Source organism: Aulostomus chinensis, chromosome 18, assembly GCF_037954235.1.
Source record: "Aulostomus chinensis isolate RoL2024-O1b breed Wild chromosome 18, RoL_Achi_v1.0, whole genome shotgun sequence".
Classification (NCBI taxonomy): domain Eukaryota; kingdom Metazoa; phylum Chordata; class Actinopteri; order Syngnathiformes; family Aulostomidae; genus Aulostomus; species Aulostomus chinensis.
The window spans coordinates 4,788,596-4,930,027 of record NC_141337.1 but is presented as its reverse complement, the minus strand read 5'-3'; the positions used below and the strand labels follow the sequence as shown (position 1 = coordinate 4,930,027).

Below are 141,432 nucleotides of genomic sequence, written 5' to 3'. Positions count from 1 at the left end.
TTTCAAAGTATTACCTCAAAGTAAAATATTAGTCTTCACCAGGCTGGGAAAGCACCTTTCGTCTATCAGGGGGTATAAGGGTACCAAGTTAAGTGAACAGTAATTATTTTTTGAAAGGGTACCCCCTCCAGCGAACAAGTGTTTGTACTACATTCTGGTGCCTCTATTTTTGAGTGCCAAGTAAATTAAAAACTAAAAGAGGAACTTTAAACACAGCAAAGGCTGCCCCTTTAACGCCGTTATTCCAGTCGTCGCTGTGACGCTGCTCCAACCATTTTCCTTTTCCTTCACAGGATCGTCTCCTGTATCTAGACATCGGCGAGGATTTCCTCGCAAAGGCAAAGCGCTTCTATCCTCCCAGAGATGATTCTGACGAGGAGACGCCGGGGCTCGGCATTAACCTGCCTCTGCTGCTGGCCCGGGTGGAAGCCATGAACGGAGGAGGAGATGAGGAAGAGAGTGGGAGAGAAGATGAAAACTTGAGTGACACAGGTTGAGATCTACTAGCTGCAGTTGCAACAGACATGAGGCAGGGGGCAGTAGTCATCAAAGCTGGAGACTTAGATGATCGAGATCCATGATCCTGGTGTTTCTTGGAAGTTTTAGGCTGAACATTTTCCTCCTCAATTCCCAAAATTTTGTCTTTAATCATCTTCTCTGTGGTCGGGCTCAGAAGTCCTTCTGTTCCTGCTTATTTTTTCTTGTCTTCTCTAACTGCCTGTTCATTGTTCTGCTGTTGTGAACCTTCAGGGTACCAATGTTCCTTCCTCTTTTGTCCTGTGATTATCAGCACTCTGTTCATTCGGTCACATGACTGCTATCACATGACTAGTAAAACCTCAAATGAATAGCTCGCTGGCATGATTTCAGACCCGCACAAATGTGTAAGACGCAAAAATTTTAATGAAATAGCAAATGGAAATGACAGTGAGTATGGTACGTTGGTCTGAAATGGTTGTGTGTGTGTGTGTGTGTGACAATGAGATGTAGGTGTCATTTTTCACCTAAATCATGATGAAATTGTGATAGAATTCTAAATGTCATGTGACAGGCTGTATTCTGGTGTTGTGATGAAATAAAGCTGCAGCTTGAATCCTATCATGTGCACAACGTTACGTGTTGAGGTCATCTCCAGGCAGAGAATGAAATGAGAATTTGCATTGCTATCAGAAGCCTGAAATTGAAATAGAATAGGCTCTGTGAATGTTTGGCGATTCAACAGATATGGGAGCGAAGCAGAGGAGCAACACAAGGCTCCTCAGTCAGCTCCTGTGGCCTCACGTGGCCTGCCGGCTGTGCACCCGTGGCTGGCTTCCTCTATGACCTGCATGCATACCACAAAGCCCGGTCTGGTGGGGCCTGTCCGGTGTCCGATCATCCCGCTGGGATGCTGTTTTGGTGATCAGCTGCTGGTTGTTGTTGTTGTTGTTGTTACATAAGAGAGAGAGACGCTGGTGATATCTGCTGGCCTTCCTGTGCATAGATATACAACTACAGTAGCTGGAAACACTTGTGCTGCTGATATTGAGCTCCAACTAAAGAGTGTGTGTGCGTGTGCGTGTGTGTGTGTGTGTGTGAGAGAGAGAGAGAGAGTGAGAAAGACAGTGAGTGAGTGAGTGTAAGTGTTATAAAGCCTCCCGAGGCAAACAGTTATTTATTATTCTGGGCTTTATAAATACAATCAAACCTTAAATCAAATCAGAATAAATAACTTTGCCTTGCATTCTTCTTACTCCAAAGTGGGGGCAAATCTAATATCACACCTTTGGGGGGTGTCATTGAGAGCCTTCTAAAATCTCATTTCGTTGGAATGGATATGATATTTTGATTTACAGCAGTAATACTTTCAAAGAATAGTAATATTTTTACAAAATATAACCTCGCCCCAATGAAGGAGGAGCCCAGTTCTATCAGGAATGTTGCAACATATGAATTAAATGTATGACTACGCAGCCCAATATGAGCCAGTTCCTGACGGACTTTTTGAGTCACACAACTCACCTCTAATTTGGCCTGAATTCCAGCTTTCAGCCCAGGGTCCTGGGAGCCCGGCGGTCAGGGGCCTGGGAGCGATCGCTCCCATTTGCTGCTAATGACCAGCTGATGCATTTCAAATATGTCAGAAATTTTGGACAAACGTCACCCTGCTCTTGCATTAGTAGCAGAGCCATAAGCCCATTTTCCTAATTACACCATGTGGCCGACTGAGAGTCTTCATGTCCAATGCCGCGAGGCCGGTTGGTTCAGCTGTGCTTGAACGCCCGTTTGATGTGTCTTCCTCCTCCAGTCATGACAGACATGATCCAGAGACAAGTTTGCCTCGGCAACAACAACCTCTCCACAAACCTCTGCAACTCTTTAACAACTTCTCCTTCTGTTCAAGGTGAAGAAAAAGACTTCCTTGGAGCTCTCAAAGGAATGTTCACTCCCAAATGTCAATAGCAGAATGTCTGCTGGGGCTCACGGACTGATTGGGACCCACCAAGGAGGTCATGATCTTGGTGGTGTGTCTTTTTTTTTGACTGTCAGCAGGATTTAACAAAAAGCTGTGTGACCAAACTATTATACACCAAATCTAAACTCGTTGGAGTGATGATGTATGGACCACAGAGTAATCCATCAAATATCGGGGCTCATTTGTCATCGCGCCACCGCGTGGCTGGGTCAGGGCCACTCATGGCTGCTTGCTGTTTTGATTAATGCCTCAGCACAAGTGAGCCAGGGCCTGAACGTTCATCTCGGCTGAAGTGCTTTCTGAGTACTTTCGTGTTCTTTTCGGGGCGCTTAGATGAAGTTTAATGGTGCTTGAGCAAACCCTTAAAAAGAGCCAAAAGTCACATTTGCTGCAAAGGAAGCACTCTGTGCAGGAGGCTCTTCGATGTCATCTCAGTTTCATTCCACTGTCACAGAAAGAACAATCCGCCTCACTTGAACTTGCACTCACCCACTATTTTTTCTTTATTTACCACCTCCTGACAGGCCCAGGCGTCATCCTGCAACTGCCCTTCTCCTCCCTCCCTCTTTGCCTTCCTCCCACTCCCCTTCTCCTTCCTGGTGACAGCCCATTGAAATGTCACTTCCCAGCAGCTGTGGCAGTGTGGTTATGCAACATAAAGCTTTACCCGGCCAGTCAGACCTGGTGTGAGCAGAGAGGTGAGGAGCGATGGGTGATCTCTGTCACAGGGCTCACTTCATCCCCACCTTTGCAGACACCCGTGGCTTTATTAGCATAGCATGACTCACCCAAAACCAGCGTGGAGGCGGTCCGATGTCCTCTTGCAACTGTAGCTGGTGGCTGCACAAATAAACACAAAATAAAAATAAAGAAACACGGCTGTGTGTGTGCTCTCCGCTTGTATCAAGTTGACTCTAGGAGGGTCTGAAAAGGACCTCGCGTTGTGACTTAGTGGTTTTCTAAAAAGACATTTACTGGTTGCCATGGTGTCATAACAGGACTGAACAAACGGCCTCAGGGATACCTGAGGCGCTCTTGCTCTTTTCTCTCCTCAGCACTGAGCAATATTTTACATACGTAATGTCACCCCGCTGAGAAGCTGCGGAAAGGAGAGTGACACGTTGCTGCGCTCCACCATGAAACTGGCATTTGACGGCCGCGTTACATCGACCGCTGAGGAATGGCAGACGTGTAGATTTTATATGCAGTTAAACATCATGATATCATCACAGATTTAGCACAGTTTGAGTGTCACACACGAAAACATTAAAAGGATCACAAAAGTCGATTGATCTGCTGTGGTATCGCCGGAATCACCGCGCTTTTGTGCTGTTTGTGTGATATCTGATATCTATTATCTGGTGATATCAGTACCTGATGTGGATGAGTGAGTCACAGACAGCGACGGGTAGTAACATCATACCACCAGACAACTGTCAGAGGTGACTGTGTGTGTGTGTGTGTGTGTGTGTGTGTGTGTTTCACAGTCTGTAACCTGAGTTGATTATGGCTTACATGGCGCTCTGTCGCTGAGGTAATGAATCACCGGGGATAGAGCTCTCGCTGCTACTGCGAGACAGCTCGCCGTAATGGCATCTAATGAGGGGGTTTGATGTTGTCACACGGCTTCAGTAGAATAAACTTCTTCTCAACTGTATAAAAAGTGATGAAACTACTGCAGCTTTTCTGGCTTAAGCCAGTTTTTATGTTTCTTTTGCTGCTTCATCAGGAGTAAGGGCTTGATTCAGGAGGTCATTCATTAGAAAAAAAAATTAGGACAAGGACGAATGCAAAACAAAGCTCCTAAAAACCTTCTTAAATGCAATTTTTTTTTAAAAAGTACTAAACATCATTATAAGAACATCTACGGTCTATTTACAGGTTAAAAAAAAGAAAAAGAAAAAGAAAAAAGCCTGTTAAACTAAACTTTGATTCAATTAAAGATTATTTTTAACAAAAAACTGTTGCCACGTCTTCAAATGCTAAAAGAAAAGTTTTGTTTTTGTTTTTTTAGGTTTTTCCCACCTGTGCTCTGTGAGACCTGACTGAATCCCACACTAACAAATACGAGCCAATCAGGCCCTGAGAGGGACAGCAGGCTTGTCCACTTCCACCTTTAGCAGGGTGAAATGCCCTTTGGCGCCCAATACGTTGCCTTACATGATCAAATATGCTGAAATGTGCCGTGAAACCACTCCACCTCAGAATCATGGCAGCAGCAGAAACTGTCAGACAGCTGAAGGCTGAGTCCCGGCGGCCAAAACCATCTGCCATTCCATGTCTGACAGAGCTAGCATTGACTAGCTAGTGCTTGCTAGCACAGCTAGTGTCAACGCCAACAGTGCAGATGAATCCACATTAGTGAGAAGTCACTCATAGTATGCCTGAGCTAATAAAATATGAGAAGTGAGCAAGAGCACAAACTGTGAGTAACCCCATCATGTCTTCATACAGGCCTATGTTGGGTTTTTTGTGTACTCCCTGTTTGTAGCAGAGTTACAAGCTGGGCAAAATGTAACATCTTATGAGATTTGGCCATCTGTGGTGGGAGAGGGGGTGCATGGGGGGTACAGGACTGAAAAAGACTGGGAACTTCTGGCCTCAGTGAGACATACTCCCAAACACGAGGCCGTTTGCGTGACGCAACATTAGAACATCTACTCCTAGATTAATTCATTATTGTTTGATAAGTCAATAAGAGTTCTTGAGAGGTTGATTTTCTTTTTAAATATTCCTTTCAACAGGGGATACACATTCACATTGGCAAGAAAACTGATCTTAGGATAGTTCAGTGAATCTGGCCCTCGATCTTCATCGCGTGATTCCTCTCTGAAGCCCAAACCTGTTGTGTTTGTCCGTCTACATGTTTACATAATCTTCATGATACCTTCCCCTCTGAGACACGAGTCCAGTGGAAAGTGTTGGGCAGGGGGATAACAGGGGTGACTGGGCATACAATTTGAGAATCAGGGGATTTTCAGCCCAATTACCCCTAACCCCTCCTCGGAGTCACTTCCAGCACGCAGGAATGAGACACAGAGCACTCGGTGTCGAATGTCACTGCACACTGATTGTAGAGTGACAACACGCAGCCGAAATAGCAACAGAACATCTATAAAAGTGTCGGATGGGTCCAGACGGCACAAAGAGCGAAAGAGAGCCAGCTGAAGCATCCTTCCCTCTCCACAAGACCTAAGCAGAAGACACTTTGAGAGCAGAGATGAAGCCAATCTGTTCCTTGGTAGAGAAGAGTAATGGCGTGCTGGCGAGAGCTGAGCTGACCTGCAGCGTGCGGGAGGAGAACAAGGCTCAGAGGGAGAGCTACAGTGCTGACTGGCGCAGCGTCTCTCTCAAGACTCAACCTCAGGACAGGTGAGACCTCTCAAGCTTTAATCACATCCTGAATTTAATGATGATATTAAAGGGTTTCTGTTGTTCCTCTGATGCTTGCAGGCAAACAATGAAGATGAATGATGACGACCATAAAGAGACCCTGTACCGCCAGTGGAAGGCCTGTCCTCTCATACAGTCCTGCCCCTCCGGTGTCTTCAGAGTGGGCACCCTGGAAAGAGGAGTGAGGGAACACCAGCTGCTGCCTAAGAGAAACACCCTTCCCTTGCCCATCTTCACCCCTGCAGAGCTGGGTATCAGGCTGGGCCGCGGAGCTCCACACACCGCCGAGGACTTGCTGCCTTACCCCACCCCCGACGGAGTCTGTCCCAGCAAGAGAAGCGTGGACGAAATCACGAAAGACCTTCCTCCAGTCAAGCCTCTCAATATGGAGTTCGCCAAAGCACCCAAAGTCCTGGGTCGCTCCATGTCCCAGGAGGCCCAGAGAGGGTGAAAGAAGAGGAAGGGAGGACGCTAGAAAGAAAGATGAGCGAGTGTGTCAGGACAGAGCATGGCAAGACGTTTATGCATTTATCCCTTATTGTGACATTCATCATGAACCTTCTGTACTGTAGATCTTTAGCACTACGTCACAGGCTATCATTGTTGGCATTTGGTGGTCGGCAGTCAAAGAATAGTTGTGATGGAGAGGCAGGCAAGGTGTCTCTGGCCAGCTGGACACACCAGATCTGCTAGATTACACGCGCTGATGCAACTAAATCATGTTGCATGCAAGTTCCTTTAATGAAAGTGTTCTGGAGGGAGTGAAAAAAAGATGTGAAAGGAATAGGCAGGTAGCACAGAGAGCTGGATGGCGAGGGAAGGTCGGACGGGAAGGGGAGGGGTCTGGAAACATCCAAGCCTCCTCAAGCCCTTGATAGCCTTTGATGTTTGAGAAGAGGACAGAATGCTCCGGCGTGATCACACACTGCAGCTGTACATATTTGTGTGAGTGTGACTGAGTGTGTGTGCACTAGCACCTCTGAACAAGAGGACTCACAAGAACTTCTTTACCGTGTATTATCTGAGCTATGTGCCAAGTTGGAGAAGTATATGAGAGTAGTGAAGATAAGCTGTAAATGTGTGCAACAAAATGTGTTCTGTAGATATTTATTATTTTTAATAATAAAAGAAAAACTACTATTCACACCTTTCTCATGTTTTCTCTCTAGCATGAACATAATCTGCCCGCTATGAATTATAAAAGAGAAACTTAATTTTTACATTGGTAACACTAATACTTGTTAAAAACCTGTTTTCATTCATAACTTTGATTCAATCGAAGGGGATTTCCCCGACGAGTCTAATGGAAAATGTCAACTTTTTCAATGATATTCTCATTTTTCATCCTCTCCAATGCTGGAACAAGAAGATAGCTACCCTTCTCTCCTCCTGGGACCCACAGAGACTGTTAGCGTAGCTTAGCTTAGCTTAGTTTAGCATACAGTTCACTCAGCACAAAGAATGGTGAGGAGTGAGCCGATTAGCATACCTCTGTTATCAAATACACTTTTCTCCAGAACAGTCTTAATAGACACAAGCACACATGCACTTGCTGTTGTTGTTAACAAAAATAACAACAACAACAATAATAATAATAATAATAATAATAATAATAACAATTATTATTATTATTATAGTTATCATGAGTGTGCTATTTCTATCATATTGTTTACGCTTTATTTTGGTGTACCAACATTGTGAATTTTTAAATCTGTTTTGGCAGATCCATCAAACACGCCCACTGCCTCTCCTTGCATTGCACATTAACATTATTCTTTAATTGTCGTGTACATTAAAAATTGAATTTCAAAATAAAACTACATGCTGATCCACAGAAGCAGCTGAGTGAAGCTGCAAGGATGGTGCCGGTGGTTGGCATGGCTACTGGTGAATTCCACTGTCTGGAAGATTGAATTTAAACTCTGCAGAGACTTGAATGGTAATATAAGCATTCCAAGAAAGAAAAATGAATGGAAGAACTTAAAGTGTGGCCTCCTTCCACTAAACCATCCTCCCATCACCTCTTCCTATCACTCATTTATCTTTCATGTTCCACCTCCAGAGTGTGTGCTCAACACAGGACGTGCTGTTCCCTGGTTAGCGTGCAACAGAGCTGTAATGAATGCACCACATCACCTCCTTCTATTCATTCGCACTTTAAATCCACTGCTTACTCAGTTTAACTTACTAGCTCCCTTGGAAACCTTCTTTAATGATCTGGATTTACTTGTCCCTTTAACCCCTTCACTGTTCCTCATGCATCACGCTCACTTGTGACAAGCAGAGAGTGGGTCGATATTAATAGCTGGGTAAACATTGGCATCGCCCCGGAGACAATGGAGAGACAGCGGTATCAGCACGTTCTTCTCCTTTGAGCTTTTAATCCCAGTGTTTTATCAGAGATTTGGGAGTGTTGCCTTGGCCCCTATCTTTAAAATCCCCGTCCCACACTGCCACTGAAATCCAGCGTTCCCCACCCTGCACCGTCATGCTGCAGCCCAGCTTTAAAAACCACAAATGAACCCGCAAACCCTGAAACTATTTTCGGTTGATGCCGATTAATGTGGAAATTGAGATCCCATGTGTTGTCCCAGGCAAATCCTGCAAACTGTCTTTGCAATTCTTTCCTATGCAGCTGTCGTAGCTGCACAACGCCTACTTCAATATTCACAGCAGGTCAATGTAAACCTCAGCGGGTCACTCGGTGACTTTACATTGAGACTTAGTTAGTGAGGGTAAGACCTGTAAATTGCATTTGTCATGTATTTGAAAAGACAATGCATACACCTATGCATTGTCTTTTCTCATTTATTTCATTTGATTTGGTTGGGATAAAAAAAATACTACATGCAATTTCTGGAGTTATTATCCAATAATATGCAGATATGCAGTGATAGAATTAATGTGATATCTCATGTTTCACAATTCATCTAACCTTATTTAATTATGTATTTATTTTTCATATTTTAAAAAAATACATCTTAAATTACTTTTTTTTTAGCATTCTTTTAATTTGAAATTTGCTTTTTAAAAAGATACAAAATACACATGAGTGTTGGGTAAGAGATATATAAATAAACAGTAAAATGTAATAAGAATAAATGATATAAAATGTAGTAGTGATAAAAATGAAGACAAGGTCACACAGTGTTACACAGCAGCCAATCATGTGCTATGTTGCCCACAGTGGTACCTTGTGGCTTGAATCTGCACTTTAGCAGACAGAGTCACTGTCGAAGTTTATCAATACGGGCAATAAATCTCACTTGTGGTCTACTTTGCCTCTCAGTGCGCAGCAGGGGTCCTCCCACTTAGCTTTGCTGCTCCCTAGTGGAAAACATGGGTAATGCAGCGTGGAAAAAAGCACCAGGAGCATCAAACGGTATCAATTTACCTTTTATATGTGGTTGCCAATGAATATGTAAAATGTTGATATGAAAGCAGTGTTTACAAGCTTGCGCTTTTAAATTAACTTATAATTTAAAAGTCACCTGATGCTTCTGCCACCGTCCCTGCTGGATGAGGCACTCAGAAACCAAAGATCGATGACTGCACCGGTCTAATGGTGAACTGGCCTCTTCTGCCACTCACAATCAACAACACCATAACCACCAGTAGTGTCCTCAATCAACACCCTCATTATCATGTGCGGCTCTCTGTTGTTACCTCCATTGTCACCCACCCCACCTCTCCCCTTTTCAATGACATCACAGGAGCAGACCCTGTTAATTGGCTGCTGGCTGGGTGTTGCTGTGAGGTGGTTTTACCTCCTGCTCCCAGAGGAGCTGAGGAGAGCGGGGGAGGAGGAGGACGAGGAGGATGGACAGGAAGCATGCGGTCACATTATCACACAAAAACATGCATCCGTGAACTGTTGTCTCCTCCATGCTTTTATTTTTCCTGATATGAAAGAAATCCAAAGTCTATTTAAACTTTTAAACTACGTTTTGTTTGGTACTTACAACACAGTTTAGTTTCACATTTGAAGATATTTTACATAATGAGCGACAGATATTGTTCTAATGGCTCTGATAGGTCTGGTAAATAAAGGGGTTTCCATTACTCTACCAGTACTGTGTGTGTGTGTGTGTGAGAGAGAGAGAGAGAGAGAGAGAGAGAGAGAGAGAGAGAGCAACTGAATGAATGCCATTAAGGCCAAAAGAGCCATTCGGTAAAGATTTTAAGTTTTTGGGTGGGAGTGACTTGTGTTCTCTCAGTGGGAATAGTTTTACCATAAGTATTTTCTGGGGTAACCATAGATACTTTATCACTCCACCAGAATCTTGTCTGATCTTTGTAGCAAGAACCCTCTGTCCTCTCTGTGTGCATCATTGCGAAGCTCTGGACCAGCTGGCTCACTGCTAATTAGCTTAGCTGCAATGAATGCTAGCAGTGAGCCATGGGAGCGCCGTCTCAAATACACTTTTCCTATACAGGAACCCCTCACAAAAACATGCAACAATCCTGGTCTCTACAGCACCTCCTCTGGTCAATTGGGGTGCTTGATGGGAGGGGAGTGAATCGGTGGGAATAACGTGATCCTCCAACGTGCTACGTCCTACTGTTGGACGTTCCCCCTGTCTCGTGACAAGAAGTGGTCTCCTAACGGGCCATGTGTAGGAGGATGCATGAGTCCAGTTCAGGACCCTCCCCAGGTCGGCAGAGGTAGCAGTGACTTTAAGACACTTGTAGTTCCCAGGATTGTCGCAAATTTGCACCGGGTGTTTGAAAAATGGGTTACAAAATCAGGTATAAAAAAAAAACCTTTAATCCATCACAGACATCGCCTACTTTAATCGAACTAAAGTTGTGCTTCCGTTTGCTTTGAAAAATGTCGGACATTACAAGTTGGCGTATTTTAGAGTTACGCGCATAGCCGTGACTACTTTCCTGACTGCAAGTGTATTCGACTTTGAAGACTGTATTGTTTTCCTCAAAAAATGATCAAACTAGGCAACTGGACTCAACCTCTTGTATTGTTTTAAAAACTAAGCTCATCTCAAAACATTTATTTGATTTTTTTTTTTCCTCTTTGCTATCTCCTTGTGTACTCGTTCTTCCAAACTAAAAGCTCCTGGAAACCTTGTTAAATGTGAGTCTGAGCTGAATGCTTGTAGTTACAAGACAATTTCCACTGAATGTTTCAGATGTTACAGGCTAAACCCCACTGCAGCACTTAGACATGAATCTAAAAGACTCTCCAATGCATGGACACACTTGTGCATGCTTGAGACTAGACCATAAATAAAATATTGGAGTGCTTAGTAGCGAGCTGGTAATGTGACAGGCAGGCAAGAACAGCTATGTGTGCGAAATCCAGAGATTTAGCTTGTGTGTGACAGTCTGCCATATTCCCTCCTTGGGTCTAATGGCGGGAGCAAAGCCAGAAGGCATCACGGGCTGTGGGTGCATCTGCAGGATGGCGGTAGGCTGCTGCTGAGGAGCCTGAGGTGGAGAGATGGGACTGTAATGAGGCTCTCTGCCTGCAGGCACAGTGGCTGAGAATAAACTGTAACTACCTTTACTGGAGACAGGGCTCCACTCAACAGGAGTGGGGTGTGGGGGGTAGAAGGGATATCATCTCCCTGTACGCCTGAAACAGTACATTTACAATGTTAAGAACAGGCATAATCCATAAATTAATGATAAATAATGCAGTCAAGAGAAAAACAACAAAACTTCATCGGGAGCAAAGAACATACCTATGCTTTCATATGCGGAAGTGGGAAAGTTCCGACCTTTGAGGTGAGAGCACAACGCCTGTTGAACTCAGATTATCCCACCAGGAAAGTGGGAGGTTTTTGACAGCTCCAAGAAGTAGGTTTTACATCAGTTGGCAGCATAGTCGGTCTGTGCTGAAGACACAAATGCTTCTCTGTATTCTGACAGGAGAAATACAGCAGGTTTCCTGGGACGGCCATGTTGCCTGTTTGTCATCAAGTGAACGCTTTTAACTTGGAAGTCTGATGTTCCCGGATGGGAATTTTCCTAATTTTCAACTTCCTGAATGCACCAAAGACCTAATAAGCCAGATCATGAAATTAAAAAAAAAACTTAACAAAGAAGTTATATAAGAAAACAGAGGCACCCTGGGATGTACAGATCATTCTCCTAGGTAGGGCCAACTAGATGTACCGGCCGTGTGCAGTGGTCCTTCAGGTTGGAGGTTAGGAGGTAGGCTTGAAGGACAGACGTAGATGAACCCTTGTCCCAAACAGTCAAGATTGGCTGGAGTGCACAGGAATTTGGTCAGGTGTCTCATTCCTGGTCTATACAGGATGAGGAGGTTTGGCAGGATGGCCCTACTGGACAACTGGGCAAGACCCCTTTTGAGCCCAAGAACAAGATGGGAGACTAAGGAGGGGAATGAGTGGCAGGGCAGTCCTTCCCTTTAGAAAACCAAGGACTTTCGAGCATCTTTCTCTGTCCAGTTGGCACAGCTGTCCCTGACAAGGTCCCTAAGGCTGGAGAGAGAGGCCTCGCTCCTGCTGTGCATGGCGGGAGATGCTGAGTGAAGGATGAAAGGCCGGTGGCTCACCAACAGAGAGAGCCAAAACATGCCGGAAGGGGGCCAAGCAGCTGGTGGAGTGGTGGTGGTATGTAGAAACTGCTGGAGGAGCAAGCAATGAGTCTGGCTTAAATACTGGTTTGCTGATGGGAAACAGCTGGGGGTAATGAGGGCGATTGGTGACACCTGAAAGTTATCGGAGGTAAGGAGCCTACGTGAGCATTAAGTCACCATGATGGCATGCGTGAGAATACTGAAGAGTAATAAGGTCTTAAATGAAAGGATCCCTTCTCTGGAAAACACCTTAATAGGGAAGCGCTAACACCTGGCTTTTGTCTGCAACGGGGAAGGTACAATCATTTGCAGGTCCAATTACTGGTCACTGGTATCCATCGGCTCCACCACTGATTGGCAGTGATTTAAAATTAGGTTAGATTCATTCTCCGTGTATTTATAGCCTTGCTCTTCCTCGCCTCAGTTGCCAGGTCATCTGCTCAGCTCCTCCTTTTTCTCATCATCTCTGGATTGTTTGCTGGGATCTTCCTGCACTGGACTTTGCTGGTTTGTAACTCCTTTGTTCTGAGTCTTTGTACTTCAGGTTTTGAGTTTTCTATGCAACCCTAGCCCTCCAAGATTCTCCTCTTGAGACTCAGGCTTTTGTGTGTGAGCAACACAAAGAGCAATCGGTTAGATGTCACTGAGAGCTTTAGCTGAGAGTCTATCAATGGCCCACAGAGGACACTGAATTAATGAACACTTACTGGAAATATCTGAAAAGCATAGCGATCATATGGCTCAAAGTGTGTGGATCACTATCTTCTGTCTGCTCCATATGTGAGGGCCTCAGCTGATCTTACTTACTCGGCATGTAATTCCAACCCGTTTGCTTGTAGCTGGTTGCCAAGGTGCTAAAACACAATCAGACTGTGCACACATATGCACAAAACACACACACATACACACTCACTCACCCACACAGCCTACACACAAGTACTGCACGCATGCCAGCACGCACTCGTCCTCTGTCTGTGATCGCTACATTGACCTACAGTCGCTTACAAGCAGGTTTGATTCGCAAACTTCGGATGCCAATACATAAAAAGCATCCACCCACTCTGAACACATTTGACTGTTTCACAACAGTGAGTCACACTGGATTTAATTTATGACAGCAAATACAAATGAGAAAAATGGCAGAGTAAAGTTTTATATTTAATTGGAATTGAATAAGTTTTTGGTTTGTTTTTAAGATGGTTTTGGATGTTATTTACTTTGACTTGCCAACCAGCAGCAACTTGCATCGATTTACAGTACCGACATTACTGTGCTATGGAGATGTATTTGCAGAAATGTGACTGTTTGAAAATAATTGCATTTTTAGTCAACTGTCCTTTGTATTTCTATCATTATGGATGGCATGAGGGCAGTTTCATCTCTTCTAGTCTGAAAGTTGAAGGGCCAGAGGGTTTAAAATGTTTGGATATGATGTAGCAGTTAATAAAATGAAATTTAAAAAAAAAATTACTTATATTTCCAGTCCAGTAGTGACAGCTGGGACAGAGTCCCTATGTTATATGACATGTAAGCGATACCGTGTGTGTGTGTGTGTGTGTGTGTGTGTGTGTATGTGTGTATATATATATATAACAGTTTGTTTAAATCTTTATATGAACCATGGGAGGCAATAAAACGAGGTGCATCTAATATTTCTGGTCTAGTAGGAACAGCAGGTACTGATTTGAAGTCTCCCGCTATGTGTTTACGTCACGTTGTAGTCCCGGCTCAGCTCGCTTGGACTCCCAGGGGAGCACAGATCAAAATGGTCACGGTTAGTACCGTGTTGGGGTCAGTGGAAACGGGGCCACACCGATCCCGACCCGAGCCGAAGTGAGCCAGTGGAAACGCGCCTTTACATCACTTGACATCAAGTGCTACTGAAAAAATGATTGCCCAATAAAAGAAAAACAACATAGTTTGCACTAAAATATTAATAGAAAATATAATAAATATTAGTTTATTCCATTTCTTCGAAAAGATTCCTCAGCCTACAGCACACTGTACCTTTTTTAATGAAGCAGGTGTAAAATAAGTCTTAGCCTGTATCATAAAGTACTGAAGGGTCACTTTCACTCTCTCAAGATATTAATTTGTTCAAGGTCGTCCTGATTTAACGTGACAGGGAATTTTTTTTTTCTTTCCTTTTTGGTATTTGTATCAAAAATAAATGCGAGATGGCTTCGTGCTCAGGATGCGATTTGGCAAACAATGCTTGTATAATAGACCGTTTGAGCTCCACTGTGGCAGACAACGCTAATTAACGCACAGTTTACATTCAGGCTACCGCTCTGGCTTCCAACTCTCCTCAGCCACCCCCCCCCCCCCACCCCCCACCCCCTCACTCCTGTCAGAGGAAGGGGCCTCTACACCCACACCACATCTCCAACACTGTAATTAAAACGCTATAATCTGGGCGTACCTGTTCTATTCTTAAAAGCCCCCTGTCATCGTGACACAAAAGGGAGCATCAAGCAGAGAGAGAGAAAGGTGTGTGTGTGTGTGGGGGGGGGGGGGGGGGGTAGCAGCAGCAGCAGGTGATGAACATCTAAGTGAGAGATGAGGAAACTAATAAGCTAGATTTAATTAGTAGAGTGGCCTAAATATAATTGTGGTCCTGTTAGTCAGTCCCGCCTCCGCACCTCACATCAAGTCCTCACAGACAAATGTGACCACCGCCGCAGAAACCTGATGTACGTCTCATCAAGGGACACGAGAAGGAACTTTAGAGTCGCGGTGGACAAAGCTTAAGTAAAATGACTTATGGCTCCTCATTCAATTACAACGTGATCATGCGATCGTACAGTTTTGCTCTGGGAAGTTTCTGATTGCACAGTTGATTAGAAAATAGCAGCCTCAGAGTGGACGGAGAGGAGAAGATGTTGTTCCCACAACTTGATTAATTTGTGACGACTTGATATCTTTTCCCAAAATGTAATTTATTTGTGGCTTTCAAGATAATGAGGTAACATGCTGCTAGACTTGAGTTAATTTCTTGCAACAAGATGCAATTTTCTTTTCCTCTGAATTTGTAAAAAAAACAACAGCGGTAAATTAATCAGAGCCTGAGAACAACTTTGCTGCGTCCGCCGGTTTCATGATTTTGTTCGTGGTTTTGTCAGTTTGTGGAATCTTATTGTTCGGGGGGGGGGGGGTCACGCGAGGTTATGGCTAATTTCTAGAATCTTTAGGGTATTTCTAGAATATTTCGGGAAGCACGTGTGCCTAGATATCAAATATAAATGAGACCCTGAAGCTTTCTGACAGCTAACAGCCATCTATAGGGACCAAGCTGCTGAGGTATGAATATTTGCACTTCTCACCAATATTTAATCACAGTCTCTCTCTCTCTCTCATGCGCGCACACACACACACCCACACACACGTGCGTGCAGTCATCAGCGTTGGTTGAAGGGTGAGCTCATTGCATTAGGAATCATTTATTCATACCCCAGGGGTGGTGAGGCAAGGCCATACATGGAGACACCCAGCGGTTCTCTCTGCATCACCGCTAACAGCATTAACCACATTAGACGGATGTTCCACAGAACGCATTAAAAACAAATATCAGAACTTATTGCATTTCCTCAAATGTCCTCCTATTAGTATGTTGAGATGTCGCAGCCGTCGTTTTGCAAACGATAATAGCACGAAGTCAGAATCTACGGTAAAGCTCTTTTAATTAGTCCATAAGTCTGACTCCCTTTCACCCCACACACACACACACACACACACACACACACACGCATACTACTTTTGCCCCTCACCCCCTGCGGCGTTAGCTCACGAACATTGCCATTACCTTTCCCCGTTCCTATGGCAACACCACCCTGCAGCCCTTGCTGCATGCTGTGGTGTGTATGCGAGTGTATGTGCATGAGCGAGGGTTTGTTTAGATAATGTCAGCAAGGAGGAAGATCTATTTTTTTTTATGTCTTCCTCTTGCTGTCTGCCACTGATAAACCTAAAAATACCCTCCAGGGAAAACACTGATGAACAGTTTAAGTTGTTGAGAGACGGCTGGCGTGTTTGCTGCATGTATGACCGAGACTACCGGACAACCAAGACGACTTTTCATCAGTGGCCATCCAGTGTCATCCTGACTTCTTCGTGGAAGCTCTTACCAGCTGTGATAATAAGAGGAAGAAAGAGAGAGATTATATCTAGAGACGAGGTGACACGGCGAGGCTGAGGAAGAATGTCAGAAAGGGTGAATGTTATTCTCTCCGTGGTGGTCCCCTGTCTGGCATGTAAGGATGAGGTGAAAGAGAGAGCCGCGGAAGCACAGATAAGACTTTGAATATATCTCTTCTTTTCCTCTTTTCCCCGAGGAACAGGGCTGACTGACAGATCCCCGCCGCCACCATCTCCTCCCCTGGCTGTGGGCAAGCTTTTGTATCGGGCCCTACCACCGATGCCAGCCAATTAACACGTCTCTATGTCGACTTTATTAATCCATAACAAGCCAGTGCAGCGAAGACGCCAATTTTCTTGCTTTAAGATATTCAAATATTTTGGGGAGGGGCATGCAAAACTGGTCAATACAAGTAATTCCATTGGAAATCAATTGGAAGACACCCACTCTCGCATTAAGGGGATATTCAGTCATTGGAGTGAAGCATATTAATGTAATGTGCCTTCAACAGACTGAGCGCTCATCCTGCTTGTCTTTTGTGGGCTTTGATTATGCCCACGATGATTGTCTCCATCAGAGGCCGGTGTCATTGTGTCCCAGCTCCCACTCTGAATACTGACTTAATCAAGGCCGGCCAAACTCCCCGCTTCTGGTTTGATCCCCCTGCGTCACTCTGAGTGACCGCACGCGGCTCTGACCTGGACGTGATCCTCCGTTAAATACAGAAACGGGGATAAAAGATGCTTTAATGCAACATATGACTCACCATCCCTCATGAGAATTAGATTTAACCTCACCGCCGAGGGCCCGCGCACACAATAAGCCTTTGTTATCATGCTCCATCGAAAAACTTTCCTTTCCTTGAAGGCTCATTAGATAATTCGATTTTGAATAGTGTATGATTTCCTCAATGAGAGGTTGGGCGCAGGGGAAGAGCGTGTCATTCTCAATAATCATAGACTGATGTACCTGTTCAGCCTCCGTTCCTCGCTCTAGTGAAGAGGACTGTGGTGCCACCTGGGCTGCTGCTGCTGCTCCACATCTCTCTCTCTCTGTCTCACTCTCTCTCTCTCTCTCTCCCTCTCTCTCTCTCTCACTGTCTCTGTTTCATTTTATTGCAGACATCTGTTCCTTTTTGAATATGATTAAGCTCTTTACACAAAAAGCACACGTGAGAACTAAACCTGTGAATACCAAGTGTTAATTTGCATATTGTTTATAATGAACAATTTGCATATTGTTTATAATGACTCATACAAAAAAACTCATACAAAAAAAAAAAAAAAAGGAGTCCCACCTCTTAACAGTGTAAAACCACCCAGGGATTATAGTTGTCATGTGGTGCTATCGTTTGTGTCTGGTGAGATGGCTGCCGGGGCGGGAGCGTTTTTGGTGGCGTTTATCTGTTCAGCAGGAACAGGCAAATACTCCATGGCCAGTTTTCAGAAAACGTGACGGAGGAGTGCAGCATTGTCAATGGAAGAACTCGTTAAATTTGGGGGACTAATTAGTCAAGGGGGATCTACTTCTAGTGGGTGGACCAGATCTATACCTCAGATTTAGTCAGAGACACATTAAGATCTTAGTGGTCAGTTACTGTGAAGAGTTTCCTTTAAACATGTTACCAGTTTTACAAACTTTGCACATTGATGAGTCCTGGCCTGAAGACGTCTACTCGTACCACCACCTAGTGGTTACAGGAGGTACACATGAAGTAGCTAACATTACGTAGGCAACCTCAGATAGAATTTATATACAAATCAATTTCAAAAGCTGTTCTGGTGAAAATCAATCTCATGGTTTTTGCATGATCCTGCTGACAGACCAAAGAAACAGAAAACAACGCACTGGAGAGGTCTTGCTGAACTCGTACTTCCACCAAGTCAGTGTGACGCCATCCAATATTAAAGAGCTCAGCCAAACCCAATGCAAAAACAATCAGTTCTTCCTTCATTTATGATACGTCCCACCACCAATTGTGGGGGGAAATGGGCCTTATTCATCCCTCTGAAGGACAAACGGACAAACAAAGGCACCGATCACATGACCTGAATCGTTACCTGGCCGAGGTAACAACCAGACGACAAACATTCATCAACAACCACCTCAGGAGGCTTCTGAATATCTGGTGGAGGGACAAAGTCAGACAACGAGCCCAGTGACTTACAAATCCTAATTGGAGAAAGTGGAGCTGGATCAGGAAACCAGCTCCCAGCATCCCCCAACAATCGCTAAAGTGGCTCCCGAAGGGGAGGCCAGATGGAGATTTTTGGGTGCAGGAGTCCTGGGAGACCTTGAAAAACCTTCCTAAATCTAGTACGATGGGGGCATTCTTCCCTGACCTCTGCTCTTTGGAGGACTGTACCCTTGAAACAAGTAAATCAAAGTAGATTCATTTCATTTAATCCATCACTGACAAACGTGTGTTTGTATGACTTCAGCAGCGTCCCTGTCAGGGCTGGAGGAACCATTCTGAGTGCAGACGGATAAGAAGCACGAGGAGAGGAGGGGACGGACTCGTTGGAGCGAGAACACGCTGACAGGCAAAGTTCACGGCCGGGCAGGTAAAGAAGCCACATCAGAGGAGCTCCTCGGGGTTGTAGCTGACAGCACAGCATTATTATGAAATCAACAACACTCACAATGGCAAACGCTGCTCCTCCTCACGCTGAGAGTGAACACATTTGTGAGTGTGAAATGATGTAGGCGTACCATTTTGTGGTCGGTTTGAAACGTACTAATTGAGTTGAGTGTTTATGTCGCTAACTTTACAACTTTGTTGGTAATGGAAAGATGAGGCAATTTTGTTGTCTGTTGTTCATTTGCTGGCCCATAATAGATTTATTTAAAATTTCATGAGTCTGAATGCAGGGACTATTGGTTTCTCGATGAACTGGATGTGGAACAATTTGCCAGGGGAGATGTGGAGAAAAAGTGTGTGTGTGTGTGTGTGTGTGTGTGTAGATTTTGTCTTTTCAAAACAGGCCACAGTCGGTGTTCCACAGTTGACGTAAAAATTCATTGAGTATTTTTTTTTCCAAAGACATTATACATGCGTGTCTATTTGAATCTGAGCTGTAGTAGCATAAGCACGTGTGTCACAGTCCCCCCCCCCCCCCCCCCCCCGCTTTCATCCATCCGCCGCCGCCAGCCTGCCGGCTCTCCCAGGAAAAAACCCTGCCCTGCACTCTGCCCTCACCTCAGCTAGCTCCTCCTCTCTTACGTCCATCTCCAGGTCTTGTCCTGTCCCTCCAGGTCCGCCAACAGACCCCTGCACTCCAGGGACCCCCACTACCCCTTCACCTGCATTCTTGATAGAGTTCCCTAGATACCCTATCCTGTGGCTCTGTGCCTTAACCACGAGAATGCCATACCTTAGGTTTACTCATTCAGTGGCAAGTTCACCAAAAAAAAGTGACCACTTGGAGGCAGCATGTGAAACTTTGTTGACTGAGTTCCTTTGTGTACTTTAAAAAAACAACAACAAAAAAAACAAAGCAAATAAGTTGGAGCTAATAAGTGTTGAACAGGAGCTGCATTTACCAAAATAAACGTAAGACTGGAAAGGGCTCAGAGTAGCGGAGATGTGATGTTATGAAGCCAATCAGTCACAGTGACAGGTGGTTACAGTTGCAGGGAGGCGTGCGTCAGGCTGTGGTGGAGGGTGTAGCCACAGACAGTCTGAGAGGGTGGGCGTCCCTGTACGAGGCCAGGAATGAGACCCCTCCACACACACACACACACACACACACACTTCTTAGATTACACTTTTTTTTTTTCTGGATGCCTGTACGGGATCATTCTTATGCACGCAGCAAGCTGGCCTAATATTGCCGCTTTGCATGAATCCCAAATATGACACCCGAAAACCTAAAATTCCTCCAAAACTACAATATCTCTCAATCTCTAACCAAATCACATACATTTAGGTCCTCCTATATGATGATCTGTTGATTAATAATTTTCTTTCACCTCCACTGAGCCTCCCTTGAAACCGTCTGCAGCCTCAGACAAAGTAACAGTACAGATTGATGCATAAGTCAGGCTTTAGGTTGGGCTGGAGGTTTGTCTTAACACGCATTTTGGGATATAAACCAGACCAGGTAAGACCAGTGGAACAGGGATGGCATTAGGAATTATAGACAAAAAAACCTGTCGTACTTCAGTTTGTGGTTAACTCAACCAGGAAATGAATGTAGGTCCATATAAATACCTCTGACTTTGATAAATGCGAGATACAGTAATTGTTCCTCTACTTATCTGTGTGTATTGTTGTCGCTCCTTCCTTTGAATACGGCTCGTCCCGTTGGAGAAGGACAGCACGGGGCTGAGAAAGGTCACTCCATCTTGGTGGGACCTGCGTCGAAACAGAAAACGCATCTTATGTGTCTTCGCCTCTGATCAAATGATAAAATAAAGACTTTCTCCGCCGTGGGGCTGAGCAAATCAGTGTCGTGTCAAACTCTCCTGATTTAAAAGTAAAGCTCATCAAGAGACTTTCAAGACCACATTTCACATCTTCACTCAAAGTCGAGCCACTTTGGAGAACTATCTTTGTTAAAGTCAAGTGCTGAGGGCCACTGCAGCTTTAATCACCGTCATATTGGCTGTTATTTCCAGGCTCGTGCAGCGTTCATTATTTCTGTGAGGTGTCTGTTGTAAAGGTCAGCCGTGACCTTTCTTGACAAGCAAATGTGCAGCGGGCCAATGGAGAGAGATCGCAACCCAATCGACGCGCCGCGGTGCATTTGTTGAGGTGAAGGGTTAGCACGTTAGCGTGTAGTTGCTGTGCTGCCATGGCGACGTCAGCCTATGAATAAACTCCACATGCGGTATAATTAACATCGTCTCTGGTTTACTCTTTATAGCAACGGCTCCCAGTGGAGAAGTCCAGTACGAGTGACTGAGATCCATGTTTGTAGAGCCTCTCCTGTTCACGTAATATAGGCCTCTTTCTTTAATATAGTCTCCCGATCAAATTGCATGGAAATAATAATAACAACAACAACAACAACAACAATAATTATAATAACACCTCAGTCTTTAAAGAATTTATGGTTGTTATTATTAGCAATCATCCAATTAGTGGAGGGAGCAAAAGCATCATCACTGTGGAGGTCGAGAATGACCATATCTGTAATGAATTATTCTATCCCCATTATTTAGAGATCATCAGTTCATTACTGTGATATCTTTTTTTTTCCCCCTCTTCCATTCATTTATTTACTTATGTAAACAGTCTTCTTATCTCATGAAAACACCAGAAAAAAAAAAAAACTTTTTTTTTCTCCTCTTCAGGATTTGTGTCACTGAAAGGGTTTGAAGCCCAGCTGGTTTGTTTTTTGTTTTTTTTTCTCGTTATCTCATTGTCGCTGAAAAATGTTTTTCTTGAGTTATTTGAGGGAACAGGTTTACTGATCCTGAGATGACACAATAATCAAATCATTTGGCATGGCTGCTCTCAGCTTCCATACTCTGACTGTGTGTGTGTGTGTGTGTGTGTGTCCATCCGTCCACAGAAGGATCTGAACACATGTTCGCTGCTCTGTGCTAATTTGTTAGCATATGCTCAGCGGTGGTGGGAGACTGTTGGTGCCTCCATGTCAGAAGCGGATTACTGTGGGAGGCTCTTTGATAGGCCAAACGATGAGTAATGCATAACATCCAACTCAAACTGACAAGACAACACAAGAAGGAAGCGATGTGTTTTGAGACGCTCGAAGCACTTTCTCACTTTAAGAAGCACATTGAGAAGCATGAGCAAAACAACATTTATTCAAAACTTGCGGTTGTGTTCAAACCCTGTAATCCCGAGAATCCATTCACAGGCAGTGATTCTGCATAAGAAATGTATGTTCAATTGAAGTGTTCAGGACCAGTGTTTGTGTACTGCGACGTAAAATAACTGTTTGCTGCATTTACATATCATCGTTTTGCTTCAGTGGTCAGGATTTCTCTCAAATATTTATGTAAAACAATTGTATAAGAGCAGAATCTGTGATCTGTTTCTCATGGTCATTCCCATTCCTGATTGGCTGTATCGGTTATGACACATTAATTATGTACGCAGATATTTTGCACCGTGGATGCCGAAGGCAAACCCAGAACGGGAGGTATTATAATTGCAGATACTATGGTTGGAATTCAGTGAGAATGTAATTGCTTGTTTTTACAGCCCTCTTGCAGGTTTTTTCACTGTTCTGCTACATGGGATGTTCGCGATGGTCGCTAGCTGAGGGTTTTATTTGTGCAGACTGCTAATGATGTGGTGGTGCAGTGGTCAGCGCTGTCGCCTCACAGCAAGAAGGTTCAGGGTTCAAGCCCCGGCTGGAGCACGGGGTCTTTCTGGGTGAGTCTCCATGTTCTCCCTGTTCCTGTGTGGGTTCTCTCTGGTACTCCAGCTTCCTCCCACAGTCCAAAGACATCAAGAGGGGACGAGGCTGATTGATACTCTAAACTGACCGTAGGTGTGGCTGTGAGTGTGAATGGTTGTCTGTCTCTGTGTGTTGGCCCTGTGATGGACTGGTGACCTGTCCAGGGTGAACCCTGCCTCTCACCTGAAGGCTGCTGGGATAGGCTCCACCCCCCGTGACCCTTAACAGGATAAGTGGGAGAAAATGGATGGATGGATGGTAATGATGTGTGGTTGGTGGGTGATACCAGTCCACACAGATGTAGTTATTTGAAATTGTTACGAGGGTCATCTATTTTCATGTTGAAACTTCTCACACACGAATCTGTATCTTCTCGTAACGCAGGTTTTAGTATTGTAGAAGGGGAAGGCTAATAGTTCCTCTCTCGTCATCTGAATTATGGGGGGGGGGGGGGGGGGGTTCACTTCATTTGAAAATACATGAAACATATCTACATGACATAGCTGCGAATAGCATGAAAAGACTTGACCTTTCAACTGGTTTACCAAAACGACAGTGTAATAATATCCAAGAAGTTAGCAAGACTAAACATATAGCTTATCCTATGATAATGTGTTGAACTTTCAGTCCTCTCTCAGCCTTCAGGAGAGTCATACGATGCTGTTTCCTGTTGATCGATGAGTTTTCCCAAATGGACAGAGGAATGTTTCAGGGTAACAGAACTCGGTAAACATCAACGAAAATGGGTGGGTTTTTTTTTTTCCCGCTTTTGTTTTGTTTTTTTTACAAATTTCTTTTGAGCAACATGCATTCTACGAATACACCATGAATGAAACTCACAGTATGAGCCATGGTTTAAGGATTCTGATCGTTATTTTTCAGGGTGAAGTGTGTCTGCGAGCCCTCTGGGAAGTTCACTTCAAGGTTTTACAGAATCTTCAAATGATAATTAGCGCAAAGCACTTTCCTTGATAATATTACACAGATCACAAATGCTTATTTTCTGTGTTTAGCTTTCTGGGGAGTGAAAAGGCATTAATATGATGAAATGACCTCTGAGCACTGAGCACATCAGACGAAGAAACGACAGCGGAGTCTACTTATAACAAGCTGTGACGCCGCATCACTCACCTGCATTTATCACCCCTCACCTGGACGTTGGAGTACATCAAGCCGTCTGGTTGCCTCCAGGTTTTGTGACCTGGGAAGGGGCTATCAAAGAACAGCACACCAGGCACATCTGGATGAAAACATCTGGGCACCAAATCAAAGTTCTGGAACAAGGTTCACTTCAGGCGGCTTCTCACCAAAAGCAAAATTTCCCACTGTGACAGAAAACTCTGGCATGTTCCAGGGTGTTCATCTAATATCTCGTGTCTAGATTCCTTCGGATGAGTCTGTGCTTTGGCATGATTTACAATATCCTTTGAAAATGAGTTTCAGAAGAACTGAATGATAACTTTCTCTTTAAAAATAGCATGCATGCTTCCTTGTTTCCAACAACAATTTGTTGGCCTTAGCGAAAACAACAGAAGAACAAATTTGTAATCAGGTCCCTGAGGATTCCATCAGTCCTTGGAAGAATTTGAGGTTTTAGGCTCACAAAGAACTGCAGATCTCCTCTAAATGATGGGATGTCAAATCAGTACCTGGATCTCTTGACCTCTGCTAGAAATCACAGATGTACTGTTCAACCCACAGATATGATAAACATTAAAATATCATCAATGTTTGGGTGATTTAAGTAATCTGTCTTAATCTGAACGCTCCTTATTTTCTATAAAGCTCAGAAAAACGTAAGCGACAGTGATGAGGTCAAAATATGGTTGAGCTTCCATTCATCCATCCGTTTGTTTTACCACTTATCCTGTTAAGGGGGAGTGGAGCCTATCCCAGAGGCAGGGTTCACCCTGGACAGGTCACCAGTCCATGGCAGGGCCAACACATAGAGACAGACAACCATTCGCACTCACAGTCACACCTACAGTCAATTTAGAGTCTGGATTAACCTGGTCCCTCTTGATGTCTTTGGACTGTGGGAGGAAGCTGGAGTACCACAGAGAACCCATGCAGGAACAGGGAGAACATGGAGACTCCACACAGAAAGACCCCGTGCCCAAACCGGAACTCGAACCCAGAACCTTCTTGCTGTGAGGCGACAGTGCTGACCACTGCTCCACTGGGCTGCCCTGGTTGTAGTTCCATACGTTTAGATACTTTTTTGCACGGAATGTGAGTTGTTCTCAGCTGCTGTAGTCTAATTATCGAATGAGATTTATTTATTCATGTTGTTTTTCTGAGATACCTTTTGGTTGATGTCAGAATTGGCTGGTCCGGTGCACATCAGTGTCCTATGTGTGCATGCTGAATGGGCTCATGTGTGAATGCATGGGTGTGTTTGTAAGGATTCATCTACCCCAGCTCTCCTAACAAGTACTGAAATAATAATGAGAACATTGGTTGCTTCTGAGTGGGGCATATAAGAGTGAAGGAGGAGGGCTGGGGGCCGGGGATGCGCATAGAAATGGTGAGGAAACTGAAGAGAAACTGCTCGGGAAGATGTTTTGGCCAACATCCAGCGAGAAACTTTGTGTGGGGCTTTTATTCACAATAGTTAAAATAAATAAGAGTTGAATCTTCCGATGCACCACGTTGTCACTCCGACAGGCGCGTTCACACCTTCCATACCAGGTCTGAAGTGAGCCAAACTGATACGTGATCGGTGGTTCTGTACAGAAGGAAGAGTCAGGACAAACCAGGATGTAAATAAAGACGGCAGAGAGAAATCCCTCAATTACGCTCCTTTTTGTTTTGTTTTGTTTTTTGTACTTTCACATTTGCTGTATTTTAGATTGGTCAGATCAGATCAGGTACTGCTGGAAAGTGAAGTGTCCAGACTGAGTGTGAATGCTCCTTGATTGGTCGCTCTCCACAGGGACCAGATTAAATGCTGCGAAGCCCATATGAGCACTTTTCTGTTGTCCTCCAGAGGGAAAACCCAGCCGGGCCTCTCCCTTTGACACACAGCTGTTCCTGAGTAGCAAGTGTTGTTGTGGTCTTTCTGCTTCTGGTTCATAGTCTTTATTCTAAGATAAAATTATGAAAAATTATCCTTTTCTGATATAATACAAGTAGGATAACACATTATTCAGGCAAGGCTTTTGTGGAGGGTAAGCAAAGGTCAAAATCTGATTGGAGAAGACAGATGGGTTTCACAGATCTTAGTTGAGGTTTTAAAAACTACATTTTTTGGAAAATATCTGTATTGATTAAATCATTAGAGTTTAAGTCAATAAAAATATATTTAAAATCTTCACATATTGTTCCTTATTCCATACACACACACACACAAAACAAAGATTTCAGTAAGGCAGTGTTGACATGATATGCATGTGATATTAACCAACCCATGACAAGTTTTAATGTGGTCATCACATTAATGTTTGCAACTTCAAGTACTTTTTGGTACAAAATAATTCATGCAGCATTTAGTGATTTCAAAAGTGCAAAACGGTTCCAGAAATCACTTTACAGATCAATTAGCGAGCATGCCAAACAGGACCAGAAATACTCCGAAAAGATGTGAAGAAGTTTGGTTGAAAAACGTGCAGAATTTCAGTTTTTACCCTTTTTTATATATATATATAGAGAGAGAGAGAAATCCACATATCCATCACGCCCACAGATTATCAGATGTGGAAATTCACAATCGTGCTTCTGTTAAAAACATTCATCAACGGCTTGGTTAAAGTGTACAATAAATAAATAAACCGAACGGATGAGGTAACAGCTTGTAAACATGTTCGTCACTTTGTTCAAGTTGGCAATATTAAACTCTCTCAGAGGAATCAACAGATCGGCCCACGTGTAAACAATTTCCTGTCTTTTACGCACAAGCTTTACGCACAAACATTGGTCGCTGGACTACTTTCCTCCAGTTGTCTCTCGGAAGGAAATGGGAAGTTTTTGCATATCTGTCCTCAATAAGACACATCTTTTATCAGTCTCCTATAAGTTGCGGATCTCCACTCGTGGTTGTAAACGCACATGAGATCCTCCACTTCCTCTCAGCAGCAGCAGCAGCAACAGCCGTCCGCGCTCTAGCTGAGCCCGATCATCACCGTCTCCACGTCTTTGGAGGGTCTCCGGTCCTTCACCAGAAAGTTAATCATGCTTTCCGATTTGATCATCAGGTTGCAACCCAGGAAAAATATACCGAAAACCACGGTGAGCGACAAAACGCACAATACAGCGATTTGTACCACACGCATGACGAAGAGTTTGCGCTCATCCTGAAGCAGCACCAGCGACCCTCCGCCGTCGCCGGTCACCACGTTGTCGGTGCCGTTCCCGGAGTAGGTGGCCAGAGTCCCGGCTAGGGTCTCGTTAAACAGTGCGCTACCTTCAGTCACATTGAAGAAAGAGACATTCATCCTTGCGGGTTACCGGCGATAAAACACGCGACTCCTCTTGGAAGATTCTCACTAAGCCTGAACTCCAAAGCAAAACTTTGCGTCATGTGACTGTTCATACAAAAAAAAAATTAAAAATGGAAGGAGGAACACAAACAATTCTAAAAAAAAGAAAAAAAAGAAAAAAAAGTCCAGGTTTACAGGCAAACTACGAGTTTTGCAACGGCTTCAGTGCGTAACGTTCACATCACCGAACTGAGAGCTTCGCATCAGGTGCCAGAAGTAGTTTTTTTTTTAAAACCCCAAGTCCAGGTTTTTATAGTTGAAGTAAGTCCTCGCAGACAGGGTGTAATGAGAAACAGCCCCCGCGTCGCCTGTGAGCGCTCCTTTTGTGCCAAGTCTCTGGTGCGTTTTAAAGTGATGATGAGTTCCCCCCGGACCACAGCACCAGTCATCGCCTGGGAGGTAGTCAGGTGGCCTCCTCTGATGGAAATAATGAAATAAGTATACACACATGCACTTTTACAGACATTGGGAAGGAAGGCAAAAGTTGTTTTTCTGAGGAAAACTGCAACTTCAGGTGGAAGGACTCCTGTTTTGTGACTTCTCCTTTGCTCTTTTCTTATTTCTCTATAATGGCCTGTTAATGATAGGGTTAGTTCATTCATAGCAAATGATACCAGCAACCACACACACACACACACACACACACACACACACACACACACAAAATGGTTGTTTGTTTTAAAGAGTGAATAAGGAACTTCTGAATCCTGCTGGTGTGAAACCCATGCTGCTGGCAGTTCTCATTGCTGTACGTCAATACTGCCTGAAAGCCTCGCTAGTACAGATTCTGACATGCATTTGCTTTAATTGGTTTTCATGAATTATTTCAAATCTGAAAAACGTTCACTTCAGTGTGAGGATCAATATGAGTAACTGATATGTGATCTGCTCCAGAAGAAGAGGACGAAGAAGACGAAGGAAAACTTTGAGAGATATTTATAGAGTTTAGGCTAATGCTGGTTGCTGAGGAAACTGTCACTGTGACTTGAGATGGAGAGAGCAAGAGAGAGAGAAAGAGAGAGAGAGAGAGAGCAATATCGGCACTGCAAGCTATAACTTAGAAATGAAGACGAGACTTCATAAACCATGACTGAGCCATGGCAAATATTTATCAGAAATATTGGTTCTCCCTATTCACTCTGCCTGCTGTTTCCAGATGAGATGAACAGCGGCAGCTCATGTTTTTATTAAAAACATTGGCGTTAGATATCACTTTGTCTTTCAAGTGTTGTCTGATGGTCAGACGCCTGCAGCATGAAACATATTGAGGAAATCAATAATCTGATACGTCTGACGTAAGACGTGAAAGTTTTAGGGCTTACATTTCTCAAATTACGCACCCTGTTATATTGCGCAATTGACTAAATCCATCTGTGAGTGATATTTAAAAATTAATAATTCAACATGAAGGCCACTGAAAGTTTGGAATCAAAATTACAGAGATTAGGCTCAGACCCTGGAGTTACAAGAAGAACTGGTTCCAGGCAGCGTGATGTGTACCGAGACCAGTTTTATATACAAACACTGTACTGCTATGGTGTCTGAAATGCGACACACAGCACTTTTTGAGCTGGGTTACCATAACCTGATGACGCTGCTGAAGGCCACAAACAGGGACACGCAGGTGTGATGGTGTTGTTTGGTTAACTACAACTGTCTCTGGAGCTTTTTGACCTCTCTAAGTTCTCTTTCATTCTCCTTGCACCTTAGAAGTTGATGAAGTTGTGGCAGAAACCCCACTCCGCTTTGACAGCTCCATCAGCTGCACACACGTCTCAGTCAGCCGTAATAATTTGAACATTTTGGGCTAATTATATTTTGAAAGTCTAGAAGGGCTGGAGGATTAAATCCTTTCATCACCGTTCAAGTTAATGTGGGTTAAACTACAGTTCAGCAGGCTCGGCTGGTGGAGGTCTGCAGCTGTTACTGCCAAAACATGGAATCCACAAACCACTATTTGGTACCAAGAGCCTTTTCTTTCTGAACTCCATACTCACTCCAAGGCATATACAAGATACTTATGATTGTGTAAACATCAACAATCCAATATGGCTGCCACAGGAAGTTAGCATGCGTCATCAAATATGTTCAAGCTGAGGCCAAAATAGAATTAGATGATTCTTGGGTGGGGCGGCACAGTGGTGCAGTGGTCAGCACTGTCGCCTCACAGCCAGAAGGGTCTGGGTTCGAGCCCCGGCTGGAGGACGGGATCTTTCTGTGTGGCGTCTGCATGTTCTCCCTGTTCCTGCGTGGGTTCTCACCAGGTACTCCAGCTTCCTACTCTAAATTGACTATAGGTGTGAATGGTTGTCTGTCTCTATGTGTTGGCCCTGCCATGGACTGGTGACCCATCCAGGGTGAACCCCGCCTCTCACCCGAAGGCTGCTGGGAAAGGCTCCAGCACCCCCCATGACCGTGAACAGTATAAGTGGTAGAAAATGGATGGATGGATGGATTCTTGAGTGACAGTGCAGGCATGAATGGACATTTGGGGGCAAAACACAGTATCTAGGAATGTAATCAGCCTCATTCATAAAATGTTCCAATGTGCAAATTTGTTCTTACGGTCACGACAGGATTGTCTGATGTTCTCTTTCGTCCCACAAACGGGAAGCAAAGCCCTGCCCATCACCCTGGCTTGCAAATGCTTGATACAAGAGGGGCATGAAGAGTCACGTAAAAGACTTTGCTTCCTGCCTGTAAGACTACATTGAAGGTTAAAATACAAATTTGTGCATGTGTGGTATTTCATGAATAAGAGCCATTAACCCTACATGGCTGCCAGAGGAAGCTACAAATATAGAAGAAAGATAGAGGTCAGGCTGAAACAGCAGTCCTGAGGAGCGGAGCACATTTCTGCTGTCTGGGACATAAACTACAACCTGATCTGTCAAGAAAATGTTGCAGATATATGAACTGAATTTGAACATTTTCACTATATAATAACAATGTTGTTTCTTATCAAAAAAAACCAAAACAACAACAACGGCAGCGCATTACTCTTCCTGTATAAAGTAATGTTCATCCCCGTCATCACTCACTTTCCTCCTCATGCATAATGCATGGCTTCATTTCACGAGGTCGATAAAATATTGACGGAATGCATATTGCAGAAAAATTCACAATACAGTGTGTGGTATTTATTTTGTTTTTTTGTTTTTTTGCATATTGACTAAGATATTAAGATGATTCCTACACGAGAGGAGCCCAGTCTGATGCCGGTGATGTTTCAGTATGTTGAAAATGTGTCAGGATTCAGTGAGAAGCACAAAATAGCGGCAAGCATCATTTCTTCTGAGGGGGAAATCGTCTGACGCATGTGATTTCAGTTTGTTTCCCATCTAAACACATATTTATGGAGGACCCCAGGAGGGAGGGGACAAAGAGCCAACTAAACCAATTTGGAAATGATTAAACTATCTCATCTCAGGGCTAATTTTAGATTTATTATCGAATTACATGACTATGATATTACAGCTGCTGCGAATACAATTACGTGGTACATAAACACACATAAATACTCTTAAAAGATAGAACAAACAATCTTTCCCTGTTTTATTACCTCATTTGTACCGATGATACATTATGAACTTCAACAGGTGATTAAATAAACATTTAACAACTCTGAAGTCCTGTCAGGGCAATCTGCTGTTTAAATTAAAATTTTTTTTTAAAAAGGCCATGAAATTCAATTTGGGACGCTGGTGTTTGCAGCTTTCAGCGACTCAACGTGTACAAACAGTGGTAGCTCCAAAAATAGCCTTTATCAACCTGGAAGTTGTTTAATTTACCATCATTCATGAATAGAAACTGATATCAGTGCCACAAGGAGTACTCTTCCTGTGCAATAAAATCAAATAATCTCATTAATCTCGGGATTTGGTTGTTGCAAATTAATTTGCACCGTGTAAATCAGTGCAGTGTAATTTGATTAAGCTCTGTTATTCGTTGCCGTGTGATTATGGAAAGTAGCTTGTACTTACACATCATCTCTCTGTCAATATGTAAATCAGCTTATGAAAGCTCTTTAAATAACTTCAAATAATCCACTAATTAAAAGAGAGCGCAGGCAAAGTCAAAGAGGAAACTTCAGCGGAGGCGGCTGTCATCGCTCGGTAACTGAAGAACCTGTTGCTCATGTGAAACTTCACATGAATGCGGCACATTTCATTGATGCGTCGGTCACTGAGGGAAACAGGATTGTAATGAGCGGGTATTGTTAGCTCAACTGCATAAGAAGATGTACTCATATAGGGATGCGTACGGACATGAACGCCAGTGTCTGACTTGTTTCTAAGCAACAGTAGACCTGTGAGCCCAGTGACAGATGGTTGGTGAAGTTATTTTGGTTTCGAGGAGAAGGAGAAGGAGGGAGCGGGTGAGGTGCCTGGACGAGAAGGGGGGGGGGGGGCAAATGGGGGGCGGGGGACTGTTCCACTAAACATGAGGGAATTGGCAGCCTAGCAACACAAACTAAGTGAAGACATCCTTAGCAACAAGATGAAGGTGTTTGACCCCACCCACCTCCATTCAGTGCCTACATCCTCTACTGTGCGCAGGTGGTGCCATGGAGCAGGATGTGGAACACAAAGCGGAAACGCCCTCAGTAGAGTTCCCTCACAACTTCCACTGATGCAATTACCAGTTTCCTCTGAAGATGTCCATTTACGAGCTGCAGGCACGCACTCACATACCAAGTGTTCCTGTGTGTGTTGGAGAACGAATATGTACGCAATTAAACGCCAGGAAACCCCAGGGAAATATGACATTAGAAATGGAAGAGAACGGAGGTCTGGAGCGGCCGCAGACAGAGGAACATACTTTGAGGGTTAAAAGATGTCACTGGTTCCCTCAGTTTAATTATCTTCAAACCACAAAATTGTAACTCGTTCTCTCAATTCAATATATGTGTGGCCAAGTTATGACTTGTTCCCTCAATGTAACGGATTTGTGGCCACAAGATATAGCCTGTTCCCATTCAACAGTTTATATCTTGGGGTCACAAATCAACCAAACTCAGGGAACAAGTACCATCTCACGGCCTAAAATAACTCAACTGAGAGAACCGGATAAATGTCGTGGCCACAAAACATGGCCTCTCCTTGCAGGACATTGAAGTTGAGGTTTTGACCCTGAGGACTTTTGCCAACTTCGGGACGGTAAATCCCGCAGTGTTAAAACACTGTCCCTAATTATGCACTGATGCAGACGCAGCACCACAGCACAGAGGGGCCCACACATCCCGCCCACACAGAGTCAACTTCCAATACTCATCAGTCAACCTTCACAACTTTTCGTAATGACATAATTGCTTTAATTTGCAGAAATGGAGAGTGGCTTCCTCGTACACCTGCTGCTGCCTGTCTGATTGAACGTTTGGTGAAATTCTGTGGTACAGATTTGATAATTACAGAAGTATCCTGTGCAGGAATCTCCAGTCGCTGCTCATCAGCTGTATTTCCGTACCTCTGAGGTGTCTCCATCCCTCAGTGTGTCCTCACTTGTGTGTTTGTTTATTTTTATATTCTCTACCTATAAGCTGTTGTCCCTTGAGGAGGAAATGTGAGCCACGGCTCACGGGGGGGGGGGGGGGGGGGGGATAGAGGAGGAGATCAGAGGGCAAACAACACATATACACATTGTCCCACGTCACATTTCATAAGCCGACCCCTGGAGAAAAACCCATATCCCCCCACTTGACCCTCCCTCCCGTCTATTAAACCCAGGAAAAGCAGCAAAGATAAGGCAGTGGTGGCTTGCAAACACTGATTTTGTCTGGAAGTGATTGGATGTTGGCTCTGTGCTACAGCATTCTCAGACTCAGGGAAAAAAGCTTAAAGGGCTCCAGATAGATCTATAACACAGGTCAGGACCCTTCCGTCCTGCATCTCCCCCCCCCCCCCCCCCCCCCCCCCCCCCTTGTCTTGTTCAGGCTTAATTGGCTGCCATCTGACCCAGACACTGGCTTTTTACTCGGACAACTCTTCCCAAAATGCCATTCAACCGTAGGGGTGGTCGTAACAAAAGGCTTTGGAGTCGATAGATCCAAATCAGTCAATACAGACACCCATACGGAGGGCTTAATGCCAGCAGAGCAGTTGACTATTATAGCTTTTCTTCTTATTTGACTATTTCTGTCATTTCTTTCTAGAGGCAATTCTTGGACACGTGTGGCAGTAACTTAGCAACCAGCCAGAGAAAAGAGCAGGGCACAGGGATAAAGATTCAATAAATGGACAAGTGCAGAGATAAAAAAAAGCATTGTCTGCTCCTGCAAGCCCACCACACACGCCGCCACCATCGCCACCGTCACCGCCGCCGCCGCCATACCTCCTAAAGTTCAATTCTATGGGGCAATCTTAAATCCTATTTTCTGCCTCATTTTCTTTTTTTGGTTTGTTTTCTCATCTTATAAGCTATTTCAACGCCATGATGCACTCGAATGGGAAGAGGTGCAGACACTTATCAGATTCCCAAAAATGTTGTGAGGCAGACAGAGAGCTTGGCTGGACTCTCCAGGAAATGCAGAGCTCACGGCAAGGTCAGCCATTTCAGACGGAAGAAGAAATGGCTGATGACAATCACCAGCTCCACTTTGATCAGATTATTATTTTGTCCCCACCAGGGGTCCTTCTACCACAACTCCTCAACATGAGGCTTCACGTCAGCTATTCCAGGGTCAAGTCGAGTTAAATGTTATTCATGAAACCCTAAATTACAAATCACAGTTTGCATCGCGAGGCTTTACAGTCGGTTGAAGGTACAACACCTTCTGTCCTTAAAAAAAACAAAAACAACAACAACAACAACCCAGGATTAGGAGAAACTGGAGGAAACCCTTCACGCCCAAAATTATGTGATGAATGAATTTGGACCGTGAGCCACGCGACCTCCTGCTCACTCAGGAGACGGAGCTCGCAGGCATGTGGGGGAACTAACAGAGAGACAAATATATCATCGGGTGCACTGAACAGAGCCACAATCACAAGATAACATGCATGTGCAGAAATTCCTGACAGGTTGGGCCGCTCATTTCTAGTCAAGCAGCAGCGGTAAATATTTAGCCGACTGATGCAAATTGAGTCGGCGAAGCATTCAAGGAGGACGAATGACAGCATGAGGAATATTAAAAGCTGGTTCCTGAGCGTGCAGAGTTGCAGGAATTGTAAAGATTTGGGACAGAGCAGGTGCAAGTAGAGGCGGTGCAGACTTGATGAAGAAAAAGAAGGAATTTTTCAACTTTTTTTTGCGGGGGGGGGGTCTTTTATTCATTTATCTATTCATTGTGATGTTTTTTCAAAGACTTAACTCATGCGAACGTATTGCTTGGATTTTACTGACTGATCTTGAGACCACAAATGTAAATTATTGTGTTGTAGGCCAGAAACTGAACTGGGCAAGTTTTCTTGTTTTCTTGTTTTCTTTTCTTGCTACATCCTCAAGAATTACTTCCCTCGGCCACTTAATTCATTTAAAGGAACGCTGTATCTAGTAGGCACTATACTTCAAGTGTGACAAGGTAGATGTTAGTTAAAAGCGTCCAAGCAGAACCAGTATCTTAATATCTTCTGTATTTTTAAAGCTACATGGCAACGGGGAGTGTCTTTATGAAACAAGAGCTAAGTCATTCGTACATGTAATTAATGGAGGGATCTAATTGATTGCAGTGTAACTTACTCCCATGTTGTGGGGCACTTTTTCCCCACAATAACAGCTGTAACCCACTTAAACACTGCAGCTCAAGTACAATGAACAGTAACACCAGTAAATGTAAACTAGACAACATCACTCTTGATTTTGAACACAACGAACCTGAGATGTGTCTGTAACACACCCTCTCCAAAGCATGCTGGGAACTGTCAGCCTACCCCAGCATGCTACAATATTTTGTCTCTGTATGGCCACCTAAAACTCAAAATGTGACCAATGCACTGAATGTCAATCTGCAAAACTCACATGGAGGCGCCATTTACCTGTACAACAACAGTTTAAATGAATTATTTGATTGGTAAATTAAGGTTTTATCAGGTTTTACAAATAATGTTTTTTTTTTCCATCGGTGCTGTTTTATTCTGTTATTTCCCCCCCACTCCTGTTCGTCCGGAAACAATTAAATAAGCACTCTTCTACGCAAGACTGTTTGTTTGCTCGTGTATTTGATAAATTAACTTGCAGTTTGACGTTGACACAAAGTTTAACTCACTGAGAACATGTCCTGAGAATCAGAGGCGCTTTTTTTTTTTTTGCTGAAAAGTTATTTTCATACTGGCAGCGCTTTGTAAAGCTTTCTCCCAAACTTTTGAGACGTCAACAAAGCTTCTGAGCCATCCTGGGATCGGTGTGTGTGAGCCATGAACGCTGCCTGCTCTCTGACGTATGACCTGGAGCTTTGATGGATGAGGCGAAGTGACCCAACACGCGTTAAGTCAAGTCAAGAATGAGGAAAAGCGTCGGAGCTGCAAAGTGAAGAAGCCCAGAGGAAACTCGGTCGAGTCGCCGCTCCTTTCCAGCCATGGCAGCTTTACACCCTGCACTGATGTTGCTTCTCTGTTTGTCATCAAAAGTTCTCGGTAAGTTGTGTTGCTTTTTTTCTTTTTTTTTCTGGCAGTGGAACGAATGTGGGCTCGTGTTTTAGTCACTGCTCGCCGGCCTGAGGTGGACCTTAGATGGCTCTACGCGCGCTTCTCCTGCCGGAGCCTTGGCCGGGTTTCCTTACAAGGGAAGGAACGCCTGTGTTTCCCAGTGAGGTAACCAGGGATCCTTATTTCCCACAGTTACGGCGAGATAAAATATAGAAGTAAAACTCCTCCACAACCCTTTCTAAAAACATTTCCTCTGCCAGATGTATTGGCTATTATTGAAGAACTGGGGTTTTGCAGTAATACCATCAGATGTCTTGTTTTGTTTTTTTGTTTACTTACATATCATGCAGTAAGTCAAAGATATATTAAATGTCTGTGGTGTATTTTTATATCCATACATTGATGATATCCTGTGATATTGTTGCCTTTTTAGGTAAATTAACATTGGTGACTGTGCTGGTGTGAGTGTGATGGCCACACCCTTAGATGAGTAACACAAGGGTTTGAAATCTCTTTAAATAATCTGCTCTGAATGTAAAAATTGTTGACATTTACCAAATTGTCATTCATGCTCTCATATTGAAGATATTAATATTTCGGGGGAAGTAAAAGACTCTTAGGTTATCTTTATAAGTCAGTGTAATTAAATGTATCATGGGATTTGTGTGGGTTTGATGGTCACAGGTTCCAACATTTGCACATCACGAGGAGCCACGACTTGTCGCCAGTGTTTGGCGGTTCACCCCAGCTGTGCCTGGTGCTCTAAGGAGGTAAAGAAAGAGTACAAGTGTAGCAGCCACACATGCCTGTTTGCCCCTCCCATTCTTTCCTCAGCAGCGTGTCAGAACACAAACTTTATTTCCAAACTGCATTTTTCCTGAGTTCATCCTGTGTTTGTTCATGTAGACTCTCCTGCAGAGTTGTAACATCTGACCCAATATGGGTTTACACAATGAAATGAGGACAATAAATATTTTCAAATGATACTCGAACTCCACTCCTGTTTGAGCGCCTAAGGAGAACTGATGTGGTCGTTACAGAAATTTGGGAAGGGAGGGTCCAGTGTGTCCCGCTGTGACCTGCAGCAGAACCTGCTGGATGGAGGGTGCGGTGAGGGCCATGTGGAGTTTCCCTCCAGCACCTTGTCTATCGAGGAGGACAAGGACCTCAGCGACAAGGCCTCTGGGACGGCCCATGATGTCACTCAGATAAAGCCTCAGAAAATCCACATTGTGCTAAGACCAGGTAACACAATCAGACATCAGCGCACTCGCAACTGTTGATAACGTTCAACGTGACTCACGAGGAGGCTGGAATATTGTCTTTATTCCGCCGCTTAGTTTGAAAGGCATTTCAGGCAGCTGATCTTGATTTGCAGACATCTGGACTTGAGTCGTACTCCCTGGCAACACGTCCGAGTGCGGCTCACATGGGCTTTACCTGGGTTAGGTGGACTTCAGCGGGGTTTTAACTGGGCATGGGCTCAGAGTGGGCAGACTGGTGAGATCACCCGCATGTTGTGATCTCAAGAGTTGAGCCCCGGAGTTGTGTCTGGATCTCCTCCGATCGAGAGCGACTCTGACAGGGTGGAGTACACGCACCGACAGAGAAGTTCCTTCAGCCAATCAGTGTAACAAAATATGCGCAACACCAAGTAAATCCAGTAGGAAAAATGTTAAAAATGTCTTTTCCGGTAAAAAGAAAACAACAACCCTCATTAGCATGTCCTCCTGTTCCTAATTTCTGTTTTTGACTCTGTATAACTGCACTAGCGGCTGTGTTTATTCTTCTAACCCTACCACTAGATGCCATTTTCAACCACTTTGTTTTACCAGTGTCGGCTCATATCCACGCCATCGTCCACAAAAAACTGATTAGGAGCTACATTACTGTTGGGGGGGCGGGGGGGGGGAGTTAGAGCACAGTCTTGGTTCCATTACTCTGCAATTTCTCCCAGTGGCTCTAGGACAGGAGGGGATCCAGATGTACTGATGCAGAGCTCAGGACAGAGATGATCTCACCGGGCTAGTCAGGACCCACATGTGCTAAAAATAGACAGGGGTACTGCATGGATCCCGAGTGGGTTACCTTTTTTCCCATTTGGCCCCTCTTAAGAGCCAACCAAGGGCCCAGCATCAACATATCGAGTCTAACCAATGTGGGGCCTCCATAAAACACTTCTGGTTCAATAAGCAGCACTGCTTAGTTGTTACTGGTTACGTTACAGTACATCCTCCTGATGATGTGGAGGACTCACACAAACTCAGTGTGATTACATCTTGAGTCATCACCGTGACTCCACTGAGTAATCTGACTGAAGGAACTCTCCTCAGAATGAGAAACTGCTGCTCAGCAAATACACCTCACATCCAGACCACACTTTATCCTCTGATGACTCATTTGAACCTGTGGGGTTTTGTGAGAAGGGTGCATTCAGGAGACTTGACCTGGGACTCTCTTCAGACTTTGACCAAATGACTTGAGTCACATGTTTTTTTATTTGCCATTCCTCCTTTACCTTATTTGTCTCCTCCTCCGACTCGTCCTTCCCAGGTGACACCAAGCGTTTCACCGTGTCCGTCAAACAGGTGGAGGACTATCCTGTGGACCTGTATTATCTGATGGATCTTTCATTTTCGATGAAGGACGACTTGGCTCGCCTGCGTACTTTAGGCAACGAGCTTGCTGCTACAATGGGCATGCAAACAAGCAACCTCCGCATGGGTTTTGGAGCTTTTGTGGACAAGACCATCTCCCCTTACATGTACACGTACCCTCCAAGGGCACTGACAAACCCTTGCTATGGGTAGGTGGGCCACAGATTGTTGAAGTTCTCATTCATAGATTTCCTATTCTAATGTCTCTCTCTCAAAATCTATAGGATTAATCAACATTGCCTCGCTCAGTTCGGGTTCAAGCATGTGTTGTCACTGACGGAGAAGGTGGAGCGCTTCACCGAGGAGGTGGAGAAACAGCAGGTGTCTAGAAATAGAGACGCTCCGGAAGGCGGATTTGATGCCGTCATGCAGGCAGTGGTGTGCAAGGTACGAAATACAAAAAGTGACAAGTTAATTTACACATCGTAGTCATGGAAACATCATTCCTGTCATATTGTGCTTCACTGTCCATTTAATGTAGGAGAAGATCGGATGGCGTGCAGATGCTTCTCACCTTCTTGTGTTCACCACTGATGCCAAAACTCACATCGCTCTGGACGGACGTATAGCTGGCATTGTCCAACCAAATGATGGGCAGTGTCACCTTGATAGTGACGACATGTACAACAAAACTACTGTGCTGGTAATGAGATACTTGCGTACATCATAGAGTCATCATTTAGCGACTCCACAGACTCACCCGTTCCCCCCTTGCGTTTCCCAGGACTATCCCTCCCTGGCACTCATGACTGAGAAAATGTCTGAAAATAACATCAATTTAATTTTTGCCGTGACGAGCTACATGGTGCCACTTTACAAGGTAAATAAACTACTTGTACCACAGAAGTTATTTTTTATAAACACACATGAATTAGTTTGTCATCTTCCTGCCATGCTTGCCTTCCCAGGAGTACAGTCAGCTCATTCCAGGAACAACTGTGGGAACGTTGGACACTGACTCTGGGAATGTTATTCAACTCATTGAGGAAGCGTATGCTGTAAGAACTTCCTGAATTTTGGACAATAAAGGGAATGTGCAAATCACGTGTCTGACCAACCTGAAACAACATATCTGACTGTTGTTTTTGTTGTGAGCAGAAAATTCGCTCTAAAGTGGAGCTGGAGGTGCTGGGAGACCTTGAAGAGCTGAATCTCTCCTTTAATGCTACTTGCCTGAAGGGAGAGGTCATCCCTGGAGTCAAGTCTTGTTCTGGCCTAAAGATTGGAGACACGGTATGTTGAGATGCATTTATAGGCCACGTGTTGCATCTAAACACTCGGAATATCACAGAAAAGTTCCCGTTCTTTAGGTTACATTCAGCGTGGACGCTCAGTTGCGTGGCTGCCCGAAGAAGAAGAGGCACTCTTTCATCATCAAACCTCTCGGCTTCAAGGACTCCCTGGAGGTCACAATGGATTTTGCTTGTAGCTGCCAGTGTGAGGAAAACGCCGAAACCAACAGCAGCTTCTGTAGCAACGGCAACGGGACCTATGAGTGCGGTGTGTGTCAGTGTTATCAGGGTCGTCTTGGCCCTCGGTGCGAGTGCTCACTGGAGGACTACAGTCCCGCTGATGATGCCCACTGCATCCCGAAGCCAGGGAGCCCCATCTGTAACGGGAGGGGTGACTGCTTATGCGGACAGTGCTCCTGCCATGCAAATGAGTTTGGTCAGGTGTGGGGCAAACACTGCGAATGTGACGACTTCAACTGCCTGCGCTTCAAAGGGGCGTTGTGCTCTGGTGAGTAGATCCACTTCATTCTGTCGCATTTATACCCGTGACACAGCGCATGTAGCATTCTCTCAAGGTGGCGCAAGGTGTGACCAGCTGGTGCATTCTGGTGAACCATCTCCCTCACCTTCATTCATGCTCATTCAACTGGAAGGGCATAGTTATTTCATCATGTATACGGTGTGGTTTATTTTATATATTTATCAGCCCCTATCTTCCAGCCATGTTACCAGAAATGATGAGCCTCCCCCTTCCTTTCTTTTCTAGGAAGGAAAGGGACACACGCCCCACCTGTACCCAGTCACCAGTCACTTTTGGGCTGTAAACACATAGTTTACATAGTTTTATGTTACTTAGTTTGTCAAATGAAAATTCCATGGTAACCCTTGTTTGCAGAGGAAATTGAATAATCACATCCATTAGCAGTTAACATAAACAGTAACGCTTACAAATTACTAATCCTACGTCAGGCTTGTAAACTGTGTGTGTGTGTGTGTGTGTGTGTGTGTGTGTGTGTGTGTGTGTGTGTGTGTGTGTGTGTGTGCGTGCGTGCGCGCGCATGCATGCGGCATTAAAGGCCACTTAAGAGAACACAAACAATTACTGCTTGGACTTATGTTTTGGGTCATTATCTTATATTAGGATGAACCCCTGACCAACTAGGCTCATACCAGAGGGCATTGCATGCTGCTGCAGAATGCTGAGGTACCTACTCGATGGCGTGCAAAGATCCTGCATGCTGAACCGAAGAGTTCAAATTTTGATTCATAATAAAGTCTTCAGTAGTCCAGTGGCGGTGTTTCATGGCCCAGGCAAGCCTCTTTGTCTTATTGTGACATCTTAGCAATGGCTTTCTTGCTGCAACTCGTCCTGTCAAACCTGGAGCTCTAAGTCTTCACTTCACAGTTGAAACTGAGACTTGTTTACAGCAACTGTTTGTTGTTGAGCTGTTGTCCTGTGAGCCACCGATAACACAAGCTGTTAATTCTCTCTCAGAAACTTGTCATCTATTTTAGTTGTGACTTTTGGTCTGCTGAACCTCTTCCTGTCAGAGCCCCCCCCCCCCCCCCCCCACACACACACACACACACACACACACACACCCCGGGTCTGGCTCCAGGGCAGGGCCCCTGTACCACGCCGGCATGGGTACACAGACTCCTAGTTCTTGTATCCATGAAGGGTCTTTTGAACCGTTCTTTGTCTGGCCTTTTGCCTCGGACCAGTCTGCCTTGGGTGACCCTACCAGGGGCAAAATGCCCCCGACAGCATAGCTCCGAGGGTCATTAAGGCTCTCAAACTCCTCCACCACAATAAGGTGACGGTTCCAGGAGAAACATTAAACTAAATTGTGTTTCTAATATTCTTCCCTTCTCATGCAGTATAAATGAGCTGGCCTCAGTATAACGCCGTTCTCTGACAGTTAAAATTGAACACCGACTGCATGGCGGCTGTTGTATTGGATCATGTTTGAATGTACATGTGTACCTAATGAAATGGCTGCTGAGTGGCTGTGCTCGTGAAGTGGATTGTTGTTTACACTGTAGAAATGTCGAGGGACGTGGACATCCGTCTGACAGAGATAGTCTGGGATAAGATCCTATTAAGGTTCATCATGAGTGGCACCAGCCATTCATGTAAAATTTAAACAATGAAAAGAAATTGACTCATCGGGTGATCTGAACTGAACTGACCCTTGTTCCGGACTATCTTTGGGTACTTTGAGAGTTCCAAACCAAAGACAGACTGAAGCGTTCAGTGTTTGCCCCTGATGGGAACAGCATGACCTCACAAGAATATGGAAGGGTCGTGTGTGTGTTTACAAGCTGAAATTATCCCAGACTATGACATGCTTATGTCAACGAGGAGGAGTCTCAAAGGTATGTTGTTTGGCAAAGGAAATTTTAGAGCAGTCACACAGGGCTTCACCTCATCTACACTGACACACACATACACACACATACAAAGCTAAAACTGGTGTAGGATAGAATTTAATTCGGGGCCCTTAAGTCGCTGCGCCTCAGTAAAGTCATGATGCTGTTGTCTTTAAAGAATGAGTGTCCCTCGGCCCCAGCTCAATTGGAGTTTCTGTGACCCGTGACTCCAAAAAGCTCCAACCCCGTTATGTTCCCTGTGGCTGTATATTCCTTGCTCTGCTGAGGGGCTGTTGGAGAACCAGGGAGCAGGAGTCAGCAGGCCCGGCCCGAGGGCCAATAAATATGAGGGGAGAGGGAGCAGGAAAGTTTGCATTCTTCTGTTGGAAGTTTGCCCAAACTCCTCTGTCGCTGTTCTCGGTTCACTGGATCCTCTGTCCTCTTAACTGCTGTAGTTTTCTGTCTTCATCTTGCCACCTGACAGACAGACAGACAGACACACACACACACACACACACACACACACACACACACACACACTCAAAAGCCTGCGCATGTGATGAATGTTTAAGATTTGTCTCCAGCCTAGCAAGAGAGTGGGATGGTGTCAAACCTTTAAACTCCTTTTTATATGTGTGTGAATCCACTTTACAACAAATAAGGGAAACAACAAGACGATTTTTCACTCCCAGCAGGTACTGCAAAAAAAAAAAAAAATACCCAGTGAGAACCTGGTCAAACCTTCCCCTCGTCTCAGTTGTAATCTTGTTGACAGACAAAGCGTGATTACTCAGCAGAGGCTGCAGTGAGTAATGAGTGGGGTTGTTAACCATTAACTTCTACGTCTGATCCTGCTTCAGACTACAGGGGAGGCCGTCATGATGGCGGTTGGGGAGTTGCCTCCTGGAGTTTGCAACACTGGATCATACATGAAGAGCTGTGGAATTAGAGACCCTTGACCCCTCCGTGATATTTCATGACCAGTCTCTCCCCCAGTCTGATCCAGATGGGGTGTGACTCACTCACTTTGCACTTAGTCATCCTTTGCCAAATCTTGTTTGGTTTTCTGCTTGGAATCGTATCTCTGGGGTGCTGCCTTTGTTTCTAAGGTGCCAAAGTGTATGTGTGCCTCTCTCTCTCCTCTCTCTCTCTCTCTCTCTCTCTCTCTCTCTCTCCCCCCCTCGCTCTGTGTGTGTAATCCAGGGAGGAACGCTCACCCACAGATTCTGACAGTAGATGATTGTGTCACTTCAGCAGTGTTGCTGGAAAGATCTGGCCTCTAAACATGAGCAGCGGAAGTGTGTGTGTGACAGCTGTTAGGAGTCTGTGTACTTTCCCGATGTGCTTTCATAGTCTTCTCAGTGCACATTTCCTTTTGTTCTGGTTTTTCCGTCAGACTCGGAATGATTAAGACTTAATGTACTTTCCTGTGGAAGATTACGTTTGAAAAGGCAGTCATTTGTTTTGGAGATATGTTGTTTGTTAGCACCAGAAAGAGGGATAAGATTCCAAGTATTCAAAGGATTATTAGATGATGAAATTAAAACCAACTCCTTCAAGTACATTTTTACAGCCACTGCTCTCAGATACTGCTTTAAAATAGAATTAAATAAATCTGTAAATGAACACAGCAGGACTACACTATACCAGACACGAACGACACATGTGCCCGAGCATGCAATATGCTTTCAAAACACATGGCTTTGTCGGCAAAACATGTATGCACATGCGTGCGCACACATATTCGATTTTGCAACTGTGTAATGCCTCTCATCATTGTGGTTTGCAGGGCCCCACCAATACAGCAACAAATGCATTAAAGATTATATTGTGCAACATTTCTAAGTTTACATTGTCTAAAAAATACAAGCCTTAAGTTTGATACTTTGCATTTCATTTGGTCACACAGTTGATTAAACACAACTCTTTTGTTTAAAAAAAATTCTCATCATGGTTGGCGTCGCCGGGTCGCCCTACAATTGAGTAAACCACAAAGTGTGAGCTTGATTAGCTGTACGCAGCCTGAATGAACTCAGCAAATGGCTAATTAACAAATTAGCATTAAGTTGTTCGATGCTTCTTGTGGCTCTTTAATTTAAGATAAATGGCAACATGACACTTATCAATCATGGTTGTTTAACCAACTCGGGACAACAACTCCCATGATCCCACGCTATTTTACATTCAAAAAAAGACTTTTTTTGTGACTGTTTTGATTAAGAGACACGTTGCGGCAGAATTGACATTCTGTGCATTCAAGACTAAATATTTGTGTATTAAAACTGAAGTTCTCTTTCAGATCACGGGAAGTGTAGCTGCGGGTTCTGCGAGTGTGACTCCGGCTGGAAAGGAGAAAACTGTAACTGCACCACTCGCACAGACACCTGCATGTCTCACATCGGCATGCTGTGCAGCGGTCGCGGCAACTGTGACTGCGGAGCGTGTCAGTGCACTCAGCCTGGGGCCTACGGCGCCACCTGTGAGAAATGTCCCACCTGTCCTGACTCCTGCACTATAAAAATGTGAGTAAACAAAAAATGACAGCAAAATAACAGAACAACTGCATGCAACATGATTTCTTATGCACCACCAGTTAAAATTTTGAGAAGACCTGCATTTCTCCAACTTTGACTGCATGCAGTTTAGTCCTCTTTCTTTTATGTTGCTATTTTAGCATCGACCTTTCAGTGGGAAAGTTCAAAACTCAGAAGTGGGAAGTTTTGAGAGCTCTTGGAAGTAGTTTAGCTGTCAATCAAAATGACAGCATTTTTGGTGAAAGATGAGTAATGTAAGTCTGAAAAATTGAATTGCGTCACGAAAAATATCCATTTTTTTTTTTTTAGATATTCTTGAAAAGAGAACTATAAGAAATATTATTTTTCATTTTTTGGCAGAACCCCCAGGGATACCACTTAAATTTGCACCATTATTCACTGGACTTTTCATAGTTTACCCCCCAAAAAAGGCCGTATTTTAAAACCTTTAACGGTACTTTAAAACTTTAGGAAAGTAAGGATGTTTCATGGCAACATCTTTTCTTTAATATGTTTGTATTTTCACTCTCAAGAGGCGTAGTTGTTATCGGCATTTTAAAGGAACTGGTTGCTTAAACTAGGGCTCCAGAAATGAGTAGCCCTGCTTGTGCAGCTGTATTCTTAAATATGGACATTTTTTTTCCTGCCATGTATTATAAAGTAGCTTTTCATTGACAACAAATTAAGAGATCACCTGACCAGCTAAATACTGACACATACTCTCGTCCAACCAGAACATTTCTTTTGCAAATAACATGAAGCCGTTTACCGCAAATTATATCCGTCATTATATTCCCACATCCCAACAAGATAACAAACTTCTCAAACACAACATTTTTAAGGGACCCAGGTGGGTTTTCATTCACAACAGCACGGCTCTCGGGCTCCTGGCAGTCAGTCTTCACAGGTTTGATAGGTTATAGCTGTGCTTTTCTACTCTTTTTCCGTGTTTTTGGAACCAAATCCTGCCTCTGAAGACGATCAGGAGCCCATCAGACTGTGAATTTTAAAAGGTGACCGAATGGGACTTTGTTTGCAGGGCGTGTGTGGAATGTCAGCACTTCCAGAGAGGACAGTACATTGAAGAAGACAGCTGCAGTCGGATCTGCAGGGATGAAATTACGATAGTGGATGAACTGGGTGAGAGCGCTGCTATTGACGTCTGCCTCTTTACCACACAGATGATCCTGAGGTCATCGAGTGGTCAAATCATACGATATCCTGACTCCTGTTATACGTGTGTTTATTCTTATCAAAATCCATCCTCTTTCTTACCTTTTTCTCCAGTTTACCACGAGAAAAATGCAGTGAACTGCTCATACAAAGATGAGAACGACTGCGTGGTGCACTTCCAGTACTACGAGGATGAAAGTGCCAAATCCATACTGTTTGTGATAAAAGAGCCAGGTACTTCTAGTCTTTGTGTGCATATGAGACATTTAAAGTATCAGAGAGGAGACTATTATGTTTTAGGTAGATTCTTAGTACAGAATGTTCTTGAAACCCACGTAGTCTGGCGGTCTTTAGCAGCAGAGGAACAGTTCGTACATCTGTTAATGAGCAAGCAGAACACCTCCGCAGCCAGTTATCCACAGGTACTCTCACAGGGGTTCCCAAAGAAAGGTTCTGGACCCACAGGACGGTCTCAAGATGAGGGAGGCACAGGATGATCTCCATATATCAAATCAAATTCATAATGATTGGAAATGTTCTAATTTAGCTGCAATTGTTCCAAACAACAAAGTAGACCCCTGGGATACAGAATATGAACACAGTATCATCAAAATGCACAAAACCTTTTTTTTGTTTTTTGTTTTAAAAACACTTGTGTTACTTTACTTCTAAAACGCCTTTGAGCACCACGTGAGCCCAACTAAATGATTCATTTCCCAATCAGAACTTGATCTGTTTGGCCTGTTGGCATTTGGAAAGAACCGCCACACAATTACAATTTTTAATCTATAGTCTGTTTGGCTGGAGTGTCCATGATCTGCCCATGGAGAATTCATCATCCCCCAAGTGTGGGGATGCAACCACAGGCACAGACTCCATCTACTGTGAACTACAGAGGGATTTACCCTGTGGCAATGAGATTAATGACAATCCCACAAACTTGTTTGGCGAGCATTTGACTGTAAGGTTGCGTTTATTTGAAAACAAAAAAAGGATGAGGTGTAGTGTTAATCACTGGTTCCTAGTCATATCACCGGTGATATGACTAGGAACCACCAAACAAGTTTGTGCAATGAGAATAATGAGATTAAGGAGAATCCCACAAACTTGCTTGGCGAGCATTTGACTGTAAGGTTGCGTTTATTTGAAAAAATGATGAGCTGGATGAGCGTCAGGACCCCCTGGCTTTGCTGTATCATATATATATTTATATATATTTATAATTTTACAGCGCCACACCTATTTGACTGCAAGTTTTTTGACTCCATAAGTACTGCACTTGACTGCAAGCATAATGAAACAATGAGTGAGCAGCCCCCCTCTCCTGTTCCTCCTCCGTCAGAGTGCCCTCAGGGTCCTGACATCTTGGTGGTCCTCATGTCGGTGGCCGGGGCCATTCTGCTGCTGGGTCTCGCTGGTCTGCTCATCTGGAAGCTGCTGGTCACCATCCACGACCGCAGGGAATTTGCCAGGTTTGAGGAGGAGAGAGCAAAAGCCAAATGGGACACGGTGAGAAACAATAACTACTAAACGCACACCAACAGCAATAACCGAGTATAGCAGCACTCTAATGGAAACGTTAAAGACAGTTTGTGTGAGATGGAATTGAACAGCAAACCTCCTCTTTACTTCTCAGGGTAACAATCCGTTATATAAAGGCGCAACCTCCACCTTCACCAACGTAGCTTACAGAGGCACCTGAAGACTAAAATGGGATGAGGAAAAACTCAGGGGTCAACGACGGAATGTAGCAACGCAAAAATGGACAAGAAGAAGAAGACCCTTTACACTGTCACGTGGCCAGCTACTGTTGCGAAAGGGTATTTATTACCCTCAGCAAAGTGATGGAACCTTTGTACATTTGGGGAAATACTGTCAGTCACAGGCAGTTGCTTTCTTTGACCTAAATTCTGACTTTATTCCACCACAACCGGAGAGACGATGCTGTTTAGAAGAGTGTAACTTAATCTACAAGAGCTTTTACCTCTTCAGAGTTTTTTGGTCTGGATTTTGTTCTTTTTAATTCTTTTAGTCACATGTTGAAACAGGTGTTGTCTAATAATTATACTACATCAGTGTAGAAAATACACACAAAAAAAACGTCACCACTCGAAGTCCCCTTCAACTCAGTGTATGTATAAATTGAATTAACTGAGCAATGGCAGATGAATCAGTCAGCTTGAAATCTTTTTGTGTATAAAATATATACATTTACATGGAATAAGGCCATCTCGTGATTTTGACCGGAGAATGTACAATGGAACCGTTACTAAAACCCCTTCACTGAGGCCTTGAGGCTGATTTTGTTTACAAAGGTGTTTTCTTGAGTACTTCTTTAACTCCTCGTCATCCCACAACTTTGTGTTTGTTTAGTTGTTGTTTTTTTTTATAATTGTGTGAAAAAATAACATGTCTTGCCTTTGCCGAATTGTAAATTCACCACTGTCGTGCTGTTGTTGTTGTTGTTTTGTTTTTTCAAGTTTTTTTGGATAAGAGCGGCCTTTATTGCACATCAAATGATAATAGATTTAATGTCGTAAATTGATACATTAGCAAGTTGCTTTTGCTGTTTTGTAATCTCTACGTGGAAGATAAGAGGACAATGCTGGGCATATTTGGGTTTTACAGTTTCTGGTACCTCATTCCTTTCTGTTGTGCACAGTTTTATGATATTTCAAGCGTTTAGCTGCACTTGCTGAATGAATGCATATAGATTCATTACACCTGACTTGGCCAACTTGCGTGTGATGGTTGACATTTGGGTTCCTTTTAACAAATGTCAGATCTGCTTTTACCCTTTATTTATGCCAGGCTTACTGAAGCCACATTCGCGTTTCAGATGAGCAGGATGTTGTTTAAAATCTCTGAAAAACGCTTCTTTTTTTTCGTCACTCTGAGCAGCTCATGACCTGTTTGATTTTTAAAATAAGAAATCAGTTCATTCTGTCGCCGGGCTTCAGTCACACACACACACACACACACACACACACACACACACACACACACACACACACACACACACACACACACACACACAGCAGACCATCGCCAATCTAAACAAATAAACGGTAATAAGAAAACACTTTTAATCACTGTGCCAGCCCAGTAGGTGTAAAACACTGCTCAAATGTATTTCTTGCCCAAGCTCTCACAAAATAAGGAACTATTTGGCACTTGGATATTTTATTTTTTTAATCAGAGGTACAGATATTAATTTTAAGGTTATTTTGATCGTACTTTATTTCACAAGTGACACTGCTTTAACGTGGTCGAACGTCTTTAATAGTAGAAATACGCACACATTCTTTAAGCACCTAGACTACTATCTGTAAAGTTACAATATTTCCTGTTGATGGCCCGATTTATTTTAAATATTTGCGCTCTCACTTTCCTGTCACGGCACACTTCATGGGCTCCAGCTGTCAAACATCTGATAGTGCAGTTACTGTCTTCTGTGTACAGTTGTTTTTTTTTTATATATATACTTTTTGTTTGTACTTAAATTGTAAAACAATAAAAAGGTACCTTCATCACAGGACCGTCAATGTTCATTTCCCTGGTGGTAAACACAAGGGTAGTGATGTGGAGTCTGTGACGTGCTACTGCTTATCTGTGGTGGAAGTAGACATTTCCTCGTAAATTGTAAACGTGCCCATAATTGGTCATGTAACATGTTAGATCGGTGGTATGAGGCATCCCTGCTGTCCTGGAGAACGTCTCACAGCATCATTGTTCAAAAATGTCGGTGTCAGCAGTATCTGGGGGGGCAGCCTTGACTGCTTTCCCTTTATAGAATAGCGGCTGAAGATTTTTGTGCAGAAATATACCAAGAAACACAACCAGGTTGCAAGGAAACGGCTGATGTATAAATGTAGAGACCATGCACGTGAGATGATGATTAGAAACGTTTAGAAAAGTTCCAGTTATCGTGATTGTCATAATAGTAACAATTTTAGATTCACGACAATTCTGTCATAGAACTCACATTTAGTGGATAGCACGAGAGATCAACTGCAGACTTAAAAGGTCTATAAAAATAATCCTGGGATATATCGCCCTCTAGTGTATAAACATTACGCTCTACTATACACTTCAAGGAGAAAAAAAAACAGTTTTTAAAATCTTTTTTAAATTCAGTTTTTGGACTCCGCAGCAACAACGGCAATAACATGGAAAATACTATCAAATTTAGTTCGTAAAATACAACACAAAGTACTGTGACAAATTAGTAATAGGTCTATAGAGGTTATTTAGCTTGAAACATTCCTTATCCACTGAATAAAAACAATGAAAATTTCAGATTATTAGTGGTATCGCATCCGGACTATATACATTTTATAAGAAGAAGAATCTTTCAAGGCAAGTGATTTTGTTGTTGTTTTGTTTTTGTTTTGTTTTGTTAGTTCCTATATTTCCTATAGTATATGAACGCAGCACGGACCTCCTCCCATTGCGTCATTTTCAAAATGGCGGCGCCCGATGCCGTTGTAGCCGGAGTGGAGGAAGGCAGTAGAGAACCAGAGTTAATTCTGTCAGATTCATCCACCAGAGACGCGAAGCGGCCTCAGTTCGGGACTCGTTTCCTCACAGACCCGCGGCAGGTCTTCCAGCACAACGCCTGGTCGGTAACTCTACCGGAAAACTTCACGTCCCTGTCGTCTGGCTGGGAAAATAGTAGCTTAGACCAGGTTCTGTCACTGAGCACAGTGGTCATTGCTGTTTCCATAAGGTTTTCCTCGCCTGTTATTAGTAATAATAGAATATTAATCATAGGATTGTGTGTGTGTGTGTGTGTGTGTGTGTGTGTGTGTGTGTGTGTGTGTGTGTGTGTGTGTGTGTTTCTGCATCATTTGTCTCCTGCTGAATAAAGTGTCTGCTGTCAACAGGGACAATGTGGAGTGGACTGAGGAACAGGAGACAGCTGCGAAGAAAAAAGTCCTGGAAAACAGTCAGCCTCTGCCTCCAGATAAACAAGGTGCGTGGCTGCTCCTTAGTCCAAGACGACTAACGGATTTTTGGCAGCAGTTTTTGGTTCTTGGCAGGGATTCCTGATGTCTGCGGATTCAGCAGGTATTGGTCATTTTCTAATACATCTGTATTGGTCTGGTGGGATGTACCAATATTTCCAGTATAATTTCCCAGTTTTACTCAGGTCTCTTCCTCTTTTGATTAAGAAAAAAAGACTTGAACACAAATGCAGTGTGTACATTTTGGGCTTTTCCAAATGTTTAAAAAAATAGAGAAAATTGTTATGGTTTTAAATTCATAATGTTTACCTATGTTTTCAGTTTGTAAAAGAAAAACGCAAATATTATAATTTTGTTGTATCAGAGATAGTAGCAGCATCTCTGGATATCAGCTATTAGCTAAATGGGTTTTAAGATATTAAAACAACAACAACAAAAATCAGTATTTTGCTTCCCAAGGAATTGTCTTTTGACAAAACTCTGAACCTGTAAGCAACTTCCTGCGACCCATTTTTCTTGTTTTCCAGAGGACTTTGACATCCGAGCCAATGAGTACTGGAATGATTTCTACACAAAACATGAAAATCGCTTCTTCAAAGACCGTCACTGGCTCTTCACGGAGTTCCCAGAGTTGGCGCCGCAGTGTGACCTGAACCACGAATCCCACCCTGAAGTCTCTGGTGTGGAACGCAGTCGGCAGGAGGGTCCAGAGGAAGAACAAAGCAGAGATGGTGGCGCCCCGCCTCTCACTGATGGCAACTTCCCTGGCTCCTCTGCCACATATCGCATTCTTGAGGTGAGAGATTCGTTTCAAACTAGTTTTGCCTGCACGTGAAATTAAATAAATAAATAAACAAGCAGTGACAGACACCATGCCCTCGCTACCCTCATGTCACACTTCACGGACGGACTCAGTGGATTTCTGCCCTGAGGCTACAAATTTTTACCCAACCCTAATCCAACTGTGGTCATACTTACGGAAGTAGAACTGACAGAATTCTGGTTGAAATCAGCCTTTTAGCAAGTTTTCAGCAAGACGGTAAACATATCAATGCAACTCTTGAATGTTTTTCATTTTTGTCGTCGTTCGCTGCGATTACAGATCCATTTTGAGCAGTCAGAATAAAATGTGTTTGGTCCTAAATTGTGTAGACTGGACTGAACAGGGACTCAATGGTGCCCCTTGAGGTGCAAAGTGGCACCACATAAATAGAACGAACTTAATTGGGATCCCCCCCAACTGAAACCGCTAAAATAACATCAAAACGGTTACCTCATCACGTTCTGTGGACAATTGTTGTTATTTTTGTCAAAAAAAACTAAAATAATTCCCTATTGCACATTTCAGGATTTCACAGGTTTTGGTGCTTGACATGCAAGTTTTTTTGTCTTTAGGATTGTTCTCTTGTGATAACCGTTACCGCTGGAGAGTTTGTGTTTCTCTCTCGTGATGAGCTCTGACGTGGTGTTCGCTGTACAGGTTGGCTGTGGCGTCGGCAACACGGTTTTTCCAATCCTGAAGACCAACAAGTAAGTGCAGACCAGGTGCTTTGGAGCTCTCAGGCCAGGTCTGACAAACACAGTTTTCTGCTTCTGTCTCGTGAGTTAACTCCTTGTTGCTGTGTGCAGCGACCCGGGGCTCTTTGTTTACTGCTGTGATTTCTCCAGCACGGCTGTGGAGTTAGTTAAGGTGAGGTGATGTTAACAAAGAGTGGTTTATATATGGATTTATCCGTGAATCGATGAATAAATGTTGTTTTTCGTGTCATCAGACTAATCAGGAGTACGACCCAAGACGCTGCTTCGCCTTCGTTCAGGACCTGAGTGATGAGCGAGCTTCTTACCCCGTCCCAGATGGAACCCTCGACGTTATAGTGCTCATCTTTGTGTTGTCAGCGTTGCATCCTGACAAGTATGGATTTTTTTTTTTGTCTTCCTCCTCTGCTCATTTATGTCCACTCAGATCCAGTCATTGAACATTGGACTCAGTTTGACTTGTTTTCCAGGATGCAGACGTCCATCAGTCGATTAGCGCAGCTGCTGAAGCCCGGTGGAGTGATGCTGCTCAGGGACTATGGGCGATATGATATGGCCCAACTACGGTTCAAGAAAGGTTAGTGGGGCAGGTTGAGGTCCACGTGGCCCACATAGCCTCTCAGAACCTTCAGAACAGGCAGTTATCACAGGCGATTACAAGGATGGAGATCTGATTATGTGTTTCATTGGCACACCAATGGAGCTCTTTGGGGTTTGGTCATTTTAAAAGACCGCCTCAACATGTTGAGCGCCCTCTAGTGGGCAGCAGATTTAATCTCCATATTTGAAAGCGAAATTGTTTTTATTAAAGCGGCATTTTTTTTTTTTTAAAAAAGGAGAAAAAAAAAAGGCTTGACATAATAATTTCTTGGTTCTTTAAAAGCAGTCTTTTAAACAACACGGTTTAGCTAGCCAAGCGGTAACTGTTGACTTTTGTGTGGTAATTAAAGGAGTACTCATGTAAACGATGAAAAGCAACCATGATAGTATTGCTATTTCATTGAAAAGTATTCATGTATGCATGGATACCATCCTGACTACATGATATAAGGATCTGACGGTCAGTTTAACGGCCGCCAATGAGGCTGCATCTTTTCTCTTGTTTGATCTCGTTAATGCTTCCCGTAGATTATTCGATTACAGCAGAAGAAGATGAGCAAGAATGAGTCGTCATCCTTTTTGTTTTAATGGGCCCTGGTCTCTTGCAAGTACGGACAGGAGGTTCTTGAAGTAGAAAAGCTTGAGAAACAGAGAATGTTACCGACAGCTCTTCATACAGGCGGCAATAGAAAGCCAAGACTTGTCAGACCTGTGGTCCGTTATGGCACAAACTAAAATGATGACGCATTCTTGAATTAAATGTTTTTAATTCCTTTTAATTTTTTTCTTTTTTTAATAATTTGACTCCATTAGGAAGATGTTTGTCTGAAAACTTTTACGCCCGTGGTGATGGAACAAGGGTGTATTTCTTTACACAAGGTAAGACTTCTTGTAGATTGTTTTTTTGGAAGTCTCCTGTTGCTGTTACTCACGGAATCAACGTTTCTGTGTGTGTGTGTGTGTTTGTGTGTGTGTGTTCCCGTCTTCAGATGAACTCCACGACATGTTCGCGACAGCAGGGCTTGAGAAAGTGCAGAACTTAGTGGATAGACGTCTCCAGGTGAACAGAGGGAAACAGCTCACCATGTACAGGGTGTGGATCCAGTGCAAGTATCGCAAGGCTTTCGTCACGCCACCTGAGACGCAGGCCTGAGCTGAGGAGAAAACCTACCTGGCTTCACTTTCAGTAACATCCGAAACCGAGCACTGAAATCAAGACTGTTTTTTTTTTAATTTATTTTTTTTTAAATATATTATTATCCCAAGGAAGTTTGGAAATGAGAATCTCTTTTATGATTCTGATAAAGGGCCTCCCACTATTTCAGTTGCCATAATGGTGTTTTATGATTAAGGGATACAAATGGTTTCATGTTCTGTTCAGTAATCTGAGGAAGGGCTGGTTACCTCTGTAGTAATGTTTCTATTCGCTCGGATGCTGTTTTTAACAATCAGATGGTTTTGAAGTAAGTGCCACGGTTTTAAGAGAATGTTATGACCTTTTTGTACGTGTCAAATGAATTAAAATTGCACATCTGTTTTACTTTCACTTCAAATCTGTGTGCAAGTGTTTCAACAAAGGATTCTGTAATTTATCAAACACGGATTATCACAGCTTTCTACGATATTCAGATTTAATGGATGCCAAAAACGAATTTAAGCTGGCAGTATATCATGAGTAGAGTGTGAATATGCAGGTGTCAACTTTAAAATAATTGGTTATTTTGCAGTTTGTGTGGGTGGGCTCAGTTAAAATGTATTGTGTACAGAGGGGTTTGCCATTGGTCCAGAGGAGAGATTTGGGGCAGGCGTGGACTGCATGAAGGAGTGAAAATACTTGAACAATCTCACGAGAAAATATGAGATTTTACTGATTATTGTTTACATTGCAAAAACATGAGAACCGAACCGAATCGATCCGGATTAAACTGAAGGGGATGCAACAGCACAACTTCCGAAATAGATTGGTTTCTCCCCTGCGGTGAGCAAAACGACTGGAGCCGAACTTTGTTTTGATCGTGCCGAAAGGGAGGACCCGAAAATCATCTCACCACGGGGGAAAAGATAGGGGGGTAACAGACGCCAGCTTAAAGACATCATTTATACCTGGTGAAAAAAAAATCCCCGAGGGTCGCCATTGTGTGGAGAGCGACAACATCACCCGATTTTGGTACAGTATGGTGGTCGGAGAGAGGGATGTGATGGGGGTCCCCGCCTAAGGAGTACAGAAAGGCGGGTTCGGGATACCCGGAGTTGTCGAGGCCTCCGAGGGAATCCTCCGTCGTCTACCTTGAGCTCGCCACGCGCTCCCGCGCCTTTGGTAGTTAACAATCAGCACGCGAGGGACGAGGCTGTGGATGCGGCCTAACCTGGGAGGGTCTGACAGGCTCCGGGGAAACAAGGAGGACGGTTTTTAGGATTAACAACAGGCCCTCCGGTGGACCAGGAACACACTTAAGGACAGTAAGTATCTCAAGGGATCGCGGAGTGAAAGAATAACTTGATATACGGACGGGGGCTCTAGTTAAATTGATCCCTAGCGTCGTGGCATGAACACCTGACAACACACAGCCGAGAAGATGCTTCTTTTTGACAGACAAGTTAACTCCGGTTGGTTGGCGACCTATGCTGTGTGTATAAAACAGCTTGATGTGTGTTGTTGGTGTCTCATTAAATCAACATTTGCCCGGTTCGTTTATGTGAAACATGACCAAATCATCATGTCACTAGTCACCGTTAGCTCCCCCATGCTAACGTGAAGTGATGTTCAATTGCTTGTTAGCTCATTTGTCCAGCGATAGCTAGCTACATCGCAGATCATTCAAATCACTTCCACTGGTTATAAAAATGTTAAACATTGTCCTGATGAACGCCAAATAACCAATATTTGAGTTTACTCTTAAAAAGATTTGGATGCTGCAGTTTACACGAAAAATACAATGTATGTATGCCATAAGAAACGCCAATACTGGAATATTTTTGGGCGTGTAACTTAAAACGATAACCTTTACACAAGCTAGCAAGCTGGCCACTTATTGTCTATTGTGGCCCTCTCCATTACTGTGAGTTTACTTGGCAGTCCTTACGTTAGTGACCTTTCATAACTCTAGGCTTATAATGCCTGGGCGTTATCACATGATGCTATAATTTTCCAGTCAGTGACTCTACACATCTGGCCTGCGCCTGATGCATATTTAATATCCCTTATTGGCTATATGTTTTGCCAAACTGTGGATTTAGTGCTGTCAGTATTTTATTGAGACTGGTGCGTGCTGAACATATTGCAAAACATTGTTGTCATGCTTATTGATGACTCAGAGAATTTTTTTTGTACTTCCATATAGCTAAAAACAGCGATGACTCATCACAACCAATGCCTGTTGAAACAATGATCCATCAATGCCACTTGAATATACCAGACTCCTGCAATACCTTCCTTTAATCTGTGCTCTTGTCTCTGCAGCCATGATGGAAGAACTGCATAGCCTGGATCCCCGACGGCAGGAGCTGTTGGAGGCTCGCTTCACCGGGGTTGGCGTTGCAAAGGTTTGTGTAACAACAGATGTCATTGAGGTGGAGCATCGGAACTGTCTCGTGTCAAAGAGCTTACATACATTGTTGTCTTGATTACACATATTTGTGAACGTCTTCTTTTCTTTGTCTCATTCTGCCTCTGTATCACTCTTCTGTTTGGCCCATACCAGCTTGGCCACCATCCTTTTCTTTGTCTTTGGAGAAGGTTGAGCTGTGTCTGTGTTTTTTGGCTGGTGTGACATGGCATCTCTCCCTAGCTCATGATGTAGTGGCTGCATATGCAAGGGGAGATGTCTGCCAAAAAGGCCACAGACGGGACAGGACTGGTAGGGGGAGGAGGTATGAAGGCAGAAGAGGAATGCAGAAATAGTTCTTGACCAGGTGTGAGCGGAGGCAGCATGTAGCCTTTCACCCCCTCGTTTGCTACATGGATGGAGCTGTCTTTGCAGAAGGTGATCTTGGAACAGTTAGGGAGTGAGACTGAGTGCCAGGAGTGGGCTTCGTGCCAGCCATAGGCAGAACTGAGCCCATGGCATGGCTGCTGCCGCAGAGAAAATGGCGGTGTCATGCCACTGCCACCCTGGATGACAAGAGATGCTGTGTGTGGGGGTAGAGATATTTCTTTTAATGCATGTGAGGAGTCATGGGTTGCTCAATGTCACAGAGCAGCTTAGTTTTTTCTTTCTTGACCTTCATCAGCCCTTTGGCGCTGCTGCTCTCGCTGTCATAACATAGTTGGTGAAAAAAGGGAGAATTTGTGCACAACTTTTTTTGTGATGGAACAGAGAGAGTCACACAAATGGCAAGAAGGGCTCCAGACTTTCACTTGCAGCACTGAATCTTTTAGGAGCCAAACATTTGCGAACACCACCCCTTCACACAACATGCAACGCCGTACATTTACACCACTACAGAGAAATGCTTTGGTGATACTTTATAATTCATCAGTTCATTTTTATTTTAGAATAATTATATAAATTTGTGATGTGTTATAGATCAGGGATTTCAAAGTCGTCAATGATATTTGTAGTTGTATGTGATATAGGATCGTTCTTAAGTTATGTGATCCCTTGGACAGTTAACTAGTTTGCCAGGTAACCCGAATATAGCTGTTTTACATAAATCTAGCTGGGTGGTATGGGGGGGTGATACGCCAATATTTACAACTGATCTTGTCCAGTATTTACCAGGGTTGACGATGTCTGTATAAAAAAGGCCATGTGATCGTTATATTTTGTAGATCTTGAAAACTAATATCAACCTGCTGCATTTTTTTCCCCCAAACTTCATAAAAGCCTATATATAAATATCATCCATCCGATTGGTACTGATATTTATTTTTTTTTTAAATGATGAATATCTGCAAGTAGTGGAGAACACAAAATCCTCACCTACATTCTGGCCTGAGTCATGTATAGCGTCTGACTTTCAGAAAGTTGGAAAAATAACAAAAATGTCCTTAAAATTACAGTACTTCTTAAATATATTTTTTATTTGAATCAGATTTGTTTCGCCAATTCCAAATGGTGTCCTTTTAACAACTAATATTCTTTCGCCTCGATTCACTGAGCCCCCCCCGAAACCGTGTGGAGCCCCCCTGGGGAGGCCTGCCTCCCACTTTGAGAACATGGGTAGATAAATCTGTCCAGCCATACATAGCAACTGAAATGAGCCCCACAACTTCAGCTGCAACATTAACACACAAATAAATCAACTATCGTAATCCAGTCATAGCCTATGTGTTATGCAGGAGTGGGCCGTTCTTCTCTTTTACTGGTATTTGAAGAATATTTTGATGCTGCTTTTGTACTTTTATTTCATTGGATAGTAGAATATTCCTCAAAAACTGCCGTAGTGACCTAAGTGAGAAGTTTAGCCACAAATCAGTTCTGGAAGAAACTAATCATAAACTGTATTGCTTTTGAAATGCAGATGTGACAAAACAAAGCCGGCGACTCACATCTCTGAGATGCTGATTCATGCTGGACTAATTTCTCTGTGATATTAGGTCTTTGATTTGTCAAATATTGCATCTAATTTGTATTTTTTTTTCTTTGCAAATTACAGACATGGCAGATGCAAAGAACAAGATTTGAAATGAAATCTGTAATCATAACAAATTCTCTTGGTAATAATGGCCCAGGGTCAACAGGGTTTAAAGATATAGCTGAGCACAGTTCCAGAGGGAGATTATAATCCAGATAATATGGACAACAAAGTAGCAAAACGTCAAATAAGGTGATTAATCGGTGAGGTGACAGGGGGCTGTGTGACGTAGATTCATTCCTCTTCTGAAAATAATGATCCATCTTTGAGTCACTCTCTCCTAGTGTTTCATTTGATGTAGGTTGAGCATGGAAGGCATTTTTTTTACCCGTGGCTTTGGTGCGCCTAGTTTTACAGTTTAGTCTCCAAAATTGGTTGCAAAATGTGACGAAATGATGGCACTCCATAGCGCCTCAAAGTGCCATTCCGTATGGAAAAAGTCTGATCAAATGATCACGATTTTTGAGGGAGATAAAACCCCAAGCTGTCATTCAGGGATGGAGCAAAATATCTTTCATCTTCTTTTTTTTTTTCTCCTGAGAGAAGAAAAGACCAGTTAAGAGTATAGTGAGTCGTAGAAAAATGGATGACATTATCTAAAGGTGACACACAGAGGGAAGAATACATCCCCAGCAGCATGCCTAATGTTCAGCCATTTTAGGAGGGTTCAGTGAGAGAGCTCTAGTGTGCTCTGAATGACAAAGTACCTCTCCATGATTGGACAGTGCCTGCTGAATTCTGATGTGATTCATTTGACTGACAAGCATCACCAAGGGAACCGGTATTACAACTGAAGCAGGTCTAGATTAAGTGCAAGCTAATGGTGACAGTATTTAACCAAACCTGTGCTTCCCATCCTCACTTTCTCCTCAAGTTTTCTCACTCAGGCTGAGCTCTCCAGTAAACGCCTCCTCATTTTGAAGATGTTAATTTCTATTTCTCATACATCTTTGTATTTAACATTCTATTCGTGTGTTTATTTTCATGTAATTTTGACTTTTCTTTACAGGGCTCAGGCCAGAATCAGAATGAGTCATCTAACCAGAGTCTATGCAGTGTTGGCTCGCTCAGTGACAAGGAACTAGAGGTTAGTCTGCATGCCAACCATCTCTCCATGTTAATATCACATCGGACATGATGTTGACTCTTACTACTCTCCTCACAGACTCCTGAAAAAAAGGCAAATGACCAGAGAGTAAGGAAGCGGAAAGTGGACCACTTTGACGGCAGCCAAGGTAAGACTGTCCCTCCATGTAATGATCCTCTCATAACTCTTAAATAGCATCTTGCATTACATACTGCCTCTCTTTCAGGTAAAACAGGGACAAGGGGACATAAAATTAGTGATTATTTTGAGGTGAGTGGCTGAATATTGTTTCTTGGTTGTACTGAGAGCAGCATAGTTAATGTCTACTTAAGACACTTTCAGTATTGCGTGCATAACTTTTCATACTTTCCCTCTAACCCCTGCGTTAGCTATCTTGGGATCTCTATTGATCTGCCTTCCTCTTCTTCCTCTTCATGTCTGTCAGTTTGCGGGAGGTAGCGGTCCTGGTACCAGCCCTGCAAGGGGGATTCCACCAGTGGTCCGCTCTTCCCCACAACACTCCCTCTCCAACCCTCCTGTCACGGTGAGCACATTTGCTCTCTCTCGTGCACTTTTAACACACTTTCTTTCCTGTCATTCTGTCCTCTATGCTTTTTATTAACATTAATGTTCCTTTAAAAAAAAAAAAAAGTTCTTACAAAAGCTAAGATCATTGAAGGTAACATCTGTTTTCACCTGTGCTGGTTTTATTGTGACTGGCAGCTGCAGTTCTTAATATTTTATTTAATTTGAGAACATTCACACATGAAGCCAACGTTTTTATGTATTTGAGTTTTTATTGGATGAATGTTTTTGTGTCCCAGGTGCAGCAGGGAAGCCCCTCCTCAGTCAGCTCGGCCAACACAGAACACTCGTCATGTTCTATGAAGCCTGCTTGTCTTCACTTGCTGCACAAAGCCACACAGGTACTTGGCACTCTATCGGGACTTACTGACTGTTTAATTGTATAATTTGAAAGGCAGTTATGAATATTTGGCATAGGAACCAACAACTGCTAAAAATGTAGCTGCTTTTAAGCATTTATTAGATGGAGCCTCTTCTTGCACTGCATTTGAAACAAAAGAACCCCCAAGTAACTGAACACTGTTTTTCTTTCACCGTACCCTGCAGTCTGACCTTACCATAGAGAAACTAACAGCAATGGAGAACAACAAGAACTCTGACCTGGAGAAGAAGGAGGGCCGAATAGATGATTTGCTGCGGGTACTAATCTCATTACATTCATCCGTGCAACTCTGTTTGCCAATTTGATTGAATTTGTTGGTTTTGACAATATTATGTCTCGTTAACTCAAAGCATGTTTGACAGATGCACATGAAAAAACAAGAACCGATTTTTGACTTAATTCTTGTACTTGACTTTTCTCCTGCTTGTGTGTACGTTCCGCCGCAGGCAAACTGCGATCTGAGGCGACAGATTGATGAGCAGCAGAGGATGCTGGAGCGATACAAGGAACGCTTGAATAAGTGCGTGACCATGTCCAAGAAGCTGCTGATCGAAAAAGTATGTTCTGCCAAAAGCTCTATGACTTATTTCAATCAGTTGCTTCCCAAAGTCAGTGGGTTATTGTGGGTTTTTCACACAGGGACATTTTGGAAATTCCCTTTTGTTTCATTTCACAAGTAAATAACTGCTCCTAAGTGGTGGTTGTGTTTTTCTCTTCTGCAGTCAAAACAGGAGAAGATGGCATGCCGGGACAAAAGCATGCAGGACAGGCTACGACTGGGTCACTTTACCACAGTGAGACACGGAGCGTCTTTCACTGAGCAGTGGACGGATGGCTATGCCTTCCAGAACCTTATCAAGTATGAAAGTTTTGATTTAAAGCTTTATTTTTGGTGTTTTTTCCTTCGAACAACTGTGATAGATTTAAATTCAAAATAAGAGAAACCTGTACACTTAGATGTGTTCATAGTTTGAAAAGATTTGAACAAGCCGAGCGCGTCGTCCCATGCAGTGGATGCTGTTCGCATCTTTTACTGCTCTTCTAGCAGTGAAGACTCCTGTGTAGGAGAGACCTGTTGTCTCCCGTAGGTAGCTAGGCATGGAATAATTTGGGCGTGAGCCAGTCACCACTGCTTCCTGCTTTAGTCCCATGCGCTCCCGGTGAGCAGCACAGTCACTACATCGTTCAGCTGTTCGCACAGCTCGTCCCACTCAGACCACGGTGGGGTTACTTCTTGTTGGCTCTGCCAGTTTGGTGGCATTTCACAGCACGCACTTTTCTGCTCTCACTAATATCAAGTCATACACACCATTGACACAATTACAAACATATTTGTTTTAGAAGGAAAGTAAGAAAGGGAGTGGTACTTCCTCTTATCCAATGAAATAAGGAGCACTTAATTGAGCAACGTCATAACTGAAATTTCAAATATCTAAGATCTCATTGAAATCTCAAAATAAAAAATAGTCCTCGGAGACGGAGGCCCACTGTAGTTTGGGACCCTGTAGTAAGCAGAACTACTCATGTATACATACTCACAGCACAAGTACATTTAAATTTTACAATTCGGTGTTTGCAGTTGGGTCTTCCAACCTCATGCATTCAGCTCCATTTGTCCAAATATTTAAAGCAATATATTTTGATGTTTTGCTACTTTTTTTTTTTTCTTTTCCAAATTCACTTCATTGAATTGAATCGGGACCGACGTGATGCAGATCACATACAAATCCTCTGCATTTTAGCTGGAAATTTATACAGGCAAACGGAATTATACCCAGCAGGACATATTTTTATGTACAAATGAGTGCTGAGTGTTGAGCTCTGTGTTTGCAAATGGATTTAGCTTTCAGCTTTAGAACATCTGTGTGTCATTGTGCCATCTCGTCTCAGGCAGCAAGAAAGGATCAACTCGCAGCGAGAGGAGATTGAGAGGCAGAGGAAACTGCTGGCTAAACGCAAGCCGCCGTCTATGGCCCAGACTCCACCTCCAAGTCTGGAGCAAAACAAACGGAAAAGCAAGACTAATGGAGCAGAGAGTGAAACGTAGGATGCTTTGCTTTTCTCTGTTGATGTTTTCTTTCCCTCAGTATGTGCTGACTTGAACTTTTGCTCAGGTTGGTTCTGTTTCCTCACAGGTTAACTCAGGCAGAGTACCACGAGCAAGAGGAAATCTTTAAATTAAGACTAGGCCATCTGAAGAAGGTAATGTCTGATGTGCATACGTGTCTAGTGCTAATTCCTTTAGTTATGTTAAGTGCATAGCTTTTACTAATTATCTTGTACATTGCAGGAGGAGGCTGAGATCCAGGCGGAGCTGGAACGGTTGGAGCGAGTTCGGAACCTGCACATTCGTGAGCTGAAACGGATCCACAATGAAGATAATTCCCAGTATGGTTTCCTCTTTTGTGGTCATTTATCTTGCTGTAGTGACGTGTCCCTGCACTGTGTTCAATTTCACAACTTGTTTTATTGTCTCGTTTAGATTCAAGGATCACCCCACGCTAAATGACCGTTACCTGCTTCTCCATTTACTTGGACGGGGAGGTTTTAGTGAAGTTTACAAGGTGAGAGGTTTTCATTTTGATATCCTCTGCATCATTCTACAAACGTAAAGTGAAATCCAACATCGTAAACACATGCGCAGTTTGGTGCAATTTGCAGGAGAGTTTCACAAGATTTATTTAGACTCCGAAAGTGCCATTCGTGGCGGCTGAGCGCTGAGCGTGTTTCATCACGTTACACCATGTTGATGTCAACGTTCAAGCTGAATGACTTTTGCCAGAATTTCGACTTTGTCCAGGAACCTGCTGACACCAAAGTTAAAACAATGAACAGCCATTTAATGTGTCTCTGTTGGGTTTTTTTTAGATTTAACAAAAGTATTTCCAAGCACATTTTTAAAGGATTGGCCACTTTTCTTTTCCAGGCCTTTGATCTAACAGAGCAGAGGTATGTGGCTGTCAAAATCCACCAGTTAAACAAAAACTGGAGGGATGAAAAGAAGGAAAATTATCACAAGTAAGTATTTTATTTTTAATGATCTTGTCCAATCACATTCACACTGAATAAGATAATGTCCACTTTTCAGAGAACATGTATTATCATTGATGATGGTCTTTTTTTTCCAGACATGCATGCAGAGAATATAGAATCCATAAAGAGCTGGACCACCCACGAATAGTTAAACTCTACGACTACTTTTCGCTTGACACTGACTCGTAAGTGATTTCCCTTTAAACCAACATTTTTTGTAAAGAGGTGCGCAAATTGGCAGATTTTTGATTTTGAAACTTTTTTTTTTTTTTTTTCACACTTCCTGCTGAGTCAATCAGACATGTCACCCTTGTTTTGGAGCAGGTTCTGCACAGTTCTGGAGTACTGTGAGGGCAACGACTTGGACTTCTACCTGAAGCAGCACAAGCTGATGACCGAGAAGGAGGGCCGCTCCATCATCATGCAGATTGTCAACGCCCTGAAGTACCTCAATGAGATCAGACCGCCCATTATCCACTACGACCTTAAACCTGGTGCGTCTCCACACCAAAATAGCTATTCACGCTCTTAATGAGTTGCCTGATTTTGTCATTTTCCTCTGCGCAGCTCCACTGTTCTCCTGAATATTATCATTAATATATCCTGAATATATTATGTTAGATTCTTCGCTTGTCTCACCACTGTAGCTGCTTTTATTCTGCTTCTTTCATGGTGCACAACACCAGTTCTTAATTAAGAGGAAAATGCAAACTATAAGCCCTTTTTCACCGTGAGAACTTTCCTCTGTAACTCAAAATGCTTGGAGAGCAGGATCCAGGGTCCAAACTGAGTTCTGGGGACTTTATTTTACCCTGAGATGAAGTCCAGCCTTGGTGGTTTCAGGAACTGTAGCGGATAGACCTATCTCTGCATAACATTACTGAACATTTCTCTATTCCCTGCATTTTATACCAACTGTCATGGTTCAAAAAAAAGTCTGCGCTTTGTGCTGTGCTAGTTGTTGCTATAGTAAAGAAATGTCAGACAACAAAAAGTTTAGAGCTGATGGACGAGGTACAGAAATGACCTGCTGTGAGACAGTGTTGCTCTTTTTCATGCGTCAGTGAGCTGATTTGCCTAATCTTCATGGCCCTTCAGACTGGTTGGAGCACTGATATCAGTGGGCCTGACGGACCCGTTTTAATTCCAAGAGAAATGGTTCTTTGTCACTTTGTTCTATGGGGTCAAAACAGTGCCCGACAGCCTTTATCTCATTTTATTGTTCCCGATCAAACACCAAATCACAGCTAAATCCAGCTAATAATGGAATTAGTCTAATAATGTCCTGCTCAGTTGTTAACGAGAGATAAAATCAGTCAGTTTGATGGCCCTGCCCTTAATGAAGTAGCTGTCCTCTGCTCCATTAAGATGTATATTGATATGTCACATGTGCGAGCTGAAAGTTTCAGACTCGCACCAGATGGTAACTGAATCCCTCCCTCGCCCTCCTCAGGTAACATCCTTCTAGTGAACGGCACTGCCTGCGGGGAGATCAAGATCACAGATTTCGGCCTGTCAAAGATCATGGATGATGACAGCTACAACTCAGTAGACGGGATGGAGCTCACGTCACAGGGAGCAGGGACATACTGGTAAGATTTACACCGGAGGAGGACTCCCTGCCTCCCAGGCATCATCACCTGCGATACAATGAATTGTTCTTTTTATCTGTACTGCTGAGCCCTGGTCCTCAGGGTCAAATTCATGTCATCTAGTTGCAGCTGAGATATTTCTCTTCACCAAAGTGCTTCACAAACCACAGTGCGTTAGGGAAATAAAAGTCATCATTTGACTGGCTGGAGGCGTTTTACTGTAAGGACGGAAAAACAAATGGTAGAATATAAAGTATGCAACAGGAGTGGTTTGAATTGCAGAGTCGGTGTGGGAATGTAAATTACCGCAGACTTTATGAAACTTTTGTAAGTATCATGCTGTGGAATACGACGGTTATATAAGCCAGTGCAGAAAACACTGTACGCTGGTTGAAAATACAAAGGTTACTGCAATGACTGACCAGACGTTTCTGCCTTATTGCATCTTTGAATCAGCCATCCTACATCTCTTAACATACAATTCAGGAATCAGCGGAAGAAGGTGCTTTCCACTTTACAAGGCTGTGCATTCAAGTATTGAATTGGCTTATTAGACAGGATAAAAACAAATCTGCAAACACTCGATGATGGTCCGTCTCAGGGCTCCAGGAAAACACAGTGAAACTAGATGGTAGGGATGCGCCCATATTGTGGTGAGCAGACGTAATGTGATGAGTTCTCAGAAAAAAATCTAGCTTCATGACTGATATTGATTCATGTCATTTGAAGACTGACGCAAATTAAAAATCCCCCTTCTGATTGCATTGATTATGATAACGTCCCTTTCCACCTCCAGGTACCTGCCGCCAGAGTGCTTCGTGGTTGGGAAGGAGCCGCCCAAAATATCCAACAAGGTGGACGTGTGGTCGGTGGGAGTCATTTTCTACCAGTGTTTGTATGGCCGCAAGGTAAAAGAAGCACACCACAAGTACATGGTTCTGCTAGAAGTCCTTTTGGCTGTTGTTGAATCTAGAGTCCTACTTTATTGCATTTAAATGGTCATCTTGAAATTCCTATTCATCGACTTCATCCCTTCATGCAGCCACGATAATATGGGTACCATCAACCTTCACTGAAAAAGTGGATAGTAATGATTTTGACTTAAGAGAAATCCATCCATCTCCGGTACCTCCATCAAACAGCATACTCAACAAACCCAGCCCAGGGTGCTAAGTGACATCACACATTATGCAGATGTTATTACCTTACTTTCAGTCGAGGGGAATAGATTTGGAGAGAGTGCCTGGAAGCATAATCCAGCAATGTTATTAATAATGACGTTGAGCAGTGATTCCCTTTAATGAGCATAAACACTCAAAATGATTGAATGAATAAGTAATTACCAAACATCTTTCTAATGTGCTTTATAGAGTAAATTGCTCGCTCAAAATTAATATTTCACAATTCAAATTAGAACATCCATGCAAGATCGACATGAGGCCTGTTGTTTTGCCTTTTCCTGGTAAATTTGACAGTCCCACTGTGAGAAATTCTTCTCACATTGTTGTTTTGTATTTAGGAGAATTTGATTCCAGATCGAGTCACTTTGTGTTGTCTACCGCTTATCCTGTTAAGGGTCGCAGGTGGGCTGGAGCCTGTCCTCGCAGCCGTCAGGTGAGAGGCGGGTTTCACCCTGGACGGGTCACCAGTCCATCACAGGGCCAACACATAGACAGACAACCATTCACACTCAGCCATACCTACGGTCAGTTTAGAGTATCAGTCAGCCTCGTCCCCTCTTGATGTCTTTGGACTGTGGGAGGAAGCTGAAGTACCAGAGAGAACCCACACAGTAACAGGGAGAACATGCAGACTCGACCCAGAAAGACCCCGTGCTCCAGCCGGGGCTCAAACCCAGAACCTTCTTGCTGTGAAGCGACAGTGCCGACCACTGCACCACCGTGCCGACCCGCTTTGTTTCCATTTACTGTCACTAATTTTTCTTCTCCTCTTTCCTTTCAAGCCATTCGGCCACAACCAGTCCCAGCAAGACATACTGCAGGAGAACACCATACTGAAGGCAACAGATGTGCAGTTCCCCCCCAAACCAGTAGTCACACCTGAAGCTAAGGTGCAGGGTTCTTTCCCCCTTATTCCTTCATAGCATCATGGTCAGACCTATGTTTGTTGCAGGGACAACTACAGTCGGCATTCATGTGATTGAAGGGTTAAATTCAGCATTTATGGAGAGCTTTGAAGGGGATTTAGCAATCTTAGAATATGTTGTGTATCACCAAGCCATACTGACAGTCCACTTTGTTTGTCCTCTTCCAGGCGTTTATAAGGCGCTGTTTAGTCTATCGTAAGGAGGACCGCATCGACGTGCACCAGTTGGCCAATGACCCCTTCCTCATGCCCCACATCCGCAAGTCGGTGGCCTCCTCGGGCACCTCGGGCATGGCTGTGGCCTCCACATCCAGCTCCTCCAACAGCAGCGCCTCAAATTGAGCCCACGCCCCTTAACAGACTGACTGAACCGTTTGAAAGAGTGGGGTGGGGTGGGGCGGTGACGCTGTCATGAGTCCCACCTCCCAACAGAATCCCACCTTGCCATGAAGAGCCTGAGAGAATTCAGTCCAACAATGGCAAGGGACGGGTTGGAAAGGGAGACCCATGTCACCCTTCATCCCTCTCATGTCCACGCACCCCGGCCTACCTGTCCTCCTCTCTCAGAAGGGCGACGTCGCTCTGGGGGTCAAAGCCCTGGATGAGTCACACAGCGAGGGGGGAATGTTTGGCACTGTGTTAGTGAAGAGCGGGGTTCAGTGTTTTTTCTTTTCTGCTTAAAAAAGAGAAACCGAAGTATAGAACTGCTTCAGCTTGGCTTGGTGGAGAAGACTGTGGAAGGCCTCATACCCATAACGCTGTCACACACCCATGCATGAGCCATTCTGGTGGACGGTGGTCCGAACTCCCCGAGCTCAAACACTCGGTTTGCTCTCGTGTCCCTGAATCAGCCTGGCCTCTTTATTACATGAACCCTAAATATCTACGGCACTCCATCTGACCTGCGGTTCTGGGATCCCCTGGTCCACTTAAATCTCAGACCCAGATAGTGTGTGACGAGGAGGGACTTACCCCCCCACCCCACACCCCTACCCCCTCCCTGCATCTCCTCGTCAAACTCCTGTGACCAAAGCTTATAACTTCCAGTTGGTGGCACTGTTCCACCTCCGTTTTTATAATGAATGGTTTTAGAGTCCTGTTACGTGAGCTGGAGTGGAAGCTGTCAAGGAAGGACCCCTTTTACATTTTTAAAAAAGAAAAAGACTTTTCAATTTAACCAGTTTTATGGAGGAAAACTGTTGTGTTTTTCAAGTTGCCTTTAATTAGAACTGTTATTGTTTTTAATGAACCCCCACCTCCCCACCCCTACCATAAACACACATATTTATTTAGGTATGTTTGAATTTATTTTTGGCCAATAAAATGCAAGGGACTGGTTTACCTACTAGTACTGTTGGGGGGAGATTGGGCCTTAGCAGAAAGTTGCATAAACCATTAAATACTATTGGTTCAAGAAAGTTTGTTGTTCTGGACTTATGTGGACTTCTCCCAAATGAGCTTTGGGACTGTTTGATTCACCCATCAGCTCCTCAGACTCTAGATCAGGGCTTTATTTAGGGGAAGATGTCATTTCAGCCTTTGTAAGCTTGTGATTGGTTTTACCGTTATCCGATAAGTTGGCAAAAACAACAACAACAACAACAACAACAAAAATCACTCTTGGCGAGAAAAACAGTGCAGCTTTCATGATCATGGTAAGAGAACTGACGTTGACCAGTACAAGTTTACCAAAAAAAATGATTCATTTTCTCAAATTTGCCGTTGCAAGAAGTGTGCGGCCACAACAGAGTAGTTCAAAAACATTAATACAATTATTTATTTTATTTTAAAGTGAAGGTTCAGTTGGTTCTTGCTTTGTTCTCCTTCTGTAGTAGACCACACGTACTTGAGGTGCACCCGAGACTCCGAGGCCGAAGAAGAATTCAACGCAACTGGCTTGCATGAGGTTGCCGGGAACAGAACACTTTGTTTTCTGTAGATCCCAGCAGCTGTAGCTCGACAAACACCGCACACGTTGACGGGCAACGTGAGCTTGAACACGATAAATGTTTGCGGCTTGTTAAAAGAAACTGCTTTTTGACAAGCGTGCTTTTACAAAATCAAGCTAACAAGTGGATGAGGGGAAGCTGCCAAGCTCCATGCGCAAGCTAAAGAGTTTTTTACTGTACGGATTCAAGATTGTGACTCTTCTGCATGTCGGTTCACCCCACATTTAAACTGGCAAGTATTGAGGAGGAGCTACATCTTCAAAAAATTCAAGTTACATGTGTCTGTCCTCGCCAAAAGGGTTTTGACCACTCGGTGTTCTTAGAGTCTGTTCAAAACAACAATGGCGGCCCCTGAGGAGGCCAGCCTGGATGTGCTGCTGTGGCATCAGTTACATCAGAACCGGAGAGGGTTCCTCATTTGAAAGAAGCAAAGATCCCACCTGAAGAGTTTTCTACACAGGAGGGATCTTTCTGCTCCTCTGCCGACCGGATTCTGGTCCTCGGTGAGTTTGTTTCTGATTCGTTGAAATTGTCTGTGTCAGAATGTGATGGGTAGTTGCTCCAATCACCTTCTGTGAATTTCTTGAAAGTGCCCGCCCTTTTACCAGAAGGTTTCCATGGGTGATTTTCCAGATGGTGTAACAGCCCGTCTGGCGTATCAGGTTACATTCTGCACTGGTGGCTTTCAAACTCTGACATCATCTTTGTTTTTGCAGAATCACCCCCCCCCCCCCCCCCCACACACACACACACACACACACACACACACAAAAATGTGCTATGTTACAAGTCAGTCTCTGATCAGGTTTCTGATGAGCACAGAAGTTTAGACTTTAATTAGTTAATGAGATAACATCCTCCAAGTGTCAAACCCCTAAGCATGATGTCGCAGGGTCAAACGTTCAGTTGGAGAAAATGTGGCACAACAAAAGTTTTGACCAGACAAGGACTTTTAAAGTTCCATGTTTTCCCTTTTTTTAACGGCCTTACCGCGTGTGGTTGCTCTTTAAGTTCCTCTCGGGCCGTCGTGGGTCCCCGGACCTTATTTTGGGAACCATGCAAACACTAGTTGACGCGACTCCATTCATTCCGGTCTCATCTGACTGAGAGGCAGACGGAGCTCTGACGGTCAAACTCGCCACCAACTCTGAAGCATCCGTCCTCGAAGTGAAGCTCGGTCGGGGCATTCGATCACCGCTTCACTTCTTTCTCACTCTCGGCTCGTGTTTGTGGGGGTTTTTTTTTTTCCCCCCCCTAAGTGCGTGCGCGTGTTCGTGCACGTGTTTATGCGCGCGGGTGCGTGTGTGTGTGTATGTGTGTGCGTGCGGTATAGTTGTGAGCATGCAAGGATACGATCGTCATCGACACAAGGAATCGAGAAGAACATGGATAAATCGGCACCATCTATCGTACAAATGCACTTTATATTTATTCATCTTTTGTCTGGAACTGAAGAGGAGCGCTACCGGTGAGAGAGAGAAAAACAAACAACTCACGCTTCATTTTCATTCACATAAAAGGAGAGGGGGGAAAAAAAACAACCGAGCAGACGTGGAGCCTGTTGGTAACGGTTGGTTGTTCTGGGAACGACTTCCTCTCTTGGACCAAAAAAAAAAAAAAAAAAAAAAAGCACCAGACAACAGAAAGCGAGAGAGATTTTTCTGCGTGTGGTGGATTTTGGTGCGCTGGTATGCCACGAACCAGAAGTCCGAGCAGAGTGGAACCAGATGTGGAAGGGGGGGGGGGGGGGGGCTGGGGGCGGAGGGACGAGGCTCCTGCACTCGCCCTGCTCCGATTTCTGTGTATGCAGAAGTTTATTCAACGCCACAAAACTACAAACTTTTTTTTTCAGGGCCTGTTTTGCTTATTTTGGGATCCGGATGGCTTCTTTTAGTACGAAATGAAAAACTGACGTGGAGTGACGCTCCACTTTGCACCCTGCGGGCAGATGTGACCTTTACATCCTGTTACAGGCTGCAATTAACACATTCGGTCCAGTCGTGCAGCTACCAGAGGCTGACACGTTGGTGGATGCTGTGGAGTGGAAACCCGCCGTAGCGCTTTGTAGTTTTTAAAAAAAAAATCCTTAAAAGTAGAATTAGGTTCTTCTTTTACTTGCATTGTTTCCTAGAATCGGAGTTTTATCTTGATTGCGTCGCTGCTAGGTACTTAAAACAACATATTTCCTGTCACAAAAACAGAGAAAATAGGCGGTTGGAGTATCAAATGTCAAACTTCATTATTACTCAACTTATGGAACCTTCAAATCTTCAGTTTTACTCCGAAGGGTTCAAAGTGACCCCATTAATTATTCTGACAGACTTCCACGTATTTTGTACATCCCATTTATACAAATGAGGCTTGACCCAATGTTTGGAACGAACACATTCCAGCGAAACCCAGTGTAGTTCAGTTACTAATGAAAAGAAATAATTGAAATAAATCAACACCTCAAGCGTCTTTAAAATCCAACCAAGTGTCTCAGACTTTGTGGTCGTGACAATTTAAATCTATTCAATGTAAAACCACAAAAATAATAATTACCAAGAAAAAAAAACCCAAAACAACTACCTTGGAGATTTGGAGGAAACAAAGAGGATTTCACCCCAACTTGTACTGAATGAAAATTTGTTTCACAATCAAATTCTTGTGTAAGAACCAGTATTTGGTGCTACCCCCCCCCAACTGCCATGGGCATTGACCAACAGGAATTAGCATTGTTAGCATCCGCTGAAGGCCACAGGCTTTAGCTTTTCTCACTCTATTTTTATGTATTTTGGTGTGAACACCTGCATGTTATTCTGATGGTTTTAAGCTGTTTTTGGGGGTTTTTTTGGGATCATCCACTGGAAGGTGCTGCTGAGTGTTGTTATGCTATTAGCATTGATGCCATGTGGCTACATTTCACGTATTTGTTGTTAGCATACCTTGCTAAAAACCTCAGTCAGTTCCCCACCATTGAGAAACAGTTTTAAAGAATAAAAGGGCTTTAGATGAAATTGCAACCTTTCGATCGGTTCGACGTGTTGTCAGGTAAGAGCTGGGAAAACATGCGGCACTTCCTGAGAAGCTAAAATATTCGAATGGCACTGATTTGTTGTAAAAGCCCATCAAACGCAGCCAATCAAACCTGAGGGTCACAATCCTCAGGAGAGAAATGTGTTGACCCCATAATGGTGTCATGTAACTTGGGGTGGGGGGGGGGGGGGGGGACTTGAAATTGCTGAAATAGATACACAATATTGTAAAATACAATTTTAACCAGCGTAAGTTGGCACAGTTACCTCAGTATGAGATGCAGTATCATATCAAAATAAAACTTCCAGTAATGATGCATAAGCAGTTGCAGTTTTCTAAAAATATACCAGTGAAAACGTACTATACTCTTGATCCTTTAAATCGACTTAAATCCCTAATCTGCTCTGACAATTTCAGGTCCTTATGTACTTTATTCCAGGCAGAAGGGGCAGTGAATTTAAAAGCTTTTTAGCCTGATTCAGTTCCAGCTCTGAGGCCCAACAGAACCGTGTGGGAGGGCGGACACACATTTTAAACATACGTGTAAACAGATAAGGCAGAAGCAGCCCGAGGACAGACTTGCAGTGTGGAGGAGATGCAACCGGAGCCAACATTTCTGGAAAACACTGCATTGACACATCAGCATCCATGTTGCATAACAAACATGCAGCGTTGCACAAGATTTCAGTGACCAGTGATGACACGTCAGTGCAGCGCCGTGATCAGGTTCACTCGCATCAGCCGACTTTCAAAAGTATTTGTTTCCAGTTTGGAATCAAGTCCTCCAGCTGTGGCATAAAGACCCATAAATGTCCTTTTTTAATCTTGCAGTTGCGACTGAGAACACAAGGGTTTACACTTGTACTTTAATCTCTGCCACAGTAACCTGGACCTCTTTTGGCTGGGCTTCATTTCTGAAATTCAAAATCTGCCAGGAAACAGCATCATGCTGTCAAAATGCAAAAATCCCTCGTCAGTCACTTTTAAGCCAAACGGTGATGTTGAGATGATGGCAGTTGCCAGCTGCGTCTGAGCGTTGGCCCTGACCTGTTCCATGTGTTGTCATATAATCAAAGATCTTGTTTCTGTAACTGCAGTGCAGCAGTCAATTTGTCCAGTCCGACTAATATGAGTCGGATCATAATGTGGTTTTCAGTTTTGTGGCATTAAAATCAAACTCAGACTCCCACTGAAAACTGATAAAACGAGGAGCGTTCAGCTGGAAGTACAGATTTTGATCTCCAGTTAAACCTGCGCTGCTATTCTGCCGTGCATAATGTGGGAGTGATGGAAAGTTTCAGCGCTCACTCTGGTTTCTAAATTCGATTTGTGCTTTCCCAGAGGTCGGCACTCGCTCTGATTCTGAGTGTGGCTGCAAAATGCAAATATGCTCCTCTCTACCTAAAAAGCTGCCCCCTCCCGCCCCCCCTCAACCCACCCACCCTCCCACTCTCTCTCCTTTCCTCTTCCATGCTTCTTGGATGAGGTAAAACCTATCCACAGTTTGGATTGCCTCAGAGGCCAGACCACCATAAAACACCAAAGAGACAAACACAGCAGGCTGGAATTTCCTGTCTATTTGTTTGTTGCCATTTTATCACACCGGCCGGTCCGAGTTCTGCTGCTTCATCCCAGGCATCTGTCAAAATAAGAAACGGCTTGTTTAGGCTTCCGTGTTTTGTTTTTTTAAAATCATAAATAAATATCAATAATAGTCGAAAACCTCATCGTCATGTTGAGAATTATTTTGATAACATCCCAAGACTTGCTATTGATTATCCCAAGCGTTGTCGCCATTCCCGGTCCAACAGATGACCGTATAGCGGAGGTGGGGGTTCTGGGAATATCTGCCTCGTCTTGGCAAGTGTTGCTGGTTGTTCTTGGCTTTCAGTGTCTCACTTCAGCAAGAAATTGTCTTGAAAAAGCAGTGACAGGGCAAAGACGAGGGAGAGATCACAGCGGGAGAGCTGTCTCGGCTTAGTTTTCACAGAGCTCAATGGCTTAAAGTTAATCTGGAATTCTGCACCCTCTCTGATTACCCCGGAGTTTTCTCACATCAAACATCCAGCCGTGTCCCCACCAGAGTGGAATTAAAACTTCCATTTGAATTTGCTTCTTGCTGTCTAGAGCTTCAGGTTGTTGAATGGTTCAAAGGGAGAAGTCTGGCATTGTCGCCATATTAATGCAGCGCTCATACTGAATTCAACAAACAGCGTAACAGGGACTGTAACTGGGATGATGGCGGTGTGAAATGCCCCCGCAGGCACAGCTGAAGCGACTCGCAGGTCTATTTTTATAAAAGTCTTTTGTGAGAAAGGCATCAGGCTGATTTATTGGCATTCATGTCTCATCTAGTTAACAAGTCAGCATTGTGTGCAATGCCAGAAATCCAATTGTCCACATGTTGTTGTTGTTGTTGTTGTTTTTTTAATTTTCTGAGTAAAGATTATAGCATAGCATAAATTGTTGTTGCAGATATCACAAAGAGATTGCAGCACAGCACCGCCTGTCATCCTAGGATTAGATACTCAAGTCTTGGCAAGAATATTTGTGTAATTTCTCATAAAAACCTCATTACACTCAACACAAGACAGAACTTCTGGACAAATGGCGTGTTGGTCAGCTGAACAGGCTGGTTTGAATACATCCAGGGTGCTTCCCCTGTAAGGTCTCCCACACCGGACGCACCCACAACGTACGGCTTCGCTCTCGTACCGGTGCGTCCGCTGTATTACTGAAACTTGAATGCATCGTCCTAAAAAACAAGCTGCCTTCCTGAGATGGGACTTGTCAAGGGTGTCATGTGAAGCGTCAAGAACATTTTTTCATGTCAAATATCAGACAGACGTACACAGCCAGACCCCCCTTCAGTCCAGGTGGTTCCCCCAGGTGAAGGTTTTGAGCTTCACTGTGTCAAATGATGCACGTGCAGAGTTGGTGAGGTGATTTGTATTGGGTTTTTTGGTGGGGGTGGGGGTGGGGGGGGGGTTTCTGCACCATCAAACAAACAGTGCTTTGTGGGAGCATTTTTGCATACTTTTATGGAAGTGTCACTGGTTGAAGTGGACTGTGATTTTCCACAGAAAGAGGTTGTTTTCCTCCTCCTGTATTTGGAGGATTAATAACGGAGGTGACGGGAATAACGGCCTCATGGAAACTTAGTTTGGCACAGAAACCTGAGAAAATGTTTCCTTTTTTTGTGTCTCTCTGATAAGATTTCAAGTTTTTTTTCTGTGTGTCCGGCTTTGCGCTCTCTCATTGGTGATTGAAGTGGCGGTAAACAAGCCTTACAACTGGGCGTTACTGTAATATACTGTACTCAGCACTTTCAAATATATGCTGAACCACTCTGTTGCTGTTTCTGTGTTTGTGCCAATGACCGAACGAGCTAACCGGGCCTGAGGGACTCAACCACAGGGTGTTAAAAGAGGGGCGTGTCAGCCGTCTCCTCCAGATTACAGGGGTTTTTATGGAGCTTTTGATGAGACTCCATTGTGTCTCTAAAAGTGTCTGTAAAAGCAGCACAGGAGGTTGAGAGTGTTTTAGCTGAGAGGTAGGAAATGAGGGATTGCCACAGATGGAGTGGACTGAAGTAGCCATGTGGGAGAGGGGTGTTTTTGAACTAAATGCCCGCTGATCTTTCCCACCTACCCCACTTCCTGGCCTCTCACAGTAGCCTGCTGAGTTGGAATGCTGAGGGTCCTGCTTTCTCTCCTCTGTCTGTCAGGTCTGAGAGGGCAGAGATTTGTGTATATTTGGGGAATTATTGTCTTATTTATGACTTTAATTTCTTGGTCTGTCCGTCATAGCCCTGGCTAGTTTCTGAATCCTTCAAGAGAAAAAGAAAAGAAAATAGAAACGAGGGAGAACCACATCGTTTCTTTTTTCCCCCCGGTGTTTTATTCATAGACTGTATAAAACAATGGACATGGCCTCTGGGTCTGAAAGTGAAGCCGTTTACTGTGTGTAGTGGCCTAAACCGGCGTTCTGTCAACGGGGGGCGGTTCCACTCGTTGTATGAGGATGTCTCTGCAGAAACCTGTGAGAAACCAAACTCTAACTTTTACTTGATGCATGATTCAATCAACATGTACCCACTGAGCCGATGGTAACGTTGGATGTAGTCACGCTGTCTTCATTACAACGTGGTCCTCATTTTGTAGAAGTGCGGTTCTCATGTAGAGTAAAGCAGGACAAAGGAGAAGGAGAATAACTGAACGGCTGCAGTTCGATTCTCTTGTTGAAATGTAACTTTTCTTATTGAAACAGACTGAAACGTAATTGCCAAGTGGAACACTCGGCAGGGAAAAAGAGCGCAAGCTAGAGGAAGACGAAGTAACACTTGGAGAGGTTTCTTCTTTTTTTTTATGCTAACACATTGCCAGCAAGCAGAGGAGAAGAGAAGAAAAGTAGAGGACAGAGGAGAGTGTGAGATCAAATCGGAGCAAAAGAAGTTGGATTTCTCTGGGTCTGCTGTGAACTTGCTTGAACCTGGAGAAGTGAGGAGGGTTGGTGCAGACTACATCGTCAAAGATATGCAGCCTCTGTCAACAGAAGAGTCACCAACTTTGAGAAAGCAGTGATTTTTTTTCTTCCTACCTGAGTAGAAAAAAGGAGCACAAAAAAAAAGGCAAGAACTGAGAAAGATCCACAAGATTGTAAAAAGTTAACTCACTGACATGACAAAAGTAAGTTCTGTTAAGGTTAAACTGAGGCAATATAAGTGAACTGAACTGAAATAACTGGAATTTATAGACCCCCCCCCCCTTCCATAAATGGATTTGAGTCCATTCCTCCAGAACAGACAATCGTGTGATATTGTAACTTATTACTTTCAAAGGAAAACAACTCTTACATTTTTGGAGGCAACTTTGCCAAGTCTCAGTCAGACCCCTCCCCTCTCCCCAGCTCCACCCTCTCATCCAAATATTGCCATCACCAACCCCCCCCCCCCCCCCCCCACTAAAAAAAAAAAAACCCAAAAAACCAAGATGCAATTTTGGAAAAAAAAGGATTTCAAAACCAGAATCCACAAACGCGTATGAGACCTAACGCTGGCTACGTCGACTCCTTCCTTCCCCAAAAGTTTCCTGTCATTGCTCCTCCCAACTCATTTTTGTAACCTGTCATTGATTTTAAATGTTTTTTTTTGGGGGGGGGGGGGTTTGTGTTTCCGTTCGTACCAGAACGCGGCGTGGCTCGCAGGCAACTGTGGCTCCTCCGAGGTGACGAGACTGCAGACAGCCGTCAGCGTTCGTTGTGTCAAACGAATCAAGTTCAGACACGTGAAAGCGTCCAGTCACACAGTGAAAGGTCTCTCACGTACGGCAGGAGGAAGTTACAGGTCAAACTGAAGGAATGGGGTGAATTTCTGGGAAGTGGTTCATGGTGACATAATTCAAGTGCAATCACTGAAGTTGCGTTTCAGGCCGAACATGTGCATCTACTTTGCTGAGTTCATTGCACGGCGCTTCCACAATGGCTTCCTGCTGAGTCCTCTATCATATCGTGTGCGTAAAGGGTCTCTGGGTTTTATTTGGCCCGCAGGTGTAAAAGACAACAGCAAAACAGAAAACACTGCTCATGCTGGGTTTTATGGAACGTTCCTTTGTATTCTGAAATGCTTTGTCATATTTTTTATGTTGTGTGTTTTGCAACTTTTTTTTTAATGTGGTCTCAGAAATGTTATTTATTGTTTTGTAATTTGCCAGTGTGTTTTCTTCCCCTACGCAGGGACATGAGAGTTAACGCTAACTGTAGCCCAGCATTCTATCCATCAATGGAGATATTGATCCAAAACCTGACCTGTTCTTTTGGCCACATTAACATGGAACTCATCAGTATTATCGACTGATGCTGTTGTTTCCCCCTCTCTGCACAGAACCGCTGGGCTCTGATGACTTTGCTTTCTTCCATGAGGGCGCCCAGGGGTGCCTGGGGGTGCGGGATCACTCCCTGGTTCTGTCAACAGCCTGTGAGGAAGACAACCAGCGTTGGAAGTGGGTGACCCGGGGTCGCCTGTTCAACCTGGGTTCCTCGCTGTGCCTCGGCATGACCACTGGCAACTTCACCGTCAGATGGGACAGGTCTCCTCTGGGCGCGTACACCTGCGACCGCGAGCCCCCCAGAATACGCTGGACCTGGAACTGTGGCCAAGTGCTGGAGAACCTCAATAACTACCTTCCTTCACCCTCGTTTTGGAACTCCTCCACAGCCTCCACCCCTTCTAAATGGACACTGCATGGTGGTGTGCAGGACCTGTGCACTAAAACATATCGTGGTAAGCAGAATTTCTGCAGATGGATCTGATTCCTTTGAGATTCAGACATTCTCTCTTTAAATCAGTATCAGGTTGGCATTGATCACCAATTACAAACGTTTTTGAGGAGTCTGCAAATCTCAGTGTTTACATTTCCCAACTATAGGGCGCTCGGATACCTCGATGTGACATCATCTTGGAGTCTAAGGAGCCAAACACAAAATAAAAAATAAAAAAAATTCCCACAGTCTTAAAGAGATCTTCCCTAAAGCGTGAGCTCTCACGGGCCCGTGACCCACTTCTCCACCAAGCTCGGTGAAAGTCAGCCTCGTAGTTTTGACGTAACTCTGCCTAGCAACTCAACCTAAAGGTTTGGCAGAGGTCACCTTGGCGGAGACAGAAGCTCTCCGAGTGCCCTCTAATTTGTTTGTCTTTCTGTGAGCAGGATTGCATTAAAACGATGAGGCAACCTTTCGCCAAACTTTGTTTTTTTTTAACTTTGGTTTGGCCGAGTTTGCCTTAGGAGAGGGTAGCGCTGTCCGAGGGCCTTCTAGTGTGTTTATCCAGAAAAAGAATGCAAGTTTTTGCGATGTTAAATGAAGAAGAGATTCCCAGATCCGTCCTTGCTGTACCCCATCACTCAGTTTGGCAAATACGGGCCCGATAATTTTTCCAGATTCCTGTTAACAGATAGACAAACTAGAGAGTGCATACCTCCGCTTAGGCAAACCCAGCCAAACCCACAGTTTAAAAAAAAAAAAAAAAAGCAACCTTGGAAAAAATCATCCTCACAGTTTCTTTGTAATCCTGATAAAACTGCAGGGAAAACATGACCCCTTTTTTTTTTTTTCGTAGAGGCGCTCAAGTTCAACCGCAATCATACATTTTGTGCCGTGCCAGTGTGGCAGATAAAGTGGCTGTTGTGGATGCCTCCCGCATCTGATCAAGTGGATATAACAAACTGCTTTAAGGAGTCTTAGAGGAAAAGTGGCTGGCTGCCAGTCAGAAAGCCAAATAAAACACTGTGTTTGTTAACTCACAGAGTTGTCCTTGTCCTTGGGTGTATTTGTGCTGGTAAATTTTCTAATCCAGGTTAAATCAAACTGCGGTGGTTCACATCTGAGCCTCATTTCCGCTGTCACTGCCACCGTGCCAATATCACACGTCGCAACCACTCATGTCAAACCGTACCACGGCTAATTAACACGCTCTGCTTGACTGAGTTACCAGAGGCAGTTCAGTCTGGGTTGTTTTCTTCTCCTCCATTTTTTTTGGTGGTAAGAGACTGCGTTGACATCCCCAACTTTCAAGTGCTGATCTTCACGGGTTTCTTTTTTAGTGAAGTCAACTCACTGCTGGAGATGAATGCCTGCGACATTAGTCAGCCGAGGAGCAGCTCCGCTGCAGCCAGCCAGTGGTGGAGCGGAGAGGGAAGTCAGGAAGGCAGCTTCAGAAATCTTTCCCCTCTCGTTTAACTTGTCTGCCCTACTTTCCATTGGACACTTTAATGTGTTTTAGTAACACTACAGATCCAGCCTCTCTCTCTCGCTCTCTCTCTCTAGCTCGCTCTCTCTCATTCTCTTTCTCTCTTTTTCTCTCTCTGTTGCCCTTTTCTTCACACCGTATTAAACTCGTAGAATGTGGATGAGAACTATAGACCGTCAGTTTAAAATTTGCACTTAAAAAGGTTCTGCTTCACGTTGTAAATATGTTGCTCTCAATTTTTATGCAAAGTCATTGCTGCCCTTGCTGATGTAAAGGTGTCGCTAATTGTGGTCTAATCTGTTTAGAGAATCTTTTAACCCTCCCATCTGCCTGTCCACTATTTGACCGGTTTACATTTTTAACTGTAACTCCATCCTCTGTTTTCACCATTTGTTTGATTATGCAAGTCACTGAGCAAACAAAGAAGGTATGTCAGATCAACACAGTTCACATGAGTAATTTTGGATTGCTGTTTGTCCTCTGTTTGCCCTCAGAGATCTACACCATCCAGGGGAACTCAAACGGCCGTCCCTGCTACTTGCCCTTCCTGTATGACGGCCAGTGGTTTCACAACTGCACCAGTATAGGACGTGAGGACGGTCACCTCTGGTGCGCCACCACCTATGACTACGGCAAAGATGAGCGCTGGGGCTTCTGTCCAGTAAAGAGTGAGTTCTGGGCTGTAATTAGAAACCTCCTCACTTGTATTTTCTCCTGACTTCTCGCCTCCTTTTCCTCACTGTCAGGCAGCGGCTGTGAGACTTTCTGGGATACTGACCCACTGACAGACAGCTGTTACCAGTTTAACTTCCAGGCCACACTGTCATGGAGTGAGGCTCGGATCAGTTGCCAGCAGCAGGGGGCGGACCTGCTAAGCATTACCAAGCTGCATGAGCAGACCTACATCAATGGTAAAGTACAAACACACACACACACACACACACATTTAAGGGTAGGAGCAGCCATTTTTCTTGATGTAGAGGTGACAACACGGTTGAGAAAATAAAGGAAAAACCTGATTAAATGAGAAGAGAGCCCATTCAGGCTGCGCGAAGGATCCCTGCATGGTTTAATGGGTATGGAAATGAACAGAATCTTAAGCGAAGGTCCTCACAGTCACTGGGTCTACACCCAGTTGATCAGCTGGGGAGGGATTTTGGTGTTTGAAAGCACTTCCAACCATCAGCATCAAAACTTCAAATGAAAAAATATCTTTTGTACTTGCATAGAGTCTACGTTAAGGCCCGACAGCACTGGTGGCCTGTGGTGACCCAAAACCTAACTTAGACATTCAGTGTTAGTTTTTCCTTTAATTTGTCTCTAATCTTTACCAAGTGACCACCTCTGGCTGGGACTGAAAAGTGAACACAATTTGAAAACCTTCAGTTTGGCCACTTGTGGCTGACTCAGGGGAGTGAATTCCCTATCACTCACCTGTTATAGTTACAGCTTAAAGTCACGCATAGTCAGTTTTCCACCGCAGACCAGACGGTCCTGCAATCAATGTTGTCGGCGTTATATTGTAGGGGGCGCTGTTCCAGATCGGCTAACAGCTTAGCAGCTACTTGCATTCGGAAGAATGTGAATTTCATTGTCTGTTCCTGCGAAATTTGAAGAAGTTGTGTTCCTGAGATATCGTGAAGGGAATAGACACAGAATATTTTATTGATCCCTGGGGGAAGATGTCTCGCACACCTTAGGTGACACGACCCTGAGCTTTCACCGCCAACATCTTTTCACTTCGTCATGCAGTCCTAGTGAACACTGGTGTCAAGTTTAGGAAATTTTCCCCAAATTTGGCCGAGATATGGATGAGAGTGGGAGTACAGACAGGAAACCTAAACAAAATGCGCCCGTTGCTGCCGTCGGCATGACATAAAAATAAATCACCTATTTAAAGGAAGAAGCTGGTGTCCTGCGGGGTTTGGACAGTTGCAGCCGGGTGCAGTGGGCCTCTTGAGTGGGCCGCAGACGTCTGCACACACCGATAACATTATCACAACATTGACTTCTCTAAGGATGTCGCATTAGTTTGTCTTCCCATCAAGCTCTGTCTTCTAAGCTCGCCAGTGACAAAAAGCAAACGTCTTAACTGTCAGGAGGCTTGAGGCTTTTACTGCCGCAGCATTTTTCTGTGCAGATTCATCTTCTCGAGAGAGGGCAGATTATCGGCTTTGATGACCCTGTTATCTCTCCTCTAATGTGTCCAGCAGTTCAGCTTTCAAGCAACATAATAATTCAACCATGAACACAGACGTTTGGCTGTGTAAATTCTCTCTTCCATCAAAAAGTAGTCATTCTCGGGGTGCTCTTATGTAAGCCTTCTTTCAGCTACACTTGTTTTGACACTGAAAGCGATTCTAACTGTTTAGAGCTTTGTTGTACTGTGACTTCCCTGTGTGTGTGTGTGTGTGTGTGTGTGTGTGTGTGTGTGTGTGTGTGTGTGTGTGTGTGTGTGTGTGTGTGTGTTTTAATATTTTACTGCATCTGTGTTGTCTTGCTCTTTTAGGTTTATTAACCGGTTACAGTTCTGCTTTGTGGATTGGCCTCAATGACCTGGACATCAATGGAGGTTGGCAGTGGGCCGACTCCTCGCCACTCAAATATCTCAACTGGGAGACAGGTTAGACTGGGAAAACAACCTTGTATGTCTCTTTAAAGTCAGAAATGTCCCTCTTCTTTTCTGCATGTTTATTTGTCACTGAAGCCCCAGCGAGAGCTGCTACAAGGTCAAATGCACACTTGGCGGTCTTCCGGTGCAACCACAGTTTTTCAATGCTGGCCACCAAAGCATGGACGTGTGCAGAGCCTTGAACAAGGTCACCTTGGCGTCAGTAACGTTCCCCTTTCTTTTGACTCTCCAGAGCAACCAAACCACTCTGAAGAGGAGAACTGTGCTGTGATTAGAACTGAGTCATCTGGTCGTTGGCAAAATCGTGACTGCTCCGTTGCCCTTCCGTACGTCTGCAAGAAGAGGCCCAACGCTACGCTGGACCCTTTCACTACCGGTCAGAGTGTAGCAGCTGCATTGTCACCTTTAGAGCCGTACTTCACCCCAAAGTCTATTTTGCTTTTCATCTACTCACAAATAGTGATTAACTTGAGCTCTTGATTTTGTCTCTCTCTCCTGCATCACTTCATTGTGTCTCCAGAATGCAGAAAGAGCCAGCCATGTATATTCAGCCTGACTCTAGTGGTTACTGGCGGCTACGGTAGCACCAAACTGGAAGTGTTGGTTTGTTTTAAGCTCAGACCCAAGTGTTTGTGGATTATTGAGCAGAAAGTTGCAGAAAGAAGAAGTGGATTATACTGGATGACGTTTGGATGAGTTCGGGCAGTTTCGCCTTTTCAAAGAAGAAATACAGGAAGGAAAACAAACCGTTGAGAGCTCAAGACTCCTATTTATGAGCTCTTGAAACACAGGAGAGAAATGTTTGGTGAAGTAAAGCTTTAAGTAAAACACAGCATCCTGCCGCTGTGCTAAATCTTCAAGGGCTTTATCTCTTTGCTCTCACAGACTCGTGGGCAGATGATGATAAATATGAGTGTGATGTGGGCTGGCAGGCCTTCCAGGCTGGCTGCTACAAGCAGACCTCAGAGAAGATTGACTGGGATGCTGCTCAGAAAACCTGCCAGAAGATGGAGGCCAACTTGGTCAGCATCCACACCCTCCCTGAGCTGGAGTTCATCATTCGCAACCTGAAAAAAGGTAATTAGTTTCAGTTCCCTCGGAATAATCGTAGCTATCAGTTGTCAACATGAAATAAATCTTCATCTTTTCTTTTGTCTTATATGTAAATTCACTTCTTTCTGAAACAACCACCTTGGGCGCTCTAACCTCAATGTAGCCTTGAACCGTTGAGAAATAAGGAAAGCCTGTCACAGGTTCTGATAGTTCGATGAGCAAACATCGCGCTCGACCAAGGACAAACGACAGAACGTGAGCGCTTGTGATGAATGTTTCAGTCCTTTAGGTTCAACCAGAGTTCACACACACACATCAGAATGCTCCTTTAATTCAGATTTTCATGCTTCTATTTTCAGCAAAGGGAAGCCAAACCAATATTTGAGCTATACCTTCTTCAGGGTACGATCTAAGAATCCATAGAAAATGTATTTGATTACAAAAAAATGTCAGTGGAATTGGCTCCAGCTCCCCGCGGCTCTTTAGAAGCTTAGCAGTGATAAGATAATGAATGAATGTTCAAGGAATCTGTGCCGTTTGTTTCTTCAGCAGGATTATGCAAAAACTATCACGCAGATTATCACCAAACGCAAAGAAAGAGTGTAGGATGGGCCAAGGAACCATCTTTCAAATTTTGGGGGCAGAGCCATCAAACGTAGCAGGAAAAAAATGCCTTTTTTTTATGTCGGGTTTGGCTGAGGTCACTTTGGCGGAGGTATGCGCTCTCCAACTGGCCTCTAGTTTGAACTTTTTTCCTAGTGTGTCCTCACATTCTGCAGCAAGCCCCAGTGTAGTGGAAACTCAAGAGTTCCCCGCTTTAGGACTGAGCTGAAAACCAGAACATGTAGCGCTCCAGTTTATTGCTGAACCCCATGGAAAAGTCTAACACTTTTATATCCCGGCGGAACTCAAACCCTATTTTTAACCGTATTTCTGCCTCCATGTGTGCTCCTACCAGACGTCGAGCAGCTATGGATTGGCCTTCACGACACTAATATGCAAATGGACTTCCAGTGGACCGACCACACACCGGTCATCTTCACTTACTGGCACCCCTTCGAACCCAACAACTTCCGCAACACCCAGGAAGACTGTGTCTCCATCTGGGGTGCTGTGAGTGACTGGCCCCCGCACCCTCACACTGACCCCTGGAGCTTTTATCACCTCACATTAACCGCCCTCCTCTGTTTGTATACATGTGGCAGCTGTGTTCTCTCGCTCTGTTTCTGTCCGTGTGCAGGACGGCCGCTGGGATGACAGCCCTTGTAATCTGACTCTGCCCTCCATCTGCAAGAAACCAGGAACAAAAAGCAACGGGAAGCCACAGCACCAAGACTGCAAACAAGTACTGTTTTCCCTCTCTTTGCATTTAGCGCTGCATTTTTCTTTTCCATTCACTGTTTATGCTTTAGATAACTTTCCAGCCCCCCCGCCCCAGCCCCAGTAACTCTCCTTTTTTATTTATAAAGACAATCCTCACACACGGCAGCACTTCAGTGTGTCCAGCTGCAGAAAATTGAGTTGGGAGCCTGGAGTTGTCCTAGACAGAGACCATGAGATAGAACTTCTTCTCTCAGTTTTACCATTTTGATGCCACAACATACAATTTGTCCTCTCTTTGAATTAATTTGTGGCCCTCAGAAATAATTTGCCTGCTCAACGTAGTTTTACTTTGAGGCGAAAAAGAGATTTATTTTTTGAGATTTAATTGATTTATGGCCATGTTATTTAAATTGTTCCTCCATTATTAATTTGTTACCACCAGATATAACTTGCCCTCTCACTTTGATATTTTACAGGCCATGAGACAGTAACATAGCTTATTCCCATACTTGATTAATTTGTGGGAATAGATTGTGTTGTGGCCCTTTATACTATATGTGTGTGTGTGTGTGTGTGTGTGTGTGTGTGTGTGTGTGTGTGTGTGTGTGTGTGTGTGTGTGTGTCCCTAGGGCCAGTCCAGGATATTCCTGGGAACATATTTATTGTCATGAATATTTCAGTTGTTGCCTGACCTTACCATAACCCCCCCCCCCCCAACCCGTAACACTGAGAAGACACACACTTGTAAAACACACATTTGTACCTTCATTCAACAAGCGTATGGAATTCATACACAATTAATACACACATGCCATGCCCACTAGGGTTATCCACATCTGCAGGATCCCTCTGCATCTGTCTCTGATTTCACACTCCATCATTATCTCCATATGAGCTTCTAAGCCTCTCATATGTGCTTGTCCCTGTTTTACTGTCAGTAAAAATGTTTGCTGTCAGTTTCAGAGAGGAATGTGTGACATCGGGATAATCACAGCGAGATACTAAATCATCTGTGTGTCCTTCGGCCGAGCTATATTGCAGCTACGCGTTTATTTGTGATGTAAATGATCTGAAGTTGAGGGTCGCGCCGGTCCTCAGCTGTTATATTCAACAAAGATCCCCGTATGCACGGACCATTTGTTTGGTGTAATGAATCTCTTGCCGTGTCCCCGCGGAGCAGGGCATCATGGGTGGTCAAGCGACAGAGGTCGTTCAACATGGCTGTCGAGGTGCCGTTTGTCTTGGGCAGATGAGTTCTCTTCATGCAACATGTGAAATAACAAAGACAGCGAGCACCATTTCTTCAGTTACACCACATGATCCCTAAACCATTTAGCCCGTCACCCGCTGGGCTAATTTCTCCAAAAAACTGTAATGGATTTGTCATTACTGGAATCACTGGAGCAGGAACTCCTCACACTGTTCTCTCTTTTCTTCCTATTTTCAGAGAAACTCAGTGGTTTCATGTGTGAATAATCAGAGATTAAGACAGTTCTCTAATGAGAGCGGTGGCGGCGGCCTGGTGTGTGAGCATCTGCTCAGGACCCCGCAGCCACCAGGGGACCCCTAGAATGATTGCAAATGTGAACTCTCTGCGTTCCTGTGTGTACTTTGTGTGTTATGGTGTTTCAAGATGAAGTTCTCCCCCTCAGAATTTTATTTTTTTTCCCCAGGCGCTCAAGCCGTTGTAATAAACAGACACCTAGAATTCAGGACTCATAAACAAGTAGAGGTATCTTTAAAAAGAAACTAAACTTTGGGGTTTTTATTTCACAAGGTAACAGGAAGTGTGGTCACACAGACCAAACAAAGAGCAGACTGAGAGGCAGAGTCAAACTTGCTGTCTTGGCAGTTTGGCAAACAGTCCAACATGGCAGACGGGCACAGATCCAATAATAGTAGTCGGGAGAAGGCAAAATCCAGGAAGCAATCCAACTGATGAATGACAAGACTATAAATACACAGAAGTGAGCACAGAAAGGCAGGGTTGTATATTGTTGATGTATTGTAACCTGGCTTCTTGAAGTGCAGCCCCCCAAACGGTAGCACGTTTTCCCTCCACTCAACGCCAGAGGGAATTTTTAGGCTGAATTTTGGAATGTTGACAGTACCAGAAGCTCTGCAGCACTTAGAAGTTTTGTTGAGCACGTTAATCGCCATGAATGAACACCAGCTCTACGACTTCTCCAGTGTAATTGCTTCAATTGACAGTACCAGGCTAACATCATGCTATGACCCAATTATCTTGACACAAAAGGGGGAATAAATAACAGCAAAATATCACAAATTTCAGTGACGGATGTCAGCCAAATTGTTAATCTGAATATTGGTATCGGCCTAAAATGTCCACATTGGCACATTCTTGCTTAGAACATGTATTCTTTTAAAATGTCTGATCAAAAGCAAGAGAAATGGAAAAACAAATAATTAGATCACATAAATGAAAGCGTACGTGAAGTTGAAAAAATTCAATTTATTGATGAGAATCAGTTCCATATTATTATTTTTTTTTTTTTTTTTTATTATTCAGGCACATTTTAGCATAATCAAAAACAACAAGAATAAACTGGTTAAATGGAATGGAAATCTGCATCATCCGGCCCTGACATTGTGATTGAGAGACAAAGAAAAGGAGCTTTAAAAAGAATTTCAACACAAACCGGCCTCCCGAGCAGCTGTAATCTTTGAGGTTTCTGTCCAGATGCCAAACGCGGTTGTGCAAAAAAGCCAGAGTTTGGGCTGATTCTCACAATTCTGTATACGAACTGTCTCCCGCTATCAGGCCGGTGCTAAATCTCGTCTGGCTGGGCTCCGTGTCTGTACACGTCCCCAACAACTGTACACGAGTCAGCGGGGTGGAATCGCAGCCAGGGAGAAATTGTCTCTGCTTGCTTAGACGTGTTCTTTGTTTTGTCCTTTTGGGATACAAATGGAATCACCTCTGTTTACACTGGCATGGACTTTATTTTGTGAAAGGGAGGAGGAGGAGGTTGGTTTAGGTCAGGTTTGTCTGGCTGGTAGTTTGCTGGATGTGTTAAAGGGCACAGATGTTTTTGGTAGTTTGTTTAGGCTTAAGGCCCGGGAAGAAGGTTCAGCAGTGTCACCACACGGTATTTACCGAGCGTGATATCAACAGGACTCCTGTAAAAAATTCAGTTATTTGATGCTACATTTTCCTGCAAGCACCTACAAATTGCTATTGCTATGTGTCCCTGCAGCAGCCTGATACATTTTAAAGCCAGTAACTCAGTCAGATTCCTTCTGTGTGCAGAGCGACAATATTTCTTGCATTCTGGCACGATCCCCATTTAACAGCATGACCAGCTTTCTCTTATTTGTCTTTCTTGAGCTGTACAGCTGTGGCAGAAGTCTGCACTCTTAGTTTGGTTTTACGTTTTTGTTGTCCTCATCGTGCTGTAATCCCCTCGTGTCTCAGGGCTGGAAGTGGCACAGTCCAGCTTGTTACTGGGTGGGAGAAGACCTGCTGACATTTGATGAGGCCAGGAAGTCCTGTGAACACAACGGAGCTGCTCTCGTAACCATTACTAATAGGTGTGCACAGCAACACACACACGCACACACACACATGCATATACGCGCACACGCACTGAATCCCCACCCAGACATGTGTGTTTTGTCAACCCTGCCTCCCTAACAAGCTCCTTTATGACCTAAAAAAAAGGTTCGAACAGGCCTTCGCCAACAGCCTGGTGTTTGGTCGCTCAGGAGATTCCTTCTGGATCGGACTCAGTGACCAGGGCAGCCCCGGCTCGTTCCACTGGCTCAGCGGGGACGAAGTGTCTTACACCAACTGGAACCGGGACCAGCCAGGTAGCTCCAGCATGTCTGCACGAGTTCATCATTTCAGGAGAGGATCAGTGGATGCTGGCAACTGAACAGTGCCCATGTTTGCGGAGCAGTTTATAGGGACGTAAATTCTTCATGTTGAAGGGAGTTTACAGCTCCAGTCGTGACAGATGAATCTTTTTATCTGTGAACAGTCACAATGTAAATTAACTCCGTGCCGCCAGGTTCTACATAAATGCTTACAATTTGTCAAACTGACTGACGACCAAGAGTTTGAGAGGAAATAAACCCATTGTTATAAATGTCCCTCTTTATCTAAATGTATTTGACCAATAATGATAAATGATAATTAAGTTTGTGTAGCACTTCTCCCAGCCAGTGTTACAAATATAAAAACACAGCAGTTATTAAACAGGAAGACATGATAAAAGGAAGAAAGCATATTCAAACAGTTAATGAGTTAAAAAAAGAACCATGTTGACCAATATTGATTTTTTTTTCCCCTTAAGAGTTGATTAATCAACCATCAGTATAAATACAGATGACTTATTAAATTAACATATACGTTCATCTTTATATCTCCTGGAACTGTAGTTTTCACAATCTTCCCACCCCTTAAAAACTCAACCTGTTGCCGAGGATCCATCCCATCCATCCATTTTTTACCATTTATCCTGTCAAGGGTCGTGGGGGGGTGGAGCCTATCCCAGTAGCCTTCAGGTGAGAGGCGGGGTTCACCCTGGACAGGTCACCAGTCCATCACAGGGCCAACACATAGAGACAGACAACCATTCACACTCACAGCCACACCTACAGTCAGTTTAGAGTATCAATCAGCCTAGTCCCCTCTTGATGTCTTTGGACTGTGGGAGGAAGCTGGACTACCAGAGAGAACCTACACAGGAACAGGGAGAACATGGAGACTCACCCAGAAAGACCCCGTGCTCCAGCCGGGGCTCGAACCCTTAACCTTCTTGCTGTGAGGGGACAGTGCTGACCTCTGCACCACCGTGCCTCCCCGGCTGAGGATTTGAAACTGTAATGTCGAGTCCATTCTGAATCTGAGCCAAAATTTGATTAATCAGAGGAATGAGCCACAACCATCCAGCTTCGATTGATTCCGATTTGAATTTCATCATTTCAAAATTGGACTTGTCGACTGAGAAAATTGTAATTCAAGTCAGTTCATTTTCTTCCAACAACAGCAGCAAAGTGGTGACAGCACGACGGGGGAGGATGCTCCCCGTAATGTCAAGAATGTCATCGATTTTTTTCAATAACCTTTAAAAAAAGACGTGTAATTGTTGTCAAGTAACAGCGAGTCGCCACTGATGGATGTGAGGACGTGAAGTACCTGAGGTCTGTACAGTGGTTTTTCTCTCCGGTAGCTCGGCTGTCACATGATAAGTTCTAATTTTAAACCTGTCAGAATTCATATTTTTTGACAATAATCGTCACCCTGCAGAATCCCAACACCCAAGGTTGCACCTGAGGCCGAGTAAGAGCACGAAAGACTCATCAAAAGTCCAGTACATCTATTAGTTTCAGCTGTAAATTCAGTGTCATGTCTGTGGCTAAAGTCTTGACGGAGACAGAGATAGTGATATTTGAAACATTGGAAAGAAAACAAATGTTCACTGAAATACAACGAATTAAAATGAAACACTTACATCATTTAGAGAAATGTGCTTTCCTGGTTTGTGTGCACCATGTTTTCAAATCTGGTGGCCGAGTAATCAATTTATAGCACAAAGAGAGATTAGAGGAAGTTTACAGGAAATGATGCTCCTCGTTAAAAACAGGACACAGCACTCCTAATTGTGTTTTAGCGAATGACTAACCGCATTATCCACACATTCTGTTGTTCCACCTCGTTCTTCTGTTTCCACACATTTCATCAGTTAAGCCTCTTTCTCTCTCCGCTCACCTACATTTTACCCCGCATCTATTTCAGTCGACGTCCATGGCAGCTGCGTTTCCATGGCGACAGGCTTTGCAACAGGTCTGTGGGAGGTGAGAGAGTGTGCGTCATCCAAGGCGAAATTCATCTGCCGTCAGAACCAGGACACATCTCTGAGTCCCGAGCCTCCGGCCCCCCAGCCCACTCCCAGCCTCACCGGCTTCTGTCCCAGTGGCTGGAAGAGCAACAGCAACCTGCGCTACTGTTACAAGGTTCGTCCTGCAAACGTCCCAGACCAGAACGCTGGTATTTCTGTGTGACACCTTATCATGGCGCCCTGTTTTCAGCTTTCAGGACGTAAGGGATTTTGCATGTTTCATTAAACTGAAGTAACAGAAGAATGTCCTCAACACGGAATCCTTGACTTTACTTGCAAATGAAGACAAAAAAAACAAAAACATTCATTTAATTCTGGCAATATTCTACTGAACATAAACAGTTCAAAAGTAACAAAAAACTCAAAGTAGCGTTGTAGTAGAGTAATATAGCAGCGACCTTTCTCTTGCCACCTCTGACTATCCCTCCATCTTCATCACCTGGGTCCAGGTGTTTCACTCCTCCCAGCTGGAGCAGAAGCTGAGCTGGCTGCAGGCTCACCTCTTCTGCCGGAGACACGGAGCTGACCTGCTGAGCATCAGTGGCCCCGAGGAGGAGTACTTTGTCCTCCAAGTCCTGCATGAGACCTTTGGGTGGGTGTTTGACCTGCCATGATGATGATGGTGACGATATGGATGAGGATGCTGATGACTGTGTGACCCGCAGGGAGTCAGAGGACCATGAGCAGCACTGGTTTTGGATCGGGCTGAACCGCAGGAACCCTATGGATAATGGCAGCTGGAAGTGGAGCGACGGACTGGCTGTGAGTAGTGACCACGATACATGACATCATGACTGCGTGACAACAGATGCTGACTAAGACAATGCTGGAAACACAAACTGTCGATTTGTGTCTCAGTTCATGTATCAGAACTTTGGCCGTTACTACTACAACATCCGTCAGTGTGCTGCAGCGGACTTGGGCACCATGACCTGGCTGGCCATGCACTGTGACTCCGAGCTAGACTGGATCTGCAAGATCCCCAGAGGTACAACCACACCAGATCACTTTAAATCCTCCTGCTGAATCATTGCTTTTCTCTTCACCCTCAGAACGATCCCCCCCACTAAATCACTCTCCCCTCACATATTCAACTTTCAGGTAGCGTTGACAAGGACCCAGAGGCCTCTGAAGGTGGGTTTTACTGTCTTAGCTTTTTACCGCTGTGCATATGAAAGTGAGCATTTCTAAAATTTCCCATTACTTGTCACTGCTCTTATCTCTCCTCTCACAGGCACCGCTACACCTGAATGGATACCCTTCCAAGAGGCTGAGTACAAGTTTTTTGACCACCGCACAACTTGGGACCAGGCCCAGAGGATTTGCTCCTGGTTTGACTCCTCACTGGCCTCCGTCCACTCGGCTCAGGAAGAGGCTTTTCTGGCCGACACGTTACGCAAGGCACGGCGCATCTTATGAAAAAATGTCATCGTACTTTGCATGAATTATTTACATACTTGATTACTCGTGTTTAAAGGGTTTGCTCAAACCTGTGTGAACAAATGTGTGACCTGAAAATTACAGGATGGTGTAAAATGCAGGGTCACCTGAGTAGAAAAAGAAATATCAACATTTAAGGCCTGATAATAAATATTTCGTCATTTTTTTGTTATTTGAAGCACCAGATGTGCTAAACATGCTCTTAACTTAACATGGTGGAAAAGTGTTACACGTGTTGTGAACGTTTGCCAGCAGCTGCAGCTTCAATGCACGGGTAATCCTGATAATGGCGCCATTCCTTAAGTTTACGTCAGTGAGACCTGACGCGTTTTCACGGTTTCTCTCTCCCTTTCAGATGGTGAAGGCGGAGGGTGATAACTGGTGGCTGGGCCTTCACACCTACGAAAATGATGGCCGTTTCCGCTGGTCTGACCACTCTGTGCTCAATTATGTATCCTGGGCTCTTGGAAAGCCGCGTGCACTCAGCCGTGATCGCAAATGTGTCCACTTGTCCGCCAGCAAAGGTAAGACGAGCTAAAACAAGAGACCTCAGCAGACTAAAAGAAATGCAGGGCGCATACGGTTCTTCTCCCTCTCTAACAGCGGAGTGGGCCGATCAGAAGTGTCACTCTGACCTGCCCTACATCTGCAAAAGAGTGAATGTCACCGGCACCATTCCTCCAACTCCGTCGTCCCCCCACCCTCCCTCAGGCTGTCCCAGCGGATGGTCCTCTTATCAGCACAAGGTACAGCACTGCAGCAGCACTGGGTAGAGTTATCACTTCATTGATGGCTTGACACCTCAGGGAATAAGGGATAAGAGTACGTTTTTCATAATTTTGGTGATAGTGCTCCAGTTGAGATGCTATGTGAGGTGTCTGGCATACATCAAATCAGTAACAAGGGCATAATATTGAATCAACGCTACAGTTTGGAAGATTTCTTTTCTGGCAGTTATTACAACTGTTGACTTTGCTCACACCGCAGGGTCTCCCGGAGTCTAAACTTGACTGTCTTCAATGTCAGAATTTGATCAATTTCGTCTGAAAGTATTTGTAAAGTCCAAAAGAGCTGCACAATCAAGTCATTTGTTTCACGATCCAGCTAGCTGAAGGCTAACCAGTAGTAGCCAGCTTAAGTCCCATTGAGCATGCTCCGTATGCAATGTGCTGGAATTTCCCCACTGATGAAAATATAAAAATATTCTGTAAAATGAGGAGGAACTGGCCTGACAGCAATGAGCCTAATGAGCGTTGTGTATGGAGGGGATGTTCATTTCTATAAGAACATGATGCAGGATAACTTCAGACGCTCTCCAGTCTCTCCCAACCTCTTTTTGTTACGTGAGCAGTTCCGTTCTCTCTGCAGTGTTTCAGGGTTTTTGGTCAGTCAAACCGGGTCACATGGTCTGCAGCCAAACTGAAATGTGAGCTGGAGGGAGGTGTGCTGGCAGTGGTGACCAGTCAGTTGGAGCAAGGTAATTATAACAACAACAGAGGTGGTGGAGGCTTGAGCCAAACACTTTTCAAGTTAATTTTCTGCTCAGGTGTCCATTCCTTTAAAGTATAGTTACTTTTATGAGTCCATGTGTGTCATCCGTCACTGTGCGTGGGGTTCGTCCAGGAATTGAGAGTTTGTCCATCTTTGTAGGGGTCTGATGAGAGCCTCTCCTCAAACACTCACTATCTCGCATCGACTCTCCCCCTCACAGCCTTCGTCACCACACTGCTGAACAACGCTACTATTGACGTTTGGGTAGCTTTGACCTCAGACTCTAAAGGTCATTTCCAGTGGCCCAAGGCCGGCCTGCTCAGTTACACCAACTGGGCTCCGGGAGAGCCCCTGGACAACAGTGGACCACATCACAACAAGACCCCGGTACTTGTCTATTTATATATATTTTATATTTACGTGAGCACTGTACTTAAGTACTGGTACTACAGAGTACTATTTCATCAGGATATTTTTACTTTTACATAAGTAAAGGAACTGTGTACTTCTCCCACCTGTGTGTGTACCGTGGCGTCGTCCTCCATCTCCCGTTCTAATGCTTCCGCTGTCACCATCCAGGGGAACTGTGTGGCGATGATTCACGGGAACCCACAGAAGAACACGGGCATGTGGGGCTCCAGAGCCTGTGAGATGGAGAGTAATGGTTACATCTGTCAGAAGGGTCAAGGTGTGCTCACTGATCACCACAGTCACGTCTCCCTGACATACACTCAACATTTGCACCAGAATTCCCAATCGCGTTGTGTGATGTCGCCGGTTCAGACCCAGGTTTCCCTCCGGCGCCGGCGCTGATTCCCACCGTCCTCACAAAGCCCGTGGAGCTTGGTGGAGTGACGTACCGGGTGGTGGAGAAGAGCCTGGATTGGACGGGTGCTCTGCACCTCTGTGAGTCTTTGAACGGGACCCTGGCGACCGTCAGGGACCCCTTCCAGCAGGCTTATCTCACGCTGCTCATCAACAGCCTGCGACGGCCAGCGTGGCTCGGCCTTCACAACTACGGAGTGAGTCTTATTTCTTCAGTCACTCCAGTACTGAGGAGGAAGGAATTCAAATGTGTTGGTATGTTTTCAGGGGCGGAGCTTCACTTGGCTTGGTGAAGAGGACGTGTCATATGCAAACTGGAAAGACGGGGAGCCCAATCAGATGGCTGGATGTGGCCACATGACTACCACTGGGCAGTGGACTGTGACCCCCTGTGATTCTAAACTGGAGGCTGCTATCTGTCAGATTAGTGGTATAACAAAATCTACCAATTAAATTCAGTCAGCAGAGATCCATTCGCATGCACAGACCGCTGTGGTGTGAACATGCATCTCACAGAAACCTGAACATCTCATGAAGAATTTTTCCTGGTAACATTGCCTCAGTAAATAAGATTGCAATCACATGTATTCTTGTTTGGGTTCTCCTTGCCAGATGAGCCGGTGTCACACCAGTGGATGTACCCCGGCTACTGCCCTCACTCCCTGGGAGAGTGGGGGTGGGTGTCGTTCAGAAACCACTGCTATGCTTTTAATCTGCAACGTCTTAAACTACAGCAGGATGCTCGCGCGTCCTGTAACAAAGGTAGGAAGACCTACAGAGGCACCGCTGCTGCGCGTGCAGCTTCTTCAGTATGAATCGATATGTCTGAAAGTGTGTCATTGAACCTGCTCCAGTGTTTCTGAGTCTCCAGACATGATCAATTCACATGTCTCTCTTTCCTCCTCCTAGTGGGAGCAGAACTTCTCTCCATCTTGGATGAGACGGAGAACGCGTTCATATGGGAGCACATCCAGAGCTATGCAGAACAGGCCCATGGAGCTTGGCTCGGCATCAGTGTGAAAGGTCCTGCCATGTTGCCTCAGACTGCAGCCTGCATTTCTAATAATCCATCAGACTTCAGTGTTGTGCAGTTTTAAAAGAAGTTGGGTTTTTTTGTTTTTTTTTAAATCCAGGTTTATTGGCTTTATGCACCTTCCAGTCAAGTTATCTCTCCCCAGACGCAGATAATGTGAAGTTAATGATGAAACAATTAATTAGGGAGAGGAAACTTCTTCTCTGGTGTCAAAGGAGTGTCCTAATACAGGTTTCATTATCTTGGAAAAAATAATTTGTATAAACTTCATTATCAGTCAGTTGCTCAACGTGTTATTAAGAATGAAGAAAATCCAATAATAGAATGCATGAAGCACTTTTATTAAACCTCTGAACAGAGAAAGTTTGAGCTCTTCTCAAGATAAAACCAAAGATGCTTTTCTGCTCCTCACCGTGTGTGTGTGTGTGTGTGTGTGTGTGTGTGTGTGTGTGTGTGTGTGTGTGTGTGTGTGTGTGCTGCAGGTCGAGGTCTAGTGTGGAGCGAGGAGACAGAAATGTCCTACACCAACTGGGAGGCGCATGAGGTCGCCTTCTCCGTTCTATCTGCGAACTCCTGCTTCTGGATCCAAAGCAACAGCGGCCTGTGGAAGCCAGGATCGTGCAGGAACCGCACGCACGGGGTGATCTGCAAACGACCTCGAAGTAAGCACACACAGGAAGTGCATCCGGTGGAGTCGCACAACATCCATCCAATCAAGAGATGTTGTTGATCAATTCAAATCTACTTGGGTAGCCTGCCCTACACAAGCGCAACGCCCCAGCAGTGGTGCAGCAGTGTGTGCTTAAAACAAAAGGTGGCTTGTCACTGGACAGCGGATGTACCTTTATAAAGATGGTTCCCCTCCCGATTCAACAGCCTGCTGTCCTGTAATCAGATGAACCTCCCGCTACTCACCTGATAAATCACCATATGTCATGTCCTCAGGCTCCAGTGAAGGATCCTGTTGGCCAAGCTAAGGCCTGAGCGCTCAGGGGGAGTAACTCTACGTCTGTGTTGCTGTGACCGTGTCATGCTGCGACTGCACCACCAAAACACTCGTTTGTGGCAGAGCTTGTATGCCACTGTGCTGAGTTTCCTATAACGGAAAGGGAGCAAACGGTTTTGGAGTTAAAGCTATGAAACTTGAGCAGCAGTGACATTACCGTGCTGAAAAGAAGTCCGATCAGAGGAGGAGAGGTTGTGGAAATGCGCAGGAGGAAATGCGATGTTAAGTGGCGGACCAGCCGCAGCTCTCACGGTCTGCGTCGGTGCGATGTGTTGGAGGTGCTCCTCAGGCTGATGTGTGGGTTAGCTTGTAGCGTACGTGTGCATAGCTGCATACGCGACACTGCAGGGTTGATTCAGTGCAGAAGGAAGCCAACTTTACATGTCGCAGATGCCCAGTTGACTTGTTTTGTCTTTTATGTCCATCGCTTTATCAATGGTGAGCAAAAGTGGTAGTTAAATACAAGAAGTCTGTTTTTACCAATTATGCTGTTTTCCATTTGCAGGTACTGAAGCAGCGCCCGTAAAATGTAAGTATCAAACTTAAATCTGTGTGTTGTCACTGGGGAGTGTGTCCTAAAAGTCAGCCTCCAATTTTTGTCCAGCGGACGGAGACCACCTGCCAACTATCATTGTCGTCATGGTGACGGGCCTGGTCCTAGTGGTGCTAATCGTCGGTGTGATCTATTTGTACCGTCGGCGAACTGTTGGGTCGCGGGGGTCCTACGAGGGGGCCCGCTACAGCCGTACCAACTCCAGCCTGGCCGAGCAGCTGGAAAAGAACATCCTGGTGTCTGACATGGAGCTGAACGAGCAGCCGGAGTAGCAGAGCCGGACGGCCGGACAACCCGAGACTGGACTGGACTCCTGACTGGACTCTGTTTTTATGTTGTGAATTTTTGGGGGGGGGGGGGGAGAAAAGAAAAAAAAAAGCTGAAGGGCTGTGTAGAGCGCAGCGGATGTCAGTAATATTTTTGTTTTTTAAAACAAAAAAACAAAGCCCAATACCCTCAATCGTGACTTCCCAGGCCCAGAACATTCTCGACCAATCCGATCCTTCCGCACGTGCAGCTTGTCTTAACGAAGGCCGTTCACGGATCTACTGGGAGTTTAGCTTCTTCTGGAAAGATTCCTCATGAATTCAGATGTATGAAATGACTCTTCACCGTCTTCCCTGGTGCCAAAGTCAAGTTTTGCACAGTGTATGGTTCCTTCCTTTAGTCCCATTTGACTGAAAGACTTTCAAAGACAAAAAAAAATCAAGGACGAACAGATCTAAAACGATATTCTCTCTCCTCGAAACATCCACACAGTCTGGCTCAGTCCTGTGAAGGGCACTTTGCTCGGGTAAAAACAAAAAGGTCTCAATCTAAACTATAAAGCGGGAGTACAGATGGAGTTGTTTTGCAATCGTCTAGAAATGTTTGCTGTTTTGTCTCTTTCTTTCTTTCTTTCTTTCTTTCTTTCTTTCTTTCTCAGTTTCTTCCTCTCAAAGGAAGAGCATCATTTTCTCAAAAAAACAAACCCCAACGTTCTAGAAGGTCAGACACAAGCATGGATATTCCTATTTTTTTCTTCCTTTTGAAACTGCTCATGTGAAGCCTCTGAACGTGAAAACATACACACCTTTCAGCAGATTTTCTTCTGGTGTTTTTTTTTTTTTTTTTAGGGATTATTCAGGGAAAACATCACCGCAATTATCACCACCTTCACTGCAAGACCATACATTAGACATTAAAGTGTCAATAAAATTCAAAATATGAATCCTAAAAACAAATCAACTGATCAAGAATATTTTAAAAATAAAACAGGATTTTCGTCACCGCTACAAAAGAAGGGATTTAAGAATAAACCAAAAATGAAGTTGGTTTTAATCGATTTTGGACTCATCGATTGCATTTTATTTGACTTTTGTAATCATTAAACTTTAAAGAATTAAAAAAAAAAATTTTAATTTTTTTTTTTTTTACAATAACTCAATATTCTTAAAACTCCTTTCACATCACGTTCAGGCAGATTTTCTCTAAAAGCTTGCAGCGAGCCTGTGGGTTCTGTTGGGAACGTTCTCCAAGGCTCACTGCTGGGTTCGTGCCACCTGAAGATGCCATTAAAAAAAAAAAACAAACAAACAAACAAACACGTGTATTTGAAAAGAACTTTTATGAAGATTCTCACTTTACGTTGTTGATTGAGACCATTTTGAGCCCGACGGAGCTTCTCGCGGGGCTGAACGAGCCCTTCAGTACCCAAAGATCCGTTTGCGTGATCGTCACAACGACCCAGGGGCGCTTCTACTCCATCGTCTTCATCCACAGTCTTCGTCAGGACCAAATTCATTTCCTGTCTTTTATGTTTGTTTTTGCCATACCAGTATTAACATGAACTTGAGGTGTGTTAAATGTCCTCTCCGTTGACTTGCCATTATCTGTGCAGCTGTAGAAAACTGTTGCTGATGATGCATGTGTGGTTTTTGTGAGCCCGCCTCCTTCCTCCTCCGTCGTCCCCCCCCCCCCCCCGGTCGGACACATCAGCAGCAGCTGTCAGAGGAGGACGAAGTCCAACTGTGAATGTGTGGAAGGTGACAGGGACCATTTCAGCAGAGACCTCAAACCGTCTGAGGGCAGTACACTAGAATTGTGCACATATAAGTAGAGTTTAGCAATGAAAGCTGGTCTTTAAATAGACTACGATGCCTTTTCTTTTGTTTTTTGTTTTTTTTTGGTACGGAAAACGTTCGGTTTTCATCAAGAATTTCAGCTTCCATGGCTACGTTTTGGCACTTTTGACTTTTATCTTGAGCCGATTCAGTCTCCTCTTAGCCTTCAGTCATTATCCACAAGTTACTCCTATGCGCTTCTGAACTTCTGCTTGTTTTGGCTCCTGATGTCTCCACCTGGAGCTGATTCAGCAGGTTTTTTTTTTAAAGGGCAGTAATTCTCTCTGTATGAAAAAAAAGGGGGGGGCGGTTGCAATTTGATATTTTTCAGATTCATGGCTTTTACAAACCGCAGTTTTGCTTCTGTGTATGTTTTATCATTTTTTTCTCCGTCTCTTTCTCTCTCTCTCTTTTTTTTGTCATTTTAACGGTGCGTGTCTGGTAAAGACATTTGGAAACGTTCCGACTTTTATGGGACAGTTCAACCTCTTAATGCCCTACAAAGGAAAACATCCCTCATGTGAATGACACCATTGTATATACGAGAGCTGAAGAATGTTAAAAAAAAACAACAACAACAAAACCGGAATTGTAAGAGAAATCCTCCTTCTGTTCTACTTCATTTTAAGATTCCACATTCCGGGCAGCAACCGTTCTTTTGATCATCAAACATTCTACCTTTGCTCCGGAGCGCATTTCTGTCTTTTCCACTCGGAGGAGGAATGCTTGGGAGCAGTGAGAGGCTCTTGGTGTTTCACTGAGCTGCTTTTTTTTTTTTTTTTTGCTCCATGAATTGGACTAAGATAGAGGGGGAAGGGAGGAGGAGAAGGAGTAAGTAGGAGTGTGTGTGTGTGTGTGTGTGTGTGTGTGAGGGAGAGGGAGAGGGAGAGTGTGTGTGCAGTCTCCAGCTGTGGAATGTTGAGTCGGCAAGAAGAGCTCAGTGGCACGTCTGGAACCAATCAGAGAGGGAGGGCTCAGGGACATGAGGGGTCAGAAAAGTAGACCGAAAAAAAAAAAAAGAAAAAGGAAAACCTTAGACGAGGAGAAAAGGGAAAGGAGGAGGACGAGGAGGAGCTGTAGGGAGAGAAGGAGGCAGCCTGTCCTCTGGCGGTGGTTTACAGTACACATCTGCCTCCGTGTGCAGTAGATGTGGCGTGACTGGGAGTGGGGTTGGGGGGTGGGGGGGTGATGTAAAGGTGACCCTCAGTGTGCTCACCGTGAGATCATGTCTGTAATGCAGGCCAGTTATTGTCCCTGTGAATATTACCCCAAGCACCTGTTTTTGAACGTTTGTGTCCCTTTTTTATAAGAAATGAATAAAGCCTATGTTCTCAGAGCTTCAGCTTACAGTCTGCTCTATTGGTCTTTGGTACATTTGGGAAAACAAACTTAACTTTCGTCTGATGTGCAAAGTTTCTCCCCCCCCCCCCCCCCCCCCGACGTGTTTCAAATGAGGCGATGAGTGTGATGCTGATGTTTCTCCACAAGGGGGCACAGCTTGCCTGCCTTAAGGGACGCCTCCTCCTGCACGGTGTCAAGTCGAGCACTCGGTGGTGTGTTTTCTCTCTCAACAAGAAGTCTGTGGTGGTTGTGGTGGTGGTGTGGGGGGGGGGGGGGGTCAAACAGGCACACACCCACGCGCGCACGCGCGCGCACAAAACCACTCGATTCATGCTCTGATTTCACATTGTGATGGTACAAGGAATCTATGTTGGTTAAATATTCATCTTTCCAACTGCAGCTCAGCTGTCACACACAAATCCTGAGATGTCAGATTTCGGTGACATGCTTGTAACTGCTACTGTGTGTTCAAATAAAAACACACTCACCTGAGCAGCCCTGAATGGCCATGATGATGCAACATAGCCGAGAAAACACGGCGTTACAGACATGTTTCAAGCACTGAGACACTTTCACAACAGCATAGCGCCAATGGCAGAATTTGTAGGAATTATTTTCGCTGGACCAGTGCAGCTCTTGTTAACCCACTAATGACTGAGGACGACGTGTCCAAGAAACATTTAAGAGTGGTGTCAACAACTGCGCTCAGTCAGGAAAGAAGTTCCGGGCCTGTGCGTGAATCAAATTTTCAACAGCAAATGTTAAACACCGCCCGAGTTTTATTCACGCAGACCAGTTTGACTTTACGTGTATTTGATGACTTCTGAGACAACTTGCTGAGTTGCATCTCTGCGAGCATTCATTGGTGCTAAGCTAACTAGCGGTCAGTGGTCCGGTGGCGGTCTGGAGCCTCACGGAGAGGGAAAACCACGCGTCTGTCTACTTGCAGGCACAAAGGCCGATGGACTTTTGGTGTATTTCCCAAAACATTGGTTTGCTCTTTTAAAGCAGCAACGACGTGGCCCGCGTTCGACAGGGAACGTTGGGCAAAATCTTGGACTAAGGGTCCAATTTTGAAGGTATGGCAAAATGTAGACGTTTTTCCATCCAAATAACAGCCTCAGGCTAATGTTGTGATATCATACACACCCAGATGTGGAACTAACTGCTGTTTATTTGGCCTCCAACCACGCCAAATGTCTTCCAATAGAAATATTCTTAATACAGGTATATGCTGTATATACACAGTAGACAGTAAATACATAGCAATATATAACACACATAGCAATGCTGTTTCTTTCATGGTAGAGAGTAACCTGGAATTATCCATTCGAGTGTCATGATCTTCGTCATTTTCAGGATACACATGAGAGGAGCTCCTATCTGTACATTCTGTTTAATCAAAAGCTGAACCAAACCATAGTCAGTCGTACGGCGGTTGTGAACGTCAACATGGCGTTCTCCAGTAGCCCCACAAGGCTTGGGGCCAAGATCGATTTTGAGCATTCCTTCAGATTTGCGCTCAGGCAACACAGGGAACACCTTTACCAAAGAAAGTCAGTCTTCGTTGAGGACGTGAGTAGTTTAATTGTGTCCTCGCCCTCATTTATCCTTCAGACGGAGCCTCATGAGAAGATTAATGGCTCTATGTCTCTGCTGGGCTGAGCAAGTCCACCATTTATCTGCATCTATCTGTTCAACCAGCTCGTTCATCTGTAGGCGGGGCTTAAGTTGGAAGTGGGCGTGATTAGCTTGAAACTGGCGCGTGGGTTGATTATAAGTTGCTATATTTACTCTTGATTAGATTTGTTCCGGAACACTTCCCAATGAGGTACCCCGCTCAGAGGATAAGTGTTCACCAGTTTTCAATAAATGTACATGAATAAAGTGCAGTCAGTGTTTTCACGCAACGTGCTTTTTTTTAAAAATGCTTTTGTCCAAAATTGAAATCAAAAATTGTTAAATTAGTTTTGAAACTTGTGAGCTGACACCTCTGTGAGGACAGAGAGCAGAGTGTGTGTGTGTGTGTGTGTGTGTGTGTGTGTGTGTGTGTGTGTGCGTGCGTGCGTGCGTGCGCGGCAGAGGGACGGAGGGAGGGAGGCTACTACCTTCCAACTACTAACTCAGAGTTTTATTCTAGCAACACTTCTCTGGTGCTTTGATTGACGTCGTCGGGGTGTTTTTCTAAGCCCCCACCCACGCCGGAGCCATGTCAGACCAACACCCGCACCGGAGGATATTTTAAAAGCCAACACCTGGTGTGACAGGAGCTTGTTGTTCCTGCCAAAGTCCTTCATAAACCTCAGCAGCATCACATCTGAGCTCTAAATTACTTGTTATTCAAATCAAACTGTCCCCCTGTAATCCATCTCACTTTAGGAGTCATCGAACTGCCCGGCGCAGGCAGCGCGCTCCGTTGAGGGTTGAGAATTCCTGTTGCGCTTTCGTTTTGAAGTCACGCGTCTCTTGAGCGTGGAACAGATTCCTTCACGCCTATCATCAAACTCCAGCTGTATGAAACGAGTCCACCGTGCCTCATTTGCCAGACATATCTGGAAAATGTCGGATTCATCATGTTTTGCCTCTCTCCAGTTGCACGGCAATTTAATGACGAAACAGATAAGCCAACAAACGCAGGCAAAGCCAGGCTGCTCTCGCTCTCTGTTTGTAGTCCAACCAAAACCATACGCTACAGGTCAAATATGACATGACATTGTGTCGTCACAACTATCAGGAAGTATCCCATTTACCGGTGAGAATAAAATGACTGTCCAGCACGTCGCTCGGGGTTCCTGCTGCAGGGCGTTTGTCCAGGTGCATTGATCACATGAACGGCACGAACCCTCTTAAACGTTTGTCGTCATGCATGACAAAATATGAACGCATTTACACGGCAGGTACAGGAGCGTCTGTATTGATCGCTTGGTAGGGATGCGCCATACCATACAATCACTATATCACTACAAGTCACCCCCCCCCCCCCCTTACCATGAGAATTTGCCAGTATGCCACCACAGGTACGCGCCCACCACTCAAGCATAATAGCTTCCTCTACAGAGCACAGAGGAAAGGATTTTTTTTTAAACTTTCTACGTGTTTATCCGGGAATAAGTTCATGAATCCTGCTCGTTTTTGGTTCTTTTCAAATGATTATTATTTGATGAGGGTTTTTGATAAATAATTCCTTGCAGCACTCTGAGAATTTACTGTACTGTACTCCAATATTTTCAGATTGCTGATTATACCACAAAAAAACTACTGTGAAATATTGTAATACAGTTCAAGATTTATTGCCAATGTCTCCACCCGCTGCAGGTACAAATGTGTGTTGTTACGCAATGTTTTCATAGTGTGTGTGTGTGTGTGCTTCTGTTTTCTCCCTTGTGTGAAGACACAACTCATCCACCTGAGCTGTTTATCTACAGTAGCTTAACTACCTGCGTTTAATTGGAATTACTTCAGTTTATTGGCATTCTTAACGATCAGCAGTTCGTTCTGTTTGATTTCTTTCCCTCTCTTTATTAGATGAGTCAGAGGCTCAGCGAGGGATCACGTTGGTGATGTAAAAGTTCTGGTGTGACGTGAGAATGTTGGTGGGCTTCACTCTGCTCCACATGTAGAGCAGCCATCGCTCAGCCGCCCTGGCTGTGGCGCCCATGCACCTGTCTGGGATTGTAGAGTTTGAAGACTGAGGCTGGTGGCAGAGGTCGCCACTCCGAGGAGTGATGGAACAACATCATCGCCTCATTCGTCCTCGTCCCCCCTGAGGTGCAAGAGCAGAAACCTTTCATGATTAATTAACAAACAAAAGGAGGAGAGAGAAAAGAGAGAATGCCAGCTTTCAAAATAGCCCAATTCATGCCAAATGGACGGCCTCTTATTTTGATGTTCTGATCCGGCTCTCGTCTCGTTCACAAACTACAGTTTATTTCTAATCCTCCCACTCCAAGGTTTTCTCCTCTCTGACAGTGTTGACACTGCAGGTTGAGGGAGGGCAAACGGAGAGAAAGCAGCACTAACAAGTGAAATTAAAAATCCATTCACTCTCCTCAGTCATCCATTTGGAAGCTGTCCAAAGGAGAAGCAGCTGTTGGGCTGGCTTTGGAGAAGAGAGGTCCAGAGAAAGAAGCATGGAGAGAAAAGCAGGAGGGGGAGAGAAAAAAAAAAAGAAGCGAATTCATAAGAGGAGTTCTGAAAGGAACCGGGTCACGCACTCTCCCTCTCAGCAGACGAATGGGTTCTTTTAAAAAGAAGCAGCCTAATAAAAAATTTGCTCTGCATTTAGAACTGTGGCTTATATAATCAGAAGCTCCTCATCCCCCCCCCCCCCCCAAAAAAAAAGCCATTTCTGAGACTCTGCAGCCTTTTGGCTAACAGTCCATGTAGATGACCGCGTGAGTGCGGCACATTGAACTAGACAGCTAATAGGAAAACATCGTCTCTGTCAAGATTTTACAGTTCATTTTCAGTTTTGGGGCTGTTTTGTTTTTTTTTGTCTCGGCTGATAGCGGTGGACCAGAGGCTTCGGGCCTCATTCCTGTAATGTCGTAACACATAAATTTGTTATTACACGCTTTAGGACTTTTTCAGCCCCTTAATTTAATCTCACAGACAAGAAGCAAAGCCTGTTGGCTGCTTCTTACTCCTCCTCGTCCCTGACATGTATAAGTCTTTGCAAGCCCGGGTGATTACCAGTTCAAAGAGGGATAGAAGAGGGGTCCACAAAAGATATCAGGAGCAAGGAGTCGCAAAGAGCTTTGCTTCCTGCCTGGAAGACTAAAATTAGGGCTTTAAAATCTCCTGTAGTAACATGGCAAGAATGAGGCCCAGTGTTTTCAGGTTGTCTGGCCGTACGTCCCATCCGTCTCAAACATCCACTGAGACTCGAGGATAAACTGACAAAAAAAAAAAACTTGGTCAAAGGTCACGACTGTCAAGGACGACCTGAAACAATTTCGGCGGCCAAAGGTCAAGGTCACAGTGACAGGCACACCTCCAGGAGGCATACGTCAGTTCCAGCTGTAGTTGCGGCAGCTGCTAATGCTAATGCAAGTCATCGCTGCGTACCTGTGCCACACCTCCTCCATTTGATATCGAGGAACCACAGAGACGGTGTTGTCCTTGTCCTTGCAATCTTCCATGGTATGAACTCTTGGCAAAGATTGCTTCTGGTGGGTAATCATGCAGTATGACAACCCTCTATCCACCTTTTGTCACCGCGAGATGCTTGTCATTCCTGAACCCCTCTGAACTGTGAGCGCAGAGTCAATAGAATAATCTCCTTGGCTGGTGGGTCGCCTGATAAACACTTTGCAGGCACACTGACATACCCAGAGATGATGCACTTCACTCCCAGCCAAAGGGCCCCATCTGGCAACCGCCATTGATTTTCAGTCAAAATGATGTTTTATAGCCATGAAAACAACCCCTGTGTACCAGCACTGTTAGAATGGGGATCAAATTCCTTAATCTTTGTCCAAATCAAAGCCTGCACACTTCAAAGTGACGGGATTGGCGGAGAGCGCCAACATAAGAGCAGGAGGGGGAAAAAAAAAAAAGATTTGCTCTCACGTTCCTGTCCAAAATCATCTCGTCTTTCTTCTCTCTCTCTCTCTCTCTCTCTCTCTCTCCCCCCCCCCCCAATCTTTCCAGGGAGTTTACAGAACTCAGTTTGTGTGCGGGTGCGCCATGATGGACAGTCGTAAGAGAGAAAACTTGGAGAGGCAGGAGGATGGATGCTGTGTAGAGGCAGGTTGGTGGTGGCCGGTGCGGTGTGGTGTAGTTATCTCCTCTGTGCAGATGAGAACATGTCTTTGCCTGCGGGATGCTGCTTTTTCTCAGGCCAGGACAGCATCCATGCAGTGAAAGGGATTACAGGCACACTATTCCCAGTCCGTCTGTAGCGTCGGGCAAGCTGGAATCTGCTCTTGGTTGTATTCTCTTGTTGGCCATTTCAATGTAATCAGCATTCTTGATGGCTTTATTGGAAAAAAAAAACGAAACCATAATGATAAATTAGGGAGGTGAGACTTGGCTCAGTTTGATTTCAGTGCTTAAAAGCAGATAATTTTTACCAAATCAAATTTTATTAAAGGGATAGTTCACCCTTAAACCAATATTCAGTGGTTATCTACTATCTAAAATATCACAAGCCAAAAATCATGTTTCCATCAACGTGTTGTGATGAGGATTTTGAAGTATCCAAATGGGAAAGGTTGATGGAAACAGGATTTTTCTCTCCTGAGGTGGATTTTGACTTTTGAAAAGGTGTAAATGTGCAAAATATGAGATAGAAGCGTCTTTCAGAAGAAGCTCCGACGTTGCGAGTCTTTGACAGCTGTCTCCATTGCTGGTATCTTCCCATATATTCTCAGTTTTTTCCCCCCCGGATCTCTTGACAGCACAAAAGAACAATTACAACTTTTTCTCTATGACGACCTCTTCTTCCTCGACTCGGTTTGTTAAAGCCAAGCACCACCTTGCCTGTACTACCATCTTCTGATCAAGACACACGTTTCGTAGCTTTGTTTGATCGCTTCAAACCACTCGATGGAAACGTGCCTAATTTTCTTTTCCTTTTTTTGCGGCACCTAAGTTCGCTGAAAATAGAAGACATGACTAATGACAGGATCACTTCACACGGTGTCTGCCCACTCCTCCACCTGCCTGATGATAGTTCCTGACTGTAAATGAAAAAAGGTACTATTATCACCCCTAACCAGGGACCAGATTAGACACGTCCTCATTTGCATGGATTTCCTCCAAAAATAATAATAAGGCGGCACAAATAAGGAAGAAATAGAGACAAAAGGTGAAGTTAATTTATGGAAAGCTTGGCTGCTCCAACACTCACTGCTTTGATGCTTAATCCGTTATTAACCCCCATAACATTAGGCACACGTGAACATGCATGTGCACACACGTGCATGCAGATCCACTCTGAGTCGTCAGGGGTACCAAGTACTGAAGCCAATATTACCCTTCTGGGAAATAAAGATAGGCCGTGAGTGCAGACAGAGTGAGATGCGGCTACTGTGGAAAAAACACTGAGGAGAAACAGCCCAATCCCACTTGTGTTTACTCTTGCCCGTTTCCAGGGTAATGGCAAGAGACTCTGCTTTTTCTGCAGAGGCAAACCCACTTAAAGAAAATTCAGGCCTTGAAAATAAAATGTTGTCGTGGAAAATGTTCCATTAACACCGGCCTCTTTTCTTTGTGCAGGATGAGCTGCAGAGGCTGCATGTGGGATTGTGTGTGTGTGTTTATTTTGGAATAAGTCACACATGACAAGAGAAGCCAGACATTTTCTTGGTTTATTAATGACGTGTCTCTGTGAGCAAGACATGGATCTGATTGCTATTTTTACAGAAACAACTCTACCTTCCGAGTGAACTTGCCAGAGTTAAAATTAAGGTGCAGCTGTGATCGCATCTACCTGTGTAAGAGCGAGTGTGTGTATGAGAGTGTTTCCCTTCGGTGGTTTGGTAGTGAGTGGTTTCAGTCAGGATATACACAGATGAGCTCTATTGTTGGCATAAATTGCTTGGCCCAAGCATGCTGCCTCTCCACTGGGCATCTCTCGCCTCATAGTGATCGATCTAATCCTTAGCTATAATGAGTTTCTCTGTCTGAGAGCGAGGGGCTGGTTGGGCCATGAAGTGAAGAGCGGAGTGAGCGGGAGGAGGTAGAGAGATGAGGGCTACTGGCGGTGTTTGTGGTGATTAAGAGAGACGGACTCAGCCAGTGAGAAGTGGCTGAGATATTTGGAGGAAGTGGGTACAAAGTTGTCAAGTTATGATCTGACAGCAGCTTATCTTGACGAGGGGGCTGTTTAGGGTTTATGAGAGACTCACACACTACTTTCGATTGCAGCACAGGATGGGATAGATGTTAGAGTGCTTGTGTGATAGTGGTGCAGGCGTGAGTCCAAACACCTGCGAATAAGTTAGTCCTTTTTGGAATGGGGTTTTCAGTTAAATGCCTGAAATAAGGTCTTCAGTTTACAGCAGCTGAGGAAGCTTTTTTTTTTTTTTTGGTTCTATCTATGGTGTGACATGCAGCAAACGGCTAGAGGAGAATAAAGAGGTTGTTGAGGACGCCAAACATCATCGCACTGGACATGTAGAGACTTAATTGTGGTGTTGAAGTCATGCATGCAGAGTAAAATTAGTTCTTAATGTTAGCTTTTAACTTCAGGAAGCTCCAATCACGCCCTCAGAAGTTAGCAAAGTGAGGAGTTAATTGTGTACAGAAAAATTCTAATTCTAAAATTGTCATTCACTAAATCGAAACAAGAAAAAAAATGAAAGGACTATTATTAAAACAACCTTTAAGAGCTATGAAATGCTTCACCCCAGTGTTATAAAAAAAAGTATGCTGGAATAAAGATAATTGTTTCACTGATTACCAAAACAAAAGATATTGTCACAATCCCTGTCTTGTATGTCCTGTTTTTGTAGTCTTTGCTTTTAGTCATGTCCTGTCTTCCTGACCTCCCTCCTGTGATTACCTCATGTGTCTCACCTGCTTGATTGCACCACCTGTGTCTCGTTTTCCCTGTGTATTTAACCTCTGTTTCCCCCTTGTCGGGTCATTTTTGCACTGTTGTATGGTCGTCGTCAATGTCAAGTGTCAGTCTCAAGCACGCCCAGTAGGCAGTAGCAAGCCAAGCCAAGCCAAATCTCAAGCCACCCGTCCTAAGTCTCCAGACTCAAGCGACCAGTTTGTCTGATAAACCTCTTTTGTGCACCCTCCTTCACCTAGTCTGCATCTGGATCTACTTCCCCGCACCTTAACCCGTGACAGAATGACCCAACCATCAGAGACCCAGCAGGCTACTCTCCTCCCAAGCCCGATGAACCTATACGAATATTTCGTCTTGAAGGCCCTGCTAATGGCGGAGAAACCAGGAGTGGAGGATTTCACGGGCACCCGGGGGGATCCTCGCTCAGTGCAGTGAGCCCTCGGGTCAGCCCGGCCCTCGTCCGGGAGACCCAGAAGCTCCCGGCCTGCGGGCAACGGAAAGGCTGGCCGCTCCCGTGCTCCAGGGCGGTGAGATCCAGCCCTCGCCCCAGCTATGCAACTGCCACCTACGGACGCAATTCCTGTCTCGGCGTTGGGGGTCCCGGCGGACGCCATTCCTGTCTCGGCGGACGCCATTCCTGTCTTGGCGTTGGGGACCTGGCTGTTGCTACTCTCGCTTCACCAAGGGTCCTGGTGGGCGCCACTCCTGTCTTGGCGCCAAGGGTCCTGGCGAGCATCACTCCGTACCAAGCGGCTGCTACTCCTGCTTCGCTGAGGGTCCTGGTGGGCGCCACTCCTGTCCCGGCACAGAGGGTCCTGGCGGGCATCACCCTTATCCAAGCGGCGGTTACTCCTACTCCTGCTTCGGCGAGGGTCCTGGAGGGCGCCACTCCTGTCCTGGCGGGCATCACCCCTATCCAAGCGGCTGCTACTCCTCCTCCTGCTTCGCTGAGGGTCCTGGTGGGCGCCACTCCTGTCCCAGCGCAGAGGTCCCTTGCGGGCATCGCCCCTATCCAAGCGGCTCCTACTCCTGCTTCGCCGAGGGTCCTGATGGGTGCCACTCCTGTCCCGGCACAGAGGGTCCTGGCGGGCATCACCCTTATCCAAGCGGCGGTTACTCCTACTCCTGCTTCGGCGAGGGTCCTGGAGGGCGCCACTCCTGTCCTGGCGGGCATCACCCCTATCCAAGCGGCTGCTACTCCTCCTCCTGCTTCGCTGAGGGTCCTGGTGGGCGCCACTCCTGTCCCGGCACAGAGGGTCCTGGCAGGCATCACTCCGTACCAAGCGGCTGCTACTCCTCCTCCTGCTTCGCTGAGGGTCCTGATGGGCACCACTCCTGTCCCGGCACAGAGGGTCCTGGCAGGCATCACTCCGTACCAAGCGGCTGCTACTCCTACTCCTGCTTCACTGGGGGTCCTGGCGGGTGCCACTCCTGTCCGGGCGAGCATCATTCCATACCAAGGGACTGCTACTCCTGCTTCTCTGAGGGTCCTGGCGGGCGGCACTCCTGTTCCGGCGCAGAGGTCCCTTGCGGGCATCGCCCCTATCCAAGCGGCTGCTACTCCTACTCCTGCTTCGCCGAGGGTCCTGATGGGTGCCACTCCTGTCCCGGTGCTGAGGGCCCTGGCGGGCATCACCCCTATCCAAGCGGCTGTGACTCCTGCTTCGCCGCCGAGGGTCCTGGTGGGCGCCACTCCTGTCTCTGCGCCGAGGGTCCTCGCTGGCACTACTCCTGCACCAATGGTCCAGGCCGACGCCTCTCCTGCTCCTTACTCTGTGGTCTGCGCGGCCCCCTTGACTCTCCGTGGTCTGTGCGGCCCCCGGGCCGCCCCCCTGACTCCCTGTGGTCTACGCGACCCCCTGGCCGCCCCCCTGACTCTGTCTCGTTGCTCAGCCCCAGGCCTGAAGAGTAATTTTGTTTGGTCTTGTGTTTTCTTGCACTTTCCCGCCTCCTGGCCACCCACTTTATAGTCATTTCCTGTTTTACTTTGTAGTCATGTCCTGTCTTCCTGACCTCCCTCCTGTGATTACCTCATGTGACTCACCTGCCTGATTGCACCGCCTGTGTCTCGTTTTCCCTGTGTATTTAACCTCTGTTTCCCCCTTGTCCTTGTTGGGTCATTTTTGCACTGTTGTATGGTTGTCGTCAATGTCAAGTGTCAGTCTCAAGCCACCCGTTTCTCCAATAAACCTCTTAGTGCACCCTCCTTCACCTAGTCTGCCCCTGAGTCTACTTCATCCCTCAATCCTGTGACAAATATTGTGAATATAACCTGACGTGTACAATTAACATACAAATCTGGTTGTTCTTGAACATTCATATCGTTATGGATTGGCCTTGCTACCTGCAAGAATGCACTGCCTTGCGTATTTTCAAAGCATAAGTTAAAGATCACACTTTTTTTTACCACCGAAGTGCAGTAAATTATGCAAAAATACAAAGTACAACCATATCCTCAATTTCTGGATGGTATAGAACTCTAAATCTCCGGCGCCCTGCTACAGAGATATGAAGTGAGGGAGGTGACAATGAAAGGCAGCGGTGCTTCCCTTTTGCAGAGATGAGAGACGAGGAGACGAATAACATAAAAGAGACACTAAGACAGAACAGAAAGCCCTGCCTGTAGTTCACCGGCCGACTGTCCATCATCTTCCAGAGAGCCGGCACTCTGCACATCAAGGTAGAAGACATGGGGATTTGTCACTACATAAAAAGCAATAAGTCACAGCGAGCTAACGTCTCTGTGAAAATACATCACCCCTCCATGAACCTACGCACACGGTGTCCAACAGTCCTTTTTGCCTAGTCTTTTCCCTCTCATCCGTTATCTTCAAGAAACCTTGAGACAAAAGAACAGTCTATTAAGTTAAAAAATGATGGATGAGAACTTTCCCTTTCATAGAAACTGTTGACGACTGTATTGTACATGTTGGCTCACCTCCATCCGTTACTGCCAGAGAGTTGGCAAGAGAGGATCCAAGCTCAAAAGATATTGATTAACATTGATTTTTACTCTGTAAAATGTCACAAAAAGAAAAAAAAAAAGGAGATGTCCATCGTACCTTTCCACAGCTCAAGGTGACATATGGCTAGACATTTACATTTGAATAAAATGAAGAAAAGTAGCAAAATGAAAATGTTTGAGCATTTGTAAATGGGAATATTGGAGGTTTTAGCTTTGTAAATGATATTAAGAAATGAAACGGAAGACTATGTCGTTGAAACTTTTTTTTCGCAAAAAGGATCAGCAACAATGGAGAACAAGGCTCCAATGGTGAAAAACCTTCAGCTTTCAACAAGAATGGACTGTGACGCTACCGATAGCAATAAAACACTGCTGCCTTCGCACTTCAATCACATGGTTGGAGTCGGTCTCAAGATGCATATTCAAGGACTTTTGTCTTCCTGCAGTAATTCTGTAAGACTCAGTTTGACCTTCTCTTCACATTTGTGACAGGAACTTGATTTAGATATAACATAGATGAGGTCGATTTACCTTTCTTTTAACTAAACATTTTCACTTTCCTTGATATTTGCGGGTGCTTTGACTTAAGAGCATCGGATGACCTTGTGGGAGGCACCACAGCAGGCGGAGAGAGGAGGCTACAATACATTATTAGATTTGCATTCAATCATCGTGGTGTTGACTTCGATAAGAGGAGAGCAGCTCACACACACACACACACACACACTCACACACACACACACGCAGGACTACCACAACATCCAACATCATGACAGAACCCACTAAAAATGTGTCACTTGCACTAACTTGATCTCTGGTTACATGTTAGCAAGAAAGCTAATGCTAAGTTGCTATGTTTTTAAGATGAGAGGATGTATTCTGAATGTAAAAGACAATGTGGGAGCTGAGGGAGCACCTGAGAGTGTCTTATGACTTGCTTGTGACCCGTATCTGTGACTTCCTCCCACCTCTGGGCCACACTGATACATTTTCATTCTTAAAACTTTTTCCAAAATGAAAGGGACCCCTTCAAAGGCCGGCATTTTTGCACCATGTCCAAAATGATCTCCATCCATACAAACAAGACTCAAAAACCACCAATCACATACAAAAGCCTGCTGCATGTACAAGGCATAGATAACAAGCTCAACAATGCCTTACATTCTTTATCCATGCAGAATTAGCCACTGGTAGTCGGCTCATGGGCGCACAGGCCAACAGACTGATGTCGTTCAGAAAGGGGTCTCATGACGGGGCACGTCACGGCCGATAGACATGAGTCATCCACTGGTTGAAAAAAGTGTTCATCAAATAATTATCACAATTCAGATCATGTGTCATCACTTTGTGGAAGGATGTAAAACAGTGCCGCAGCATCTGTACATGCTGATGTTTACATGGTGGAGTATCTCTGTAATTTAGCAGGTTAAAGTGTCGCTAATCTAACCACCACGTGCCTTCCAGGCAACAGCCCCGGCGTGACAGAGCAGCCCGCTGAAAGGCCTCTTTGTTGAGCCGTGTCCTCATTTGTATTCAGCAGGATCAAAGTCTCCTTGGCTGCTTTAAAATTTGTCTTGTGGTTAGTGTTGCCGGAGCAGTGAATGACAATGTCAAGGGATGCAGAAGAGCTCCAAATTTACATAGAAATGGACCTCGATATGTATTTGTAGGGAATCAAATCAAAGTCTGCAATTTGGGATGGTGTGGGCATACATCTGTGACTGCCTTACACTCACCAGCTTCCCTGAGTGTATTTTTGAGTGTGTGTGTGTGTGTGTGTGTGTGTGTGTTTGTGGTGCAGATGTGGGTGTAAGAAAAGAGATTGTAAAAGTCGATATTTAAACTCCCATTTCCTACATCAATCAAAAATACATGTTTTATGGCATTTTTTTCTTTTATTGTGTAATGTGACAGTTAAGACAGAGATGAGATGCAACTGTGTGACTACTCCTGCAGCCTAAATGGGATTTCTTTAATTGGACCAGTTAAAATCGTACCTACTGTGACAAAGAGAAACTGAACACCAGACACAAACGCTGCCACAATGGAATATGTGGCTCTGGCAAGAGGCAGAGGACGACTGACAGGACAAGCAGTTGATCCACCAGCCAGGAGGACAGCTTCATATTTTGTTCGTGTCTTCAGAACCACAATCCCACCAACATGGCACATGCTGCCTGGAGGTGGTCAATTTGGGCCTGCTGGAAGCACAAGTGTCCAGGCAGACGGCCGCCCACCCAGCGCCAGTGGTCACTAAGAGTTTGCTCATGGGGGAACTGGATTTCTTTAGACCAGCCTAAAAACGTTGTAGACCAGAAGTGTCCTGACACAAATATTTGTTTTTGTTATGTAAAGTTTGACTTGACAGTGGGACACAAGAATCCCTGGAATACTCCGGAACAGAGGAGTGCGTCAGGGTTCTTATAACTAAAACCTCCCCTTGAAGCAGAATTTCTTCAGAAATGTGCAGTTAAATTGGACTCCAGACTGGATCGGAACCATCAGTCCAGCAGTTAAACAGTTCGCTACCGGTCCTGTCAACATTGCCATGCATTCATGTGGTTCATCTTCTGATGCAGTTAACCCTTTGCATGGAGGAGGCCAGAACAATCGATTTGGTTCTGGAGTTGATCCTGATCTGATGACTCTGCCCTGATGCTGCTGGCTCTCTGGTTATTTTAGTAAATGCTGGTCACTGGGCTTCTATCCTTCAGCAGCACTGAGCTCACACGCCGTCTACTTCTCTGGAGACGAATGTGCCTTTGATCCGTATTTGCACATCGTTTGACTGAGTGGGCAAATCGGTTAAGTCTCCCAGGCGGCTGCATTCTCCTCTTCATCACTCGGCGGAAGGCAGGCAGGCTAAACACTGATGACACTGTGGCCACCATGACACGCGTTGTCTTCATTGTAATGGCAGACGCACAAAAGAAAATCAATAGGGTCATTGTGGACTTAATAAAGGTAATATCTCAGTGGTGGTGCCCGAAAAACACCAGACCTACCCTCTCCTTGAGGGCCCCGCCATTTCTGAACGCGGGTATTAATCCACAGTGTCTCTTAAAGAACATTATCCATGTGAGCGTTTCCACGCTTTTGACTGACACGGTGTTTTCTTTGCATCATGTGCACGACTGCATGAAGCTTTACCATCGCTTCATAGGAACTGGGGAAATGACAACACACATGGACGCACACTGTCACTTTTCCATTTTTTTTTTCTTCAAAGTAATCAGCGAGCAACACACACGTCCAAATCTGCAAACCGTGTACGTGAGTCTATAATTAGAATATTTTTTTGAAAAGATAAAATCTTTTCACAGCAGACATTTGCACACAAATCAGTTTTATTCAGATTTTTTAAAATACAATTATACTCCTCTTACATCCAGTGCATTGGTAATTTCATCACTTTTGCTCCGTTAATTCAGTTACTGCTTCTTCTTCTTTTTTTTTTTGCTTTCAGTTTTTGGTCTTTAAATGATAAAAACTGATAAAATACTAATTTATACTGCTGGAATCAGTTTATCTAAACCAGAAGCTAGGTGAGACATTTTTCCTATGAAGAGACTTTTCCGTTGTTTTATGATGGCACATTCATGACAACTATAGTCTTTCGGCATCAAAGGAATTAAAATAAAATATATTTATGAATATAAAGTTCAATAAACATATCTAAATTGTTATAGGAATAACTGAAAAGTGGAGTTGATGAGTTTTACCAACAGTGTTTTGATTTTTTTTTTTTTTTTTCCCCCGCGTGCATCAATACAGTTTCAGGGGCGGTGTTAACCACAGTGTCCATGATATTGTCCCTAAAGGAATAAAAGAAATACTGAAAAGACAGACAACCTGAGAGGAGCAAGCAGGAGAGAGGCTTTAAATGAATGTCACAGGGTGGACAAGAGACTGGATAAGATGCTGGTTAAGAGGGATTGTCTCAGCTGGTGTGTAGCCTTTGGCGAGAGATTAAATTCTAAATAGGAGACTGCGGTGGAGCTCGCCTCGCAGTCATGCGTCAGATCAAGGACAGTTTCAGCCTGTACACTATTAACATAGTTTGCGGATTAAAAGTCTTTTAAAGTCGGATTTTAGAACGTTCAAAGTTTCTTTTCCTCTCCACTCGGACAAGCAGGTTAATCTGCAGCAGCTTGACGCGACAAGCCATCAGGATTTATAAAGGTTAACTCGCCAATCTGGGAACAAATGGCACAACTTTACTCTTCTTTTTTTTTTTTTTTTTTTTTTCTTTTTAACCCAGCACTCATGGGGTGCATAGGTCCAAGTTCATGTGTAGGTGGGTAGAAATAACATGCGCCACCTTCGAGGGTCACGATTCTTTACTGGAAAGCACCACAAACATACGGGGAAAGATGAACCATCACAACATAGCATTTGTAGTTCTGGTGTGTTCATCCACCACATACTGATACAGTTACTGTCCGTTTAGGCAGAAAAAAACAACAAGCTCAGAAGGGATCAAAAAAAAAAAAAGTCTGAACTTCCAAACCTGAAACTTGAAAAACAGCGTCAGAAAAACGGCCTCTCCCACCACCTGCCATCAAACTCACAAACCTCTCTCATTTCTGCTAACTGGCATATCAACTGCATCCAACATTTTGCTGCAATTTGAAACTTTTTGAAACTTTAAAGTCATCTTATTTATGCAGATTGGTGAAACTGAGCTCACTGAGTTGAGCCTAGATATCGAATCAGCCATTCATCCATTTTCTACCATTGGCTCTCACAGTCACACCTACGGTCAATTTAGAGTATCAATCAGCCTCGTCCTCTCTTGATGTCTTTGGACTGTGGGAGGAAGCTGGAGTACCAGAGAGAACCCACGCAGGAACAGGGAGAACATGCAGACTCCACACAGAAAGATCCCGGGCTCCAGCCGGGACTTGAACCTGGAACCTTCTTGCTGTGAGGTGACAGTGCTGACCGCTTCACCACCGTGCCGCCCAAATCACCCAAACCAAGACAAATGTTGTCAGTGTCATCCTGAATAGCCAGTAGAGGCAGCATGACTGCGTGGGTCCGTGCCTCTGGCGAGCCCGGCTGAAGGCACCAAGAAGACAGCATCCTCTCTTTGGCCCGCGGCTTGTTGTCTGAGCATGTCAGACCTGAGGCTCGCATGTTTACCATCACGTCTTCCTACTGAGATGCCTTCTGATTTAAAGCGCGCCTTTATAAATTTTAATGTCCACTCTCCATCTTGACCCACTGGCTAGATAGAATATCTGAAACGCTACAAGACACTGACACACTTTCTCAGTGAATGTGTGGCGTCCAACAAAACAGACCCGTGGGAGGAGTAGTTGGTGGTCACTAAAAGCCAGGAGTGCACTAAATTATTGAACGGACATTGAGAAGCAGAGCAGTGATTGACCAAAGGTGAAGTCACAGTTTGAACACTTTTGAATAAGTGCGCTGTGAGTGCAGTGGAAAATAGAAAGTGTACCCTTCGAATAATGTTCATGCCATTGTCTGGTTTGAGCGGGATTTGTAAGATCCAAGAGAAAACTTAAACTTAAGAGTTTCTAACGTTTGGTGACAACCGGACCATCCATCATCGTGTGGATTGATTTGCAGAATTGCTGCAAAAACTTTGAAGAACCACAAAGGAACATACGCGTCTACAACCAACTTCAGTTATACAAGCAAAATGTAAATACACCTCAATTCAGTGACTGCTACTCTGACTACGACTTTAATCATGTTGGCAAATGTTTACGTGGCAGCGTCTTATCCAGACTACAGTCTTAATCAGGTGAATATCAGAATACTGCCGTCCTTTTAGACAATAATCCGAATATTACATGTCCCAGACACTTAGTGATTATAATCAATCCAGTCCACTTAACGTCACATCAGCCTGATTATCTAAACCTCTTGATGTTGGAGGCAAAATGGAAATTAAGCACAACTTTACTGCAAGTGGGTCAAAGTCAAACTGCCTTTGATATGTCTTCCAGACGCCGTCTCAGTGCTCCTGTTTCATACCCTGTTGAATTTGACAATATTGCCATCTTAATGTCGTCCTGTCGCTTCAGTTCCATTCATTTGTTATTTCAGGTGGAAACCACTGCAGCAGGTATTTGAATGAAGGACACAACAGCTGCTGATAGGACAGTGTGTGTGTGTGTGTGTGTGTGTGTGTGTGTGTGTGTGTGTAGATGCATGCACAGTAAATACTAATATGGAGTAAATGGACAATCCTCCTGAGTGAGAGACGACTCCCATCAACATGCGTGGATCCTTTTCAAACCAGAGTCCATCCTGGGTCAAACTCTCATTGATTTCATCTTTGAAAGGCTCAGCCTGGGACCCACAACAGAAATGAATCACTGGTCAGAAGTCGACTTCACCGGGTCTAACAACCGGGGAGGGAATCATTTATCTAATTGTTTGTCGTGATGCCCCAGGTTACTGCTAATACCCGAGACTGACTGGATTAATGGAAATACTGTAGGCGAACAACGATAAAATCCAAATCTAGCAGGATATGCGGCGTATTATTTGCAATCTGGGTGTTAGAGCAACAATACGTTTGATGAAATCTTCAGCTTTTCATCCCAGAGATGTCAAGGGCTTTCAGACGTTTTCAGTGGGTAGCTCACACTTACCATTTGCTATTGTGTTGTCAAGTGGTGTTTTTGTGTGAGCTGTAGTCTTCTCTTGAACCATGCTGATGGTGAGCAACACATGCTGTTATGTGTTGTCAGGGTGGCTGCATCCAAAGTTCTTCTAGCGTTTTGCTATTTAGAGGCTAAAATAGTTTGTGATTTATCCAAAAAAAAAAAGCCTTGAATGAACCCCTGCTCCTTAAGAGGCCTTGATGAGATGTCCATGACTGACACTGAAAACACTGTGTGTGTGTGTGTGTGTGTGTGTGTGTGTGTGTGTGTGTGTGTGTGTGTGTGTGTGTGTGTGTGTGTGTGTGTGTGTGTTCTCTTACCGGTCCTCTACAACATCTTTCTCCTGTGAATAACAAAACTCTTCCACAGGGACATAGAGGAAATGAGTGGGGTGCACAGGTTGGACGAGAACCTCATCAACATCAGGAGCCCCCAAGCTCCAGTATGCTGATGATTGTGCTCTTGTGGCACACACACCAGAGGCTCTGCAGGCCACTCTTGCAGCTGCTGTGAGAGCCTACAGTAGAACGGGACTGTCTGTCAACATCTCGAAGACTCAAGTCCTTCACCAGTGGTCTTTAGAACCCCCACAGACACCACCAACCTTCTCCGTTGCAGATTGCCCACTTACCATGGTTCCCCATTTCAAATATCTTAGAAGCGTCCTCTCAGAAGACTGCAGTTTTGACAAGGACATCCAAAACAGGGTCAAACAGGCCTCATCCTCATTGGGACGGCTGAGGAAAAGGGTCTTTAACAACAACAGTCTCCACCTACACACAAAAACTGCAGTCTACAGGGTCGTATGCATCTCCACTCTTCTCTACGGCTGTGAAACATGGACCATCTCTGCCCACCATCTAAAGATGCTTGAGGCATTTCACATTAAGTGCCTCCAGCGCATCTTAAAAGTGACCAGGCGAGACCGTGTGTCACGCACTGAAGTCACTGCAGAAACATAGAGGCTCCCATCGAGCACCATCAACTACGAAGGCTGGGTCATGTGGCCAACTCAGCCTTGGTCAACGCTCTGCAGGGGGATAGAAAAAGAGGCTGAAGGACCGACTGAAGACCTCTCAAGAAGCGTGGAATCAAACCTGCTTCCCTTAAGGATGCCACTTTAGATCATTTCTCCTGGTGTGGACTCTGCCAGAAAGGAGTCCAACTGGCAGAGGGGGAAAGAGGGTGAGAGGACAGAGAAGGAAGGTGGCCAAGTCTGCACATGACCCTCCAGGGCAGGGTTTTACTTGCCCTGTCCTGGTGGGCCACTGAGCATCCCACATTGAACTCTACAGCCATCAAAGGACCCACAAATGGTAGCAGAAGTCATCATTGATCATGATGGACTACCTTAAGCAAGCAAGTCCACGTGCGTGTGTGTGTGTGTGTGTGTGTGTGTGTGTGTGTGTGTGTGTGTGTGTGTGTGTGTGTGTGTGTGTTTGAATGGGATGCAAAGCACTTTGAGAAATATGCTAGAAAAAAAACACACTCTATAAATTCAGTCCATTTCCCATTTACATCGGTCCGACAGCCCATGTTCATTGGTTTGAAAAAGGTAACACATATCCCAGCATGCACATTATTTTTTATCCATGCCATCCTTCACTTTTTCCTCTTCATTCATTCCCCTTCACACACACACACACACACAGCCTGGCAATTTGCATTTAACACTGTGCCCGTCATGCCAGTGAGGATCGGTAATAGGACGCAAATCAGCCTATTTTGTCTCATTAAGAAGTGATGCTGTCTGAGCCAGTGGGCAGCCCAAACCAGCACCTCGCTGCCTGCTGCCTGCTGACTTTTTGACTTTGAAGGTTGCCTTGCAGCCCTTTAGGGACAGTGTGATTATTATAAGTGAGTTATTATGCAGGATTTTTAAAAACAATCTCATGTTGGACATATTACTATTATTGTATATTATTTTTGAGGAACTGCTGTGAGCCAGGAGGAGGGTCTCACAGTCACAAGGGAGGATGTTGCATTGTCTTTAATAAGAGATTTGCCTCCTCTTCCCACCTGTCTAATTTTCACACTGTCCCTTGCTGTCTTTCTGCAGGCTAATCCCAGATCGACGGCCACGCAGGAGAATGCTGCCCATTAATACTGGGAGGTGCTGCTGTTCACGTAGCCTGTGCTGCTCTTAAACAGCAGGATTTCTGTCCAGCGTTATCCACTCGTCTCATTTCTGTCACCGGGCAGGTTACACATATATGTGCTATTATTAAACTGAAAACAATTTTTTTGTAAAAAAAAAAAAAAAAAATGCCGTGTTGCTTGGGTGTAAATACCATTGTGTGGTTGATGCTTGGTTCTCTCAACAGGCCTTGTTATAATGAGATCCCCGGGGCTGAACGCAGGCTGCCTGTAAAACAACAGCTGTGACTGGACTCACTCAGTCTCCCCACTAGCTGACAGAGCTGTCACTCAGCGGTAGGAACAATGATTGACAGGAGGGGAGGAGATGCATGATCTACCACCCAGGAGGGCAGTCCCCTGATCTGACTCTTGATCCTCCATCTCAGAGCTCTCCAATCCAAATAGTCTGAAGGCTGAAACATCCCAAATGTCAACAGCTCCATCGCACCAGAGATGCAAAAGCGATGATGAGACCTTATACATCGGCGACTGATGTTTCAGTTCAAAAGCAAGGAGAATAATCTGACATTTAAAAGACATTTGGAGAATTTCAGATAAGGCGCCATCTATAATCGCGTCGTAAATGACCAGCGACGATGTCTTGAATGCAGAAGGCTTGTAAGCCGTGTAAATGAAAAGGGAAAAAATCTGATTTCTCATGAATATACTAAAAGAGAATCCTTGCATTTCATTTGACATTTCGCCCCTCTCAAAATACCACTCACACTCTTCATAGAAAAAATTATTCCAGATAGAATTTTTCACCTGTCTTTCTTCTTCCCGCAGAGAGCCTGGCGAGGGGACCTGGCAGAGGAGCTCGGTCAAATGTTACTGCAGAGAGCCAGGAACATCACAATAGAGGTTCTGTGTGAGAGGAAGCAAACAGGCCTCTGCTCGTGGGCAGACAGCCACTGGCCCACCGAAACCCCTCAGTCAATAGACCCCTGTTGTACCGCCTCCAACAGGAGCCTGCTGCAGAAACCTGTAACTGCGCCGTTACAGCCCGAGAGGATGAGACGCAATCCGGATATCATTCTACATTTTAAAATAAAGTCACATGAATCGGCAGCTTCCTCAAGACGCTGATTAACCTCATAAACTGAGACAGAGGAAAAAAAACAGATGCGCTTTAGTGTTGAGAACAAAGTCTGAATCAGGGAGGTTGTTTTTTTCGAGAAACAAGTCAAGATGTTGCAACAAAAGACGAAATGTCGAGAATAAAGTTGAAATGCTACAATCGCCGTGAGGTTGGAACCAACCTTTCCCACATGGGTGATGGGTTCCAAACCTACGATACTCTCTCGATCAGTTTGATGTACCGTTTGCTCTGTTTAGCAACTTTTGAAAGGCAGAAACATTCACCTGGAGACGTCTACAAGCTGAATCTAAATCAGCTCGTCAGCTGAAGGTTGAAACCAAGACCGCCTGTGTACCTAATGACCTCTAAGGAAACAGTTTGCTCTTCTGCTCTTCCTGTAATTTGACCGTTATTTTATTTACAGACGACACGGCGTGTTACTCCTCCGGTCATCTGCCTCCAGTGCAACGATGGAGATCTGGCTGAGGGTCCGAACTATTTCTGAATGTTGTACTCGGCTTCGTCCCTTTTTCGGTAGCTCGCTGGTTTCTTTATGAGACAACATGTCATTAGCTAGATAATAAAGCTTGTTCCCATTATCGCTGCTCATTTTAATGAGCTATGTACATCCACCGCGTGGCCTCCAGAGATGAGCCAGCACACGAGGCCTAATTTTCTCCAGCATATTCGAATGCGCTGGTAATGTGTTTAAATAAAACATTTTTTTTTAGTAAATCTGCCATCTTAGGGCATGGCAATTAATGTAACTCTATTTGCAGAGGAGGTTTTTTTTGGGGGGGGGGGGGTTACAAACATATAATTAATAGCAGCCTTTGAGCTACAGTACAGCGTCTCCACATCTGCCCCATTACAATTCGATCAGCACATACAGGCTGGATATTTTTGAGGCGAAAAATGCAGCGTTTCCATCATCAGAGAAAGCTATGATGCATGACCTGCTTGACTTGGCTGATAAATGATTTATCGAAAGCACACAGCAGCAGTCTAGGTAAGGCTTGTGGACACAGAGAGATGCAAGCAGAGAGAGGAATGAGAGCGAGCGCTGAATGTGAGAGCGAAGCTCCAGATGGTGTCGGTGACAGGTGTGATCATCATTGGGAATTATGCTACACTTGTGATCGGCCTACTCTGTCTGCACAACGTGTGATATTGCAGCTCTTATTTCAGCTACACATCACACCACAAGAGGAAGGCTTTGAACACGTGTGGCTTTTAAAATCCATAGCAGCGGTGACACAGCCAAGCAGGCGCGAAGCTGGAAGTAGACTGAAAGTAATGCGATTCAAAAGCACAACAAGTGGTTCCCCCAGCACCACAGAACCGGCTCATTTTCGATTTCCAAGGTGCGTTATCAGTCGTCGCAGACCAAAATGCCTCCGGATGCAGCAGACATGTGCTGGGCCGCAGAGCGACTGTAACATGCAGCTGCTGAAAATATTCTGCAACGTTCACTTAATGCCACTTTCTTAGATGCAGGGGATCACTCGGCAGCCATGTTGCTTTTCATGAATAAGCCAACAGGGCTCCTGTCAGTCCACAAATCAAACCGTCTGTCAGTGCTGGACTGGTCTCAGCCGTGGAAAGACCCGAGCCGTACAGTTATATACTAACGACTCCTGGTAGCACAATGCTTGAGTTCCAGTCATGGAATTGTGGAGTTGCAGACAAAGGCTCATCATCAGCCAGCGCTGACAGCGAAAGGTGAATTATTATTTCGCCCTGTAATTCACTGCCACAAATAGCCATCCATACTGGCTAGCTGCTAACTGGTGGCTAGTGCTAAGTGACGATTGGTTTCTTTCCGGCTGTTCTGTATTGAACTAAATCCCTTACGTTTGATAACAATGAAGAGCAAAAGCTATTGAGATTTCTCACACAAACGGGGCATCCATTCCTGACAGAACAAACACATTACATCGTAAACAAATTAACATCATATTGATATTTACACCCATTGATGTTGCCCAAGTCTATATGTGTTATCTTCTTCTGTGTCAAACTCAATCGAATGCAGTTTGTACAAGTACCGGTAAATATAAGTACCGGATCTACAGTCCAAGATGGTGGACCCGTCCTGCACCTCCATGCATGCAATGTCTTTGTGTGCAGATCTGGATTTGTTTCTGGAAATCTTCTTCAAATATTAATGAAACATCTCAAATATGTTGCTGCAAATTACTTTAATCAGATCATCGATGATACCTACGTCAGATTTTCCAATGAATCTTGTATGGACTGTAAGTCTTGATAGATAAATTGAAGCAAAATCCACTTTTTCTAGTAGGCAGACATGACAAGAGCACAGTGTCCTTTGAGTGGTGCCTTTTAGAAATTATAAACCAGCTAGTGCTGACTGACAGATTTCACAAAAAAGACTTGAGCAAACCTCTCATTATGAAAATGATCATGAAAAAGACCACTTCACTTTCAATTTCATCAGTCATTGAGCAAAAGAGTTGGCTTAATTCAAAAAACTTAAATATTTCCTTTTCCAGTTTATCTTGGGCAATGAATGAAAAGAAATCAATCAATCGTCATTATTATTTAAACTCGAGGCTTGGACGCTGTTCGTTAAGAGACAAATATATGATTTGAATTTAATATTTGAGAGTTTGACCATTTTTTTTGGACATAATTCTTATTTCATTTGTGCTTATTTTCTGTTACACCAGTCACCAAATGGGCTTTTGTTGCGCACGAGTGTTTTTATTGCAATGCGTACGTATTTCTATTCTCTCTGAAAGGTTTAATAGTGTTAAACACAATCCGGTGGATCGACTCTCAAGGCATTAATTCTGATGGTGTTCTAGTGTGTGGGGACGTATACATACACAAAAACACATTATATTTCAAACGCTCTCCATAGAGTGTTTTCAAATTCAAGTCTGTGGCTGTGCTAAAATAACACTGGCACCTGAACAGCTACATGGATTTTCCTCCTGCAGATTAACCATCATTACTAACCTCCCTCCCAAGTGCCATTATCTTCTCTCCATTTATTCTCTCACTTGTCTCACTATTCCTTCATCTCAACCCCCCCCCCCCCCCCCCCCCCTCCTTACTACTTCAACTCCCTCATTTGTACAAGCTGGTAATGTTGCTGTTGCCATGATGGCTATTTTTACAGGCTGTCTTTCAAACTCCTTTTAACACCATTTCATCAGGATTAGAAGACGGAGAGCGAAAGTGGGGAAAAAATTACTCCCATTTATCTGGATCTAAACTGCAGCTGTCATAACTGCCCATAGGGTCTTTAGAGCATTAATAAAAAAAAAAAGAAAGAAAGAAAAGGAAAACGGTGCTTTAAAAGTTAAGAATTTGGTAGAGGTATTTAGTTTTGCCCTTTTGCAGGATTAAATAAACTCTGTAACCTCATAAACACCTGTCAGATGTAGGCAATGTAATGTTGGTTGTGGGTGTGTGCGTGTTTGTGTGCTGTTAAAGCTGTTTGTATGACGTGATGACTGCAGCACGGTTTACTCCTATGTAATGCGTCATCTCCACGATTGCGGTGCGTGCAGAAAACAAAACATCCAGCAACGTGCTACCATAAAGCCAGCCCGTCAGGATGCCCCGGTACCGTTTCAACTCTGAGCGGCAGCAAAAAAAATCCTAAATATGAGCGGGTTCCTCTTGCATCCAGCAATGACTGTGAGGCTCAGGGTTGTGCAGGATTACAAACAAAAGAAAAAAATTACTTAAATCACAGTTTTCAGGTTCACAGGCTGCACTGCATTACTTATGCACTGCTAGTTGTAGCCGCACTGCTGGTTAAACTGGTCTCAACACATCAGAGATCACCGCCTACCAAAGTCTGGAGGATTCTGAACATCTGAGCATCGCTTGAACGGCTCTGAAGTCGCCCTAAAGTTCAGGGAAATTAGATATTCTTTGATGGTTGGGAGGACACAGATTAACATTGGGCTTTAAAAAAAAAAATGGTGGTTTCTAACTGAATCTTCATCTCAAAAACATCAAACTCTTTGGCATTAATTCAGCTTTTGCAAGCTGTGAAGATGTGACTTCCAGCTGAAGAGCTCCATTTAGAGCTCAGCTACAGTGGAGAGCTCCTGACTGTCTACTGAATTAGTTTTGCCTTTGAAATCACAGAGAGTCCTCCGCTGAGAGGGAGTGGATAATGGACGGACATCTGAGGAGGCTGAGAGAGCGATACGTGCAGGGACAAAGGAAAGGAGCCTGTGTTGTTATTCAGGAGTTAAAGGGAGGAGAGAGGCATATGGAGGTGTGAGGGGACAGAAAGTGATTGGCCTGATTTCCCTCGTGTGTCTGTCGCTGGCGGGGAGTCGGTCCAGCTCCATCAACGGCCCCGGAGCTCGGCTGCAGCTCCTAATGCTGCTCCTGCTTGCATCACATGGCTATTTGTAGAAAGGCGCCGTGGTTTGATGGTCAGGCATATTGGTCATCATCGCCTCTTTGCAGGAAATGAATGAACAGGGAGGAAAGGCAGTTTCTTATTTGGCCTTCCTCTCCTTTGTATTCGCCTATAAATATGGTGGGAAGATTTGCTATATTGTGTTTATTCATGCTGAAAATCCTCCATTAGGCCTTTGCTTGGTAGTTGCCAGTGTTCTTTGCTTTTTGTTCTTTCTATTGTCTGATTAATTTTGAATGTGCTGCCTGTCCGCTGCTTTTTATGTTGCTGTGTTTTCAGTGATTGTGGGATTTGTCCTCTTTATTGTCTGGTTCCTCCCTGAACCACTTGGCTTCACCACAAGTCTGTGTGATAGCTGGACATCCCTCAAGTCCCGCCGCAGCGAACCGGGCAACGCTGGCACATCTTGGTGTTTATGAGACAGCGGGCATGTGTTTGGTCCCACCTGGCATGGGGAGATAGAGAGGGAGGGGATTTGGATGGAGTGTGAATGAGAGGCCTGTTGTGACACTGTGGGGAGCGGGTGGGCATATTGAAGAGCAGCAGGTGCTCAGCCAATCTGGGACGTGGCCTGAGCCGCCCAAAACGACAACCTCAAAGGAGGAGGAGCCCCGGATTGGCTGCTGATCAAGACTGACAGGGGCAGTGACCACGTTGCTTTGCCAAGGACCCAGTCTGAGTGCACCTGGCCCGGACTCACATGAACGGAGACGTCTCAGACAGACCCTGTGTGCGGTGTTTGTCCGGGGTTGCTTTGAAGTCCTTCATTCTGGCTTGTTTTTGTTGTGACCACACGGGGAGTATAGGCCCATGGAAGAGTTCCTCTCAGGAGGGCCTGTCGGAGGGGCTTCGATGTGGCTGGGGCTCTTTGTTCTTAATCAAATCAGATTTATTCTCATATCTCTCATCTCTCCAGGGGTGGCTAGTCATCCTAGAATATCAATCAAACACCCACCAGGACTAACTAAACACTCGACAAACCCTGAGCCAAGAGCGTCCGCCTCCTCATCTTGTGACATTTGAGTGTATACTTACAGACCGTCAGAGCCATCTGGACACACACTGCTGGTGCTGCACTATGTACTGTACATTCTACGCACGTTTTGGAAGCATTGGTGGAAGTAAATAAAGCATTAGGATATCACTGCTAAGATAGTGTTGTCAAAACACCAGAGCCGGCCTCATTTGTCATGAAAAAGCCAGAGGAGTGCACAGCTAATGCATATTTAATAGTTGGCACTCCTGGACCTTTTTAAAAAAGGTCTCAGACCTCTTCAAAATACCAAACAGAAAGAGCCACGAGCTGGAGGTCAGATGAGATTACACTTTAATCATTATGTGAAAGGTTTTCAATATTGTGATATTATTATTACAGAAACTGTGCAAAAGAGGGGAGAGGTTCAGTTCATGTACAGTCTCATCCTCAGTTCTTGGACTTTTCTCCTTGACTCTGAATGATCCCTGACTCCGGAGGGTCCCGAGCCAGGATGATGAAATTACCCAGAGGCAATAGTCACCCCCACCTCTGACTTCAGCTGACCCCTTCCTGCAGCTTGCAGAGAAAAACTGCAGCCATTATTGTCATTAAAGAAGCTTCGGCAATAAAAGCTCACAGAGAAAAATTAAGCAGGAGAGAGAGATGGAGACAGAGAGTAGAAAAACGATGAGAAGACTAAAAAGAGCAGTGTATTGTTGAAAGATTCTTCATGTCTCTGTGTCAGAACAAAAGGGAAATCGATAGGAGATATTGATATTGAGCTCGAGGCTCACTTGTTCAGTTGCTGCTTTGTCATTTTTCTCTTCCTTTCTCTGAATTGCAATTTGGATGATGTGTGTGGCGATGTACACATTTGTGTGTGTGTGTGTGTGTGTGTATGTTTATTGGTATTAGTCTGTCATTTTCTTAAAGTGACAGAGGATTGGAGAAAATGTGAAATGACTGCTAATTGCTATCAAATTTATACATTCTCATTTTTGACAGGTCATGATTTATTATAAGCATCACCATGGTCTGTCTGGATTGCAAAACGTACTTGGCTGATTTTCATGAAATCTGGTGAAACAGTTGGAGCCCGAGCCAGGGAAGGGCTGAGTGCACTTTGTGGCAGACCTGAATCACGGGGCGAATACACAAGTTGTTTCCCGTTAACATGGCGAGGACACAGGACATGTTGAGGCTACATTCACACCGCACCCGGCCCGGCGCTGCGGCATAGATGCCGGTTGTGTTGTGAAGTGTTTGAGCGGCGGTGGTTGAGCCCTCACAGGATTCTCCCACGTCTGCGATGTTTACCAAACACTTGACTGACATTCCTGTTAACCTAAATGAGTCCTAATCCTTGAGATGGAGAGAAGGACGGGACCAGTCCACCTGTGCGTGTACCGCCTGATAAAAAACACTCAACATTTACTGACTCTTGTCCCCACAGTTTGACACTGACCTTGGCAGAGGACTGAACTCTCAGAGTGAGCTCCTAATTATTACCATCAGTAGCACGGATGGAAACAGAACCGCTACACGCTGGTAATAGTTGGTGGAAAACACTAACCTGCCACTCAACACAACCCTCAGAGTCATTTTGGGATCCGCTGAGCCGTCTCCTGCAGCAGTGACCTCCTCCGTGAGATTCAGTGACCCCATCCAGATAGATGAGCATGTATAAGTTAAAATGTGTGTGAATTTGTGTGTGTGTGTGTTTGTGTGTGTGTGTGTGTGTGTGTGTGTGCGCGCGCGCCTTTTCGGGGAAAACGGTGGGACACCTCTGTGCCAGAGAGGTAGAGCTTCCCTCTGATTGGCTGTGTGCACAGCTCTTCAGTCAGGATTTGTTCAGCAGATTTTGACGCACATTTGGAAATATTTCATTTGAGAAGGTCGATGGAAACTTCAAAATTTAAAAAAAACAAACTCCCCGAGTTTTGAAAAAAACAGTTCATGCCCTAACTTGAGGCTGTTTTTGCCTTTTTTAAAAAAAAAACCAAAACAAAACAAAAAAGTCCATGAGCACAGTCATAGATGACACTTATTCTACTCTTTTGCAGCCAAAGCCATCTGCACCGCCATCTTTCGCCAACTTTAATTGCTCGACCTAATGTTCTTTTTGGTGATTTATCCACAGTTCGCTTAAAATTCACTTGACATTTAAATGAAAACAACTTGTCATTATATTGTGACAGAACTCATGTCACATTTTTTGTTGCGTACATTCAGTTTCTTAGCTTTAAGAAAACAGACACTCTTACCGCCCCCTGTCAGTTGGGCGTGAACGCGGTTCTCCCGGGACCACGGCTCACACCCACTGCACTGGTGATACTTTCGGAAATATTAGCTGCTGGTGATGATTGACAGTGGTGCTGCTGAGAGGAGACCCGCGTGGGACCTAGGACCAGCCTCTGAGAGGACAGACCAGAATGAGTTCAAACGCCACAAGATCATGCAATCATCACAACATCTTGGTGGCGACGTATCCTTGCTGCCTATACGCAAACCTCACGTTAGCTACTTGAAAGAGTTTCCACACAACAGCAGTTCACAGTAAAGGTGGTAGCCTTGCTGAGTAGGAGGAGTGCTGCATGTCACTGCATCGTCAATTTGTTCAACCAAAGACGTGGTTTTACTTCAAGAACATCGTAGAGAGCGATGGACTGCAGGGCGTACAGTAAAATAAAGATGCATTCAAATGTTCAGTTCAAGGGGGCCTGTGAGTAGTTGAAATGATTAGATGCACTGGTGGGTTGAACCGTTTTTATTGTCTTTGCCCTGCAACCCTGCTCATATTCTCCTTTATTCAGTCAGTCAGGCATTTCATTTCCTCCTGCTTCATACTTCAGATGTGCACAGTTCTGTAATCAGCACCTGTTTATTTAAAGAACACCAAAGCTCTCATTCCTTGTTTCCATGAGACAAACCTGTGTCAAATACCTTCCTCTTAGTGTCACCCTCGTTAATGGTGCCCACGCACGTGCTCCACCACTGTCAATCTACATCGTTTACCGGTATGGATGTACACAAGTGCTGGAACACATTTAGTTGCACATACAAACACATACGAGTTCACACGAAGCAACACACACACACACACACACACACACACAAGTAATTAAGTAGGGAAATCTGAAATTAAATCACAAACACAGGCTAATTCCCTTGGCAATGGTACAGTGAGCACATCTCTCCTCATAACTGTCCGTTTAGAGCCGATGTCATTGTCTTAGCATAAGAAGTAATCAGTGCAAGAGAGATAAAGACGGAATTTTAAGAGGGGAGATAAAAAAAAGAGAGAGGGATTGAGAGGACGGACGACTGATGGGTACAATGGGAGAGAGCGTTTATGAATGCAGGAGCTGGATGTATACATCTATAATCTGCTTAATTTTACATGCTGTTTAAACAGGCAATCCATTTTTAAATACTTCCATTTTCCTTGGCAAGCACTTTCTGCGCTGAGGTAAGGGAGCTCTCTCTACATGGCTTCAGCTGGCACTGAGACACCCAGGAGAGCTGCAGGCACTGAAGACATTACTGTGATGTTGTAGTGACGACGCGATCCATCACGGACATGAAACCAACCTGAAAACGTTACAAGGAAAACAAACCTATAACAAGTACAAACCTACTGTGTTTGTGTCCTGAGGTGCATTTTTACTCTGATTTAATCATGACTTCAGAAGTTAGAAAATCCCTCCCAGAGGCACCAGATGGGTTCAGTACCATCTGGCAAGTTGCCCGTATAGAAACTGATAGGATGAAGCATCTGTCTGTTACCGTCAACTGGGAGAACGTCAACCTGTCAGATCCATGACGTGACGTCCTGTAGAAGTCGAAGGAAGAAAAAAAAAACAACAACTTTTCAATCGAAATCCTGGCTTTTCGAGAGGAGATCTGGTTCTTATGTAACTGATGCGACTGCAGCATCAACGCGAACCTCTACAGGAGATGCCGTTGTTGTTCTGGTACCAGCGCTGTCTTCACACCTAAACCGCGCCCACGTCTCCTAAAAGGATGCCGATTGGTCAAAATCACCAATGGTTGCAACACCAACATACAGTGTAACTTGAAGCCTGATAAGATGGTGTCAGGAACGATCCTGTAAAACATTTCCCAGCCAACTTGCAACCTCACAGGTATTCCTCGCTCAAATTATGAAAAAAACAAAACAAAACAGTACCATGAATGATTCGCAAACAAAGTTGGCAAAATCATCCATTTTTGATTAATTTTAGGGAAAAAAAAACATTAATGCAATTTATTGCACCCACCTCACCATACATTCAGCTAATAAATGGAGGCCTGAAAACCAGTAGAGGGCAGCAATAAGCCTCGGCTGCCTTAAGTCGGACACAGAATTAGAGAGGAAGATGATCTCTACCACTAAAATGTATTTATTCATTCATGTGCACATTCTACAGAATGTGTTTGAATGAAGTATTAAAATGCTTACCATGCTCAATACTGATATATGCAATTAATCTAGGTTAATTACTTACAAATGTGTAACTAATTAGCTTAATTTTCTCAACTGATACACCGCCCTAGCTGCAGATGATTCATGTGCACCAGTCAATGAAGGAAAGAGACCGACAGTAAATTTCAGTTTGCCTGTTGTGAATATCACGTGAAAGGCATTTAGCTGCCTACAGATGAGTTCCACATGCACGGTAATGTTATTTAACAAAACGTCCCTGCCAGCGCGAGAAAGCTCTACGAGGAGAAATAGACATACAGAACAAAAGCAGCGAGGGAAATAAAGCAGAAGTTAAAAAAAATCCTGAGTATTGGATATGCAGCATACCTGCATCTCTAATAAAATCACAAATCTTCGTGGCTGCCAGCTTTAGCTAAGTCAACAAACCTAAACATGCACTTGTTTTCCCCTGCAGGAAATCTCCCTGGTGTGAGACGCGCTCACGCTTGCGTGGCTGCTGCTCTGGGCGTTCAGTGTGGTCCTCTGACTTTGCCTAGCTTCCTCTCCTTGAGTGTGCCAGACCCTGACCCTGGCTGCAGGCCTGCCCCGGGGGGCTGAGGACTCATTTATAAGCCAGGATGACATTCTGGTGTTGGATGCTCCCTCATAACCAGCTCGGTTAGTTTCTGACTGGTCTGAAAATTTCATCAGAAAAGCCACCAGCTGTATTTTGTATAACAGCAAATGTAAATGCAGAAGGAAGTCTCAACTATATTATAGTTTATTCCTGCTGCTGGTACTGTGAGGGCTCCGGGCGTCGTGGACTACAACTAAGAGTGAAAGTGGGAAATATAAACATTCTAATAAATAAAAGAAAATATGGATAAAAATGTTTACTACCATTTGAGCAATACAGAGTCCTCAGTGGATGCACCATTCCACATCATAGACAGCCCAGGTTTATACAGCAAATTACTTCTTTAATATAGAGTGGGACCACGATTGTCTTCAGAGAATCACTGCAGTTAGCTGAGTTAGAAAACGCCTACAGAATATAATGTATGTTGTGTATGCAGTACGTCATTGGTTGTGTCTTCGCTGTGGCCAGTGTTGTTTCTGGGTGATGTAAAGTCACTCAGCGGAGGAGGCGGTGATTTATTCGTCCAGCCGGATGGAGGCTACACATCTTGCTGACACAACTCAGCCATCAACAGGAGTTACGTTCACACAAAACACAAACCAAACTCTGAGAGTGAAAGGTAATAACCAAAGCTTACTTTATACCCTGGGTCGTTCCACCCTCAAACACATATAAACACCCTCCGACAGTCCGCGATAGGCCTGCCCTCTTTTCACAGCAGTCTGTGCATCTGCAGCTCAAGTAAAAAAAAAAAAGACAAGTAAAGCACACAGAGCAGAAATAAACACGGACACAATCAGAGCGACTGACGCACATTCACACGCATGAAATATACAACAAACACATCATATCACACTGCAAATATGCATGTTGAAACTCCAGCATACAAGCAAACAATGTGCAGTTTGCCGGACGGAAGCTCGCTAATTAGTTTTTATTTATTAGCAGATTTGTTACTCAACAATATTTGGAATTAATGAGGTCTTATCTTATCAGGAAGACACAGACTGATGGGTGCAATTGTTCATAACAAAATGGTGCAGAATTCAAAGGAAGCAACTGCATGATAATGTGGAAGTAGCATGCATACATTTGTGGTTATGGTCTTGAAGTGTCAATCTCTCCCTTGCTGCACTCCTCTGAATTACCAACTGCAAATGAGAGCCAAACAGCTTTAGACTGCTGCCATTTGACTGCAGAGGCGACGTATAATGACCAAGTCTGCAGCAGCCATGCACATAACAAAGTTGCCATTCTGTTCCTTGCCTTAGCCTCCGAGTCTGTGAGCAGCTGCTGCCAACTTGGTGACATGCCACCCAAAACTGGCTTCACTGGGACTGGATCGCCGCCAGTCCACCCCACACCCCCACACCCCCCACACCCCACCCCCACCACCCTATGAACTGCACATGCTCTCCCAATAACACACAACTGTGCTTGTCATGCCTGTGCAAAGTTCAGGACAGAAGCAGGGAGCAGCCACAGCACTCATTCATAAATGAATTCATACACAAGCTGTTTGACAGCTTTGAAGCATCTCAGCTTCAAGTGATACTTCACCCAAAAAGGGCTGCTTTGAATTTCAGTTAATCACAAATAGTTGTCTTGAGCTAAAAAGTGCTCTCTGCCTCCTGCTTTACTTCTCAGTGACTCCAGTGTGCAGGAAGAGCCAGCCACGTGTTTTAGCTTACAGCTAATTGCTTCTTAATGCTAACAACAAACTGCCTTAAGACAGCTGTTTAAAAACGCACCAGTGCACCATCCGTCCTTATGCTCAGTGCTGCACAAGCATTTTGATTGGAGCTCAAAACACACAGATAATAACACTTGCTGCACTGGTTGGGTGATCATTCCCAGTAGTGTAGAGCGTGACCAACTGGAGCAACCAGCTGCCTGGCCGTGGTCTGATTTTATTCACAAGATAATGAATTCAATAAATCAGGACAAAATTATACGGCTTCCAAACAACTAAACTGGGAAAACAACTCATATTACATGGCCTCTAAATACAGGTGTCTATTTACCTCCATGCCACCTCCACACCACTCCAGGAGTTCATTAGTGCACCATAGCTGTGAAACAAGAACATTCCCAGTACAAACCACGGCCATTTATATCCAAATTGTGATTATTCTGTAATCCAGACTGTATGGATTTTGTTTCTGGCGCATGGGGGCAGGCCATTTCCCTGGATGTACTCTCCGCCAGTCACCTGATTACCTACCAGATTCTGCCTCTGAGACGAGCACATGAGTTGGGCCGCTACTGCAGTTGTTACAGAGCCAGACAAAGCAGGGTGAGGCGAGGGGAGATGGGCAGCCAGCTAAACACACTAAAGCCTCTGCGTCATGTTGGAGTGTGTACTCTGGTCTACACAGGTCTGATTAGGAGCTGCCCGGTAGCATTTTTTTCAGAACAATAAACCTGTGTCCTCATGTTCTCTCTCCCTCTCCTGTGTTTACAACATCCCAAACTCCTTTTTTTTTCAGTGGCGTTTGAGCTTTAAGTACTTCTGAGTGACTCACTTCAGCCAGGTAACTGATGTCTCGGACATGAGCGAGCTCATTAACATTCTGAGGCATCACCGCTACGGTTGCCATGACGTCAGTGTCTCTGTGGAAACTAAATTGAGACGCAGGGTCAGATTCATGTTCAATGTATCCAGAGAACACACTTAGTTGTAGATTTCTGGTCCCTGTGTTTGTTTTCTTTAGCCATAATTCACCACCATTGCTCTGTTGATGATGAGGTAGCTGCAGGGCTCAACCTCCTGTGTAAAGGAAGAGAAATCAAACATTAGCGAGAGGTGACAACACACCTGACTAGCTCACTAATGTGTGTTTAATTGTCCAAACCAGGCTCATATTATATCAGGGACCCTGTTAGCCGCATGAGGAGGGGTTTCAGCATCAGATTAGTCAGCCAGACAAACCTGTTCGGCAATACACAAGTGGACACGGCTTTTATTACACTGTAATCACCTCGACTGAGCCGGCGAGAGCCCGAGACACTTTCTCCCCCGAGAGATGATGCATGATGAGCTTCTGAGCTGTCATTATGCCTTTGTCTGTGTTGCTCATTGTCTTTTCCAAATGTACAACAAGGCTATGATTATGTGGAGTGTGCATGGTACACAGTGTTACACACCAAGCAGTTACACGTTTCAATATCAAGATAAGTGGCTGCATTATACAGGGCATCATAATTACTTTATTGTTTTAAAAGCTCCAATTATGTCGATTATAGTTTCTTGAATCTGTTTTGGGGTAAAATATGGTAATTTGATGTCATCTGGGCTGTTGAGCGTTAAAGCAGGCACATTTATCCTGCTTGTTGTTGCTGTCTGCTGATCCTTGTGTTGCTCTGGTTAGCAGCTTCCTGTCTCTGTCTGGGAAAAACCAAAATGCCTCTTCAATTCATGAGGATGTTCCTGTGACATTACATCTTCAAAAATGTTACACCGGTGCGGAATGATGTCACTCTTATTGCACAACTTCAAATCTTATTATTCCAGGACATTTTTTGTCTAGACGCAGGACATTTTTGTCACCTTGTGCTGCCATTCTAGACTGTCTTTGTGAGAAAAAGACAATTTGAGTGAAGGGAGAGTTTGCAGTGACAGCTGAAATGGATGCTGACCAACAAAAAGAAACACACTGTGAACCATAAAATGTCTCCGTACTGTTTGTCTGAAGTAAACCAAGAGTCCTGAAGCTTTGACATGCCAAGTTTATGCCAAGTAGCTCCCAACCATGGCACCATGTTTTCAGTCAGGTTGAAAACATGGCGTCCACGTTTTTACACCTTCCATTGCCGTGATCGAGAGTAGACAATGACTCACGTAGCATTTGTGGGTGAACTAACCCGTAAATTTCAGCGAAGGTCCAACGTACTGTGTGTTTGTGTCGTCCTGTCAGGCTCACTCACCATCTGCTCAGCTCGTGACTAAATGCCACATGACTGTTTTTATGCAAGATTTAATTTGCTGCTTTGATTTACAGCAAGGAGAGCTGTGATTCATTGAACGAACGCTAAACGAGGAAGCACTGTCAAAAAATTTTAATGTAAATTTCTCCTTTTTGTTCTTTCCTCATGGAAGGAAACAGATCTGCTGTTGCCATTTTATGTCTCTTGGACCTGAAAGGAGCTTGTGGAGTTTGAGGAAATGTATGTTTCTTTAAAAATTGTGGTTGCTAACAAGTCAAAATGAAGTGTTGTGGACATAACACCAAAAAATAAGAAAGTGAAGTGAAAATCCCACTGGCTTGAGGCCGTGATGATCCTAACTTCCCAGTTTCAGACAGAAAAACGTCCTCCCTGTGAGATTCTATGAGGTGCAGTGGTTTCACTTTGTCATGACGGGGAAGAAGGAAGGAGCTCTGCAAAATGGCAGACTTCTCATGCAGTTATACTTATATACCGGTTGCTTCAGATTGTAGAGTGACAGAAAAAATTGGTTTTCAGTCAACAGTTTGTGTTGTTTCTGTTTGATTTCCCCTCATTTGTCATTTCCATTTCCCCCACGTCCACTTTTATGAGCCTGCTGAACAAATTACAGACTGGAGGCAATCCGTCGACAGTTTTCCTGTGGAGAAAAATCACGTTTGTTTCTACTGCCGTCACCTTATCTGATTTACTGTACGTCAAGTTATTTTTACTCATTCTTACTTCTCTCAACAGGTCAGACTGCAACAGGTGAAATTATTTTAGCCCATTAACAGTGATAAATAGCAGTGCCTTCCCTCGGCCTACGACAGTGACGTGCCCTTAATTAAGGCTCCAACCTCCCAACTCCTCCAGCCGAGCTGCTGGCCGGCCAAACAACTAGTAGCTAAAAGGGCATCTCCCTAATGTGAGACTATGTAAATGGGCGATGCCCTGCAGCGAGTAGAAGAATTTCAACCAGAGCGGCTGAGAGGGCGGAGGGATGCCCTCCCAAGAAAAAAAACACACAAAACATTTAGATAAGGCATATGGAACATTAAAATCACAACTTCCAGACTGCAAAGGTGTCATATTAAAGTGAAACTTCACCCAAAAAGTGTATTTTGCCTTTTATGTCGTTGTTGTTTCTCCTCCTATGTCAGTTCTTTGTGACTCAGGAATGCAGAAAGACCCAGCCACAGTTACTTCGCTAGAAGCTAAAGGCAACTGATGGCTAACATCATCAAAACTGTCCAAAAAAAAATGTAGTTTATAAACTCTTACACCCATGGTTCAGTATGATTCATGTCTTCTCTATCTTGCCCAGTATTCCAGTCACTTGATCTGAGCATCAAACACACTGCAACCCCTCCAGTTTGGCGTGACCGTGTACGAGCCGAGCCAGCTGGTTTCACTTGTTTCACCATTAACAAGCACCAAGCCACAAGTGTTAGTTTGTTTTTAGCACAAATTAAAGTGTTTGTGAATAATGGATTAAGAAATATGTCCTTGACAGTGCGCTTGAGTTTATAAATAGATTTTTTTTTTATTCATTTTTTTTTTAGAGTTTTGCCGTCAGTAGCTGACAGTCTCCATTAGCTTCAAGCTAATATATACGTGACTGATTCTTTCTGCATTCTGGAGCCCTACAAAAGTGATGCAGCAGGGAGAAACTGTCTTTGTGAGCTCTAAACACATTTGTGAGTACTTGAAATACAAAGTGTGTGGGTTTTTTTTTTTCGATGAAGTATTTAACTTTAACACATAGCAGTTGAATCGGTTTCTATGGTGACGTTATCGAGCACATGATGACCCCACATCCTTGAAATTGAGTGTAGGGAACAGGAAAACTCAAGTACTCTGCTGTCTGGTTGGTGACAAACTATTTCAATTACAACCTGCTGCTCTTGTACGTGCTCACCAACTAATTAGCTGTTGACATGCCAGCTTGATCATACTGTATGAAAAAAAAAAAACAAAACAAAACCCTTCCATCAGATCCTGTCGAATCACAGAGCAGAATCACGTTGCAGATGTGAAATTGTAATAAACTAGTTGTAATCTGAAAATACAAAAGCGGCTGCCCGCGGTAAATATATCAAATGTATCCATCACAGTTGCAGGTATAGCTTCATTATTTTCCACGGATGCCCTCCAGGAGATCTATCAGACTGTGGCCTCCAATTTAAGCTCTCGATTGCTGGATACTGAATATCATTGCCAAACCACTCCATCTTTTTCATCTTATCAGACCTCCCCTTGCACAGCTCATTCACACAAGCCATTCAAAAACAACCTCTAATCCCTGTGGGAAATATGTGCGCATCCACCCGACAACGCAGAACGTGAAAAAACAAAAAAACAAAACACAACACAATATCATCAACTTCTCCCATCAGTCTGTTTCTCCCTGTTCCCACTTTTGATGTTACATTAAAAGTATTTTCACAGTAATAAGATGCTGTTCCCAGATGTAGATTGAGACAAACAGAAAACCACACACCGACCAAACAACGATAAAAACACACACATATTTTAATTAGCAGCACTTTAGAGCAGAAAGCACTAAACCGTAGGCTAATTAATCTCCACAGTCTGTGTTTTTACTGCTAAACCACCTCAGGGAAGAGTCCAGGTTAGACTTGACTTTGTTGAGTTTATCTACTGGGAAATAGGAAACAATAAAAGTTGAAAATCGTAAGCGGCAACAGGGGAAAGGTCATCAGATTAATATGCTGTTGAAGTGCGTACGCGAGTGGTCAATTCCCCCAACGTGAATGTGGAATGCCAAAAATCTCTGCTGGTTTCCCGTGTGTGTGTGTGTGTGTGTGTGTGTGTGTGTGTGTGTGTGTGTGTGTGTGTGTGTGTGTGTGTGTGTGTGTGTGTGTGTGTGTGTGTGTGTGCACGCCAGCTTGGTCACATACCACTTCTCATTACAAACCATCTCATGACTGTATGCAATTTGTGTCTCTGCTCTGTAGCCTTTTGTCAGCAGCCAGGTGAAGCGACGTCTCTCTCTCTCTCTCTCTCTCTCTCTCTCTCTCTCTCACTCTCTCACACTCACACACACACACACACACACACACACACACACACACACACACACACACAGCAACTTCCAGGGACACAACCCTATCTGCAAATTGTAGTAATTATCCGAGATCATTTATGATTATTTGTTTCCTGCGTGGATGGGATCGGCTCTGGTCACTCGGGGATAAGATGACTGGTCTCTCTGTACTTTTTTCGGAGCCTCTTGGAAAAGCACAGAAGGGAGAGGGAAAGTCAAGAATGAAGAATCAGTGCATGAACCCACTAAGGTACTTTTAATCCTCCTAGCGTCTCAGCGGTAAAGGCCAAATGGCTGATCAGATTGCTGAAATCGAGGCTCGACATCCTGCTGTAATAAACCCACCAGTGAATGGGAGTCGATTGTGGAGATAAACTCTGAAACCAGTCGAATTTAACAAACGTCACGAGGACCGATTCGCCGTCCGAATGACAAAATCTTTTGATGGAAATGAAGGCTGACGGGGAAATGTGGGACAGAGTGACAGCAATAATGTTTGTGTAAAATGCACAAACACATACATTTACACACACACACACACACACACACACACACACCAGCACCACAAGACTAATCCTCTTAAGTGTCAGTCTGAACTGTAGGGGCGCAGCAGGTCTTGTGCCCCTGCTGTGGCTGCTGGCCTCATTTCCACTGCTCATTTCCTGCCCAGGGCAACACTGTCCTAACGCTCCTCCTGTGTCCATCCTAAAAAAAATAAATAAATAAATAAATTGCCCCGCCCTCTCTTTTTTTCTGCTCTAAAACCCATAACTAGTGTGGATTTGATCCGCAAACTCCATCTCTCTTCATTGGAATCACATTAGGTATTGAGCAGGACCCCACAATAGAATACATACCACGACATGATTTATGAAATATACTGTAGTGTATCCTGACACCATACAGTGTTCTCCAGCACTCATCTACATGGCCAGTATTTTAAACAGATAGTTTTTGCATGCAGTACTATGCACTCCCACCAGGAGAAGCCAATTTTATGATCTGTTGACAACAAAATGACTGTTTGCTGTGTAACGGCCATTTCAGATCGACCGGGATCTCTCAACCCAAACGCTGCCTCCTTTATTTTTGCTCCATGGTTTTCTCTCCTCATCCGTCTGTGTTCTGGACATCTCATCCATCATGTGGCGGTTTTTGTGTCAAGCAGGGACGTAAGTACAGAAGTAAGGAAGCTGTCAGACATCAGGGAAGGTTATTAAGGTAAAGCGCTCGGTTACTGCTTGAGTGTTTTGTCTTACAGTAGTCTGGGCCGTCCGTCCTCACCTCGGCCTGAGTGCTGTCAGGACACAGCAGCTCTCCGAGAGCAGAAAACACTCCAGACAGAGATTCTTGCTGTCTTTATCGAGACTAGTTGATGGAGCGTTTTACAGAAAAACTGCTTTGAAAGGTCTGTAGTGCCTGGCAGGCTCCTCTGGATGACTGCATTCCCCTTGGGAAGATGAACATGTCATGTCGTCTGTTCTACTGATTATTAGGCCCAAGGATCCTTCAACAGTGTGTAAGTTAAAGGTGCACTCAGCCTTGTTGCATGGTTTCGGCGCGATTTCATTTTTGTCTCAAATCATCGGCGTCTCCCCTTGATCCGCTAGCTGCCTGCCCCCTGAATAGGCGATGAAAAAGTCCGGTCTCTGGAGTCAACACAAGTCGATGGAAGTGACATCAGGCAACAACGCTTAGTGCACCTTTAAGTCATCCTTTTCAGACCTCTCAGCTGCAGTTGAAGCAAACACCACAGTTTGCAAAGGGAGGCTGATGTCTGGGCCCTACTCAGTTCCTTCATATAACAACTCTTTGTCCTAACGTCGAGCGTTCTTCGCTCCTAAAGCT

At 44.5% G+C, this 141,432-nt stretch overlaps 7 protein-coding genes and 2 long non-coding RNA genes across 13 annotated transcripts in view; 7 read left to right on the top strand and 2 right to left on the bottom strand.

Moving 5' to 3' along the window:
• Positions 1-1,092, top strand: part of LOC147244781 (melanoregulin) — a 3,360-nt gene extending 2,268 nt beyond the window's left edge. The window contains exon 6 of the mRNA XM_086184952.1: positions 294-1,092. Within this exon, the coding sequence (XP_086041078.1) occupies positions 294-497 (204 nt within the window). The 3' untranslated portion in view covers positions 498-1,092. The remainder of the gene's footprint in view (positions 1-293) is intronic.
• A 4,493-nt stretch (positions 1,093-5,585) lies between these two features.
• tcap (titin-cap (telethonin)) lies at positions 5,586-6,988 on the top strand. Its single transcript, XM_086184986.1, has 2 exons — positions 5,586-5,827; positions 5,909-6,988. Exons 1-2 carry the CDS (start codon positions 5,676-5,678, stop codon positions 6,297-6,299), a joined length of 543 nt encoding a protein of 180 aa, XP_086041112.1. The 5' UTR covers positions 5,586-5,675; the 3' UTR covers positions 6,300-6,988.
• A 2,222-nt stretch (positions 6,989-9,210) lies between these two features.
• LOC147244779 (uncharacterized) lies at positions 9,211-12,443 on the bottom strand. Its single transcript, XR_015110024.1, has 3 exons — positions 11,551-12,443; positions 11,368-11,441; positions 9,211-11,293 (listed from the first exon to the last, which is right to left on the bottom strand). It is a non-coding gene; the product is annotated as an uncharacterized LOC147244779 (long non-coding RNA).
• A 139-nt stretch (positions 12,444-12,582) lies between these two features.
• LOC147244778 (uncharacterized) lies at positions 12,583-24,609 on the top strand. 3 transcript variants are annotated; one of them, XR_015110052.1, is made up of 7 exons: positions 12,583-12,706; positions 12,835-12,917; positions 18,987-19,109; positions 22,799-22,894; positions 23,558-23,665; positions 23,802-23,843; positions 23,933-24,609. It is a non-coding gene; the product is annotated as an uncharacterized LOC147244778 (long non-coding RNA). The 3 variants fall into 3 exon arrangements; XR_015110053.1 differs by having other exon boundaries at positions 22,721-22,894; XR_015110054.1 differs by lacking the exon at positions 22,799-22,894.
• Positions 24,610-26,310: 1,701 nt separating this feature from the next.
• On the bottom strand, positions 26,311-27,657 carry rprml (reprimo-like). Its single transcript, XM_086184921.1, has one exon. It carries the CDS (start codon positions 27,350-27,352, stop codon positions 27,020-27,022), a length of 333 nt encoding a protein of 110 aa, XP_086041047.1. The 5' UTR covers positions 27,353-27,657; the 3' UTR covers positions 26,311-27,019.
• A 7,832-nt stretch (positions 27,658-35,489) lies between these two features.
• On the top strand, positions 35,490-49,483 carry itgb3a (integrin beta 3a). Its single transcript, XM_086184540.1, has 15 exons — positions 35,490-35,967; positions 36,664-36,749; positions 37,020-37,224; positions 38,533-38,785; positions 38,861-39,023; positions 39,118-39,279; positions 39,361-39,456; positions 39,545-39,634; positions 39,735-39,869; positions 39,947-40,376; positions 44,541-44,763; positions 45,815-45,915; positions 46,063-46,182; positions 47,291-47,457; positions 47,585-49,483. The coding sequence occupies exons 1-15, from the start codon at positions 35,910-35,912 to the stop codon at positions 47,648-47,650; spliced, it is 2,355 nt and encodes a 784-aa protein (XP_086040666.1). The 5' UTR covers positions 35,490-35,909; the 3' UTR covers positions 47,651-49,483.
• Positions 49,484-50,384: 901 nt separating this feature from the next.
• Positions 50,385-54,587, top strand: mettl2a (methyltransferase 2A, methylcytidine). 2 transcript variants are annotated; one of them, XM_086184513.1, is made up of 9 exons: positions 50,385-50,569; positions 50,835-50,923; positions 51,443-51,711; positions 52,396-52,445; positions 52,545-52,605; positions 52,688-52,827; positions 52,922-53,028; positions 53,865-53,930; positions 54,041-54,587. In XM_086184513.1, the coding sequence occupies exons 1-9, from the start codon at positions 50,415-50,417 to the stop codon at positions 54,202-54,204; spliced, it is 1,101 nt and encodes a 366-aa protein (XP_086040639.1). In that variant the 5' UTR covers positions 50,385-50,414; the 3' UTR covers positions 54,205-54,587. The 2 variants fall into 2 exon arrangements, with proteins under 2 accessions (XP_086040639.1, XP_086040641.1); XM_086184515.1 differs by lacking the exon at positions 50,385-50,569 and having other exon boundaries at positions 50,878-51,018.
• Positions 54,588-54,844: 257 nt separating this feature from the next.
• Positions 54,845-68,413, top strand: tlk2 (tousled-like kinase 2). 2 transcript variants are annotated; one of them, XM_086184703.1, is made up of 21 exons: positions 54,845-55,511; positions 56,512-56,594; positions 59,638-59,715; positions 59,794-59,863; positions 59,942-59,985; positions 60,161-60,259; positions 60,540-60,641; positions 60,847-60,939; positions 61,129-61,239; positions 61,405-61,541; positions 62,573-62,725; positions 62,818-62,884; positions 62,973-63,070; positions 63,165-63,246; positions 63,609-63,700; positions 63,811-63,900; positions 64,040-64,209; positions 65,169-65,307; positions 66,104-66,215; positions 67,271-67,378; positions 67,582-68,413. In XM_086184703.1, exons 2-21 carry the CDS (start codon positions 56,514-56,516, stop codon positions 67,753-67,755), a joined length of 2,100 nt encoding a protein of 699 aa, XP_086040829.1. In that variant the 5' UTR covers positions 54,845-55,511; positions 56,512-56,513; the 3' UTR covers positions 67,756-68,413. The 2 variants fall into 2 exon arrangements, with proteins under 2 accessions (XP_086040829.1, XP_086040830.1); XM_086184704.1 differs by lacking the exon at positions 60,161-60,259.
• A 2,031-nt stretch (positions 68,414-70,444) lies between these two features.
• On the top strand, positions 70,445-100,471 carry mrc2 (mannose receptor, C-type 2). The gene is made up of 29 exons (XM_086184690.1): positions 70,445-70,830; positions 78,262-78,660; positions 80,619-80,792; positions 80,871-81,035; positions 82,634-82,747; positions 82,989-83,132; positions 83,642-83,833; positions 84,768-84,922; positions 85,050-85,154; positions 88,569-88,684; positions 88,815-88,963; positions 90,894-91,111; positions 91,446-91,588; positions 91,662-91,758; positions 91,855-91,984; positions 92,098-92,130; positions 92,231-92,397; positions 92,792-92,960; positions 93,040-93,182; positions 93,805-93,913; positions 94,148-94,314; positions 94,507-94,615; positions 94,711-94,949; positions 95,020-95,182; positions 95,365-95,514; positions 95,662-95,775; positions 96,268-96,447; positions 97,297-97,320; positions 97,396-100,471. The coding sequence occupies exons 1-29, from the start codon at positions 70,704-70,706 to the stop codon at positions 97,614-97,616; spliced, it is 4,416 nt and encodes a 1,471-aa protein (XP_086040816.1). The 5' UTR covers positions 70,445-70,703; the 3' UTR covers positions 97,617-100,471.
• Positions 100,472-141,432: the final 40,961 nt, after the last annotated feature.

What these genes read in the sequence shown, in the direction of transcription:
- tcap (XM_086184986.1), top strand. Translation starts at nt 5,676, where the DNA reads ATGAAGCCAATCTGTTCCTTGGTAGAGAAGAGTAATGGCGTGCTGGCG. An exon ending in AAGACTCAACCTCAGGACAG is followed by an intron (nt 5,828 to 5,908) that starts GTGAGACCTCTC and finishes TGATGCTTGCAG; the next exon opens with GCAAACAATGAAGATGAATG.
- itgb3a (XM_086184540.1), top strand. Translation starts at nt 35,910, where the DNA reads ATGGCAGCTTTACACCCTGCACTGATGTTGCTTCTCTGTTTGTCATCA. An exon ending in TGCAGGCAGTGGTGTGCAAG is followed by an intron (nt 39,024 to 39,117) that starts GTACGAAATACA and finishes CATTTAATGTAG; the next exon opens with GAGAAGATCGGATGGCGTGC. An exon ending in TACGATAGTGGATGAACTGG is followed by an intron (nt 45,916 to 46,062) that starts GTGAGAGCGCTG and finishes CTTTTTCTCCAG; the next exon opens with TTTACCACGAGAAAAATGCA.
- mrc2 (XM_086184690.1), top strand. Translation starts at nt 70,704, where the DNA reads ATGCAAGGATACGATCGTCATCGACACAAGGAATCGAGAAGAACATGG. An exon ending in ACCTGCGCTACTGTTACAAG is followed by an intron (nt 91,112 to 91,445) that starts GTTCGTCCTGCA and finishes ACCTGGGTCCAG; the next exon opens with GTGTTTCACTCCTCCCAGCT. An exon ending in CACATCACAACAAGACCCCG is followed by an intron (nt 94,315 to 94,506) that starts GTACTTGTCTAT and finishes GTCACCATCCAG; the next exon opens with GGGAACTGTGTGGCGATGAT.
- tlk2 (XM_086184703.1), top strand. Translation starts at nt 56,514, where the DNA reads ATGATGGAAGAACTGCATAGCCTGGATCCCCGACGGCAGGAGCTGTTG. An exon ending in GAATAGATGATTTGCTGCGG is followed by an intron (nt 60,940 to 61,128) that starts GTACTAATCTCA and finishes GTTCCGCCGCAG; the next exon opens with GCAAACTGCGATCTGAGGCG. An exon ending in TAGTCACACCTGAAGCTAAG is followed by an intron (nt 67,379 to 67,581) that starts GTGCAGGGTTCT and finishes GTCCTCTTCCAG; the next exon opens with GCGTTTATAAGGCGCTGTTT.
- rprml (XM_086184921.1), bottom strand. Translation starts at nt 27,352, where the DNA reads ATGAATGTCTCTTTCTTCAATGTGACTGAAGGTAGCGCACTGTTTAAC.
- mettl2a (XM_086184513.1), top strand. Translation starts at nt 50,415, where the DNA reads ATGGCGGCGCCCGATGCCGTTGTAGCCGGAGTGGAGGAAGGCAGTAGA. An exon ending in CCACATATCGCATTCTTGAG is followed by an intron (nt 51,712 to 52,395) that starts GTGAGAGATTCG and finishes TTCGCTGTACAG; the next exon opens with GTTGGCTGTGGCGTCGGCAA. An exon ending in CCAACTACGGTTCAAGAAAG is followed by an intron (nt 53,029 to 53,864) that starts GTTAGTGGGGCA and finishes TGACTCCATTAG; the next exon opens with GAAGATGTTTGTCTGAAAAC.